The following is a 144,179-nucleotide window of genomic DNA, read 5'->3' on the forward strand; positions in this document are numbered from 1 at the left end:
TCAGAAGACAACATCCAGAATATAATATCGGATAGATATTAACTCAGCGATAATATCCAAGGGATAATAATAAATTGACAATGTCTAGCAGACAATATACAGAAGAAAATATCAAAACGATGATTTATAGCATACATTATCTAGAAGATAATATCCAGTAGATGATATACAGAATATAACAACCGACATAAAACAACCAGATAATAATATCCAACAGGATGTAGCAAGTAGATAGAATCCAATATAGAATATCTGGATGATAATATCTAACAGAAATGAGAAAGTAAGATGGTGATATCTAGAAGATAATGTCCAACATGTGATACCCAACAGATAATAGTCATAATAGTATCCAGCAGATAATATCTAGCACATAATATCCACAAGACAGTATTCAACAGATAATATCCAGCACATAATATCCACAAGATAGTATCCAAAATATAATATCTAGCACATAATATCCATGAGATAGTATTCAACAGATTATATCCAAATACAGTATGAAGATATAATATCCAGAAGATAACATCAAACATATATTTTCTAGCCAATAATATCCAGATGATAATTTCTAATAAATAATATACAGAAGATAATATACAACAAATAACACACCAAGGATATTCAACTGATGATATCCAGAAGATAGTATCCAACAGGTAGAATCCAGAAGATGTAATGCAGATATTTAGGCCAACGATCGTATATTTTAAACGCTTTCGCATCCGACATGCACATTTAACTCTTTCGAATCGTTTTTTAGGGAATACACTTAGTCTGGTTGTAACTTTAAACACTTTGTAAGCATAGATCTCTGTATGATTCAATTCTTTTCTTTTTTTCTTCTCAATTTCTTATTTGTAGACCGCGTACAAGGAAAGAATTGGAGAAATAATGTTCTGTATTTAGTCAAGTTTTTTTCTCGTTTTGTTTTTGTAGAAAAGATTCTCCGGGGTTATCCTCTTCTTTCTTTTGTATGTCTTGCGTGCAATGCAGTTGGTTAAATCTTTATATCTCTTTGGCTAAGTCTCCTAATTTAAATCCAATTATAAACAAGGGTAAAAGAAACAAACCGCATGTGGCGGCTTCAGTGCGACTCATCATCATGTCATCATATATTATGACTCGTGCTACGTTGTAATATCTTCAGCATTGAGCACCATCGCTTCAAGCAAAGAAATATTGGCATTTACCTCCAAAGTATTTTTCAAAATTATTCCATTCTGAACTTGTTCCAGTGTGGAGCAAAATTCGCAGCAAATGAAATCTAAATCGAGCGGGATCGAGCTATCAAAGCATACAATTTCTATATGTAGCAATTTAACTCCAAATCTGCATCATTGTGGTATTGTCAAATACTGGTTGATTCGGTCCAAGTTAAGGACTGATTCTAACAAAAAGCAGGTTGATTCGCACCATGTAAATATTATATAATAAAGAAAATAAAATGGAACACTTATACCTGTTTTATTTTAGCAGTTATTCCTGCTTTTGGTGCGTAATCATTTTCTTTATTATAATTAATATGAGGTAAAAAAAAGAGAATAAAGACGTAAGATGTTGCATCGAATTAAAACATGAATTTGTTGGTATATGTTTTATTTAGCACTATTAGTTAATGGCATAATATACAAAATAAATATAAATTCTACATAAATCTAACAAAAAGAATAATATATTAAAACGAAAAAGTTATACTGCCTCGGCCTATTACCGCGGCATGCAAATTACAGTGGCACTGAGCATTTCGTCACACATGCATAAGGCCAAGAAGTTAACACAGCCGTGAAGAATAACTCTGTTCAAAGTAAAATATAGATTTTCATTTTCCTTAAATATACCTATTTTAGTAAGTGATCAAATCCCATTCATACCATAACCAGCTCTATAATTTTTTTATTTAAAAAATAACATTCCAGTCTTAAAATCACTCCGAGCACAATGTTAACAAGTCGTCTGCGTCTGAATCACAATTTAGACAATGCAAAAATAATAAAGAAAAATAACAAGAGGGAACGCAAGAGTAAATGCATGTCATAAACTTGCAACTGACGTTAAAATGCATGAAATGTGTGAAGAGGAAAGAATTTTAGTTTGTTTGCTGCGGATGATTTTTTTATTGTACGGATTGTTTTTTAATAATATTTTGATACATATTGTGTATATGAAGTGATGGCACTGTTTGGTATAGGACAGAAAGTTTTATATTTTGTAACACACGAAAAAGATATATAATCCCATAAAGAGGAGTATGATGGAAGCAGAAGTAAATAAAAAAGTAAATAATTGCTGTAGGGATAGGTTACTGTTATCTGCGTTGCCTTGTAAGTGTATACATATCCCATAAGGAACACAATGATAAATCGTACGTAGAAATAACAAAAGGAGTCGAAGATAAAATATAAGTATGCCTATTAAGTAAGAAGAACATATCTGGAGAATATGGCATTTTGATTCTGATACCACGTTTCAAACTTTTAGTATATTTCAATACTACACGAGCTAAGGGTTGGTAAGTGTTTAAAAGTCATGGTACATCAACTAAATATAATAAACCCAAATGTTCGCACTGTTATTTCAATAATGAAGTAATTATTTAAGTAGCAGCAATACCTAAAGAAAAAAGATTGCAGATGCGTTATGGCACAAACAATGAAACATTTAATGTTATTTATTTCATAACTTTTACAAATAAATATATTGGCCAAACCATTAAACAAGTATCTAAACGCATGAACAATTATAGATTTGACAGAAATGACTGAATCCGTCCTTCTTTTTAATCTCGTAACTCTACACACATTTTAATGACGGCTTCAGTAATTTACAAGATTTGTCATTTAAGACAATTGATATTGTTAATTCAGAAATGGAACATATGTTACAAGAATCATATTGGATTTACCACCTGGACAGTAACTTTTGTTTTAGTAAACAAACAGTACATAGCTAATAATTTCTCTATGAGCGTTGGTTAAATATTAGGATCATTATCAATAAAAGTAAACATATTTGGGTCTCGGTCTAGGACATTGTTATTCCCCATGGAATAACCTGGTGTACCTCTTGTTTACCACATTCTTTATTATAATTTAATAACACATTTATCTTGTTGTCAGCTTAGAATTTGATAGAAATTAACTTGACCTTCATCCAAGTTTTACTTCTGTGTCTTGTATTTTTTTATTTATTTATATAATCTTGTTTACTTGAGAAATTACCCATTCTTGCTGTAACATCTTCTAGCAGAATCAAGTTTCTTGTTGAGCTCATTATTTGATTTGAGTGAAATAATTTACAGAAATTATTATTCACTGGAAATACAAGGTGCTTTTAAATACTATTCTTGGACACACACACACACACACACAAACACGTTAAATTGGAATTATAGTGAATTCCGACTATATTATTATGATTCATCAAAAGACTTAGCACATCATCACATTTCATTAGTACATTCAAGACTACGGGTACATCGACGCATTATCGCTGGATCTTGATCCGAACACAAAACCACTGGATTTTAATTATAACTTTACTCATTATTACTGTTGATAAAACTTTTTGGACTATTTGGGATTTAATACGCAATAATATAAGTTGCTTTTAAATGTTCACTTTGTATTCTAGAGAAATAAATTATATATATTATTATTACATACATACATACATACATACATACATACATACATACATACATACATACATACATACATGCATACATACATACATATATTGTTATGTGTTCAGGTTCGAGTAAACAGCAACATAAGAAAGAGTGAAAACAACAAGCTTTGAAAAAATATTTTAAAAAAATAATTTATTTCTCTGGAAAACTACTGGAAAAATATGAAAAAATAAGAATTTACTGTTTTAAGAATCAAATCCAAAAATAATCCAAGAATAATCCACGAATACAGTTTTTGAAGTCCTAATAATGAAATGTTCTAATGATTTCAAGTTCGAGTCCCGACGAAGAATCCAAAACGGACGGCGATAACGTATAATGTATTCTTTGTGGTGTTGGAATTTATACAGATCTGTGTTATTCACAAACAATAATTTAGTGATGGAAATCCGAATACAATTTTTAAGAAATGTCTTTGTTCAAGCATTCTGTATGAGCACTCAAAAATATTTCCAGAGAAACGAATTAATTCTTTTGAATCCAAATAATCTGAATAAACATTAAACATATTTCCAGAGAAACGAATTAATTCTTTTGAATCCAAATAATTTGAATAAACATTAAAATAACTCCAAACCTACACAACAAAAGAAACACCTTCATGTCCCGGTGTTTATAAGCCCGACTGAGAGATCTCTCTCTAAGCATGACTATTAAAACTAAGTGATGCGTAATTTCGGAAAATCCTGAGTTGCGAAATATAGGATCACGTGATCATGTTTACATATTTAAAAAAAATCACGTAGCCCCTGTATGACCTTGATAAGAACCAATCATTTTACTCCGAAAATAAAATATTTTACAAAATTGTTTACTTCACTAAAATCTATTTACAAGTCGAGGGTCACGTATCCAATTAAAAAAAAAATTAAAAGATTTTAAAACTTACAAATAATTAAATCAGATATAAATTAAATCAAATATATATAACGACATACACACACACACACAGACACATACATACATACATACATACATACATACATACATACATACATACATATCACCTTCCCTCATAAATAAAAAAGAAAGATTTATACAATAAAACTTTCTTTTACATATTAGTAAAAAAATAATTAAATTCCACAGGAATTTGTCGTATGAATGATACAACAAAGATATAACAGAAAGCAATATAGTACTTTTATAGAGGTGAAAGTGCACTAACAGACACCTTAAACACCTGACTATAAAAGGGAGCTGAAAGAAGCTGATAGGCACTGGGAATTCATTTAACTTAACTCTGTAGGTTTAACTTGACCGTGTCCCACGACATGTCCTAAAAATGTAACGCAAGAACGGCAAGGCTCAGTCATGGTGTCCAAGCGCTAGGAAACTTCTTTTCAAATGAAAAACACTTGTTGTCTTCTGCTTTGCCTCGTGGAGTTGTTATGATATCAAACAACAACATATATATAACAAAAGAAACTTCAATCATAAAGCAACTCATTGTATCTCCAACTTTGATAACACACCATACAAAACGTTTTGAGCGAGAGACACACACACACACATGAAGTCGATCTATTTGGTAGAGCTCCAGGCATACAGGCAATACACATCACTTGCTACAAAAGTCCAAACAATATCAAGAGGACGGCAAAGCCGGCAATAACCATAAACCTGTTATGTCACGCTGGTTTCTTCAAACTTTGTCAAATACCCCCAATCCGCCCCAGTCGAATCAAACATAATAATGCGATAGCAAAAGAAAACTTCTGCACTTACCAACCAGTGTTTCATTCATCAGTCCACACACCTCTCCACATGAAGATTTCCGCGTAACGTATCACTGCACTAGTAATAGCAACACTTGTCATATTTCTAGGACAGAAAATACTTACTTCCAAGTCATGAATTAGTCACTCGCAGTCACTACACACTTCGTTAGAACTGTGTAACCAGTATTGTACTGCTGTTATGTATATTTAATTTGTAGCTGTTAGTTTTTTTCCCTTGAGGATATGTTATGTATAATTGTATTTGGACATGATCTTGTCCAAAATCTAGTTCATTGTGTACCAGACTAGTAACTTTTATTTTGTAAACAAATGATACATAGTTAACATTCCTCTGAGTGTGGGGTTAAATATTAGGATCATTATCAATGGAAGTAAATATATTTATCTTAATATGAGTTTAGGACATTGGAATTCCTCCATGATAAACCTGATCTACCTGACGTTTCTCATGTTAAATGTTAACCATATAAAATATATTGATTATTTATGATTATTTTCCTATGCCATCCATCGATTAAATGTGATAATACAGTAATAATATCAAATGCTTTTATGTTTGTCGGTGTTTGCACCAAAACAAGTAAATCCCAGTCGCGGCCTTACATTTACTGTCTTCCCACTCGGCAGAGCATTGTATGGAGATAAATAAAATAGCCCCTTGACTGGGATTTCCTTCGTGCAAATCCCAAAATAGATTCTATTGAGCACTTTGCTCCAAACGCTCGTTGTGCAATACTTCCAACACGTATGACTTTTCTCCTCGACTTTTTTTCTTCTTTTCTTAGAGAGGAATATATAGCTAGATTCTATTTAGTAATTATTCAGATTTTCATAAAAGAGTACAAGACCAGATTACCTTTGTATAAAGTGAGGGACAATAACAGTACATGATTATGACTGTGTATGTGAAATCGGCAAACTATATTGCAAATATGCAGGGTTATTTTACTTTAATTGGAAATGACTCAATGAGCGTCAGAGCGTCGTCGAAAAACAAATAATGCTAACCCCTTGACATGGATTTTCTTTTCTCTGTGTAAACCGGAACATAGATTATATTACTGTTTTGGTGACGCTGTTCACTTTTTTGTACTGATTACACATATGGAAAATATTATCTCGTTTCGGTACAATAATAAATGATGAACTCCAGTTACGTTTATTTGGTTTTATGAAATCGTTCTCCACTAAATACTGAACTTCTTTTTTCATCATTCCTGTTTCAGAGGATTTATCCTGTAAGGATGTTGTTTCACAGATGTAGAGACTACAATTTCAACAACATGGTAGATTTTTAAATTTAAATATTTGGAAACAAGTGATCATATTCAATTAATAGCTGTTTTAGTTCACACTTTTCTTTTGACTGCAGATGTGAAAGTTTCTGGTCCAGACAGATCAATATTTCTGAATTCTGAAGATTGGTTACGCCAAAGTAACTAGGCCGATTTCACGCCATAGTTTAAATCCTCACTGTGTCGAACAGGTACAACTCATTTCATTGCATGATTTACAGAGCGATCTCTATCAACATACTCCTTTAACATATTTATATAGCAACGTTGTTTCTGTTTCTCCTCCCATATGCGTTAATAATGTGATTTAAGTCAGTTACTTTCTTTCTAACTTTACCAGGACCATAATACTTAGATTGAAGGGATCTTGAGGCATGGGAGTAGTGAAGGGGGGCACTTTACGTACAATGGGAATTAGCATTACAGACCCCCCCTGGGTTAGATTACGTACAATGGAAATTTAACATGGCGAAAAATCGTGGGTCAGATTACGTACAATGGGAATTAACATGGGAATAAATCGTGGGTCACTTTACGTACAAGGGGAATTTAACATGGGAATAAATTGTGGGTCACTTTACGTACAAGGGAAATTTAACATGGGGAATAGATCGTGGGACTGTCTAGCGACAATGGGAAATTTAACATTACGGAAACCCCTGGGGGATATAGCCTCAAGGGAATTTAACATATGGAAATTGAACATGGTGGATCTGTATAGCGTCAAGGGGAATTGAACATGGTGGGACTATCTAGGGACAATGATGGTAGAGGGTCAAACACAACAGAGACAGAAACATACATACACTAGTACAAGCGTGGGATTTATATATAAAGCATTACCAAGACCTGAAATCTTGCTGGGGTGTTCAAAAATTTGCATAATTGTAATGATGCTATAAATAGCTATAATCAAGGAAATGCTCAACGACAAAATGGATGTGACTAAAAGTAATGTTAAAATGACGAAATTGTCCCAGAATATAAAGGAAAATAAACATATCCCGAAAATTAAGTTACAATGGTTTAGACTAAAATGGATAAAATTAGTAACTACTTACAATATCAACTTCTGTGACGATCGTGGATAAATACCTATGTATCTATAATCAGCTGAAATTCCTATGAAATCCCACTATCTATTTATAGCTCCAACTTGTGGGTTTTTCCTTTGGAAAATCCCACTATCTTTTTATAGCCTCAGCTTGAGTGACGTTCCTGTTTATGAATTCTAGTATATATGTAAAGCTACAAAATGTGGAAATCCCCAAGTCGATATTTATAGTCTCAAAATTTCCAGCGTCAGTGACGTCACTGTACTGAACACTAGGGGATAAATGGCAACAGTGTTGCAAGTGGCTGACCTGAATACGCGCAACTGTAGTTAGTTCGTTGAGTGTATCTGATAGGGATAAAGTGAGTTTTATAGGGACAGAGACCAATACACACACACACATACACACACACACAACATACGCGCGCAGACACACTCACACACACACACACACACACACAGAGGGGAAGAGGAAAAAACAAACTCCAAATATACTATCCACACTCGGGAGGAAGAAACAAAACAACCAAATATACGATCTACACAACGTACACCAACACACACACACACACACTATAAAATGGATAAAATTAGTAACTACTTACAATATCAACTTCTGTGACGATCGTGGATAAATACCTATGTATCTATAATCAGCTGAAATTTCTATGAAATCCCACTATCTATTTATAGCTCCAACTTGTGGGTTTTTCCTTTGGAAAATCCCACTATCTTTTTATAGCCTCAGCTTGAGTGACGTTCCTGTTTATGAATTCTAGTATATATGTATAGCTACAAAATGTGGAAATCCCCAAGTCGATATTTATAGTCTCAAAATTTCCAGCGTCAGTGACGTCACTGTACTGAACACTAGGGGATAAATGGCAACAGCGTTGCAAGTGGCTGACCTGAATACGCGCTACTGTAGGTAGGTAGGTAGAGTGTATCTGATAGGGATGAAGTGAGTTTTATAGGGACAAACAGAGACCAATACACACACACACATACACCCACACACAACATACGCGCGTAGACACACACACACACACACACACACACACACACACACACAGAGGGAAGAGGAAAAACAAACCCCAAATATACTATCCACACTCGGGAGGAAGAAACAAAACAACCAAATATACGATCTACACAACGTACGCGAACACACACACACACACTCATACACACACACACCACACGCGCACACACACGTACACACACACACGCGCGCACACAGAGGGAAGAAGAATAAAACCATTATACACTATCCACACGGAGTGAAGAAATAACCCTTTACATATACTATCAACAGAGAGTGAAGAAAATAACCCATTATATTCCATCAATAAAGAGTGAAGAAGTAAAAGTTTTTTGAAAGAACCTAAGCCCTCACCTGCAATGACCAACTCTGCCAAACACCTACACCCCACCCCCACCCCACTCCCAACACTACAAAACTCATTTAACCCGTTATTTTATGGCATCAGTGTGTGCTTTAGGAAACATCAAGACACAAAATGATGGATGAATAGACTGACTATTGTTTACGAACTTGCATGCCTAAAGAGCGTGCGTGAAGGAAAACATCCTTCCATTTCAGTTCTAACTAAAACATGATCCAGAGGGATAGAGAGAGGTGATAGAGCACAATTTCATAAAGTGTGAGTAAAAACAAAACACGCCATCCTTATTATACAATGTCAAGACCAAGAGACACTTACGTTTTCTTTCTGGTCTATTCTCTTTTAGAAGGTAGTATGAAATTTCACATCAGGGCCAACCCATCGGCTCACATTGTCAATTTTTCCATTTCTATGTCTTTACTGGCACAAGTTCTTCATCATCTTCAATTTCTTCTTCTTCTTCTACTTCTTCATCTTCTTCTGAATCCCTCTTCTCTGTTTCGTCTTGTTTCTGTTTCTTTTCTTTTCTCGTAGGGCACTCTGAATTCCAGTGTCCTTTCTCCTGACAACGATATTAGGTATCTTGACTTTTGTCTCTCTTTCTTAGACGAAGCAGGTATTCTGGAGACAAATACCCATTTACCTTTGCAGATATAGCAAACTTCATTAGCACTTACACACTTTCGTATGACTCTCATCAAATCAACGACCAAAAGAGTAAGTTTTGTTGCCACTTTCGCCTGTGAATTATGCTTTCGTATGACTTTTAGCAAATATTTGACCAGCAGGTCGATCTGTGCTGACTCTTCCATCTTCTTGATCGTTTGAGAGCGGAATGAATACTCTGACGCTAAGACACTCTCCTTATATACAGGGACCTGCTGCGTATGAAACCTAGTCAAATGTAATTTTGCAATAAGATGAAACGATTTCATTGAGGAAGTAAAAGGCAATGATGTACCGTATCGCCTCACACAAAACCTGAAGTGTTAGTTCAAATCCGTGTCTGCAATTTCAAAGACGACATAACTGAGCTTTAATCAATGCTCTCCAATTATGCCACAAAACCACAGTCCTGATTCACGCCAAAAGAAATTTCGTTCGGTCCATAAAAAATAGTATCACATCTGAGAAACGCAAAAACGAACTTCCAGAAAACTGAGAACGACGGCTTACACCTACAACGTAAATGTATGAGTTCAAGTAGTGCGTAAAACTTAGTCAAATTAAATTTTTATAGTCAAGACGAAACGATCTCTTTTCGAACAAGAAAGCAGACACCAAGCGACAATAGCAATCCGTGTCACACAACACTTTTCAAAATGTATATGATCAGAGGTTTGTTCTAGCGATCTGCACGGTTAAATTAAATGTTGATGTATTTTGTAATAAGACGGACACAATTTCCATGGGATCGCCCATGGAACCATTGTTCGTGCATTAGTTTAATTTTTTAAAATATTTTTTTTATATAAATCGCCTATAGGATAGACCCAGTAAAGCGTGGCCATTCTCGTCACTGTGTGAATAGCTACTCAAGTCAATTCGAAGTGAACGCGGTAAGAAAATAAGTATAGCCAATGAAATGGCTTACAACGGGTGATGCATTGTTTTGTTCTAGGACTGTGTGGCATAATCATCCCTATGTTCTTGCGTTGTTACCATTACAGTGCAGACAGACTGAAATGTGAACTTACAAGCCCTCTTTGTGTGTGTTGTACCATTTCTTCTTACCACATCAAAATACTGAGCGTCACAGTATTGGTTCGCATTTTCAAGCTGACCATTTGTTTTATATCTCACTTAAACATTTCAACATAAACACTCACACTCACATCGGTAGAGTCAGAACAGATGTGTTACAGTATTGAGGGGCATGTTATCTTTCTTTTTTTCAAACTAATAAATTTGGAGTTTGTATGAAGTAAAGAACCGAAAGTGCAGTGAAACTCAAGGATGATGACCCAATCTGTCTGTCTATTGATGCGTGTATTTACTTAAGAAGAAATATGACCTCTAAAACACAAAGAGATACGGCAAGCATGATTAGAATGAACATAACGATGTTTTCCTTCCCGCCCGTGTAATTTAGAGCTTCAATCCTCTTTGAAGACAAACTTGGTCTCCTTTTGTAGGGCTTGAAATAATAAAAAGCCTGAAAAAATCTTAAGCACTTTGCTATAGATAATTTCATCAACAGACTAAACAATATAAATACCGTTACAACACTAGAAAGCCTTAAATCTTCTATCAAAAAGAAATGCATCAAAAAATTAAAGATTAACGATAACTAACCAATGAAACCGAATTTAACAAAGGCAGTGACATGTGAAGAAATGGCTCTCACTTTGGAAAGGTAGGCGAATGTACTCTGTCATGCACCATCAACTTGAAAAAAAATTATAAACAGAGAGAAACCTGAATTCAAAATTCAGTTGTTTTTTTCTTCAAAATTGTTTCGTTTCTTTTTTCTTTTTTTGGAACAAATCTAAGCACTAATACAGAGTGGAAAAGGGAAAATGCACATACAAGCTTTGATATTTCTGAAAAAATGAGGGGATATTCCTAACGTTCATAACCACCTATGGACTTGGACTTGTCTGTGACTTATCCACAAAACAAGATGTACATATTTCTGGTCAAGCTGCAAGTGTGTGCGTGTTTTTGAAAATGGTAAAAATTGGATATACAATTTTCTCGTGACACTTATAAAGTGAAGAGTCTGTGCAAGTGTCAAAAGCCAAAGTCATATAAGTTTTGTATTTTGTACGGCTTGTAAAGATTTCCACTTTAGAAAATGTGAAGTATCACAAGTTATTATCACAAACAGAAGTGGAACATAGGGGCTTGCAAGAAAGAAAATAACCCAGACAGTTGGTGTCATCAAGAGTGCTAGAGACGGTACCCGAACTTGCTTGCTTGCTTACTTGAATTAAAGTGATTTTCGCTCTAACGGAGCATATATCACTGGTTTAATAACGCACCGCGTGATTTTTAATTACTCCTGGGGAAGGAAAGAGAGCCTCATCCCCAGGCTTTTATGTACTCACAGACTACTTTTAAATTTAGCCACTCAAGTGTAGGACTAACTAGTCCTTAACAACTTGACTGAAAGGCTTTAAACATGAGTGGAATAGTCTCACCACACACTCATTTTTCTGTCCGAGCGTGGTAAAGGAGGAAAAAGGTGCTCAAAATGACAGCCATGGGTGTTAAGTACTCAACAAAACGCTAGCCCGTACTTATTTCAAATCAAGTCGTGTCACCAAAAAAGACGACGTGTACGACATCAAAGGCATTGGCAAACGCAGAAACCGTGAAGTGGGCAAACGACGTGTCAAAGAAGTCAAAGTACGTTGGAAAGGATATCCACCCAGTTTTGATTCTTGCATCGACGCTTCGCACTATAAAAAGAAGTGACCATCATGCCGTTTCACACAGATTCAGCTACTGCGATCACTCCTTCACCCAATTCTTCTCTGCAAGATTTACAAACACAACCCTTGTGGGTGTGGTATGGAAAACGTGTGCGTAAAACGCAAATCGTCTTTTTCTGCCAAACCTTCGTGGTGTATTGTGTCATCGGTGCAGCCATTGCCAATTTGAGTTTGCAACAAGGAGACAAACACTTCTGGACCATTGTATTGAGCAGTTAGATCGGTTACCTGCTTCCTAATCCCTCCCTGAAATTCTCCTCGAACGGGAACCACGGGAACCTAGTGTCCAGTGCCAGTGCCAGTCACCAGTCGAACAACAACAACCACAACAACAACCCATTTTGGGCGGAGACACTCCTCTGACTTCCAGTATCGCCTCGGAGAGCCACAAAACTTTGGAATTATGAGCAATAACAACCAATTTTACTTAACCTTACCCAGTGACAGTTCCATGGAGGTGTTTCCCAAGAACACGTTGTGCTGTTACACGGTCAAATTACCTCTGACCATCCAGTTAGATCACGAAGCCCATTGGGAAGTGGCTTTAATGGAAATCATTCACCCAACACAAATCAAAAACATCACCGAAAAGCAAAACACTTTCGAGGTGGAAATCCTGAATGCCCAATTGGAGGAAGAAATCAACAAAATCGGGTTTTTAGGGGACACAAGACCAGCCAGCAATCCATCCTTCATTATCTACACCTTGAAAATTCCTTCAGGTTATTATTTTAGTGGTGAACATTTGGTGGACACTATTGCGGACAGGTTCAACTTTGCCTTTGCAAAGCACTGAACAGAACCAAAAAAGTGTGAAGATTGAGTACCATAAAGTGGCTCTTCGTCTCGTGATCAAATTTCAAGATACGGACACATTGTCCCTCAGGTTCAATGGTAGTTTGTTTGAAATTTTGGGTGGACATGCAGAAATGGTCGCAAACAATATGAGCCCCAAGATCAAAAGTAATATGGATTTTTACAGAGCTTTTGGAAACCCGGTAGAACTGAACCAAGGACTTAATTTGATCTTTGTGTATTCCGATGTGGTGGAGTACAACGTGGTGGGACACACCTCTGTGCCGTTACTGCGTGTCATTCCTTTCAAAGTGGATAGTACCACAAACAATGACCAGGAAGGTGCAAACACCTATCACGTACACCGTGAATTTGTACATCCTCACTATTTGCCCGTCAGTAAGTCGTATTTAGACACTGTCAACATTGCTATAAAAGGAGATCTGGGACAAAATATTCCATTCTCCAAAGGGAAAGTTACAGTAAAACTCCATTTTCGAAAACGGTTCTCTAACGAATTGTAAGTCAAGACAGCGAGGAGGGACATTTTCACCCTATAAAATCCGGCCAGATGCGTGTGGAATTTCAGTTTGCAGAAAATCTACGCGCAGATAATACGGTGAACGTCATCCTGTATGCTGAATTGGACAATACGATATAAACCAACAGTTTGAGAGAAGTCATTCTAGACTATTAGAAGTCATGGAAGACTTTTATCAATGTTTGTATAGTTGGGATTCTTTGGACATGGAATGTGAAGATCCTGTGGAAGGAGAACCCCAAGACAAAGACGAAGAAGTCATCATGATGAAGTCTAGATGGCCAGAACAAGAATCACATTTAGTTTCCTGTTATGCTATAGTCTTGACAGAAAAAAATTAAGGAATTGGTCAAGAAAGATTGCTATGGATGTCATAACGATCATCCCAGTCAAATTCAACACGATAAATGCCTGATGCTGAGTCAAGAAGAAAAAATTGGACGAATATCTGGACGAAGCTTGGAGTCTCATCTCGGAAGAAGACGTGTTACAACAGTGGTATAAAGGCTTGCGTGAACATTATTGTCCTCCATTAACCACTCAAGAGATCCATCGCATCGAAGCTCTGTTGGATCAGAGTTGGGAGACAAGGCGAAGAAACGGTTACTTGTCAGACATTTTCAAGCAAAAAGTCAGGATCGAATTGATCACTTATCATTACCTGTGAAGAAGAAAAACAAAAACAAAAAATGGATACCTGAGAACTTTATTACCTTTTGAACCACAGTTTGTACACTGCTTCTTGGAATCCTGTCGTCTGTGCTAAAGATGAACTCCCTCATTGCACACCTCAAAACCATTAAGCTTACGTGATCAGCACGGACGACAGTCATCTCCCAGGAACCCACTGGGTAGCCGTCTACTTTCCTCAAGAAGGATGTGTGGAATATTTTGATTCCTATGGACTGCCCCCTTTGGAAGACGATATCATTGACTTTATGAGAAGAAATGCTCAGACCACACGATTCAATAATGTGAAATAACAAGGCACATATTCCTTGGTGTGTGGACAGTACTGTGTGTATTTTCTGCATCATTGCAGCCTGGGCTATTCTTTAGAACATTCAGTGACTCATTTTGATCCTCGTCATTCTTCTAGAAACGATGTGAAAGTACATCGATGGTTTTGTGACCAGTATGCTTATCTTTTGTCTCTAACTAGGAAACGTAGTGTCCATCAATGGCCTAATGACTTCCAACAGTGGAAATCACAATTTCATTCACAACGTTGTCAGCCCTGTTTAAAGTAGACTGTAAATTGAAAAAAAATGTTTGGTATTTGAAAAAAATGTTTGATGTTATAGTGTTGGATTATTGTTAAAAAAATGTTAGAGTTGTTTGTTAGTATGAATAAAAAAATGTTGTGTTTTGAAGAAAAAAATGCCTTTGTGGTTTGTTTGGCTATAGGAATGTTGATTCATGCTCTTTGACTTCTCTCTATCCCTCCCATAACACTATTTGAACGTTCCGGCTAGAAAACCGTGTAGTAATGTTTTCCTTCACGTCCGCGCTTTGACTTTAAGAACCGGGGAAGTTTCCAGTCTGCCCATCCATTGTTAATTCATCCTCCTACGAAGATGTGCTCCAAAGTAGCTAAGCTAAACGAAGCCTACGTGAATTTGCATAGGGTCAGACACAGTCTGATACCGAAGTCAGAAGAGATAGAAAATGTGAGAATGCTAAAAGTCACTGAAGACCTGAAAGAAGAGCTCTTCAAGGAGGAATTCAAGAAGGAGAAAGACGAATGCATGGAGAAGTACAGACTTCATAAACAGCAGAGAGAGCAGCAACAGCAGCAACATGAACCTGACAGAGGCTTTGTCAACAGTTGTATCGACACCAAAGAGTTCTTCTTCTCTTTTCCGAAGAAGCAGACCTTATCCTGTGAGAAAGCCTGTCGTCAGAGGAGGTCGCCATCTTATAACCTAAGCGACCGCCATAGCTTCAAGTTCAAAAAAAAAATTCAGGGTTACCCCATACTCTCGTAAAGAAATAACATTCCATTGCCTATGATATGTTAGTCAGTTAGAAGAAAAAATACAGAAGTGAGTCTATCAGCACATGATTTCTTTATCTTGCTTAGAAAGTGCGACTCTAAGTCCTTCGTTTCCGTCGCTTATCAAAATTTTAAAAAATAGTAATGTTCTGTAAAAAAGTGAGTGAGTGTTTCTTTTAGGTTTGTGCGTTTTGTTTTTTTTTTGTTGGTGATAATATGGATAATGTAAGTTCGGGTACAACGAAATTAAAAGAATTAGGCCCAGAACGTGTGGAGGGAAGAAATATACGCAACAGTAGCGGGAGCAAGAAATGCAGACCTAGCCAGTTAGCACTCCACCCACCTCGAGACCACAAATAACATCTAGTCAACATCCGACTATACCTAACAAACAACCTGCCCCGGAAAGAGTGGTGGCAAAACAAAGGGCCAATTATGTTAGACAAACGGTATGGCAAACTCATATGTAATTATCGGAGGCACTACGTTCTTTTCTGGGGCCCCGAGTGGCCGAGTGGTCTAAAGCGCTCTCCGTTACGGATCACTGTCATCTCACCTTTGTCTGCGTGGGTTCGAGTCTCGGATTCGGCTAATGTGGGTATGTGAGAAAGCTTGCCAGTAGCTTCTCGTGGGTCGGTGGTTCTTTCCGGGTTTTTCCCGGGTTCTTCCTCCACCATTAATACTGGCCGCCATGTATAACCTATCGCGTGCTGAAAAATGGCGTTAAACCCTACAATAGCAACGTTCTTTTCTCACTCCGATACTGCAGGCAATCTCAGCTGAAAGAACAACCACAACAACAATAACAGCGACAGACACCATAGCAGCGGATTTGAAACTATCTATCTCAACTAAAGAATTGGTATCAGAACCAGAAGAGGAAATTGAGGCGGTTGAGGAGGAGGAGGGGGACGCTGACACTCGTTGAGAAGTACACCGAAATGGGACTAGATCAAGCATTGTATGACGTCAACAAAGCAGGGTAGTTTATTAGAGTCATACAATACGTTGCCTACAAATCTCTAGACACCTTTAAACCAAGACCTTCTCAATGGGGATTAGGGTCAGAGTTCTTCCCCAATTCTACAAACAAACCTACACTGGATACCCCCTCAGTAAACTGGTAGAAGCCGCTGCTTACATTGCCGCCCATCATGGCTACGTATTTCCTGATATCAAGAATCATGAGACTAGGAGTGCGAGAAAGAACGTGAAAGCAAAACAGAGACGTGTTACCTTCTAACAGAAAAAAACAGCCTTTTTTAGGGCTCCAAAAGATTGCTTTTTATTAACTAGGGAACCATATTTTGCTTGGTATCCCTCCTTGACTAAACTATTCTCGAAACAAACTTGACCCATTGGAACACCGCAACAAACTTAACTTTTTAAACCTAACAGTGACCAAACTGGTATATGTCTCTTAGACATAATAATTTAAATAAGATCAGTACGGCTATTTTTATGTACACTACACTAAGTACTAATATTAGATAGATATGTTAGGAAGTAGGAAATTTAACAGACTCGTTAGATTTGAACTAATTGCACAAGTGGTTAGCACATTATTGATACTTTTTACTGTCCATTAGCAAAAACGGGACTTGATTTGAAATAAGTACGGGCTAGCGTTTTGTTGAGTACTTAACACCCATGGCTGTCATTTTGAGCACCTTTTTCCTCCTTTACCACGCTCGGACAGAAAAATGAGTGTGTGGTGAGACTATTCCACTCATGTTTAAAGCCTTTCAGTCAAGTTGTTAAGGACTAGTTAGTCCTACACTTGAGTGGCTAAATTTAAAAGTAGTCTGTGAGTACATAAAAGCCTGGGGATGAGGCTCTCTTTCCTTCCCCAGGAGTAATTAAAAATCACGCGGTGCGTTATTAAACCAGTGATATATGCTCCATTAGAGCGAAAATCACTTTAATTCAAGTAAGCAAGCAAGCAAGTTCGGGTACCGTCTCTAGCACTCTTGATGACACCAACTATCTGGGTTATTTTCTTTCTTGCAAGCCCCTATGTTCCACTTCTGTTTGTGATAATAACTTGTGATACTTCACATTTTCTAAAGTGGAAATCTTTACAAGCCGTACAAAATACAAAACTTATATGACTTTGGCTTTTGACACTTGCACAGACTCTTCACTTTATAAGTGTCACGAGAAAATTGTATATCCAATTTTTACCATTTTCAAAAACACGCACACACTTGCAGCTTGACCAGAAATATGTACATCTTGTTTTGTGGATAAGTCACAGACAAGTCCAAGTCCATAGGTGGTTATGAACGTTAGGAATATCCCTTCATTTTTTCAGAAATATCAAAGCTTGTATGTGCATTTTCCCTTTTCCACTCTATATTAGTGCTTAGATTTGTTCCAAAAAAAGAAAAAAGAAACGAAACAATTTTGAAGAAAAAAACAACTGAATTTTGAATTCAGGTTTCTCTCTGTTTATAATTTTTTTTCAAGTTGATGGTGCATGACAGAGTACATTCGCCTACCTTTCCAAAGTGAGAGCCATTTCTTCACATGTCACTGCCTTTGTTAAATTCGGTTTCATTGGTTAGTTATCGTTAATCTTTAATTTTTTGATGCATTTCTTTTTGATAGAAGATTTAAGGCTTTCTAGTGTTGTAACGGTATTTATATTGTTTAGTCTGTTGATGAAATTATCTATAGCAAAGTGCTTAAGATTTTTTCAGGCTTTTTATTATTTCAAGCCCTACAAAAGGAGACCAAGTTTGTCTTCAAAGAGGATTGAAGCTCTAAATTACACGGGCGGGAAGGAAAACATCGTTATGTTCATTCTAATCATGCTTGCCGTATCTCTTTGTGTTTTAGAGGTCATATTTCTTCTTAAGTAAATACACGCATCAATAGACAGACAGATTGGGTCATCATCCTTGAGTTTCACTGCACTTTCGGTTCTTTACTTCATACAAACTCCAAATTTATTAGTTTGAAAAAAAGAAAGATAACATGCCCCTCAATACTGTAACACATCTGTTCTGACTCTACCGATGTGAGTGTGAGTGTTTATGTTGAAATGTTTAAGTGAGATATAAAACAAATGGTCAGCTTGAAAATGCGAACCAATACTGTGACGCTCAGTATTTTGATGTGGTAAGAAGAAATGGTACAACACACACAAAGAGGGCTTGTAAGTTCACATTTCAGTCTGTCTGCACTGTAATGGTAACAACGCAAGAACATAGGGATGATTATGCCACACAGTCCTAGAACAAAACAATGCATCACCCGTTGTAAGCCATTTCATTGGCTATACTTATTTTCTTACCGCGTTCACTTCGAATTGACTTGAGTAGCTATTCACACAGTGACGAGAATGGCCACGCTTTACTGGGTCTATCCTATAGGCGATTTATATAAAAAAAATATTTTAAAAAATTAAACTAATGCACGAACAATGGTTCCATGGGCGATCCCATGGAAATTGTGTCCGTCTTATTACAAAATACATCAACATTTAATTTAACCGTGCAGATCGCTAGAACAAACCTCTGATCATATACATTTTGAAAAGTGTTGTGTGACACGGATTGCTATTGTCGCTTGGTGTCTGCTTTCTTGTTCGAAAAGAGATCGTTTCGTCTTGACTATAAAAATTTAATTTGACTAAGTTTTACGCACTACTTGAACTCATACATTTACGTTGTAGGTGTAAGCCGTCGTTCTCAGTTTTCTGGAAGTTCGTTTTTGCGTTTCTCAGATGTGATACTATTTTTTATGGACCGAACGAAATTTCTTTTGGCGTGAATCAGGACTGTGGTTTTGTGGCATAATTGGAGAGCATTGATTAAAGCTCAGTTATGTCGTCTTCGAAATTGCAGACACGGATTTGAACTAACACTTCAGGTTTTGTGTGAGGCGATACGGTACATCATTGCCTTTTACTTCCTCAATGAAATCGTTTCATCTTATTGCAAAATTACATTTGACTAGGTTTCATACGCAGCAGGTCCCTGTATATAAGGAGAGTGTCTTAGCGTCAGAGTATTCATTCCGCTCTCAAACGATCAAGAAGATGGAAGAGTCAGCACAGATCGACCTGCTGGTCAAATATTTGCTAAAAGTCATACGAAAGCATAATTCACAGGCGAAAGTGGCAACAAAACTTACTCTTTTGGTCGTTGATTTGATGAGAGTCATACGAAAGTGTGTAAGTGCTAATGAAGTTTGCTATATCTGCAAAGGTAAATGGGTATTTGTCTCCAGAATACCTGCTTCGTCTAAGAAAGAGAGACAAAAGTCAAGATACCTAATATCGTTGTCAGGAGAAAGGACACTGGAATTCAGAGTGCCCTACGAGAAAAGAAAAGAAACAGAAACAAGACGAAACAGAGAAGAGGGATTCAGAAGAAGATGAAGAAGTAGAAGAAGAAGAAGAAATTGAAGATGATGAAGAACTTGTGCCAGTAAAGACATAGAAATGGAAAAATTGACAATGTGAGCCGATGGGTTGGCCCTGATGTGAAATTTCATACTACCTTCTAAAAGAGAATAGACCAGAAAGAAAACGTAAGTGTCTCTTGGTCTTGACATTGTATAATAAGGATGGCGTGTTTTGTTTTTACTCACACTTTATGAAATTGTGCTCTATCACCTCTCTCTATCCCTCTGGATCATGTTTTAGTTAGAACTGAAATGGAAGGATGTTTTCCTTCACGCACGCTCTTTAGGCATGCAAGTTCGTAAACAATAGTCAGTCTATTCATCCATCATTTTGTGTCTTGATGTTTCCTAAAGCACACACTGATGCCATAAAATAACGGGTTAAATGAGTTTTGTAGTGTTGGGAGTGGGGTGGGGGTGGGGTGTAGGTGTTTGGCAGAGTTGGTCATTGCAGGTGAGGGCTTAGGTTCTTTCAAAAATCTTTTACTTCTTCACTCTTTGTTGATGGAATATAATGGGTTATTTTCTTCACTCTCTGTTGATAGTATATGTAAAGGGTTATTTCTTCACTCCGTGTGGATAGTGTATAATGGTTTTATTCTTCTTCCCTCTGTGGTGCGCGCGCGCGCGCGTGTGTGTGTGTGTATGTGTGTGTGCGCGTGTGGTGTGTGTGTGTATGAGTGTGTGTGTGTGTTCGCGTACGTTGTGTAGATCGTATATTTGGTTGTTTTGTTTCTTCCTCCCGAGTGTGGATAGCATATTTGGGGTTTGTTTTTCCTCTTCCCTCTGTGTGTGTGTGTGTGTGTGTGTGTGTGTGTGTCTACGCGCGTATGTTGTGTGTGGGTGTATGTGTGTGTGTGTATTGGTCTCTGTTTGTCCCTATAAAACTCACTTCATCCCTATCAGATACACTCTACCTACCTACCTACAGTAGCGCGTATTCAGGTCAGCCACTTGCAACACTGTTGCCATTTATCCCCTAGTGTTCAGTACAGTGACGTCACTGACGCTGGAAATTTTGAGACTATAAATATCGACTTGGGGATTTCCACATTTTGTAGCTATACATATATACTAGAATTCATAAACAGGAACGTCACTCAAGCTGAGGCTATAAAAAGATAGTGGGATTTTCCAAAGGAAAAACCCACAAGTTGGAGCTATAAATAGATAGTGGGATTTCATAGAAATTTCAGCTGATTATAGATACATAGGTATTTATCCACGATCGTCACAGAAGTTGATATTGTAAGTAGTTACTAATTTTATCCATTTTATAGTGTGTGTGTGTGTGTGTGTGTACGTTGTGTAGATCGTATATTTGGTTGTTTTGTTTCTTCCTCCCGAGTGTGGATAGTATATTTGGAGTTTGTTTTTTCCTCTTCCCCTCTGTGTGTGTGTGTGTGTGTGAGTGTGTCTGCGCGCGTATGTCGTGTGTGTGTGTGTATGTGTGTGTGTGTATTGGTCTCTGTCCCTATAAAACTCACTTTATCCCTATCAGATACACTCTACCTACCTACCTACAGTAGCGCGTATTCAGGTCAGCCACGTGCAACACTGTTGCCATTTATCTCCTAGTGTTCAGTACAGTGACGTCACTGACGCTGGAAATTTTGAGACTATAAATATCGACTTGGGGATTTCCACATTTTGTAGCTTTACATATATACTAGAATTCATAAACAGGAACGTCACTCAAGCTGAGGCTATAAAAAGATAGTGGGATTTTCCAAAGGAAAAACCCACAAGTTGGAGCTATAAATAGATAGTGGGATTTCATAGGAATTTCAGCTGATTATAGATACATAGGTATTTATCCACGATCGTCACAGAAGTTGATATTGTAAGTAGTTACTAATTTTATCCATTTTAGTCTAAACCATTGTAACTTAATTTTCGGGATATGTTTATTTTCCTTTATATTCTGGGACAATTTCGTCATTTTAACATTACTTTTAGTCACATCCATTTTGTCGTTGAGCATTTCCTTGATTATAGCTATTTATAGCATCATTACAATTATGCAAATTTTTGAACACCCCAGCAAGATTTCAGGTCTTGGTAATGCTTTATATATAAATCCCACGCTTGTACTAGTGTATGTATGTTTCTGTCTCTGTTGTGTTTGACCCTCTACCATCATTGTCCCTAGATAGTCCCACCATGTTCAATTCCCCTTGACGCTATACAGATCCACCATGTTCAATTTCCATATGTTAAATTCCCTTGAGGCTATATCCCCCAGGGGTTTCCGTAATGTTAAATTTCCCATTGTCGCTAGACAGTCCCACGATCTATTCCCCATGTTAAATTTCCCTTGTACGTAAAGTGACCCACAATTTATTCCCATGTTAAATTCCCCTTGTACGTAAAGTGACCCACGATTTATTCCCATGTTAATTCCCATTGTACGTAATCTGACCCACGATTTTTCGCCATGTTAAATTTCCATTGTACGTAATCTAACCCGGGGGGGGGGGTCTGTAATGCTAATTCCCATTGTACGTAAAGTGCCCCCCTTCACTACTCATGGGAAAGAGAGCCAAAACTCTATCACCAGGCTGGAAACTCATTTCCTTCGTATTTCAATCATACCTTAATTTCCTTCTTGACTTTGTTTTAAAGGTAAGGGACCGACACAGTCTACCATTATTTGACTAAATGGTTCATTAAATGAAGGAATATGTTACAGAGGAGATGAGCTCTAGGTATCTGCTGACTAATTTGTCCTACCATTTGACAAGTGTGACTAAATCTACAGTAGTTAGAAACATCACTTTTATTTTTCGGCCAGTAAAAATTATTAAAAATCTTGTGTTAAGTCCCAATGACTCTTAAATGACCAACCAAAGGAGTTTCATGGGTTAGACTAAGAATTTCCCGTTGATATGACTAGGAACAACAATTTGATAGTTCACTGACCACTCTTGACCAGTTGGTACCTCAGCGGGTCTCCATTTTCTCATAATGATCCCATTTTTCACAAAAACTCTAGTCGATTCTTATGTGGTTCAGTTTCTCTAATGGAACTCTGAAACAAACAAAAGATCCCAGGGTCTTGTTCCTGTGAGAAATAAGTGATTGTCTTTTGTCATCCTGATTAGAACTGAGAGAATGAGTCGTCAAAAGAGGACCACTTTTATCAATACCTCGTGACTGATCACCTTAAGGAGCAAAAGTGACCTGATCAAAAGACGGACCAATAAGTCTGCCAGCTAAAGGAATAATTTCCTGATCAACATTATACTCACGAACTGTTTTTGCCATAGCCTTAGTAAATGCACATTTTGAAGTGCTCGAATTAGGCTGAGATAGATTTTTTTTACCAATATACTACTGAGATGAAGACTTAATGACAAATTAAACTTGTTAATCAAGGAATAATCTTCACCTGTTCGAGCAGCGTTTTCTAAAGTCTCGACCTTTTGCTCATCAAGGAAGGTCTTCACGTCACTATGGACGCAATTCTTCGAAATAATATTAGTTGTCTGAAGTTATCCTAATCATGAACTACCTCTTGTTTCAAGTTATAAAAGTTGCTGTTTAGACAGGGTGCGTGTAATTTAAGTTCACGGGAATTTGTGGTTAGCCACGAATATTCCATGTAACATACACATATCATCCTAAATATTGTATGGTTCTACTACAACTCGTGAACTTAATTTGAACTTTTTTTTATCAGCTGTGTTGCCTTTACATAATAGCCTGTCCCGGATTTCTTTCTTTTTTTTCTTTGAGACCATGCTGCTTACACTCACTATGTATCATAATTCCTGTGATAATAGTATGCATTATGTCAGAGGTTAACTCGCACATCAAAATATCATTCACCGTCACCAGTGCTTCCCGCGTTCATTAATGAAGAAGTATGATAAAAATTACAAATTAAGTATACTGAATCTTTGTGGGGTATGTTTTGTAAGTACTATAACCTCCTGAAAAATAAACAACCACTACCGACAGGGATTGCTTGAATTATGACAAATATGGCAAAAATACCACTGACTATAGTCTTGATATCTGTCTGCGATGCATTCCGAACAGAAGTGTTCAAGTCACACCATCAAAACCTCCTCGCATCTGAACAGCAATCAAAAAGGTCAATACGCAAACGTAAGAGAACCTATTGAAAAACCAAGCAATCTTACGGTCACTTAATTTCGTTCCCTGTAGAACAAAACAATCTCTAGCATTCGAGATGTCAAACAGCTACCTAATAACAAATTAGCACAAAAGGTGAAATCAAGCACATATCATCCAAAGACTGATCGTCAGTCATTAAGGTATTCTTTAAAATATTTAACATTTTTAATGGAGTCTGTTTGACGTGTCCCAATAGATAATATATTCCATCAATGAATGGTCGCAGGAAGAAATAAGTTATATTAAAGACTAGTTTGAGTCTGTTCACATTGTTCACATTGGGCGTTTGTTTTTTTTACATTACGTAAGTCATAGTGAATAATACAGTATCATCAACAGCTGGTAACATCAGAGATGTGAGACAGGGAAGGAGTGAACCGGTTGTCATTTTATAGACGAGTGTAAGTAACACATATGTTTCAAGACTCTTGTATTAGGGCAGAAGGAAATGTAAAATTCTTCATATCTGACCGTTCACTGAATCAACATTTATTTACAGAGAATATAATTCGATCACCATTTTGTAGATGCAGATCTGTAGAAAGTACACAACACTGCTTCTTATCTTGTGCTTATTGCCAATAACAATACATCTGTTTCAGTCTCTCACTCCATATGGAAATTTAGCCTTAAATACCTTCTTGAATGGTGATACAACGCTTCCATATGAAGTAAATATTCGTATTTTCGTTGCCGTTCATAAATTGATTGAAAAGTCAAAATGATTCTTTAACGTGCACATGTTACTATCACGCATGCGCTTCCACGGGTCATGAACAGTTGCAAACAGTAAATGTATTCTATATTTAAATGATTCCTCTTCTACTCCTCCTCCAAAAGATTGCATTCTTCACATTTAATCTTGCCTTTTTGTTCCTTTTCACTAATTTTAGTTCTTCTCTTATCTTTTATCCATATTTTCTCAACTTTCGCTACCATGTTTCCAAAAATGTAATTGAAAATTTCTCATTTTAACTTCTTTGATATTATTTTCTTTCACCTACTCCCTCATTGTTCATCCTCCCGCTTGATATACATTGGTTAATGCGAATGCGTAACAAAGATACTCTTTGCTTTGACTATTGAAAATGTATTTTTTGGGGGTAATATCATTCGCCATATATTCATATATATTTACAATCTTCGTATCGTAAAAGTAGAAGAACATTTCGTTCTAATCCTTTACCTTCTATTTTGTACCTAGTGTAATCTCTAATTCAAAATTTATAAAATACAGTATGTTTTAATTAACCTAAATAGCAAAGCGGTAATAAGACGTAATGGCATATTGCATGTGTCCATTTTTCGCGATTTGTTTCATTGTTAGTAGTTATATTTTATCCTCAATAAAATACAATAAACTATTTGAATTTTTAATGAAGATGTGCTGCCTTGAACTTTTTTAACTGTTAAATTGGCAATGCAAGATTAACAGTGTTACATTATTTAATTTGATTTGCAATCAGAACGATGTCATTATTTCACGTAAATGTTTGAACTGCTCAAAGTTCATATATACGGTCTGAAGAAATTATGGTCTGTATCGGATTATTCCCGTACTAGCCTATACAAGGGAGGCAAACCACCGTGCCTGTGCGGAGTATAGTCAAACTATACACATTTCCAACATGGCAGGGCAAGCTAGTGACAAGGTAACAGTATTTTTCAAACATTGAGTCAGCTTGAAAGTTAGCTCTTATTTTAATATTTAAGCTCACACAGTATTTTCCTAACTTATTTCATTTGTTTTTCTAGATGAAAGAAAAGGTGTTTGGTTAAGAGCACGTTATAATCTGTAATCATTTCGTTATACACCCGCATAACTATGTAATCGTGTGTTTGATCAAGCATAGCGACTTTTATAGTTTCGCCAAGCGATTTTCAATAACATTCATATATACTGTATCGAATTGTTTTGTTTGCTTAGTTAAGTTGTGTAATGTGTTACAACAATTCTTATTGATGTTTGTTTATATTCTTAAGAAAGGGTGATTCGGTCGGTGATGTAGCTAAAGTGGATGTCGATGTTGTTGTCATGTAGACTCATTTACTCAAATGTAATATTAATTGTTCCAAAATGTAGTTTTAAAATAGTGTAATCAAAGTCGAATAAGTAATGACTGTCGAATACTCTTTCTCTTAAATCTCATGAAAAGCTTTTCGAGACGAAAAAAAATGATTTCTTTAGACTTTTACAGTTGTGGTCAGGTACTACACTGGGTCCAGAAAAGAGGCTGTTGGATCTGTCATAACAATTAACAGGGTAGTACTAATTAATGACGATACAGATAAAAATTGCTGTTGTCAGGATCTAAATCATGTGAATCATTTCCATCAAATGATATTGTGATCAAATGTAAAAAAGTGATACCCGTTACTGAAATACTTGTTCATAAATGCGTTCATGACCTATAGTGTACTGTAGGTAGAAAATAGAGGGGATCTATCCTCAGGCTCAGAGCTCTCCAAGCCTCTCTCTTCTGTCATTCATTAGTCTGTCCCACACCCTCTCTCCAGATAACCATATTAACAACTTATGCCAGTTATTTTCTATTTACTCCATTTCTTTGTTTATTTAGTTTATGATAAATATATGCCTGTTTCTGAAAAGATGAAATTTGGAATATTATCATCTGTCATCTGTATCAGGTCTCTTTGCTAAGAAACAATATCCCTTCCTTTGGCAGACGTGCCCATTTGTCTAAACATGTCCCTTTTCCTATTGATATGTAAGAAACTCCTGTATGGATCACAATATTGGACTGCCAGCTTGTTCATATATGATTCTATCCTAGAGTGAAAACAAGATTTGAAAAAATATAATAATTTATTTTCCTGGAAAAATTCTGTAAAAATGAAAAAATATGAACTTATGGTTTTAAGAATCTAATCCATGAATAACATTTTTGAAGTCCTAATAACAAAATGTTCTTCTGATTTTAAGTTCAAATCCCAACGAGGATTCCAAGATGGAAGACGATGACGTATGTTGTAACCTGTAGTGTTGAAGTCTACAGTTCTTTGTAGAAACAAGAATTATCATTCCGGTTTAGGAAATCTGAATAAATTTTTATAAAAACTGTCCTTGTTCAACAGTTTCACATGAGCACACATATTTTCCAGGGAAAAAGAATTAATTCTTTTGAATCCAAGTAATTTGAAATAACTCCAAAGAGCACAACATAAACATTCCAGTGTAAAGAAAAAGCCCAGCTACTACTGAGAATATCTCTCCAAAACAAAGGTTATATCGTATTTCAAAATGCAAAAAGGGGGTCACGTGATCTTGTTCCAGAACCTCATCAAAATTATGTACTTGTTAAAGATTTTGTACACCCAGTGTGGCCCTGATGAAAACCAATCATTTTTCTCTAAGAAATAAATAGTAAAAAATTGTTCACATCTTAAACACATAGTCCCATCATGACCTCGACAACAACCAATCATTTTAAAATAAAAATAGAACTTATTTACGTGGTTGCTACTAATTTTGAATCAAGGTCAGGATCTAGATCAACACCAGGGTATTTACTAAAACAGTCAAGGTCAAACTATTTTTGGGAAAAAGTATCATCTCCATGAATAAATTTACATTACAATAGTATGTAATGAAAAATGAGAAAAAATTAATACTGACAGGTAATTAAATTGAAATAAATATATATTAAATCAGATATAATTAAATCAAATATACATAACAATGGTTGTACATGAAAATATTATCCAGCTGTCTTCCATTATGACCACTACAATTGCCATCTTAAAATCTTTGATTTGGATAGTTGGCTGGTAATATTAACCTGTTCAAGCTGTTTCTTCATCAGAAGACTTCTTATTGTGTTCAGTTGAATGACATTTTTCTCTGTAAAGAAATTTATTGTGTTTTTACAGATAGTCTATGTGGCATGTTTATTTGTGCCACTTAGGCATGTGCAACCTACAATCATTGGGCCAGATATGGCCAGAGGCCTGGTTTTAGCTGCTTATTTCAAACATGATTTTTCTAGTTTTAAAGTAGAATTCGCTTTTCTCCTGACTTGAATCAGATTTTTCTTGATATAGTCCATTTTTTAAATCATCTCCGATCAAGATTTTTAAAAACGGTCAGTCCGCTCCCATTCCGCAATGACCCTTGTAAATTATTCGTTCTGTATATATGAGTTAGCATACAACTCTCGTAAAAAGTATTATGATTGGTCAAAGGTCTAAATTCATCCAGTGAATCTTTGTGTAATAGAAAGAAGAAGCATGCTTGCAAAATATGGCATCCTGAGTTGTTGAGAGAGACCATGACATGAAAACTTTAGATAAAGGTTTAAAATACATATGGAAATGGGAATGGCTGGAGCGAAAAGTTGATGGCAATTTAGCTGGTCAGTTTATAAGAAAACTGAACACTAGAGGACTGGCATTTTGTGACCTCTGCAATAAAGATCTGAATTAAGGTAATCGCAGTTGGAAGAGTTTGGAACAGCACCTACAAAAAAAGTTACATACAGACGAATGGAAGCTCAGAAGGCATCTGGAAAAAGTGCAGTTAATTACTGTAAGAAGAACGATTTCTTGCACGAGAGAACAGATGTAGCCTTCTGTCAGAATATGCACACTGCATGTCGCCAAACACCAGCTTGAAAGGAAAAAAACTCTCATTGCGAAGGGAAACAAATGACTGCACATTGAGCCAAAAAAAGTCAGTGGTGACAAAAAGGAAGGGTAAAAAACATCTATGCCAAAGCCACAAAAAGAGCTTGATATCAATAGGTTGTGTCCACTGGAGACAAAGACAAGTGAATGTATGTGATTAGTTGTATATAGTTGATGGACTTGGGTGTTTATTTTACAGATTTGTTATGAAAAGAGAAAAGTATAATATATTTACTGCAAAAATTGAGAAATTGTTGTGACTTATTTATGATGTGAACACTGACATGTACATGAAATAACTTCATCATCAATAGTATTGGAGAACAAATTCATGTGATGATAAATATTGTGAGATTATTGAAATCAAGTTGAACATTTTTGGTAAGTTTATTAGTTTTTCAAATGATTATTTTTGTTTATTTTATGATCATAAGTTGCAGCAGGAGCAGTTTTTTGGCTTCCCCTCCAGACCCCGTTTGGGGAGGACGCTCAAACCTCGCTTGTGGCTTTAAATATCAGTTATCAGGCCCATGCCCTGGAGAAGGTTGCACATGTCTGACCTTGAACAAGAGTGCTCGCAATAAAATGGATGCCTTATTAAGAAAGATAGTTTGTGTGATGCATATTGTTGTTGTTATAGGGTTTAACGCCATTTTTCAGCACATTTTCGCCATTTTCTGTACATGGCAGCCAGTATGCAAAGTGGGAGGAAGAACACGGGGGAAAAAACCACCGACCCACGAGAATATACTGACACGCTTTCTCACATGTCCACATTGGCTGAGCCTGAGACTTGAACCCATGCAGACAGAGGTGAACTGTAACAGTGAGCACTTTAGACCACTTGGCCACTCAGGACCCTTGTGATGCATATATTTTAGTCAATATGATAATACAGGTTTTACAAATTTAAAGCAGCATGCTTGAATTATCAATAAGTCAGCTTTTATTCAGAGTCTTCAGCATTTGTATAATTTAACTCTGGATAGTGTCATTTTGTTATTGGGTGTTTTCGTCAGGTTATGTGATTGTGTTGATCCCCACTAAATTTAATGCACACATCCTAAAAAACAATCCTGAGGTGTGCACACAAAAATGCATTCAGTTTTTTTGTTGTTATGAGCATAATGAAACACTACAACATATATTAGTGTTAGCAAAGTCTAATGCAATCATAGAAGTGCTTGACTTGTAGATCAATCAATCAATCACTTCAGTCAAGCAATTACTAAGTGACCATTTTCCAATCTTTTGCCCCAAATCCCAATTTGTAAAAATGCCAAAAAATACCTTCTGAGATACGATGGCTGCAGAAAGAGGGCAAAAGTTATGCAGAAATTCTGCAAGGAATACACTACAGTCAAACAAGGAAAATCTGTCATTTTTCCATTTTTTAAATATTTTTTAAATATTTTTGTTAATTAAATTGACACTAAATATCAGCATAAAAGATGAAAATAGAAAATTATAGATTTTCTCAGTCTAATTCTAGTATATAGTTTTCACATTAAGTAAATAGCATAAGACAACAGAGTTGCCACTTCTTTGGAAAAGTTTTTTTAAGTATATGGTCACAAACATTGATAATAATTTGTTTTCTCCAGATCCTATTTGTTTCCTTTGGGATTGAGATTTCCATACCATTTAAGGTACATGTAGCAGGTCTGTTTATACTATACATATTCTCACATTACCTTTTGTAATCAATTCATCTTTAACAGTAGCAACAAGCATCATGGTTTTCAGTATAAAAATTAGTTGACTAATCCATTAATATTCATCGGCCCACTGAAAATTACATCTACTCCACCACAATGTCCATAGACTCGGTTTGCATTTAATCTCCATCAAGTCACTTACCTCATCAAAAATGGACACTAGGTTGTGATTGCCTACCTAATCTGGCATATTTACATTTGTTTTTTAAAAATTCAAGAAATGGTATTCGGATGAGATGTGTTCTCGTTCTTTGAGATGCCAAGAATGTAACCATGACAGTTAAAAATGGTTGTCTCAAATGCAGCCTTAGTTTTGGCTGTTAAATGTAGTTTAGTACATATGATGTAGTACCATTGTCACATTACATGATTGCTGCTGCTGTACCACTGATGAAGATAAACAGCTGAACATTAATTTTTTCTTTATTAATATGTATTTGTCACTTGTGTTTGTTGAGCCGTACTATAAGTCATCTGTATTCATATTTTTCATATGTAAAAACGGCTCCTTTAATTAAATTATTTCAGTGATGACTCATTGCCCTACAACATTTATTATAAAAATTCTTTTCAAATTGATAATTTGTTCATTAATTAATAAATTGTGTAGTTGCGTAAATTTAGTCGATTTTGTCATTACAGGTAATTGATTTCAGTGAAAATTATATCATTATTGCTTTAGGTGTGTTGTCAGACTAGAAAATATGTTACACTAACTGCCAGCAGCGACATCCAAGTTCATCTTGGGAGACTACCACAAACCTGGAATGTTCTGAATGGCTAATACATTACTTCAAAATGGATATTAATTGCCATCTAGAAGTTTTTATAGGCAATAACTTTGGTCTTTGCTAGTGCTAATGTAGACATAGCTGGACATGCAATAAAGAAAGAATAATAATGCCTATTTTTATTTTTTCCTGAAGAAAAAGCATGCCCAAAGACTGCATGGATTCCAAGATTTAGGGCAATTTAGGAGACCACATATAGTGAGAAGCCTACAATCGTGCACACAGGGTGCAACACAGCAGTAGGGATATCTTCTTGCATCTCGGCCATATATATCTGTATGTATGGGCGTAATTACCCATCCCTCCAATCCAGTTTCAGTGTGACACTTTCTTTTTGCTAAAGCATTTATTTTCTTTCAGAAGGGCGAGTTTATCGCACAGCCATCATTTGATTACTCCTTGAACGAAGAGTCACGACTGTTTGATGAGGGGTCAGACCATGGGAGACTGGAAAGTAAGTACTGATATGTATGGTTCCCTTCCAAAAGATGGAGCTTCTGTACTCTTGGGATCAGACCAATTTAAATACAGGATACAGATCTAATATGAATTTATACAGTACAGTCTTGTCTCATCAAGACACAAAGATTAACTAAAGGATATCCATGGGAATGGCCAGAATTTGCAAACAAAGTATAGCATAGACAGTGAAAAATGAATTAATTTTTGAACAGGTCCACTCTTTCACAAATTGAAATCTAGCATTTCTTTTACTCTTCAAGTAATATTGAGATACTCAGGCAATCTATTTTTCATGGTAGACCCTTAAATTTTCAAATTGCCCATTTTTAGTGTGTAAATTTTACACTGCTTTGTGTAAGAAACCTTGACATTGGTCTGTCACATGCTCTTTTTCTGAACCAGGGTGATCCCATGAATTTGGAATCAGACATATTTCAGCAGGATCTTAGTAAAATGCTGATTATTTGCTGATGTCTTTCCATTGCTGAGCGCTGTATCTGATAGACCTGATGCTAACATGCTGAACTTTGTATTTAGCCATTCATTTAATCCATATATGAAATTTAATGACACAATGTAAAACATCTATTTTAGCATTGCCAGTCAAAGCAAGCTGTAAATTATTGATATTATTTTAGAATTTCAAGCCCAGTACGAAACACTGTACCAAAAATACTGGTCACTTTATGAATGTACTTTTTGTGAGAATCTCATTGTGTGAAATTATGCGTTGTCATTTGTGGATATATGTGAACTGTTAAAATTTGTGTGTGTATGCCAGAGAGAGAGAGGGAGAGAGAGATGTAAGAAGGTGTGTCACTCTAGATATATATGAACTGTAAGAGAAAGAAAATGTGTGTAATTGTGTTTATATGCCATTGTTGATGTACATGAACTTTGTGGAAATGACAGCTGTGTAAGAATATGTGTGTAATTATATGTACAATATATTTCATTATGAATTTATGTCAGCTGTTTGAGAATGTGTATGTATGTCACTGTGAATGTATATGAACTCTGTGTATATCATTGTGTATGAATGTCATTGTGAATGTATATGAACTCTGTGTGTATATCATTATCATTGTGTATGAATGTGTATGTATGTCATTGTGAATGTATATGAACTCTAAGAATATGTGTATATCATTGTGTATGTATATCATTGTGAATATATATGAACTCTATGTATACACATTCATACACAATGATATACACATATTCTTAGAGTTCATACACATTCACACTGTGTATGAATGTTAATTGTAAAATTGTGTACAGTCCTAAGTAAGCATAGTTTTATTGGACACACATTCTGTTAACCTTTATCTCCATACAACAATTATAAGCATTTGAATGGAAATGGAACTGCTCATGTATTATAATATATCAACTATTCTTCCCTAATTTTTATACTAATAATAAGCAAAAGTGTCAATACTGAAGCGAGGAAGGGCATCTGACATGTGTACATGTCATCATGAGAATAGTGTCTAAGCTGTAATCAGTATGGACATAAAAAGAAACTATTTATGGTTACTAGGTAGATTAAGTAAGAGACTGCCACTGATTTAAACTATAATAAAGTTCCAACTCTTGTAGACATTTAAGCAATGCAAACACTGATAGCCTTTAATCTGTGACCACCAGTACCTAAAGCAATGTGTCAAATGACTTGACTGGTCATAGTATTTATACTGACCCTGGAGTGACTCAGTGTCAATGCATGATTATGTACATAACTGTAATGATAAATATCAGAATGTGCAATACACTTGTTCTTATCAAGCTATGTTTATTGATGTTGCCAGTATGACAGAAACTAATTTGTCCGAGACTAATGGTCAATCTTGTATGAAACCAGTCACAGCTGTAAGTATTATAAGTGATAACAGCAAATCCTCAAACATTATATTTACTTCTACTCCACAAGATCTGGTTAAGAAAGGGCATCATATGACTATGATCTGGGCATCATACAGTTATCATCTGGTTAGGAAAGGGCATCATACAAATGTCATCTGGTTAAGAAAGGGCATCATACAAGTGTTATCTGGTTAAGTAAGGGCATCATATGACTGATCTGGTTAAGAAAGGGCATCATACAAGTGTCATTGGGTTAAGAAAGGGCATCATACAAGTGTCATCTGGTTAAGAAAGGGCATCATACAGTTGTCATCAAGTTAAGAAAGGGCATCATTGAAGTGTGATCTGGTTAAGAAAGGACATCATACACTACAGTTGTCATCTGGTTAAGATAGGGCATCATACAAGTGTCATCAGGTTAAGAAATGGCATTATGCAGGTGTCATCTGGTTAAGAAAGGGCATCATGTGCAGGGTTCCCATGCTACTGGGAAGTCGAGGAAAAAGTTGGGAGAAATGATAATTTTTTTTCCTGACCATGGAAAGTCCTTGAATTATGCAAATATTGATGAAAGTCTGGGAAGACCAGGAATTTTCCGCCACCACTTGATTCTCGAAACAGTCACTTAATTGAGTCACAGCTGAACTGATCGTGAGTTACATTTATTAAGTTCTAACCAGAATATTCAGAGGGTGCAGTATGGATCATTTGGGTGCTTGCAATAAACATACATGCCGAGTCAAACCAAATGCTCACTGGATTAGATTTGTCTAGTAGACTTTTATGTTCAAACTCAGCTCGATATCCATATCTTTCGTTACATAGAAGGTAAAAAAACCAGTCTAGCATCACAAGAGGACAACATGGTCGTGGCAAAGCTTAGCCGCTTACCGGATGGAAGTGCAAGCTTAAACGTTATTAGATCAAGTGATACATGCATAAAATCGATATGAAAATTACTTTTTTTCTCAGAAATTGTGAGGATTAAAATTGATATGTCGTTATCTGCTGAAAGACAAGATAAAACTACGGTGTTGATGAAATATTACCTGGTACTTGTGATTTGCAATTGCTAGTCACATGAGTACACAAATCTAAGTTGTATGCTGGTTGTAATAAAAATACAAAAACGAAAGAATACAAAATTCTCCTTATTTATTTCTGAGAACAAGAAGTTTTGTATTATTACGTGACTACCACGTTGACATGTGCTCTCTGGTTGATAAATCATACTGGCCAGATTGCTGGCTTTTACAAAAAGAGTCTGACTTCAATTTAGTATAGTTGAATTTCTGTACAACAACTATAAAAATGACTTTGTTGTTGATATCATGTTACTATTGGACTTCCGATGTTGTGCGAGTACAAGTTCAGGTTTCATCTATGCTGTAGTTTCATCTAGTCTGTCAGCGGATTAAAAACATAACGTTTATAATACTTGCCATTTCTGAGAAAATAAATCATTTTCCTATCGATTTCATGCAGGTATGAGTCAATAAAATACAAGTTAAAATTTGCCAGGCCAACTGTTAAGCGACTACCATATGTTGCTATCCACAGTGGCAGCAAATCCCAAATTTTCGATATGCAATTGCAATGACCCCACACCACAACCTAAATGTCCAAATATGAAAAATAGAGTGGGAATATTCGGAGGAAACCCAGATTAGAGAATGGACTGCTGTTTGTTTGAAGCCAAATTTTTACTCCAAATTGTTGGTTGAGTCTCAGAGCTGAAATGAGAAATTGTTGTCCATTGTATTACATATTAAAAAACATTATGAGCCCCTGTATCAATATTTAGTCTATACAACAGTATATAATTTTGAAGGTTTTTTTGTCAAAATTTAAATCGACCTGTTTCAAATGTTTTTTAAATGATGGAAGTTTAACCAGATCATCTTAATGAGATGGGTTGTTTGAAAAATCTTGTTTGGGACTTTATTGGCACAGATAAATTTAGGGTTAAACTCTTTTCGTTTCAAGACAAGATTTTAATTATTTGCATTTATTGTTTTTTTATCCTGTAATAGGAAATGTTTACTTTCTATAAGATGCATTTTATATATATATATATATATATATATATATATATATATATATATATATATATATATATATATATATATATATATATATATAATTCATTAGAATTAAAGGTTTGAAAGGAAACAATTTACAGTCAAACCCACTTATCTCGACCTCGGTTATCTCGACAACCCGCTTATGTCGAGCGTTTTGGTCCGGTCCCGAAAAAATTCTTCTTTGTTATGCTATTTTTTACCCGCTTATCTCGACCTCTGTTAAGTCGATAACCCGGTTATGTCGGGCATAAGTTTCGGTCCGAAGTAACACGTGGACCCGCTTAATTCGACGAAATGCAACTTTTTAACGTCAATCTCACAGAAATTGTACAAGAAATAGCAAAAGCGATCGATTTTCAGGCACAATTTTGGTCCGTTACGGCAGTAGTCACATGTTTATTTCATATTCTTTCTATTTTTGGTTCGTAAGAGTAGCTTAATCGATTAGTTTATTAAGAATATATTATGTTCACTACATAAAATATTCAAGGATTCACAAAGACAAGAGTGTGTACAAATTACAATGTAACTTTATTTTACGAAAACGCAGAATCTTAGATGTCAGCTACATGTGTATTTTATCATTTCCCTTTTATTTCTTAAGGTACATTTCAGATATGAATTATGTTCCGAAGTACATGTATACAAGAAACAACAATCAAGGAGATACAAGTAATGAAATATTATGTACATGTACACATTAATAATCAATGTGCAGACGGAAAAGTGCTGATCGGCTGAATATTCAGGTCATGAAATTGCTCCATGTGCACGTAATATCATGACGATTTATTGTATAGCATTTTATGACAAAATAGCCAAACATGTCAGCAATATTTTCAAAATATCTAGGAATTATAAACTGAACATAATGTAGTGGAAATACAAAAATATACGGTAAAATTACCTACACGTACATGTACAATAAACGCATACTATATATGAATAAAAAAATGAATACATGTACTTTTTTCATTTTGAATCTATACATCTATAAAACACACAAGTACATAAACATATCATAATGTGCACTACATTATTTTTGTAGAAAATATGAAGTAATATCAGTCTGCTTTTGTTTACTCCGGTGCTGATTTGTAACGAACGATTCAAAAGCACTTACGTTTTCATACATATGCTCGGCACCATCGACACTTGCCACAAACAATTTCATTTTTTTAATGCATTCAGCCATTTCACTGTAGCTTGGGATAGTGATAGGCTGATCATCATCATCATCATCATCATCATCTTGCTTGCATGATTGTATCTGCTTCGTTGTCACCGATTGGATTATTTCCTCATCAGTAAGTTCACCATAGGCATTGGCATCATCATCCACGTGAACATAATTAGAAAATTCATCCCGAGCAATGCCTATGGAGTCCGCAATCTCATCAGCCATCGCTTCAAGACCTATTTCTGATTGAGGCTCTTTAATTTCTTGTGCAATTAAACACTGCTGGTGAAATTCTTCATCAGAAATTTCCGGAAAAATACAATGGAACCAGCAGTTTTGAATGGTTTTCGGCGATACACTGTTCCAAGCTGCACGGGCATACATGATGGCGTCTAGCAGAGTTGGTTTATAGGATCGCTTTTCCTCAACTGCAAGCAAATAATTGCAAACTAAAGCTTTCCGATAATGGATTTTAAAAGCCTGAATTATTCCTTGGTCGAGTGGCTGAAGCTTACTGGTAGCATTGGGAGGAAGAAAATACACTGTGATTGCTTGTAACCCTTCTACACGTGGGTGAGCACGGCAGTTGTCTATTATCAATGCGATCTTTCGTTTTTCAAACTGTAAGTGGCGATCTAACTTGCGTAACCAGCTGGTAAAGATATCACCTGTCATCCAGCTATTTGACTGGCTTTTATAGTCAACGGGGAGAGAAGACCTATTCAGGTTTTTGAAGCATCTTGGATTTTCTGATTTTCCTATTATTAATGGCTTGATCTTGTCACTTCCATCCATATTTCCATGTACATGTATTTTCAAAAACATTTATTGATCTTTATCTGCGAGATACTGTCATATATTAACCTGGATATAATACAATCTTGGTTATTTTGCACCTAACACCGCGTTATGCGTGAATGGCGGGTGCCTGAAAGCAATCGGTGGATGTTTCTCTCTCACTCTCTCGTTTGTGATTTTCTTTGATCCATTTTTCAATCTGATAACATATTCAAACCTCTGAGTACAACCAAACATGATTTGTTTTTCAATATTCACATCAATTATAAAAATGCGTCGTGTGTTATCTGACATAAGTGATGCACACTACAGTAATGGATGCATACGCTACATGTGATATAAAGAGTTCATAGATATATTTTTTCTTTAATAAATTACTTATGATGATAAAAAAGGAATAAATGATAACAACACCAGGTTAGTTCATTTCATTTTATTATCAATTAAGCGTTTTGTTTATTTTATTGTAACATGCAGTGGGAGGGGATTCCAGTAAACACCAGCAAGAGACAGGAGTAATGCTCAAGGACATTTTTAAAATTACCGGTTTTTATGAACCCGGATATCTCGGGACCCGGTTATGTCAACGATTTTTTTACACCCCCGACGTAATCGAGATAACCGGGTTTGACTGTATGTTCATTATGTTGTTCCCACTTGGCAACATATTGCTTGTCAGCAAAATAATGTTAGAATTTTTATTCTGTACATTGAAACGACTTTTACATGCCAAATTATATGAATATATTCAAACTTGTTTTATGTGATACATTTTGTGGTTTTGTACATGATCATCTTTTCCTACTTAAATGTTTTGGAGAGTCTTAAAAGAGGAACATCTTTAGGTTTAGAAAATGTATGTTTTATAATCGAAAATGTTCTTTAATTCCTTTCAGTAATACTCACATTTGAACCTTGAAAAAATTATTTTTCATCCTGGAAAAACCCTGGAAATTTATCTTTTGAAAAGCATGGTAACCATGCATGTGACTATCATCTGGTTAAGAAAGGGCATCATATGACTATCATCTGGTTAAGAAAGGGCATCATATGACTATCATATGATCAGTCAGCTTGAGACAGTATGGATCCAAATCAGTCTTACCGTATCAAAGTTAGTCCTGGTATGTTATGACTACAGTTGGCCTACATGTCTCTTGGATAAAATGTTTGAAACTAACTTGAGGTAGCTCTAGATCGTGAACAAGGGGTTATTTTGATAGGTGGTCTCAACATAGATTAAGACATCAAATAACACTAATTGATCAAGTAAGTGATCATTATCTTGTCTGTATTGCACATTAGTGTAATAGTTGTGATACAACATATTGCAATACAGGAGTGATGATGCAGTGTGCATCATGATGAAGACTCCTGCTTGTCCATTTGGCTTGGCAAGTCAAGTTGGTGTCAGTGTTTTTGGAATGTAAGCATGCAACAAAATTTGTGTTCTTTTAGTGTATAGGCCCACAGCCTGCTTTATATAGGTAGTATTCACTTTGCTCCATGACAGTTTGTACCATTTGGTGATCTTAAAGAGAAAAATATCATGGATATCAAAATTACACAAAACTTGGTTGATTCATTGATCAGTTTATTATTCCTAACCTCATTATTGCTAGGGGTCTATGATGCTGTCAGCTTGTTCATGTTTGAAACCAAACAGGAATTCCTTTACTAACATGGCTGCCATATTTGCATGGGTTAGTATATTGTTTCAATCTGTGGCGGTTATTTTGTTCATTGCCTTTGATATATGATGAATAAATTTTTGAAGAAATATTAAGCACTTCATGTTTCTGTTTTTATTTTTCTTCTACTGCTAAATTTATATGAAACATAAGTCCAGATGAAAATATAAAAATTTACACTAATATATTAAAGCGCTTTAAGATGAGAAAAAAGACAAATAAGAGAAGAGGATAAAATAAAATGCTATGTGTTTTCGACTGACAGGGTTGTGCAAATTTGCATTATTGCCTCCATGCATGAAATCATCACATTAGACATCATCTACAATCTTGTAATAGGAACAGAACATTTTTTTGTTCATTGTTCAAACAAAAGATATTCAGTAAAATCAGACCATATGGTCAAAGAGGAAAGAAGAAAACAGTGCAATAAAGATGATGAAAATTCTGAATGTGAGATTTGTCAGCGTTTTCCTTTATGGTGCTCACTAGTCAGGAATAAACTTGAACTTCCATTGTCGATGATTTAGAATTAACTTAGACATTTTTCAATCGTGAAAATCCATAGTTGTTTAAAATTATGTTATTTACAGTGGTCCACTGGTCACCATTTTAACAGAGTCAAGATGGAGTTAATATTGTTATGATTTTATGTATTACAAGACCACATATCATGTGATTAAAGCAACCATAAGGTGTTTAAATCTGATGCAGATTTACGTACACATGACTGCGTATGCAGTGCCATGTAATCAAATGTTTTCCAAACAATTTTATCCGAAGCTGATGTCCATGACTATAATAATTTTGTAAATTTTAAATTTCATCTTGCAACATAAACATAATATCCAGTCATGGAAAGTTTTAGAATACATTAAAGATTTTCTGCAGATGGCTATGAATTATATTATTAAAGCAGCATGGCAGCTTATATGTAGAAAATGTTAGTTTTGCCTTAGCAGAACTGTGTGCCAAAGTGACTGCAAGTCTTTCCTCTGCACTTTTCACAACGTTTGCAGATTTTCTCACTTTATTTAAGGATTTGTTGGACAATGTCAGATAGAATAAACAATTCTCATGAGAGTTAAAATACTTTATGGAGGATTTGTTGGACAATGTCAAATAGAATAAACAATTCTCATGACAGTTAAAATACTTTATGGAGGATTTGTTGGACAATGTCAGATAGAATAAACAATTCTCATGACAGTTAAAATATTTTATGGAGAATTTGTTGGACAATGTCAGATAAAATAAACAATTCTCAAGACAGTTAAAATACTTTATGGAGGATTTTAAAAAACCATGTAATATGGTCAGCAGTAATCCTTTTCCATCCTTGAGCCTACATTTGCACTTTCTGACAAACATTGATACTCTATTTATTGGATAATGAGCTCTGAATTTATCCAGTCATTCATTTGATGCTGTGAAGTCTGGAATGTTCAACTGAGATGTCGATTCTGGTGCTTTCTGTTATTTGATTGGATCAGCACAGTGTGCTGAATGTAAATTTGGTGTCACATTCATTGTTCTTGTCTTCAGACATAGTGAGCTCTTTGCTTTAGAATGTCAGAAACTGTTGATTTTCTGACACAGAGAGCTAGTCAGTTATTTTTGTGACTACTTCCTGCTGTGTATCATAGCTACCTTTTCTGTGAGAGTTCAACTCATTGTAGATTAGCTTGATAAGACATGATTTTCAGTAAATGCATGATTACACTACAGTAGAACCTGTCTTGAAAGACCACCACTTCTGCCAAAAAACTATGGTCTCTCAAGACAGGTGGTCTCTTATATCAGGTCAATACTATATAATCAATAAATATATGCATTGAGAATAAGGTCTCACAAGACAGGTGGTCTCACATAACAGTGGACTTTCAAGACAGGTTTTACTGTATAGAAAACTTATTAAATGACCTGATTTCCCTACTTTTGTGCTATACATGTATATGGGACTACATTTAAGAAAAGGAATTTTGAAATAATTTTGTGCACTTCTAACAACCAGATAACAGCTTGTTTTGATCTCCGTAACATGAAAGAAACTGAATTTTAGATTGAATGTAATCTTTAATACAGCTATTGTAACTTTTTAGTTCATAAACAATTGGTTTTGAGGTCATTTATTTTGTACCTGTATTAAATGTCTGTTTTGACAGATCTCTCTAATGCTTAACTGTTACACTCAAATTAACATGACACATTGTGTATCAGGTGTCATTTATTGGATTACCTGGTTGACACTTCTCATGGTTTGTGATTTTTTACTATTGGCAAGGTAAAGGTCGGGGGTTTTTTGCAGTAGGTTTATATTAAATTTGCAAGAATGGTTCCAATAGTGTTTCTGGTTTTTTTAAAGGTTTTTACTACAAAGACTTTTATAAGAAAAATCTGTTCAGAACCAAAATGGATGCCTTATAAAAGAATAATTGATTGGAGAAGGTCCAGTTTCCCTGTAGCAGCAGAAGTTGGAAAAGTTAGCAGAGGAAGTAGGGGTGGCAAATTCTGTTTAGTCGTCCAGTGGGCAACACCCTGTTGGAGGTAAAATGGGGTGGGGCTTTGTGTGCGTGATTTGGATTTTTCAGTCATATCGCTACGATGTCTGCAGTGTGGCAGTTTATATTGATGTCTAGCACTGGGACATCATGCCACAGACATGTAGCATGATGTCCCACCCAGTCACATTATCCTGACACCAGGCCAACCAATCCTAACTCTTGCCTCTTAATGCTGAGCGCCAAGCGAGGCAGGTGTTAGTACCATTTTTGTAAGTCTTTGGTATGATTCGGCCGGGGATCTAACCCATGACCTCCTGCATCCGAAGCAGATGTTCTAACCAGTAGACCACCAGAGCAGTTCTAATATAAGCAGAGATGGTGTTGTTGTATCTACTCAAGTAGACATTCTTACCTTGAAGTAGTTTCATAAAATTTGTTTGAAAATATTTCTTTCTTATACTTTAGAATTATTTTAAAATTCATAATGCTTTAGAATTATTTTCATAATTCATATTGATAATTCACATCACAGGTTTTTTCATGATCATGAAATTATGATGTGCAGTGTTGTTGATACTGAGCCATTACAACATTTCATTGTTCTTTGAATGAAGTGACTGTTTCTTTATTACTTAGTTAATTAAAAATATCAGTTAAAACTGTTAAAAAAGAAGCATTGGAAAATGCAAGCTGCCAGGTGTTAGAATAGCAAGGAAAGTCCCATATGTACTTTCGTATAAGTCAATTCCAAGTGCAAACTGCTCAGATCCAGATATGCCCCTGCATAAAGCACCATCAGATCTGGGTCTGTGCAGTTTGTTGGGACGAATCAGTAGAAGAAACAAGTAAGACCCAGATTTGCAGTTGCCTTATGGAAGGGCAGATCAAGATCTTTGTTTTTTTGCAGTTTGATTTGACTTGAAAGTGATTATGTACAGTAAGAAAAAGGTTTTATAATAATACACAGAACTAAAAGTCAGCAATACAAATAATTAACTTAAGAAGAGGTTGGAATGTCATATAAAGGCAAAGAAGATACTGTGGGCCAACATGTACTGAAACTTACATATCATAAGAAAGTTACAGATTTGTTTCTGAAAGAATTGAAGGAAGTAGACTTACTTTCAGTAAATGTCTCATATATGTCACAGCATTAATGTTATTTTCATCCTGTATTTTATGTTAAGTATGTACTTCTGTCTGTTGCAATCTATATGCAAAGCTTTGTACAGGTCAATAGTCACTGGTATCATTTATACATTGTATCAGTAAGGATCTTCTAGCCCAACTGATTGTGCCTGTTACATGTTTTCTGCTCCTTACTGCATAATTTATATCCAGTTATTATGTTTTATACACCTGTTTGTGTGTTACAGGTTTGGTTTCTGCACAGCAACTACATGTAGTTGTCTACCGTCTACAGTTACCAAACATTGTGGATGGCTTTCAGTTAAGAAGGAACCCTATAAATTTTAGGGTCAACGGACAAGGTCATGTTGACTGAAGGAAAGAAAATAATTTTTTATATGTACAATAAATGAAGTTGTTCACCATTTATGGTTACTGCATCATTTGGATAGCTTGCACATAGCGAAAGGAAGAACCATTTTGATCTCATGTTCAAAAAGTCAAAAGGTCAGATCATTATGACTGAAAGAGGAAAAATAGTTTATGCACAATGACTCATCCTTCAACATCTACAGTTACCAAACTTTGTGGATGGCTTGTATTTGGTGTACAGAGGAACACCATTGATTTTGACCTCAAAAGGTCAATGTCACTGAACAAAGCAAAGTGATTTATGCAAAGTTATTTATCATCTACAGTTTCCAAACTTTGTTGATTGATTGCACTTGATATAAGGAAAAGCCCTGCTCATTTTTTATTCAAAGATTAAATGACAGGGTCCTTGTGACTAATAGAAGAAAAAGTCTTTATAACATACCTCAAACAAATTTTGTTTAAAACTTTCACTTGTGGTAGGAAGAAGGCTGTTGATTATGGGGGTCAAAAGGTCGTGGTGTCTGATTAAAACAAGAAACATGGGTTATAAACAATAGCGTTATTTCTGAATCATAGTCCAGGCACAAACGTTTTGGTTGGCTTGCACTTATGGTGAAGAAGAAACTTATCAATTTCAGTAAAAAGGTCAAAGGTCAATGTTACCCAGACACATAAGAAAAATAGTTTATGCACAAACTGTTTAGTTATGAACATAGAGGACTCTTAAAGTGTGGACATGTAATGTGCCATTCAAGCTACACTTGTTGATTTTCTATTTAACCAAATGTCAGATGTGTGCCATTTTCACTTCATTGTTAGCATGTGATCACCACTCCTGATCGTAATCAATTGGGCATGAAACTTTTGAAAGGAAGGAAATGGAACATTTATGGTTTCCTTTGATTTAGATTAAATCATGTGTTAAGCAAGTTTCTTCTTAGTTTAGACCAGTCTGTATTGAATGGAAGAACATGCTAACCTTAATTGGCTAAATATCTGCGATGGAATACGTTGATAAATTATTAAGCTAAAAAATTAACTTTTGTTGGAATTTATGGAATTTTAGGCAGTGATTTCTGTACGAATATACGAGCAGTGAGTAGACCCTGATTTAATACTGAATTAAGCAATGGAAGATCTGGGTCCATGCCAAGCATGTGCATCTTCTTCCAGGTGTACTCTTTATGATGTAAATATGACAAGATAAATAGAGGTCACATGCCAGATGCATGAGCATGCCATAGGTTGCACATACCTGATGTATGCAGTTTGCAGGTAGATGCATGTTGTACACAAACTGAAACAGTTGTGGTTGAGCAGACATTGTGTAATCATTACTTCTACCCAACCACAACATTCTGTACTAAAAACAACCACCACTACTAATAACATCAGCTATATACCATTACTACTAATTTCATCATTTTCATTCTGGGGTTAGATTCCTCCATCAGTTGCCTTATTGTATTTTCTGTGTTTGATGATCTAAGTTGACATTTGAGTAAATATACAGGTAAATAGCAACAATATTGTCAACATAAGATGTCTTATTCCTCAGATTTATTTAAAATGAAGCATTGCAGATTTGGTGATTTAACTGTCTGACTGTCCTTCCATCATTACGTTTCGTAAACCACAGTGAGAAATTTCATGAACAGTCATGTTGCCGTGTGGTGACCATCAGCAAATGAGGTATGTTACTTAGATCCCTCGCTAAAGGTTCCTGAAAGGGGAACAAAGGTTGAATGTACAAAACATTCAATTACATTGATATTTTCAAATATTTTGTGATGAAGCTTCTCATATCCAGTCAAAGCTGGATAAGATTGCATTGTCACTCATTGGTGACCCAGAGTCACTGTCTGAGGGTGGATGTACTGGGGTTTGGAATTTGTTATAAATATCACGGTTGTGATTGCGAGTCATTGCAGTTTTTGATTATTCTACTTTAATCCATTTAATCCATCTATCTATATTTATCAGTCTATCAGTTTATCATATTATCGGATCAACATTATTTCACGCATGATAAGTCCAGATGGCCAGCCTATTAAAATTGGTGGAAAGTGAGGGATGGGCTTATAGTTAGACATAATTTTCCAGCAAAGCATTTATTACAATTTGTAAGGGTGGTTCATATTATTATCAAGCTTGGGATTATCATTGGAAAAAGGTATCTGTGCTAAGGGAGGTAATATTTAACATCTATTTTATACCAGCACATAAATTGTTGCCTCCCTTTCTCATTTGTGTTTACAAAACAGTTTCTATGTTGTTGTTTTATTCTGTTCTACTTTTGGAAAACAAAAAGGAAGCGACAAAGGTAAAAATACACGTATTCCTGCCAATTTTATGCTTTTATTTTTAGATAAATGGATTATTTCTTTGAATATTTTTTATTTTTATATTTATGCTGTTCTGCTGGTGAACTTCTAATGTGTTTAGTGCCTGAATGTTTTATAAAGCTTGAAAGAATTATCTCCCTTTTTATAGAGAGCCTAATTGATACGAGGGATCAAAGAGGCAGTTGCATGTAACTATAGTAAGTGGCATGCAAATTTTGTGTTGTTTTATGGTTCTTTATCGCATGCTTTGATGTCAGTTTTTCAGATTTCTAATGTACTTAATTAAACCTCATTGTCACAAGCCATATGGGGTGAAACGATAGAGCAGTGCCACACATCGATATGATTCACAATATACAGCAATTGATACGATACATTATCAATACACATATCAATTTGGTGGTCTTATCATTTACAGAAGTTCTGTCATTGGTAGAGCGTTGCCGTTTTATATGTGCTGACATTTTCATTAAATTTATGCAGATTACAGACTGACATAGGCTTATCATCGATTCACAGGCCATTCTTATCCTTGACAAGTTTACAGAAAATGCACTCCCAAACAGATAACTTGTATGTTGTCATTGATTTTAATCAACCTTTTAGGCTGTTTCAGACAGCTCCATTTGGTCAGGTGCAGGACTCGTTTATAGCTAATACCCTTTGTTTTGCACAGTATATATGCTTTAAAAACATCTTATTTCATATCATTACTTAAATTTGGAAGGCAATATGGTATCACCTTCAAAACAGAAGAAATAGGATAATTTCACCCTGTAAGGAAAATGATTAGATCAAATCTGAGTGTGGGAGTGGAGATGATTAACAACCAAATCCATCCAGTTGTTCTTAATGCAGATACAAACTACTGCAGCTGCAACAGGCACTCACTTCTGTCAGGGAGAAAAGAAATTAGTCACAGTGAAATTAGTCACAATGCCTACTCTGCCTTTACAAATTAAGACAAGGTGACTGTAACTTGTGGAGATTGGAATTTGCTCCCATGCCAATTATGTGATGATGTTTATTTTATCCGATTGTCATGTTCAGTCACTGATTACATATATCAACATACATACATTCCAAACTTGTTCCCCATGTACATTTTAAGTACTAAGATCTTGTAATAGTAAACGACAACCATACTAGTTACAACAAAAACGAGCAAGGCTAGCTAGCAACAAACTCCAGGTTCTGTTTGACTGTGAGCCTTAATATGAAAAATAGTATTCTTGGTGTATTCGTCGATAACAATCTTACTTGGTCTGTTCACATTAATCTTGTTTCAAAAAAGGTTAATTCTTATCTTTGGCTACTAAGGAAAATCAAAACATACATTCCTCTTCAGTATAGGGTCATCTTTTATAAAAGTTATATTCAGCCATATCTGGACTACTGTAACACAATTTGGGGTAATACCTCTAATTCAAACATAACAATACTTTTAAGACTCCAAAAGAGGACTAGCCATTTAATTCTAGATCAATGTATAGACAATTTTCAGGATGCAATGAATAATATAAGGGTTTTAACAATACATGAAAGAATATTTCTTAGAAAGGCCAAATTGATGTATAAAGTATCCAGAAAAGCCATTCCTGTCAATCTAAGCAATATCTTTCACCAAAGATGGTACTCTAAATTTAAGGTCCATAAGAAGTAAAAAATTACATTATACCAAGGCCAAAAAAGGATTTGGTTAAAAAAAAGTTTTCAGTATACTGGTCCACTGGTATGGAACAATATTCCCAGTAACATAAAGCATGCTCCTAGCATTTCTTCTTTTTAAAATCAGTGTCTTGGATGAAATCTTTAGAAAACTGAACAGTTCTAGTACAAAAAATACTGCCTGCTTTTTTGTAATTTTGCATCATTTTCACAGTTGAATTTTTCAATGCAGGATGATATTTTATGTTTTATATATGTTTATGTTTTCACAAATGCCTGTGCATGTGTTTCAGGCTTGATAATTTGAATTTAAAATTACTTAATTATTTAGTGTTGCGTCAGATTCTTCACATGTTGTATATACTGTATATATTGTACATAACAGATAGAAGGCCTCATGGTAGATTAGTTCTGTAACTAATTGAGTTACCTTCTCTGAATAAAGTCTTTATTATTATTATTACCTTTGCATGAAGCATATCAGTTGCTTTGTATCTAAACCACTCCCTCGATAACTCGCACCGTGATTATAAAACTCGCAAACCCACTTATAACTTGATTTCACAGATACCATTGTGGGCAAGCGAGTTCCGGAGAATTCTTGAACTGGCATGTAAAGATATCCTCAAGGATGATAACAAGTTTCATTATTACTTCCAATGAAATTACGACATCAATATTGTACTAATTGAACAATACAAAAATTGAGTTTCGACGTAAACAATTGTCTCATGAAATAAATGTCGCATGTTTGTTTGAAAGAAAGGAATCTTGTTTAGTGGTGTATCAACAGGTAGTCTAGTTCCCTGCTCTGTGGACTCCCGATATGGCAGGATAATATTAAACACCACTACAGGAACCAGGCTCATCAAGAAAACAAAAAGCAGTGATGTAATACACAGATTTTTTTGTGTACACGCGATGGTTGTTGAAACGATCTTTCATATGTTGGACATTTTGAAAATAAATGTTATTTAAACAGAATAACGAACGACTTGGTTAGAAAAAGCGCGTTATTAAAAATTATTATTGATGTGATTGTAAAATGAGGATTCAGACAATAAACAGCATGTTTCCTAATGCCACTTCCCCCCTCACGGTCTTCTCGATGTCAAATCGATTTTTTTCTCCAATTTTTGGAGGTCCCTCAGTAACTCATGCTTTGCTTATAGTGCGGTCTGTGTTTGTGGACCCTGTTGTGCACAAGTTATTGAGGGAGAAGTGTATTTGGAATGAGTTTTGATGCAGTGCTTCTGGTGTGTCATGTGGTGAATAAGATACAGTTTTTATTGGTGATTATTGTTTTCCACTGGACTTAAAGAAACAATAACCACCAACCACAATTGAATGTACAGTAATATATTTCCCTACATGACACATGGGAAGGAAGTGTAGCCTTCAAATCCAGTCGAAGTACAAAATATACAAAGCAACAGAGTAGCTTCTTGTAAAACTAGTTATTGAATGGTCAGTACAGTTTTTATGTCATACATCAGGAACAAGTCTAGAATATAATTCTTATATTGATATGTTATTGGTGGCTGAACATGCTGATGGGATGAAGTATTTGGCACGAGTTGAGTGGGGGCAGATTTCAAACCACATGAGTTAGTCACCTTGTCTTAATTTGTGTGTGACAGCCATTTCAGATGAATTCTCAATTAAAAGAATAAAAAGGCAAAAAACTAATATTCATTCACAACTGGTGAAGAATAAAGTAACTTGTATTGTGTAAATATTGTTTTGTATCAATTCTTCACCTCTTGTATTGATATGGGTATCAATATGGAAAATATTTCGATACATGAACATTGTTTCACCCCTATAAGCCATAGGTAAAAATCCATTATGATGTCTTTTCACTTGGTCTGCCTTGGATAAAATTTTCTTCTCATAAATATGCATAAACAAAAATGGGTCATCAGCAAGGTCAGTGGGTCATCAGCAAGGTCAGTGAAAAATAAGCTCTTATATATCAGTGGGAATGAATTTTTTATTGATTGATAAGTGATGTGTTTGGAAAAGAGAATCTGATTGGTTCATTCATTCAGCATGCAAGGTCATATTGGGTCAACCTTTCAAAAGCATTTTACTCAGGCTCACAATAATTGGTTCAGCAACTTTATGCATATTCATGAGAAACAAGGAAATTTTATCATTGCAAGTCACAGGTAAAAAGAGATCAGTGTGGATTTTGTTCTTATGGCTTCTGAAGATGTTTATGCCTGTGACATTGATATAAATAAATAAATGTAAGAAATATATTTGTTTAGTCAAAGAAAGAAATTGTTCATTACTCTTTACATATTGTTATATGGAGCAGAAATACCTGTTCAACTTAATTATTGAGTTTGTATACTGCAATACAATTTGTGTACAAAAAAATATCTACCATTTCTATTCTAACAAATATTAGAGAATTTCTTTCAATCAAAGGTCATGATGCAGTGATTTTAGTCCAAATGTCAGTGTAAATTACAAAAGAATATACAGTATTATCAATTTGGACAGAGTTTAACATGATAATAAAAACCATGTATGCCTCAGAAAAAATAAGTCTTATGTCCTGTTTTGTTTGACACCAAGTATCATCTTGACCCCCGTTTTGATGCTGAGTCTTATAGTTCCAGTTCTTGAGTGACCACATCTCTCTTTGATGACATCTTAAAAATCTTTTTGTCACTACTCCCAGTGAATGGATCATCATTATGACATGGGGTTTTCACCAAAAGACTTCTAATGATGTCTTCTTTGTCCTAAATGGTGCCAGGTTGACATCTAATATTCTAGCTGATTTGAAAATCTTGTTATTACGGAAGAATATCAGCGATAACACTCGATGGTTAAAAGTAAATGTTCTTATATTGAATTCAAGAAAATTCTTTTAACCCAGTTGAGTGTCAGTCCTTTCAGAGACTCCTGTTCTTGAAGCTGTTGGCCCATGCCAATATATGTTACCATATACCACAGTCGGAACAATGATAATTTTACTAGACAATTAAATATATCATTTTTAGACATTTTAAAGTTTATGTATGCTTGTCTTCACATCGTGTATTTTAGCCGCACAACTTCATATGAGCACTGGTGAAAGTATACGTTGTCATTAACTAATAGGAGTTGCTGTGGGTTTGATACCATTTTTTTTCAGCTTACAATAGGCTTTACATATTTATAACTGTTTGTAATAATGTGGTATATGAACTCCTGTCAGAATGAATTACAATGTATAGTTTTGCATTGCTTATGTGAAGTCAATGGCCAAAGGACATAGTGCATGTAATGACCATATATAAACCTTAATGTATAAAATTTTAAATATTTGGCATCACAGTACTTGTATAGTTTTGAACACTTAACATATGCTGCATTCTGAATACATATAAATTTTAAGAAAATTCTCCCTATTCTTTCTTATTATTTGATTAATGTCCTGTTTATCTCCTTGCTGTCTCACACGCATGTGTGTTTACACACATACGCACAGAGAGGCAAACATATCTCAAGATGTTTGAGAAATTGAGCTTCCATGTAGATTTAGTAGTTTTGAGCCTAGGGCCAATAGTCGGAGATCATGTCATTTATAAAGATGTCTGTCATGTAGCCTTTGATAAATCAACTGGTAAAATGTCCTACAGGGCTGTTAACAAGCATATATGGAGGTAAATACATGCATCTGTGTATCTGACATGACTTTTAAAAGGGTAATCACATAGATTACACTGACAGCAGATTAAAAGGTTAGTAACGTATTTAGAGGTGTCTTTGAAGAGCACTATATTAATATATATAGTGTGTGTGTAATTCACCAGTATAGTGTTTTATGGTTTTTTTGTAAGAACTAATAATATGAAAGAACTTTTGTATTTTACATGGTTTTGAAAGTTATTTTGATGTATGGCAGTCAGTCTTGCATTATCTGAAGCAAATACTACAATGTACCCAGTTACTTGCTTTTCAACATTACATGTCAGAATGCTTAGTTTTCCTCATTATTTCAGGATTTTAGAGAAATTCCGTAGACTTTGATGTTCTCATGTACATATATTAACATTTCTCACCATGCAACAGAGAAGTCTAGCTGTTTTGCTACCCGCACTTTTCTTGTCACAGTCCGGTTATCTCAGGTCATCTCAGTCATGGTGTCCATGCACTATAAACTACTTAAAGATGAAAGCCTTGTTTTCTTCTGTACCTGGCGAGTTGTTATAAAATCAAACAAGAACAAAAACTATAGATATAACAAAAAGAAATTCACTCATAAAGCAACTTAAGGTCTCTCCAACTTTGATAACAGACCATATAAAACTTTCAAGAGAGACAGACAGACTTGCACACGAGTCAAGCTTTTTGGTATTATGCTATAAACTATAGTTCAGCATGTGGGTTTTGTCATATATGTAACTTAGTAACTATTCAGGTCAACACGTAACAATTATAACTTATTTTTTATTGTTATTTGGGTTTTTTTCTTCTAAGAGCAGCATATTTAGCTAGATTCAATTTAGATAATTGTTCAGATTTTCATAAAAGAGTACAAAACTGGATGATCTTTATATAGAGTGAGAATCCATAATAGTACCTGATGAATACTGTGTTATGAATCTGCTAACTTATTGCAAAAGTACAGGGTTATTTCACTTTAATTGGCAAGGAAAAAATGGGTGAGAAAAATAATCAAATTTAGTGTTTGTACCAAGACAAAGAAATCCCAGTCACAGGGTTACATAAATTATCTCCCCCATGATTCTCTGACTCTTTGGGGGACAAATAATGTAACCCCTTTGAATGGGATTTCCTTGTCTCAGTTCAGACCCCAACAGATTCTCTTAAAGTCATCTAGAGATAGCATATTTTGCGCCCCCCCCCCACTTGCCATATTGAGACTGCTACTGAAAGTATCATATGGTATATCACTCTCAGTTTATATAGTTTATGTTACACTTTGTTTCCATGGTTACATAAACAAGAGTACTGCAAACTGTATGTACATGGCATGTCTATCTTATGACCTTTTCCTTTCTGATTACCTTGACCTTTTTGGTAGGATTTAAGTGGTGCATATGGCGGTCATGGAGTGTCAAAATGTTTTACTTTTCGAGACACTCAAGTATAGGTGATGCCAGAGATGGGTCTTTGCGCAGAGGCATCTTTTGCCTTGTGATGTCTGCTGTTATTATGGAGTAATGTACGTCTTTGAGCATCGGTGTGTGATACAGTGTACTCATCATTAAATATCTCTGCTACACTGTTTTCTTTTCATTCGAGAGATGGCATATCGTGGATCCCTTTTTGGATATTCATTGATGCTGCAAACATGAGCATCCTCGGCCGTATCACAGTAGACAATTGTGTTCTCAATGCCCACTAACAGACTGTCATTGTCATTGAATAAATTGGGCAGCTGAGATTCAGGCTGACCATTGTTGAATGAACAGCTACAAGGTTGCCAACAAATATCTTCAACATCTGAAATGCTATTTTAAGTAAAGAATTGTGAATAGCAAAAGGCATATCTAGGCCACTATTCATATAGGTATACTAAACTTCAGACAGATACATATATATCTTCAGCACTTTGCGAGTTTTGCTTTGGAAACTAAACTTTTTACATAAGGAATAGTGCTCCATTTTTAGAGCCCACTTAGGATGGCATGACAGGTCTTGCCTTGCACTGGAATCAGACCTAGATGTTGCAGTGAGGGCATTGTGGCATTTCATGTTTTCTGAGGCATATTTCATTGTTCCCACAGTAAATGCTACCTACACAACTGGTACGAATATTGGCTATTCATCCCCAGCAAAAGTTTTGTGGTCAATCAGATTTTCTTCATGTCCAAGATAATGCCAAACCATGACCTTTACCAGGGCCGTTCTGGATGCGAAAGTTTGGTTGAAATTTTTTCTCCCTCCAGTCTCAATAGGGTAGGTGTTGGAGAAACAGGGAGAAGTCAGTTAGAGGTGGTAGCATCTTAATTCAGTACATATTGAGGGCACCTAAAGTTATTATATGATGAGCACAATCGATTTTAAACCAAGTTTCTACAGTTTTATGCCTATAACATAATTTTTTCAAAAGCTTTTACACATTTAAGAAACAATATTTTGGAAAGAATATCAGTGTGTTTATTTGGGGGGTAAAGAGGAGGTTGTGTGTGTATATTTGTGATATGGTGATGCCAGCTTGATTCTTATGGTGTGTTAAGCAAAACTTTGGTGATGAGGGTGACTGTTTCACCTGAAATGTGTCCTTGCATTATACCTGCTTTGCACATATCAACACCTGCAAAAAATTGCTATAACTTTGTCAGAACTTTATATTAGGTGAAAAATCTTTAAATTAATACAAATTTTAGTGCAACTTCTCTTAACCAGCTGGCCAACATTTAATTATTGATTGTTAAAGATACTGGCCAGCAAGTAATTACTAATAGTTAAAGACACTGGCCAACATGTAATTACTAACAGTTAAAGACACAGGCCAACCTGTAATTACTAACAGTTAAAGACACAGGCCAACATGTAATTACTAACAGTTAAAGACACAGGCCAACATGTAATTACTAATAGTTAAAGACACTGGCCAACTTGTAATTACTAACAGTTAAAGACACAGGCCAACATGTAATTACTAACAGTTAAAGACACAGGTCAACATGTAATTACTAACAGTTAAAGACACTGGCCAGCATGTAATTACTAACAGTTAAAGACACAGGCCAACATGTAATTACTAAGAGTTAAAGACACAGGCCAACATGTAATTACTAAGAGTTAAAGACACTGGCCAACATGTAATTACTAAGAGTTAAAGACACAGGCCAACATGTAATTACTAACAGTTAAAGACACAGGCCAACATGTAATTACTAAGAGTTAAAGACACTGGCCAACATTTAATTATTAATAGTTACAGACATTGGCCAGGATGGAGTCTCAATTTTAGTTGTGGAAAGTATTCAAAGATAATAGTTGGAATGAAGACCAAAACTATTTTGGATATGCAAGTTAACAGTTGAGCACAGGTGACTGATTAGGAAGGATGGAGTTTATATACAGTGAAACCTGCTCAAACTTCTACATTTGTAAAACAGTCACCTCCTATAACAGACACAGCTATATTATGGCCAGTTTCATTTTGCCCCTAAGTGGTCTTTCATGCATGTACAGGTTTTACTGTAAAGAGTTGAAGTTAACTAATGTTTCAGTTTCACGTTGTGGCTTGAGATTGAGCCGGATAACAAACCAACAATGCAAAGCTTGTCTGCAACAAATTGATACCGATCATTATATATGATTGTGTTTTCTTTATTTCCCCAAGGGCAGTACATCAGTGTCCTGTGATGTTATATACTTGACTTGTCATGCAGTTTTGTCATCAAAGCCTTAGGCATTCATGGGTAAAAAACAAAACAATCATAAGCCTTGACCTTGCACCATTGTCAGTTGATACAGCATTATTGTTAAACAATACTATTTTGTAAAGATACACAATCTACATTAGGATTGGTATGTATCAAGACTTATAGGTACCTAGCTTGCTTTCTTATAAAATGTTACACTTTTGCATGCAAACAAATGGGCTATAAATAGCTTTAAAAGAGGATTAATAATAATTAGTGATGCATGTCAATCATTTTGTTTACATGGAATATCTCATTCTGTAGGAGTATTGTGTTATTTCATTGACTACTTTAAATTGAGTTTCATGTCATAATTTTTCATGGTTCCACATAGAATTTGTCAATAGGTCAGTCTCTGTCAAAAACATCTGTTTAACAATATGACAACATTTTATATTGGATCCCTATGATAATAAAATTTTATGTTGGGTCCTCGATGATAATGACATTTTATGTTGGGTCCTCTGTGATCATGATATTTTATATTGTGTCCTCTATCATGATATTTTATGTTTTTGGGTCCTGTATGATGACAACTTATATTGAGTTCTGTATGATATTGACATTTTATATTGGGTCCTATCATGACATTTTACATTGGGTCCACTATGATATTTTATATTGAGTCCTGTATGATAATGGCATTTAATATTGGGTCTTCTATCATGATATTTTATATTGGGTCCCCTATGATAATGACATTTTATATTGGGTCCTGTACGATAATGACATTTTATATTGGGTCTCAACTGTTCCGTTGGCCTAGTGGTTAGAGTGAATGCGGAAGGTTGTGGGTTCGATCCCTGACCGAGTCATACCAAAGACTTACAAAAATGGTACTAACAGCCTGCAGCATGATGCCCCAGTGCTAGACATCACTATAAACTGCCACACTGCAGATATTGTAGCGATATGACTGAAACATTGTTAAAGCTACATTAAAAATCCAAATCACACACACATATATTGGGTCTTCTATCATGATATTTTATATTGGGTCCCCAATGATAATGACATTTTATTTTGGGTCATGAACCTCAGGCTATTTAATAGTAACCTCAAAATCTAAAAAAAATGTTGCCCACAAATACCAGTAAATCTGCTGTAGTGATAATAAATTCCTTATGTGACTATACAGTACAGTGTACATACATGACTGTACAGTACAGTGTACATACATGACTGTACAGTACATTGTACATACATGACTACAATATAGTGTACATACATGATATTTATCACCAGTCAACTGTTGTTGATCATCCTGATTGACAAAATGAGAATCATCACCATTTTAGTTCAAAGATGAAGGCATATCAGTGCAGGATAATTGCATGCAACATCTTGTAATTGAATGCTCATGTCCTGCAAGTGCTTATATTCATTCATGGATGGATAGATGGTAGCAGTTAAGACACTGAAGAAAGAGCAGTCTTGTTGAGTAAAAAGAAACTATAAAACATTGATTTGCACATGGTACAAAAAATTATCTATATCGATAAAGACCTCTAACAAGTTGGGAAATTCCAGCAGTATTTATCATTTCTTCTGATTTTAAATGTGTATGGTCATGTTACATGTAAATTTTGCTTTATGCTGACAGTACCATATTCACTGTCTGAATTTATTAAGTTTCATTACAGTGTATTTCTTTCAGTATAAATTTTTTCAGTTGTTACACTTATCATGTTCACTATCAGAATTTATCTAGTTCCATTATTGTACAATTTTTTCACTATAATTGTTCTCTGCTGTTTTCCATTCCATATTACCTGTCTGAATTTATCTAGTTCCATTATTGTACAATTCTTTCAGTATATATGTTCTCTGCTGTTTTCAATCCATATTACCTGTCAGAATTTATCAAGTTTCATTAAGGTATAAAAATTCTTTCAGCGTAATTAAATGTTCTCAGTTCAGTGCAAAACAATTTGACATACATTTTTACATGTATTTTGAAATAGTTAAAAATGTATAATTTGACAGGAACTGGATGTTCATAAGCAATAATGTGCATTTCTGTTATCCGCATGATTTCCGTAAACTGTTTTATGTTTAGGGTATTATGTAATGTCCTTGTCTGTCTGTGCATGCATCCATTGGATGGAAGCACAGATGGACTCATCATTTTTAGCATGTGCATGAAGTTCACAGAAAAAAATCTTGTGCACAAATCAGTATATTTTTTGTACCTTTTTATTATCATTTTCTCTTTGACAAGTTTAATTTTTTGACCTAATTTCAGTGGAGTTTGATGGTAAGTAAATCAGTTGATGATTACAGTGTTCCTGATTGTGTGTGCTTCTTTCTGGCTGTCTCAAATGCTACATTAACTTCTGCATCATGACCGAGTAACTCATTTCTGCTTCCACATATGCTGTGTTTCAGTGTTGAAAATCTATACTTTTTCTGTGCCTTGCAGCACTTTGTATACTTTGTATCAATGTTCTTGGTTTTGCATTTTATGATAAATATACTGTCCAGCTATCTTGTGCATCCATTTTTAATAAGTTTTCTGAATACAGTGTTTTCTAATTAAAAATTAACAATAACGATAAGCATTCACTATAACCTAACCCTCTCAACCCTGCCATTTTTGTCGAAAAAGTCCTTGATGAATCTGAATCCATCATTCAACTCCATGTAAAAGCAGAACCTTTTACTTCTTTTTTCCTCCTTTTAGCTCACTTTTAATTCAAGTGAGCATAGGTTATGGCCTTGCATCCGTTCTGCATTGGTCATTGCCCATCCATCAGCAGTTGCTGTTTTCAGTTTTATTAATCAACACCTAAGTTTTGCCAGACTTCTAACTTTGTGTGAGTGCATTTTTAGTTTGTACAGATGTTGCCAGTTCATCATCAAACATGACTCACAACAGAATTTCTTGATTAGGAGTTCAGTACTGTCAACTCAGAGAACAACAGAGAGCACTGCCATTTTTGACACTATCTAGAATCTCCAGCTTTGCTAATACATTTCGTTAAACTTCTTGTCATTAATATTATTAATGTAATTTTCTAGGCATATCAATACATATGATAGACGAGTCAATTTGCACACAAACACACTGTTGATATTTGAATAAACTTTATAACGATAAATTTTATAATGATTACATGTACTTATTAAAAGCAGTAGTTGTTTTCAAACACAGTGAATGTAAGAACTCACTGTTACCATTATTAATAGATTTCTTGGCAAATTATTAATGCAATTTGTTTCCCCCTTCATAACAAGAATTTTATTTATAGACATACTTTACTTACTAAGACTAACATAACAGTACAGTACAACTTTGTTAGAGAAATCTCAAAAGAGGATTTTTTCATCAAGAATATTAATAAAATAAACTTATATGCACATTTTTTCATGTGTAACTATAAAAATAATGCATAAATGACACTAAACATTGAAGTAATCTAATCTCTTAAAAAATAAGAATGCGTGGCTTATAAGTCACTGATGACCATCCCATTAGTAAGGGCCTAGAAGCTAACTGTACATGACTATTCACTTTACTTATGGGTCATAATTATAAGTCACCTATACAGATTTTATATACAGTTAGGTCTAGGCATTTTGCTTATAAAGGAAGTATCTAACTGAAATGCAACTTGCTCACTTACTACACTTAAAAATGTTTAAAGTGAAATGTAACTCATTCACTTACTACACTTACAAATGATAAAAGTGAAATGTAACTCATTTACTTACTACACATACAAATGATAAAAGTGAAATGTAACTCATTTACTTACTACACTTACAAATGTTTACAGTGAAATGTAACTCATTCACTTACAAATGTTTAAAGTGAAATGTAACTCATTCACTTACTACACATACAAATGATAAAGTGAAATGTAACTCATTCACTTACTACACATACAAATGATAAAAGTGAAATGTAACTCATTTACTTACTACACTTACAAATGTTTACAGTGAAATGTAACTCATTCACTTACAAATGTTTAAAGTGAAATGTAACTCATTCACTTACTACACATACAAATGATAAAGTGAAATGTAACTCATTCACTTACTACACATCCAAATGATAAGTGAAATGTAACTCATTTACTTACTACACTTACAAATGTTTAAAGTGAAATGTAACTCATTTACTTACTACACTTACAAATGTTTAAAGTGAAATGTAACTCATTCACTTACAAATGTTTAAAGTGAAATGTAACTCATTCACTTACTACACATACAAATGATAAAGTGAAATGTAACTCATTCACTTACTACACATACAAATGATAAAAGTGAAATGTAACTCATTTACTTACTACACTTACAAATGTTTACAGTGAAATGTAACTCATTCACTTACAAATGTTTAAAGTGAAATGTAACTCATTTACTTACTACACTTACAAATGTTTAAAGTGAAATGTAACTCATTTACTTACTACACTTTCAAATGATAAAAGTGAAATGTAACTCATTTACTTACTATACTTACAAATGATAAAGTGAAATGTAACTCATTCACTTACTACACTTACAAATGATAAAAGGGAAATGTAACTCATTCACTTACTACACTTACAAGTGATAAAAGTGAAATGTAACTCATTCACTTACTACACTTACAGATGATTAAAGTGAAATGTAACTCATTCACTTACTATACTTAAAAATGATAAAGTGAAATGTAACTCATTCACTTACTACACTTAAAAATGACATGTACATATAAATGACTATCAGTAAGTTCCAACTGAAGAATGATCAAAAAGACTTCAGTTTAAATGACAATCATTGAAATAATTCAAATATTGAATCACCACATAGCTTACTAAATATAACATTTTAAGCTACAATTTCTTAAAGCATAATTTATTCTCTTATTAATAAATATGATTTTTTTTCTTTCAAACATACATCAGCTTTTGCAAAATCCTTTATCATCAGCTACATTGTGTAGACTATTTTAAAATAAAGATAGAACTTGTTTACATGGTTGCTACAAATTTTGAAACAAGGTCAGGATTTAGATCAACACCTGGTGTTTATAAACTAACAGTCAAGATCAAATTATTTTCTGAAAAAAGTATCATCTCTAGTGAATAAATTTATATTACAATATCATGTAATGAAAATAAAAAAAATTAAAACTGACAAACAGTTAAATTGAAATATCAGATATAATTAAATCAAATGTACATAGCAAAGAAAGTGGTTTAACAAGACTAAGTAAAAATTATCTTGTTCTGTTAACATGTGTACTTCGTATCCACTAAGCAATTAACTCCATATGTGGTTAGAGGGTCTCTCACATTGCAAGCACCATACTGTTCTTAGGAGGTCAATTGACAGTTTATTATGGTTCTGATGCAACATTGGCCAGTTGATAATGAGTAAGGTAATGAGTAAGTGCAAGTATTTGCATGTTTGTTTATAATACCCAGTACAGACAACATCAGCAAACACAAATGAGCATAGTCCTTTGAGAGACCAGCATCAAATATGGCCATCATTACCCAAATCAGATACATGTATTCCTTTAAATGACTTATGGGAAGAAAAAAACAACAACACACTTTGACCAGATTTTGACAGAAAGCATCCTAACATGAAAAGCATTTAAGGTTGTACAAATTGTGCTGATACTTTTAATAGTTCCTTATTTCATATATTTTTTCATACACAGTCCAGTTATCAAAATAATAATTATTTAAATGTATGATAATTTTTCATTCATATCACTTTGTATTTTTCAAAAAAATCCATTAAATTATCAAACATAAAATTTTAGTTAGAAGAATTACATATGCAGAAAAGATCGAAAATAGTGTATTGCCATTTTGTTTTTACAAAAATTAATAATTAATTGTTAGTGAGAAAATACTATGATTAATGCATAAGCATGGGCACCCGCAGCATAGGTCAAGGGGGTTACATGACCCCCCCCCCAATCATGCTGCAAATATATATATATATATATATAAATTCCGACATGTTTAATCATGCAAATGAAACTGAAAATATGTCACAAGATTCAGTTCAAAATGCTTAGTAAATATCAGCTTTAGTTTCAGACTGCTTACTATACTAACTCTCCTGTCCATGACTGACTGATTCCCCCCCACCCTTGCAAAAAATACTGCGGACACCCATGTGCATAAGCTCTCTTATTGTCATTACAATATTTACTTTTGTTTATTAACAAATGGACAAGAGACTTCACAGACCATGCCTTTAAATATTATCATTAATTAGTTCTTATTAAGTCTGTCACCATAACAAAACACCATGTGCATTTTAAAATGAGTTCTGAAGACCTTTGATGTTTTCTTATCTAACAAAAAAATACATCTCAGTAAATATGAAGTCACGGACTCCTTTAAATCAATATATATATATATATATATATATATATATATATATATATATATATATATATATATATATATATATACTATTTTTTAAGTGCTTGTTCTGTTTTGACTTGGATATAATTAACATTTTATTGCAAATCTATTCTACGATATACCCCACTAGTATCTATATTGGTGTGATGTTATTTGGATTTTTAACTTAGCTTTAACAATTTTTCAGTCATGTAAATAACACTGCATAGACATGTGTTTGTTGTGACAATGTACATCATAATTAAAACAAGAATGAATTGTTGATTTAGCGGTGTTTGTTGATAATGGAATATAGTAGGGTCTTAATACATGAGGATTATCCCAATCATCAGGTAACAGTCTTTTTTCTCTTCGCAAAAGCTACAAATAAAACACACCCTGAATAAATACGGTCTTGTACACTGACAAAATTTGTTTCATCTCTCATTCTCTCTCATACACATACACACGTGCATTAACTAAAATGTGATTTCAAGTTATTATGTTTTTTTGCAATTTGATAAATGAGATATATTGTTGCTGTAAATGTACAAGTTGCACTTAATTTCTTGACAATATGGTCTCATATTGTTGCGTACAGTTTACCAATAAATAATACCAAAAACTAATACATATTCAAACCATCTTAATCATTTTGCCAACATTACACAACACAACAGCTACATATGCTCTAAATGTGAATGAGCTCGTACACTGAGACATAATCCTCTCTCTTGCTCTCTCTTTCACTAATAACAACAAAAATTGTTGAGTACTTGTATTTTTATTGTAATTAGATTCTTGAGTTGAGAGAAGAATGAGACAGAAAATATGTTTACTTTGTATGTTTTTACCATTAGGTTGTCGATTATTGTGTAATAATTATTTTTTCGTGTACGAAAAATAACATGAAATATGGTAAAACCTTTAATTACTTCTCAAAAACCACTCAACATAATTTGATGACAGAACAAGGTTTGTTAGGGGCTCGTGTTGAAATTCATATAAATAAAAGAGGTCCCTCTTTTTATGGTATATATAATTGTAAGAAAGCCTCCTAGCTTAAAGGTTTTTTAAATTTGTACAAATATTACCAATCTACCATCAGATGTGGCAATATTACTGTAATTCTTGCTGGATATGCATTTTTTTCTAGAGAAACATAGGGTTATGGCATATGCACCATATGTGGGAAGTATATATTTCTTCTCTCATTCCAGGTTGTCGTTTGTACATTTAAGGAAACTACCAGTATTTTCTATAGTTGAGAATATTCTTTCTATAATACCAGCAATTTGTTAGATAAATCTCTTGGAATCATGTTTTGATCACAACAGCAATCAACAACATTTGAAGAAATTTCTGCTGAAAGCATCCTACTGACCCAGATTTCTTGTCAGCTTCTGTTGCATTTTTGCTGATAGGTATATGTCAGCAGGCGAGCAATCTCAGGCCCACTTTGTCCTCTTGACAAATGATAGAAAGCAGGCAGTTGACATAAAATTAATCCATTGCTTTACATTATGTAGTTTTTCATATCAAAACAATTTTATTGTTTCCTAAAAAAAAGAATTTCATTTTATTATAAGTAGTAATTATTTCTATTTAATTTAATAACCAAAATCAAGAACTGTTGGGTGCATTAATTTATTAGTGGCCAGTGGGAGCACTAGACTTAACAACAAATCCACAATTGTCACAAAAAAAATTAAATTCCACACTCCCATAAACTTGTGAACATTACAAGATGTTTCACTAACAGTAGTGTAAAGGAATTCTGAAATTAACATCAATGCTGAAACTGTTGTCTGTTTGAGAATCAATTTACATGTAATTTAAATTAAACCACCAAGATCATAAGTACATGTATTTCATTTTATTGACAAACATGAAGAAAATTTGTTTGAAGTATATTAAAAAGGTTCAGAATGACAAGAAAAATATGCAGATTATCAACTCTGCTGCAAATTTGCAAATTATGTTAAAAATATGCACTTTGTGGAAAACTCTGCATTTGTGGTCAGCCTGAGTTGCAGTTTGGTTTTTATCTTGTTACAGATGGTTTATAGAAGCTAACTACCGGTGTGTAAATTAGTATTTAAATGTTGCCCTTTAAAACTGAGAAAGTCATTTGAACTGATCTAGTCATTTTACAAAAGGTTTTTTCTTTATTGATTTTCTCAAAAATAGTGGAAAATCTTCATAAAAATGTTTTTACAAAATGTTTCAAAGATTAAAAGGCTCCATTTAGCTTACTTCCTGCTGCTTGTTAATTAATCTTTAACTATAATGAAAACTAACAATAACTTTATTAAGATACATTTAACATGATTTTATTTCTGAAATTTGGTTATTACATAAAATTTGTGTACCATATATATATGTTCAGGTACAAGACAAATACTGTTATTGCTCTGAAGAATGAGGGTCATCAAATTTTTTATTTTTTCAGCCATTATCTGTAAGTGATCAGATTTTAAAAAATTGATTTCCATGATCATTTCAACATTTTGTCTTCATATCATCCATTATTGTAGCTTGCTGTGCTGAAAATTCTTTGGGATATGGCCAGTCTGTTTGACCGTTTTTCTCTTTTTCTATATTCAAAAGTTTGAATTTCCTCTACTTGGATGAAATATTGAAATGAAGAAACAATTCAGTATACCAAAGCAATTCAGTAATTAGCAATTTGTACATTTGCCAGATTTTTCTAAGCTGAAGTTACCTTAGGTTATCAGTCATGTCATTTATATGTCAGCCCATTACTAAATTAAAACAAATAAACAAACAACATCATTGTCTCCTGTGGGAACCAATGATCCATGAAAATGAAAAGGTGAAAGTCTGATGTTGTAATGTTTTTGGCTGTTGATATTTGATATGCATTGAAACTATTAAATGAAAACAGTTAAGTTTCTTTAGCATTCAATAAGTGTTTTGGCAAAGGCATTCAAAATTATTATAGACCATTAAATAATAAAACAGCTGGTTACCATTATAGTCATTTTCTAAAATGGTGTATTCATAGCATTCAGAGTTTGATAACTTCATATTCGACTAATTTTTGGGGGTTCTGTTTGAAAAAGGAAAACTTATAGCAAATATTGAACATTCTTAGGTGTGACTTTTTAAAATGCATTGTCTGGAAAGTTTTGGAAGTGATAACTTATGTGTCATATACAGAAGACAACCTTTTTTCTCGAGTGGTCTAAAGCGCTGTCCGTTAAGGATCACAGCCATCTCACCTCTGTCTGCATGGGTTCGAGTCTCGGATTCAGCCAATGTGGGTATGTGAGAAAGCTTGCCAGTAGCTTCTCGAGGGTCGGTGGTTCTCTCCGGGGTTTTCCCGGGTTCTTCCTCCACCATTAATACTGGCCGCCATGCATAGTCTATCTTGTGCTGAAAAATGGCGTTAAACCCTACAACAACAACAACAACAACAACAACCTTTTTTCTATCATTACCCACCTTATTTGACTGCAGATTTACTTGGTAATGATAAAAAGTTAAGATTTATGTTAGAGATAACTTATCTTTCCTTCTGTGCAGCAAATTATTTATGCCATATTCCAGTTCTAGCTGAAGTTCTAAATATAGTAAATCTTTAATGCTGGTCCCTTTATGACATATCTTTCCATAATTCCAGACCAGATTTTCCTTAATGGTGCTTATTCTAGATTTTATCTTTCCTGATGCAAGGCCTTGAGAGATTATGGTAAGGTCCTGCTTTCAGCACGGCTCACTGCATTGTCCATAATCTGTCTCCATATTCAGTTTTTAACTTCATTAAAGCTGCTTGGCTGATTTCAACCTATATTCATGGAAGCATCTTGAATTAGGCCTTTTCAGTCCTGTATAAAATCATGGCAATTGGTCATTAGATATTAGATATGGCCACAGGTATGAAGAATAGGAAAACCTTTCAGTGGCATCTTTTAAGAAACTATTCAACATCATTTGACCAAATTTAATTGGCACAAAGCATTTGTGCATTTAGGCCTTTTGAGTTTGTTTAAATGATGCCAATATGCCATAAATTTTTTTTACAATACTTTTCTTAAAAGACTGCTAGAGTTTAGAATTTGACACAGATTAATGGCAGAAAAGGTCTTTTTTATCTTGTATCAGTCATGATAATACTGATCCACCTTTAAAACTATGGCTACAATTAGTAAAGATAGAAAAATATTTAAATGACATTTCCAAAAACACTAAACAGAATTGGCTAAATTTGACGAAGAACATCCTGCCAAAAAGGGTCTTTCAGTTTTGGTACCAGTCATGTTGATACCCACTATTAAATATATGGCTCGTATATTGAAAACAACCTATTATCAGCTTCTTTTCAAAAACCACTTAGTAAATCTTGACCATACAAACAGTATCCTGGTATATAGCTTTAAAGTCTGTACCAGTACTGTATACCATCAAAGATAGTGACCATTACTGATAAAAGTAAATACTGTAAACAACTTGTCAAAAATAATTCACCGAAATTTGACTAGATTGTACGGAGAGCATCTTGGGATGAAGGCCTTTAAAATTCATAAAAATGATGCTGATCAGCTATCAAAAATATATCCGCAATTTCTGAAAATAGAAAGTCATTAAAATGACTTCTTGAAACTGATCAACAGAATTGGACCAAACATGAGAGAAAGAATTTTGGTACAGAGGTATTTTAGACATGTACAGATTATGCCAATCTTCCATCAAATATGACTGTCATTACTAAACACAGAACAACCTTTAAATGACTGGTCAAAAACCACTCCTCAGAGTGTTACTAATTTTACAGGAGGCATCCAGGTGTAAAGTTCTTCCATCTTTATGTGCTATCCAATATGGACACTACTGCTCAAAATAAAAATGGAGATTTTTTTCTTAAAAAATTGCTATTTTTTCTTCAAAAACGTTTTAGAATTTAGCCAGATTATGTGACAGAGACCATGTTAGCATTGAATGCCTTTCCTTTTTTTGTGCAAACAATGCTGAGATGTTGTCAAATAAAGATGGCAATACAGTGACCATCTTGAATATTTTTTTCATAATGAAAGATACTACTCATCAACCACAAGAGGGCAGTAGTATCACTTGATGTGCATGCTTGTCCCATGGTCTAGTTGTCAAGAAGTAAACATGGTTCTCTCCATCATTTAAAATAACTGCCACCATGGAGACCATTGTGAAAATCGTAATATCACCACTCCTCATAGACTGCAAGAAGACTTTCATGTAAATTGACTTTTCTGAGGTCTAGTTGTGCCAAAATGAAAATTGTGTACCTCCAATATTTGGTATTTCCGCAATAATGGGAATGTTTGAAAAAAAGTGATCAGTTCAGATGTATGAAAGATTTTAAATTGGCATTCAAAATGTAAATCAGTAAAGTAAGCATATACTAGTATTGCAAGTCTGGTATAATATATCGTTATTATTTCATATCGAAATAGTTGTTATGCATAATAAACTAGGAAACAAAAGGTTAAGTTCATGTAAAGGACAGGTTGTACAACTTTACAGCAATGTGCAAGTAATTAAGACTTGTATTGCATTTCTCTAATTTGAATCTCTTCTTTTTGTGATGAAAGTTAAAGCTTTGAAAGCTTATTTTAGTGATTCATAGTTATGATTAAAATGTTACTGAAAATATGGGCTTTTGGGGGTCAATTTGTCATGTATATCACTCTGCATAGTATATAGGTTGTGTATCAACATTTACTTTCCACATTTCTATGAAATGTTTCCATTACATGCCATGAAAACTTTTACTAACATATCTAATGTAAGATATCTGTAACAGTGATCTCTTATTTTTGTTTCATTGCAGCCTCCATGGATATTGTGGTGTTCATGCGAGACCGGAGTGGGATCCATATAACAATTGAAGAGGGTCAGATTGCAGAGGCTGAAGAGCTTTTTGGCATTGTTATGGAAGAGCAGGGACTTCCTGAGGAATACAAAGATATATTCTCACTCTGGCTTGTATCACCTCTACTAGGTACATTTATACTTGCTGAATTTATCATGTTCACCAAACTTCTAACATCATAGATTCATTCCTATGCAGGCTTGGTGTTGCAGACTAGGCCTGTTGCTGTATGTTGAAAGAATTAATTGATTGGATGCCGTACATTTACTGCATTTTGTTGGAGATGATTCTGGTAGTTAAGTAGAGATGGGGCTGATGGTTTTTGTTGTTGTAGGGTTTAACGCCATTTTTGAGCACACGATAGGCTATACATGGCGGCCAGTATTAATGGTGGAGGAAGAACCCGGGAAAACCCCGAAAAGAATCACTGACCCACGAGAAGCTTCTGGCAAACTTTCTCACATACCAACATTGGCTGAATCCAAGACTCGAACCCACGCAAACAGAGGTGAGATGGCAGTGATCCATAACGGAGAGTGCTTTAGACCACTTGGCCACTTGGGGCCCCCTGGGGCTGATGGATGCAGCGCACTATTTTGGCCTCAGCTTGAGCTAGATGAGGGGTCAGAAGGGCCAGATCTGATCATTTGGCAAGTCATTCCAAGCTTCAGGGGCTTTCATGAAGACATTTAGTTTCTCTGACTTACATACTTTTCAAAAGTTGTCTTTGTGATTCAAGCAATATAGTATTTTTCTTCAAACTTTGCAAAGAAGTAAAGTTTCATCTTTGCTTGAGTATATTATGTTTGCAGCCTGATATGAGAAATGCAATAAATGAGCATAAGTCTGTATCCCCTTGTTTGGCACTGTGGCACACAGGGAGCACAGGTGACAAAATAATAATCTTAAATGATGGGGAAAACCAACCAAGATTAATAAAGTAGCATGAGACCTGGTCTCAAAAGGACCAGGAATAATTCATCCATTGAGGAAAACTTTAGAAATTGGCTAAAATTTCTCATCATTGAATCAAATGATGAGACCTAAACTACACTAGCTATCAACTTTTGTGATATAGTATTTGGGGCTTGGCTTCTTAGCCAAGAAGTGTAACAAAATTTAGTTCAGGCCAACTACTTTATAGAGTACATCTGCAAAGCTCACTCGAACAATATACTTCTTGCAGAGTGGTTGAGGCATTTCCACACAAATCTTTCAACTTGTAAAGAGTTGATATTCGATCTAGATGGTTGTGGTGAGGCTGAGATGCTTGAAAATCTCAGCTCTAAGAATGTCTCACAAATGAAACAAATTAACATTCCTGGTTGTTGTTGTTATAGGGTTTAACGCCATTTTTCAGCACAGGATAGGCTATACATGGCGTCCAGTATTAATGGTGGAGGAAGAACCCGGGAAAACCCCGGAAAGAACCACAGACTCACGAGAAGCTACCAGCAAGCTTTCTCACATATCCACATTGGCCGAGCCCAAGACACAAACCCACACAGACAGAGGTGAGATGGCAGTGATCCATGACGGAGAGCGCTTTCGGCCACTCGGGGCCCTAACATTCCTGGTAACAGCAGGTTGATTGTCATGAACACTTACATCCTGACATCCAACTGTGTCACTTTGGCTACAGTGATCAAAGCTGGTTTTTTGCATATCCCAGTGAACTATTTCATTCGTAATCTTTTGCACTGTTTCAAATGGCAGTAATATAACACAAAAAAAGATAGCAGCAAGAGGAAACCAATCTGTCTCAGATGTAGGAACTTGAGAAGGAGATCCAGTGCATGAAACAGGAGAAAGGCATGGGCTTTCTTGCGGCCAGAAGTTTTTGGAGGCCACATCTCTGCTTAACACAGCTGGCCAGTCCTATGCCAGTGCTAATAAATTGGAGAAGAAACCTACCATAAAAAAGTCTGTACATGGCAGACATTACCTGGCCAGAATATCAAAGCACATTCACAATATTGATTCCACAAAAACCCATTCTAGCAGTCACTCCAATCCATGAGTGGTATAGATAACTTAAGTATTCAGTGTGTACACTGTAGCAATTAAAAAATACAATCTAGCAGACAAAAAAACCCACATACATCTAGACAAGAAAAGTGCAGCAAACCACTGACCCCCAGTGCTCCATTTATCATATATGATCCAGATATCTACTACTGAGAAGCTAGTTAGGTCTAGCTCAGCAAAAGAGCAACAGACTGCTGGAACCCATGGAAATATGCTCTAAACCAATAAAGAGAAGATTCAAGAATCTGCTATACTTCCCAAAGGATATAATGATGATATGAAGTACTTTGATAAGTTTGGGAGCATAGAGACAGGAACACTGGAGAAACCCATTGTACTGCACCAGGGACAGCTACCAAAAGTTCCCTACTTCCACAACTTTCATAAATATGTCTGACACCATAATACAGTGGAATTGCTGAGTATTACATACAAACATTGATGCGGAAGGTTATGGGTTCGATCCCCGGCCGAGTCATACCAAAGACTTAACAAATATGGTACTAACAGCTGCCTCTCTTGCTGCTCAGCATTAAGAGGTTAGTGTTAGGACTGGTCAGCCTGATGTCAGGATAATGTGACTGGGTGGGACATCATGTTACATGTCTGTGGCACGATGTCCCAGTGCTAGACATAACTATAAACTGTCACACTGCAGACATCATAACGATATGACTGAAAAATTGTTAAAGCTACATTAAAAATCTAAATCACACACACACACTCAGAAGATCTTTTCAAAAGAACATACAATTCATCTTAAAAATTTAACAATGTATGTCAGCTTTTCAAGAGATCGCAGCCTACTCTACTGGCTATAGCTATTTGAGTGTCTGCCTCGAATGCAGGAAGTCATGGGTTCAAACCCAGGCCAAATGATACCAGAGACTTAAAAAAATTATAGGTGTTCATCATTAAGAGGTTAGTGTTAGAACTGGTCAGCCTGGTGTCAGGATAATGCCCCAATGCTAGACACAGTATAAACTTGGAAGGTCATGTGCCACTTATCCAGGTAATTAATTAGATCTAAACTTACTATAGTCTGTAAATCTTACCTTCAGGTGTTTATTCCAATGCACTATCAGGGACTGAACTGTTTAAATTGAAATGTTAGAAAAACTTGACTGTTCGTTGAGCAGGTTTGATGCAGTTCAATCTTAATGGAATAACTGATTAACACGGGTCAGATAAACAGGACTGGAGTGTACGTTTGTTATACGAGAAACACGAAAGACAACTATTTGACCCAAAATATACGCTCAACATTATATTTGGTATGCATGAATTAATTAATGTAATAATTTGTTGTTGTAGGGTTTAAAGCCATTTTTCAACACATGGTAGGCTATACATGGTGGCCAGTATTAATGGTGGAGGAAGAACCCGGGAAAACCCCTGAAAGAACCACCGACCCACGAGAAGCTACTGGCAAGCTTTCTCACATACCCACATTAGCCGAATCCGAGACTCAAACCCACATAGACAGAGGTGAGATGACCGTGATCCGTAATGAAGAGCACTTTAGACCACTCAGCCACTCACGGCCCCTGTAATAATTTGTAAAGACCACACAAACAATATGTGCATGCTGATAGCTATTTTATGAGTGAACCTGGTCCTCATAAGTATTACACAGGCTTTGACTGCCATTTGTAATCTTTTGTTTGCAGTGTCTAGGGAGATAATCTTGGCATCCTGAATGAAATGGAAAACTGAATTGCTATTTACATTCAAAATCTCAGACATATGGCATTAGACCCAGTTTTATTAAATATTTTAAAGTTGGTACATGTCCTAATTTGGAAATTACAGTCTGTACTAGACTGGAACATTTAGTGGTGAATTTTACCTCTTCATCTAAACAAAAGAGGGAATTTTCTAAATATGCAAGTGATTCAGTGTGGGGACAATGATTAGACATGCCAATATGATGCACATTTTGTTTTGTCAGGTTTTTTTTGCACAATGTTTGAAAAATTAGCACGATCTTTCAGACACATCCATCCTATAATTAGACTCCAGAAACATCAATAGAAACATTGGTACCTAAGTTTCAGTAATTTTAATTCTAGACTTCAAGCTATCCAAAATTGTATAATGGGAATTCCTTTAAGTGACATAAGTATTCAAATTGAGATTATTGTTTCTGTTAAATGAAAGTTGTCCTTTTCGATGTTCTTTGGTACTATAGCCAAATAAGACAAAGATTACAAAAGATGCTAAAATACATGCTTCAGTTCTATATAATTTTATTAAAAATTTCTTGGTGAAAATTTTATGTAATTGTTGCTTCTTCTCAAATCTGTTATGATAAATTGGATGCAAGAATGTTAGTCTTAAAATTTTGTAAACATCTTTCTGTTAGAACCCCTACAAATCTTATGACAGATTAGATATATACAAGTCGAATTAACGTCAATAATTGCACATCAATTCAGTGAATTATAATGAAAGTCCAGAGCAGTAATTGGGTCAGTCTCAAAGTTGAGGTCAGAGAGGATATACTGCTATGGAAACTTCACATTTGAAATTTTGTTTTTTTTAGAGTTAAGATTGAAGAGGAACCACAGACCATTCTACATTGTTCAGCAGTGGGATGAATTTTGTTCCAAATACACCGATGCCAAGGCTCAAGATATCACAAAAGGTAAATTCAACAATTTTATTGTATTTAATTTTGGTCATTGTGGTCTTATCCCACTCAAGCCTATGGTATGTTTTAAGCTCGGTTACTAAGGATAAGTTTTATTATATTCTTAAGTGTAAAATATAGAAAATGACTGGCAAAATATTTTTCATATTTTTCATTCCTGTATTTTCACACATGCAAAATTTATGCATTATCACATGAAGATACAAGAAGATACAAGACTGTCCATCCTGCCATGCAACATTTGATTGTGTTTGCCTACAGAAGTTATACTTGCAGCTAGAAAATGTAGCATTTTGTGAATTAGAACAACTAAATACTAAACAGAATCTGCATTACCTTTCAGACATGGAAATAATTTTTGCTGATGAAATTTGACTCAGTACTGTTCAAGTTGCTGTGTAGTTATTTCCCCTAGGCTGTATTGATAATGGTGTTTTTATAAAAAAACAGTATGATTCATTTGCAGGATTGATCTTGTTGTTTTTGGACTGATAGGATGTCTTCCACACATTAAAATGGCACCTTTTTTTTAACTACATGATGAAATATATCAAATATTAAAATAGAAAAAGATAATATCCTGTATTTCCAACAGTAGTCACTTTTCTATAATTAGCTTGATTGACCTAGCTGTTGAAAGGGATATAACTCTATATCCAGAACCACCAACCCATGAGAAGCTACTGGCAAGCTTTCTCACATACCCACATTAGCCAAATCCAAGACTCCACACAGACCGAGGTGAGATGGCAGTGATCTGTAGCAGAGAGCGCTTTAGACCACTCGGACACTCGGGGCCCCCATAATATGGTAAAATGGATTGTAGCATCTGTATACCCCATAACGTGCTGACATGGTTAGGAATGTCAATGCACCACATAAAGTGGTAAAATGAGTAGTAGTGTTTGTGCAGCCGATAATGTGGTAAACATGGGTAGTAATGTCAATGCACCACATAATATGGTAAAACGGGTAGTAGTGTTTGTGTAGCCCATACTGTGGTAAACGCTTCATTGTTATAGTGAAAATTATGGTGAAAACTGGGTCAAGAAAAGAGGAAATTTGGTCTAGTCATAACAAAAAACAGGGTAGTGTGAATTTCTCAATATGCGCAGCTTTTGCTTTAACATCACAGCTTGCAGCATTCAGTCCGGTTTGTACTGGATCATACCTGTATATTGATCTTGTCCGAAGATATGCACATACTTTGACATTGACTTTACTATGTGTGTTTCTCCGGGCATGTAAATAATTTCCTTCCAAGGGATATGGATATATGAGGATCCAAATAAAGTGAATACATGCCATTTAATGGTATTGTGATCAGATTCTAAAAATGTACATCCATTACTGATATCCTACTTGACCTGTATGTCTTGTACTTTTGTTGGTGTCCATAAAAAATTGACACACTGTTTTTTTTTTAAAGCATGGAAATTGGTACAATAGTCTGAGAATATATAACAATGAAAAGGTCATGTGCTGTGAACATTTTCAATTAAAACTTTTTTCCCATATATGTTGTTGTTTTAAACATTTGAGTCCATTGAGTTTACTTTTCTTTACTAGTAAGTAACAATATATTAATTTAGATTTTAGTTGACTCATCTATTTCAGACATTATTATTCATTTCTTTAAACATAAGATATATCATGCACAAATTACTTAAAATTTCAGTTTCTAATTGAGTTATAATGTACATGCAATGGAGGTTACAGGGAGTAGTTATTTAGGGTGTGATTTTTCTTTTCTTTGTTTCAGATGAACCAGTTCTTATGTTCCAGAGAAATGTATTTTTTCCTAAGGAAAATGAAATAGAGGTTAGTTACTTTGATTTGTAAATTCATTGATTTTCATGGATTTCAGTTTTCATGATTTTGTGTTATTTCCACAAGAAGATAATGGTTCATTGGGTCTTAAAATGTTTGCGGTTTATGGTACCTACAAAATCCACAGAAACTGGTACACCAGAAATAAAAATAGTGATTTCGATTTCTTAGTATTCTACGCATTAATCAATAGGTTTATTCTCTTTTTGGGGTGGGTGACAGTGGACTAAGGTGCTTGCCTTTATAGATCACTGACATCTCACCTCTGCCCGTTTCAGTTTGAGTCTTGGCTCAGTCATCATCGATTTGTGAAAAAGCTTGCCAGTAGCATCCTGTCATTGTGATTAACTACTCTATATACTCGCTTATAAGTCAAGTCCATCTGCAAACAACATAGACCCTGATCTGCCATTGCATAATGTACTGACAGATTAGGGACCATGTTCTTGTACCGATTACTCTTAACAGTGACCCAGATCTGCCAGCATTATATGATGGCAGATCTGGGTATGTGAAGTTCGCAGTTGGATTAGACTTAATAAGAGAGTATAGATGATTCTTTTATAATTGTAACTGACCTAAAGGCAAAGAAATGACGTTCTGTGAAGCTGTTCATTTTAAAAGACACTTTTTCAATTAAATCTTGTTCAAACATGGTTTAAACATGATTTCATATTAAAACAGTATAGACAGAGTTGTTATATGAAAGTTCATGAGAATACCTGTGTGGTTATATAGAAATCAGCGGGATTATGCAATCTAGATATGCTTTCGCATTTTGCATTGGCAAATACGCAAACACAAATGTTCATGTGGTATCGAATTATTGAAGCAAGTTTTAAAAATGCCTTTTACTTCAAGTACCAACCAGTGCTTGGAATGTTAATTTTTAAAAGCTGTATAAATTGAATTTCAAATTAACGTAAATTTGGGGATAACAATATTGTGTAGGAGGACATGAGAACTTTAATGGTGCCTCATTGTTGCTATTTAAGCTTTGCAGGTAATATCGGAATGGAGCCGTTAAACAAATATTTACAGTGGTACAATTGTGATTCTCAAATGCTCAAATACAAAATTAATATCCAAATTTTAACATATTTAGAAGAAAAATTATTTAATTATAGTCATTCTCTGTAGCTTTATATCACAATGAATGATGTTACATTGGCACCATTGTTTCTGACAGAATAATGAGGGTTTTACAGCCACAAATTTTGACCTTTGACCAATTAAATTGTGAACAGCATTCACATATGTGATGGAGTTAACTATTCTATTCATCATGACCACTCTGGTGGCCTAGTGGATAGAGCATCAGCCTCAGATGTGGGAGGTTGTGGGTTTGAACCCCAGTTGAGCCATACCAAAGATTTATGAAAATGGTATTAACAGCTTCCTTGCTTGGCACTCAGCATTAAGAGGTTAGTGTTAGGACTGATCGACCTTGTGTCAGGATAATGTGACTGGGTGGGACAAGATGCTACATGTCTGCAGCGTGATGCCCCAGTGCTAGACATCACAATAAACTGCCACACTGCAAACATAGTCGCAATATAATTGAAAAATTGTTAATGCTACATTAAAAATCCAAATCACACACATGCTGTTCATGGATATCACTCTGTAGATAGGGTATTTGATTTAAATCATACACAGAGATCACTCTGTAGATAGGGTATCTGATTTAAATCACACACACACATGGAGATCACTCTGTAGATAGGGTAACTGATTTAAATCACACACACACATGGAGATCACTCTGTAGATAGGGTATCTGATTTAAATCACACATGCAGATCACTCTGTAGGTAGGGTATCTGATTTAAATCACACAAACACACGGAGATCACTCTGTAGATAGGGTATCTGATTTAAATCACACACACACATGGAGATCACTCTGTAGATAGGGTATCTGATTTAAATCACACATGCAGATCACTTTGTAGATAGGGTATCTGATTTAAATCACACATGCAGATCACTCTGTAGATAGGGTATCTGATTTAAATCATACACACACACACATCACTATAGATAGGGTATCTGATTTAAATCACACACACACACACAGAGCTCAGTCTGTAGATAGGGTATCTGATTTAAATCACAAATACACACACAGATCAATCTGTAGATAGGGTATCTGATTTAAATCACACACACACACAGATCATTCTGTAGATAGGGTATCTGATTTAAATCACACACACACAGAGATCATTCTGTAGATAGGGTATCTGGTTTAAATTACACATACACACACACACACACACACACAATTTAAATCACACACACACACAGAGATCACTGTAGATAGGGTATCTGATTTAAATCACACACACAGATCACTCTGTAGATAGGGTATCTGATTTAAATCATACACACACAGAGAGATCACTTTGTAGATAGTTATCTGATTTAAATCATACACACAGATCACTCTGTAGATATGGTATCTGATTTAAATCATACACAGAGATCACTCTGTAGATAGGGTATCTGATTTAAATCATACACACAGATCACTCTGTAGATAGAGTATCTGATTTAAATCACACACAGATCACTCTGTAGATAGGGTATCTGATTTAAATCATACACAGAGATCACTCTGTAGATAGGGTATCTGATTTAAATCATACACACAGAACACTCTGAAGATAGGGTATCTGATTTAAATCACACACACAGAACACTCTGTAGATAGGGTATCTGATTTAAATCATACACACAGATCAATCTGTAGATAGGGTATCTGATTTAAATCATACACACAGAACACGCTGAAGATAGGGTATCTGATTTAAATCATACACACAGAACACTCTGAAGATAGGGTATCTGATTTAAATCGTACACACAGATCACTCTGTAGATAGGGTATCTGATTTAAATCATACACACAGATCACTCTGTAGATAGGGTATCTGATTTAAATCATACACACAGATCACTCTGTAGATAGAGTATCTGATTTAAATCACACACAGATCACTCTGTAGATAGGGTATCTGATTTAAATCATACACAGAGATCACTCTGTAGACAGGGTATCTGATTTAAATCATACACACAGAACACTCTGAAGATAGGGTATCTGATTTAAATCACACACACAGAACACTCTGTAGATAGGGTATCTGATTTAAATCATACACACAGATCAATCTGTAGATAGGGTATCTGATTTAAATCATACACACAGAACACGCTGAAGATAGGGTATCTGATTTAAATCATACACACAGAACACTCTGAAGATAGGGTATCTGATTTAAATCGTACACACAGATCACTCTGTAGATAGGGTATCTGATTTAAATCATACACACAGATCACTCTGTAGATAGGGTATCTGATTTAAATCATACACACAGATCACTCTTTAGATAGGGTATCTGATTTAAATCATACACACAGAACACTCTGAAGATAGGGTATCTGATTTAAATCATACACAGAGATCACTCTGTAGATAGGGTATCTGATTTAAATCATACACACAGAACACTCTGAAGATAGGGTATCTGATTTAAATCATACACACAGAACACTCTGTAAATAGGGTATCTGATTTAAATCATACACACAGATCAATCTGTAGATAGGGTATCTGATTTAAATCATACACACAGAACACTCTGAAGATAGGGTATCTGATTTAAATCATACACACAGATCACTCTTTAGATAGGGTATCTGATTTAAATCATACACACAGATCACTCTGTAGATAGGGTATCTGATTTAAATCATACACACAGATCACTCTTTAGATAGGGTATCTGATTTAAATCATACACACAGAACACTCGGAAGATAGGGTATCTGATTTAAACCATACACACAGAACACTCTGTAGATAGGGTATCTGATTAAAATCATACACACAGATCACTCTGTAGATAGGGTATCTGATTAAGATCACACACACAGATCACTCTGTAGATAGGGTATCTGATTTAAATCACACACACACACACACACAGATCACTCTGTAGATAGGGTATCTGATTTAAATCATACACACACACAGAGATAACTCTGTAGATAGGGTATCTGATTTAAATCACACACACAGATCACTCTGTAGATAGGGTATCTGATTTAAATCATACGCACACACACACAGATCACTCTGTAGATAGGGTATCTCAGTTAAATGACACATACACGGATCACTCTGAAGATAGGGTATCTGATTTTTGAACCTCCATATGCTGCTTTGGAACACATAAGTTTCAAAAGTTGAGTTTTCTGGTCTTCATTTATCAGATTATCAGGATTTAGTTTACCTGGCCGCAAGGCTGGCTTTAATTCTGGTAGAATTAAAATATAATCTGCACAGTTTGAATAGGTAATATTGTATCTGATTGGCAAAGTGTTTTACCACTGTGGAGACCGAATTTCAGTTGGAATTTGCTTAGACTTTGTAACTTTTAACTTTTAAGCCAACATGTTTTTTAATAAATGAAATCTGAATTTATTAATGAGGTGTTTTGCATTGGCTGATAATGCTAAGTCTCTGTTGTGTTGTCATCCAGTTTCAATAAAATATGGTAAATTTTGATATCATCATGGTCTGGATCTACATAATGTTAATTGTACCTTTTCATTAGATTGTTAGTATGATGTTCATAAAGAGAAATTGGTTGTGTTCTTTCAGTACATATACTAGATAAACCCATTGACTTAATGGTCAGCTTTTAATTATATAAGCAAGATGAATAATATCAAGGCCACTTGGGGCTCTTGTTCAAACTTTTATACAGTTTTAAAAGCCAGGTACTAGGTAAATTATATCAGGCCTACTTGTTTTGGACTTGTGACACTGGGCTTCAATTTTAAATCTGTCAGACAACTGCATAGAATTTTATTTTACAGAGGTGTTGCTAGGTGTTATGCAGACTGACTTTGCAGTGTAAAGTTGATGGTATCTGTGCCTAGTGTTATGCAGACTGTCTTTGCAGTATAAGGTTGTACTTTAAAGAAAGAAATATTTTTTTCATGTACGAGAAAAATACATGCATATGAAATTACGGGAGCCACACCACAACCGTGTAATATCCGAATTCATGTTATAACGGAGCGTGCTTTAGCAGGGTCAAACTGTATATGTGCCTAGTGTTATGCAGACTAACTTTGCAGTGATGCTGCATGTTTTTTTGGCCTGGTGTTATGCAGACTGAGGCATATAATATTTAGGTCATTAGAGTAATGGAGTTGAGGGTTGTATGAAAAATAACATGGTTCATGAACTTTACATATTTTATTCATCCCATGAAAATGTATTCTCAGTATATCGCACTCAAAATATATTGTCTGTGCTACAATTATTATGATATTGAGTATTGCTGAGTGCAGTTCAGTGATACATGCTGGTGTAATTTTCAGTATTTTACTACAGATAAAGGTATATGGCTGAGTTTCACAATGGATAACAAGTACAATCTTGGTGTATACCTTGCCATTTTATGTGTATTTGACTCTGTTCCTAAAGGACCTTCATCACTTCCTGAGTGGCCGAGTGGTCTAAAGCTCTCACTGTGTTACAGATTGCTGCCATCTCACCTTTGCTTGGGTTTGAGTCTCGGGCTTGGCCAATGTGGGTATTTGAGAAAGCTTGCAGGTAGCTTCTCGTCAGTTGGTGGTTCTTTCAGGGGTTTTCCCAGGTTCTTCTTCCACCATTAATACTGGCTGCCTTGTATTGCCTATCGTGTGCTGAAAAATGGCATTAAACCCTATAACAACAACAACCTTCATCACTTGACAGCTCAATATGTCATTCCTTAATTGCTGTTTTAGCACCACATAGCAGTATAATATTTGTATTCACCCCATAGCAAAGTGTAGTATTGTATAATAGAGTGGATAATATTCAGAGTACTTCATGTGCTGTCATTTCACTTCAGATTGACAATGAGCACGTTCTGTGTCTGTTGTACCATGAAGCAAAGTACAATGTGTTGGAAGGGCGATACATCTTGCATTCTTCAGATTACCATGTTTTGGCAGGGATTCAGGCCCTTATTCAGCTGGGAAAATACAACTCCACTGACCATGTTCCAGCAACTTACAGGTAGATAATTCGTAGTGGAATTTTGCCATCATTGAGAGAAGTTACATTTTTGTAAAGACAGATACTTCCATGAGTTAAAAGTTGTGCTGATATAAAAAATATAATCATATAAACTCTTATAATAGTATCTATGGATCTTTTTAGCCTGCAGGGATAAATGATAATGTTGGTTTTGAGAGCAGTATGTTTAATATTCTCTGAAGTTAACATCATTTCCAGTCAATATTTCAAGTTTGTGCTTGTGTTTGAATAAAGATTTCTCTTCAAGATCTGTTAGTCAGCTTTGGAGGGGGCTAGTGAAGAATTCTAAAACCATTCTGAAATGTATATACTGCTGTGTAATAATATTTCCTGTAATATATGTTTTCAGATTATTTTGGGGGTGATGTGCAGATAGTCATGCTGGAATAAAGCTAAAAATGTTGTACTTGCAACCCCGTCTTATACTCTGGATTTACTTTTTTTCACAATGTTAGAATGAATTGTTACATGCTGCAATGCATTACATCAAAATAAAAATTGAGCAACATTAGCAGTCCCTTTCAAGCAATGACAAGGCTTTTAAAAGCTTTTAATCTGTTTGAGTTTGTATCTGTAATGCTTTGAAAGCAAATCCAATGCAATATTAGATACAAGTATAAAGTAAAAATCATATCAAATAATAGTCATCATTAATACTGGGTATATGTGACAATTAAGATATTTCCACATTTTAATAGGCTTTATTGTCATATTTCTCCTCCTGTTCCTACTTCTTGTGCCCTTTAAATTCCTTATGTCAACTATGATTCAGCTAGGATCTAAGTGTTTAATAGTTGTGCCTTTCAAAAAAGAATGCTACAACCAGTCAGTAGCATTTGGAATATGTTTGGATTTTAACCTTATGAGAATGAAGTCATTCTACTAAAATGGCAGTGAGATTTTCCATTTGATTTTTAGCTTTAGGGAAATAATGACACTAAAGGTATTAGAGGGGCATCATAACACTGGGAATAAGCCTCTGAAGGGGAATAAGCCTCTGCAAGGAATAAGCCTCTGAAAGAACAAGTTACTTGAAAAGACTAGCATGGCATGCTAAGAAAAAGGGCATGTAGCCACACCAATCTAAAAGTGACCATTGGAAACACTACAAATTATACAATTTCTGGCATGCATTTATAGTACAGTCTTAAAAATTTTCTCTTTGAAAACATATCACTTTATCGTCAGTACATAGGGCAGATAAACCATTTTCGCTATGTTTGTAACAAATGTATTTCTATGTACTTGCTAATCTCCAACTGGCTAAATGGAAATAAAGTTCATTCATTTATTGTCTAAACACCTAAAGAATAGATGTCACTCGCCAGCCTGTACTGAAATATTATGACTGAGCCAGGCATTGTTTGTTCACACAAGTTTGACATTGACTACATTTGGCATTACAATCTCAATCATAGTCATGTTTGCACATTTCTTATTACAACCCTGGTTTACAAACTTGGAGCCATACAGTAATCAAGTTTTTCATTTTTTTCTGTCAGCAGTTTGGTTTCCACAATGTTGCTTTATTGGGAAAAAGTTGGATTTCATCCAGTTTGGTATGCAGCTTTGTATAGCTTAAAACTTGGCAGTGTTCTGTCCATGTCAGTAGGCAATAGGAGACCCCTACAACAGCCATGACAGTAAGCAGTAAGGAACCCTTTAACATCCATGTCAGTAAGCATTTGGGAGCTCTTATAACATCCATATCAATAGACAATAGGAAACACCTACAACAGCCATGACAGTAAGCAGTAAGGAACCCTTTAACATCCATGTCAGTAAGCATTAGGAAGCCCTTATAACATCCATGTCAATAAGCAATAGTGAACCCCTATGACATCCATGTCTGTAAGCTATAGGGAACCATTACAACAGTTTGTTAGCTACACTCTTGTTCCTACCCCTTGTGAGCCCCATTTCACCTTAACTGATATGGCCCCTAAATCTTCGTCGCTGAGTCACATCTTTGGCGTGTTTTTTTTTGTTTGCATCACAAGAATGATTTTTTTAAAGGCTATTTTAAGTGATATTTAAGACCAGTATTTAAGATATTGACCTTTTTCCATGTCTTCCTAAAATATGTTAACTGATCATAATACATTGCTAGTTCATTCATTACATCAAAAATCCAGCCTTCCTGTGCTGGTGATAGCAACTGAAGTACTACAATGTTATCTGCTTGCCAGGGCGAAAGTCAGAGGAGAGTGGTTTCCTTTGGACAGAAGGATTCATGAAAAGTCTTTTCAGTTACTTTTTCTGTTTATGCTAGAAAGGTACTTTTTCTCAAAATCTAACAGCTACTACTGAATCCATTTGTGCATCATCAGCTAATTATGTGCTGTTTTCTCATACCAGAGAAGAATACTATATTGTATCTATATTTCTGTCTTTTCCTTGCTTTGTCTTCACCATAGATGACTATTATGCACTACAGTTGTATCAAATGTAAAAATCATAAACAAGTTCACACCATTTTAACTGCTAGTCCTTAGTTCAACTGACTTCAGCATTCCTCAGCTGTCATAGCTCTTTAACCCACTGAAATGGCTGCCAACAAATTTTATAAAATGCAACTACTTGACCAAGCAAACTGTGGATGGCTTACACTCGGTAATTAAGACGCCTTTAGATTTCATTGTCTGAGGTTTAAAGTTCAAGGTCATAAGTCTGTTAGGCAGTATTGGTTTTTGTATATTTAGTTTAGTGCAAGACATCATACCTTGAACTTGGGTCAAAGTCATTCAGATCAATGATGCCCAACTAGTGCCTGGATAGAGGACTATTAAATATGTGGCAGTATTGGTTTTGTATACTAAGGTTAGTGCAAGACATACCTTGACAATGTGTCAAGGTCATTCAGTTCAGTGATGCCCAACTAGTGCCTGGATAGAGGACTGTTAATTATGTGGTGGGCTTATATTGTACCTTTTATGGTACTCCAGTTCTACTCTTGATTTCAAGGGACAAAACACTTTGTTCTGCTTTCATTTTCGAGGAGAATAAATTCTTTGTTCCACTCATGATTTTAATAAAAATAGTTGACTCTTTGTTCTGAACTTTATTTCATGCAAATAGCTCCGACCCTGATCTTTTGGTGTATTGTGCAACAACAGGTACAGATTTTATGCTGCTTGCAGGTGAGTGTGTTCTAAATTCCAGTAAATATGGCAGTAGAAGGTACAGTCATGTGTTATTAATCCGTCTTTCCTTCATCTTACCATCATCATGATGAAAGACATTGATGGAAATGGGTTACTGCAATCAAAGCATTCAGAATCTGTTGGGCTGACAGTTGAGTTCATCCTGCTATGAGAAACTGTTTTTGACATTTTACATTTGCTACACTATTTATGTGAAAAGAGTTTACTTCTGATCCATTTCAGATCGGTCCTGCATCAGTATTATCCAGAACACATGTACAGGAGGACTTCAAAACCCTGTCTTCCATTTTGGTCTCGTGCCCCTCCAGAGAACTGTGAAGAGCAATTGTTGGAGTCCCATCGCCAGATCACCCAGGAGTTTGAGCGGGTGGACATCCAGAGGAACATTGCAGAGTTGTACAGGAGATACCTTGAAGTCTGCAGACCGTACCCTTTCTATGGGTATGTCATCATTGTTGAATGTATAGAAGTCTGCAGGACACACCCCTTCTATGAGTATGTCATTGTTATTGAATGTATAGAAGTCTGCAGGACACACCCCTTCTATGGTTAGGTCATTGTTATTGAATGTATAGAAGTCTGCAGGCCACACCCCTTCTGTGGGTATGTCATCATTGTTGAATGTATATAAGTCTGCAGGCCACACCTCTTCTGTGGTTAGGTCATTGTTATTGAATGTATAGAAGTCTGCATGCTGCACCCCTTCTATGGGTATGTCATCATTGTTGACTGTATAGAAGTCTGCAGGCCACACCTCTTCTGTGGGTATGTCATTGGTATTGAATGTACAGAAGTCTGCATGCTGCACCCCTTCTATGGGTATGTCATCATTGTTGACTGTATAGAAGTCTGCAGGCCACACCTCTTCTATGGGTATGTCATTGGTATTGAATGTACAGAAGTCTGCCACACCTATTCTATGAGTATGTCATCATTGTTGACTATATAGAAGTCTGCAGGCCACACCCCTTCTATGGGTATGTCATCATTGTTGACTGTATAGAAGACTGAGGCTTTATTGTAAGACTCTTTAAACTTTAAAATTCGTCTTAAAAGGCCAATAAATGATTAAAAACTGTACAGTTGAACCTGTTCTGATGATCACCTTTTAGGAGACAGCTGGTTTGAAGAGACTATAAAGTTTGGTTCTTTATGTTGATACTTTGGATGCTGAAGAAAAACATTTTGTGTGACCACCTGTTATCAAAGACCACTTTTTGGGGTTAATATTGGTGATCTTTTAAGACAGGTTTCATTGTAGGTTAAAACATTCATTACAGTGCAGCCTAATGCACATTAACATGTAAAGCTAAAGCTTTTCTAATTATATTTTTATTTTGTTTCATTATTGCATAGAAGTATAGACCTGATAGTGTAGTACAAATTGAAAATGAATTAGGTTAACCATGTGATTTTATAGGCTTATAATTAGTCAGTTTCTGTATAGTTTGATGATTGTTTCTGCCATTAGAAACTGCTGAAGGAATTTGCTAATTTATGTTTTTATCATTTCTGTATAATTTACGCTATGATTCAGTAGTTCTTGGTTTTTGGAATACATTTTCCAGGGGTACAAATTTTGGGGTATTCCAGTTTTGGGGTGTATCAGTTTTCAGGTGTCAATTTTTTAGTACATCAGTCTTTGTGGATTTTATGATTCCTACAAGCCATGAATTAAAATCAACAAAATGTCAAAAACATAGGATCAAAATATCATTCTGTGCAAAACTTAGGACCCATTTCCCATTATGTGGAGAAAAAAATTTGGAGACATTTCACATCCATTAATTTAAGTACCATGGAAAAATGTAATTTTTCCCCAAACCATGACATTTTTTACCCATAATTAAAGTAAGTGAATTCACGGTATTTGTAAGCTGAATTCCAATTTTCAGAGCTGCATTTTTTGACTGCCACATCTATAAACCTCAGGGAAAATTGTCGTTTCTGAAGAGGAAGGAGAACATGGAGTGCTGGACTGCCATAAGTACTGATGGTGTATGTGTAATAGAAAGGGAGAAAGATGTAAGTTGAGCACATGGTACATTTAAAAAGTTCAAAGTTTTAAATAGAGGAAGCAAATTCATCATTGGATATAAGAAATTATTGGGTACTTTCAGAAAATACTTTGTTGTTCTCCAATTTTGTTACACCCATTAGCCAGGAAATCTTAAACTCTTTCAGTAGTAGTCTTTATTATGGCCCTGCAATAAAATGGTGAATGATTTTTTGAGATTTAATTAAGATTTACATAGTTGATTGTTTTATGATGTGCACAGTTTTTGGTCATTTTTTCTTGGGCTGGACTTAATAATTATCTGCCACCTCTATTATTTTTTTTACAGCTTTGCTTTTCAAAACAGCATGGAAATTACAGAAATGTGAAATTCAGCTCATATGTATTTCTCCATTAAATACATTTCCTGATCACATTAAGTTTAGGATATAAGCCTGCTACCTCATGAACCCAGCCCTATTAAAAAGATGAAAATTCGTCTTTTCAGTTTATCTCATATTAACTAATGGAAATAACTCTTGCACATTACCTCCCCTTCACTTCTGTACTGTCATCTTTGTACATTTAGGTCTCACTGGACAGTTTTTCTGGTGAATTTTCATCCAACAATGACCTGTTGCAGAAAAATGAGAATTTACATTGATGATAAAAATAAAAACAAACTAATGCTTTTTGTAGAAAGCATACATGTGAGATTTTGACTGCAGCAATCAGGTTAATTCCTGATGCAACTGGTGGTTTTTATACTGAACCAGCACTGCCACCAACCCCTAAATTTTACATTCATTTTTGACAGAAAATAGCTATTTTGAATATTTTCCTGTGATAAGGCAGCTAAAAGAATCAGTATGTGCCTTATGCATGAATAAAGTTCACTAGTACTATAACAAATTTAGCATGCTTTTCATTACCCCTCTACCATCTAGATTTTTAGATATTTACCTCTGTAGCAGACACACGTAAATACGTAAGCAAAGTCGGCTGCTCACTTGCAGCCCAAGTTACGCATTTGATCTCCAATGCTCATCTAACTGACAGGCAGTCACCAACAAGCCAACCAGTTTCCAAGCCTAACTCAAAGTAAATCTAAACCACATTACAGATTTAGCTTATGTGTGAATTTATAAATGCTAGGCTTGTGATAATTAGGTTCATGCCTTCTACCGTAAAAATTAGGGGGGTGTCAAAATATGAAACTATCCAGTGAAACCTTATTGCATATAAACAAAAGGCAGTAGCTCTTTCCTATTACCTCTTCTTGCCACTACCAGGTGTCACTAGTTTATAGCTTAATTTCTGTACTCTCAACTTTGTATGAATATCTCTGCATCAATCCATGCAACATTAGTGACAAATTTTAGCCATCCACCATACATTATTCCACCTTTTTTCAATGTTTTGGGTGTATTTGTCACATTCTATGTCTATTTTGGTCATGTGTACAGCATGCTCATGTTGAATGCACATTGTCATTCATGACACGACACTATGTTTGGTTACTCCTTTAGTAACTGGTGTTGTATTAGCAACTTCTTTACATGCCTAATTGTTTATTTATAATTTGTTTTATCTTCTTGTGTCGTTTCAGTATAAAATGTCGATCAAGTACTTAAAATGCAAGAAATATAAGGCAAGGGAAGATATGAGTCTTGTCTATTTTGTATTACCTCTTCCATGCAGCATGTACACTAAAGAAGTTTGGTCTGTAGTTCTACAAAAGGCAGCCAAAGGGAGAGACAAGAGAAATCAGTCTTGCAATAATAATGTTGACATTCAAAGCATTCATCCAAGTCGTTGTCTCTTGGAAGCCTTTGGGGGGATGCTACTGGGTCCCCCCACAACCAAAAGTGTGATGGTTACAACCATAAGTAACAATTACTTCAGCACAAATGGGGGAACAAAACTTTGATGTTTCACAAACTACTGTTTTTGAACAGGTGCATGGTCTGGTTCCAGAGACAACAAGACAGTTATTACAATCAGGCCACCGGGGGCCCCGAGTGGCTGAGTGGTCTAAAGCGCTCTCCGTTACAGATCACTGCCATCTCACCTCTGTCTGCACAGGTTCAAGTCTCAGATTCAGCCAATGTGGGTATGTGAGAAAGCTTGCCAGTAGCTTCTCGTGGGTCGGTGGTTCTTTCCAGGGTTTTCCCGGGTTCTTCCTCCACCATTAATACTGGCCGGCATGTACAGCCTATTGTGAGCTGAAAAATGGCATTAAACCCCACAACAAAAACAATGATCAGGCCATCACTCCGGTGGCCTAGTGGTTAGAGCATCCGTCATACCAAAGACTTACAAAAATGGTACTAACAGTTGCCTTGCTTGGCGCTCAGCATTAAGAGGTTACTGTTAGGACTGGTTGGCCTGGTGTCAGGATAATGTGACTGGGTGGGACATCATACTACATGTCTGCGGCATGATGCCCCAGTGCTAGACATCACTATAAACTGCCACACTGCAGACATTGTAGCGATATGAGGGAAAAATTGTTAAAGCTATGTTATAAATTTTAATCACACACACATACACACACAATCAGGCCAGATTTTAATACTGTTTTTCCTGATTCTTTCGGGTAGTGCTCCCCCCAGTTTTAGGCAACTCGATAGGTGCAAGTCCCACCTCATGTCCGAGCATGGCCTTCGGACCTGTACATCCAGCCCAGTTGTCCCAGTTTGGGAACTTTATTGATACATCCAACCAGCCAGCCAGCCATGAATAACTTAGGGGATCTTAGTGACAGATCCATCCATCTCGCCATGCCTCAGCAACAGCATGACTGGGATTTTAAGGAAACATCCATCCATCCAGATATGCACATGGCAGGGCCAGTATTGTTGATGACTGGACTGACTCATGTACATCCAACAACCATAGCCACCATGTTCCCGGCAAACTAGCCAGCTGTTTCAGCAAGACATATTTGTCCAACAGACCTGGCTTGCCATATGTTCACAGCTTATCCAAAAGGGGATGGACTGTCACTTGTATGGAGCTGACTGCATTGTTTAACTGTGATTGTGACAGTACTCCTAACACAGCCTTACTCAGAATCCAACCATGGAATGACTGAATTTAGTTTCAAGACTGCAGTATTACAAATATACAGGGTGTTGTCAGCTTCATAATCCCCTCCACCCCATACTGTCATGCACAATTATAAAGTTAAAGTGACAGTAAATCTTGATGAGGAGGCAGAGATTTTAGGTTGCTTCCCCAGTCAGCTAAAATTAGAGAAATTAATTTGTGACCTGGGTAATGCTAAGGCTTGAGTGAGGTGAAGCACAAGGATCTATAGGTGCGCTTAAATATTATCTGAAGTGTATGTTGAATATCTTTTTGTGTCTGTCAAGTCCAGAATGCAAGACATAATACCATAAGCACTATCCACTTGGCTAATGGGAGTTATACAACTGGTATACACAGACCTCTTGCAGGATTATGTATGCCTCATGAAGATCTTGGCTTACAAAATACATGCAATTTCCAAGAGCCTAGCATGCCCAGACCACTTTCTTGAGCTTTTATATTTCGGGACATGGTCTTTCCAGGTAGAGAACTGAACCTCATTGTGCCAGTAGTAGCTGCACAGACAGTAACCACAAAGAAAGTTACTCCAGTATGTCTCTAATGGAAACATGTTCTGATGTTGGGTTAATGGAATTGGAAGTGGTCTGGGTGTGCCATCGATCTGCCTCCAGTATGTCTCGGATTTCCTCATCAGGCCAGTGGCAATAGCACAGACAGTAACCACAAAGAAAGTTACTCCAGTATGTCTCTAATGGAAACATGTTTTGATGTCGGGTTAATGGAATTGGATGTGGTCTGGGTGTGCCATCCATCTGCCACCAGTATGTCTCAGATTTCCTCATCAGGCCAGTGGCAGCAGCACAGACTAAAACCACAAAGAAAGTTACTCTAGTATGTCTCTAATGGAAACATGTTCTGATGTCGGGTTAATGGAATTGGAAGTGGTCTGAGTGTGCCATCCAACTGCCTCCAGTATGTCTCGGATTTCCTCATCAGGCCAGTGGCAGCAGCACAAACAGTAACCACAAAGAAAGTTACTCTAGTATGTCTCTAATGGAAACATGTTTTGATGTCAGATTAATGGAATTGGATGTGGTCTAGGTGTGCCATCCATCTGCCACCAGTATGTCTCAGATTTCCTCATCAGGCCAGTGGCAGCAGAACAGACAGTAACCACCCACTTACGACAGCACAACCTTGTAACCAATTTGTATTTTTCTAAACTAAAACATTAGGAGAATTTCATCCATTAGTAGAGCAAGCATGCTCCTCCTGGGGGATAAGATGCTCAGAATTTCCTCGTCCTCTTACCTGTCCTCCTAATGTAATGTGATCAGGTAAGATATTTGCTCGAGAAATCCAGTTTAAAAAAAAAATTATGTTTCTCCAATAATACTTACCTGATCACATTACAGATAATCCCTCCCACCTGTTGCCACAATGGGATCATCCTTTATGGTGTCACTCAAGTAAAAAACTAGTTTAAACTGGATATACCAGTAGCCAAGTAATGGGTATTTATCATGTAAGAATTGCTTCCATTCATGTGTGTGTCTATATGTGTGTATATACATACACACACACACAGGAGGGGTGTTTCATTCTATCCCAGAGAGCTAGATTCAGGGGTTACAAAGAATGCTATCCTAATGTAATGTGATCAGGTACAGTAGAAATATAATTTACTAATAATTGGGTTTTTTAATATTTAACTCCACTTTCAGTGGATTTGTACATTTGATATATCTAATCATTTATTGACTGCTTCAGTTATCTAGTTGTTAGGGCGTCTGCCTTGGATGCGGAAGGTCGTGGGTTCGGCCCCTGGCCAAGTCATACCAAAGACTTACAAAAATGGTACTAACAGCTGCCTCACTTGGCACTCAGCATTAATGGTTAGTGTTAGGACTAGTCGGCCTGGTGTCAGGATAATGTGACTGGGTGGGACATCATGCTACATGTCTGCGGCATGATGCCTCAGTGCTGGACATTACTATAAACTGTCACACTGCAGACATTGTAGTGATATGACTGAAAATTTGTTAAAGCTACATTAAAAATCCAAATCACACACATCTGATCATTTATTAATAATATTTCTTGCTGTCAACTACATGGCAGTTTGCTATAGCAAAAGCATAACTATTCAAAATAAGAAATTTAAAGTAAATTTGATATAAAACAAAACTTACACTGAATGGTATCTGTGGATGGAGGAAAATGAGTCAAAAAATGATTAGCATTAAGCAGTACTGCTCAGGAATGAATTTTTGTAACTCACTATTACTTTGTGATAGCATAAATAGGACATGTATGTAAGTAAGTCAAACCAGGCTGTTGTGCTTAGGTATGTTCTACTAAAACATACATGGTTTCCAGGGAAGGCAGTTTTAAAAAAAAAATGTCAGGGTACACTGAATACCAAGTTGGTATGAAAATAATTTTAAAAAATTCTAAATTGCATCGATGGGTGGCTATATGTTTATTGTCTTTCCTGGATCCCAAGTATGTTTTACTGAAACAACCCATATTTGTGAAGTAATTTTTCCTTGGGGACAAACTATTGTTTGTTATTTCCAGTATTAAATTTCTAAGTTTAATTATGAAGCTCATTGTAGAAAGAACAAAAAGAGTCATGTTTTATATCAGAAAATTTTGCAGTTGCTTTGTTTGTTAAAATGCAGGTTAACTTTATTGTTTATAAGTTGGTTAAATATAATAAGAAAAGCAAGCCATAACTGCCTGCGGTGTTTGCAAAATAGCTGGGAGGGGGCCCTGAGTCTCCGAGTGGACTAAAGTGCTCACCTTTACTGATCACTGCCATCTCACCTCTGTCTTTAATGGGTTCGAGTCTCAGGTTCAGCCAATGTGGGTATGTGAGAAAGCTTGCCATTAGCTTCTTGAGGGTCGGTGGTTCTTTCCAGGGTTTTCCCAGGTTCTTCCTCCACCATTTATACTGGCCGCCATGTATAGCCTATCTAGTGCTGAAAAATGGCATTAAACCTTATAACAACAACAGATTAGCTGGGAAAAGAGACTTCATGAGAATCATAGAAAGCAAATGTTGTGGATCAAGCATGATCAACTTCTTCCAAGGCACAGGCTGGATAGCCATTTTTAAACCCACACAATACATTGTAAATGTAACCAGATAAAACCAGGTTGCAAACCGGATGTGATCTGTGGACCATAGGTTCACATGCCTGTTGCAGAGAAAGTTAAAGGAATAAAGATAAATGCGAGTTGGGGTGGGGGGAATGTGTTTTACATGTAAGGGTAATGTGCTTGCTGAAATTGAAGAACAGATTGCATGTATTTGTATAGTCAAGCATAATTGTAAATATTCTGATTTTAATGTCATCAAAAATTGCATGCCATACTGAGAGGAACAAACTTTCAGACATTCAGTTAGAACTTGTAATGTTTGCCTTGGACAAGAAAAATGTTTTTAGAGTGATTTAAACGATAGTCTTTGATACATACACCAAGGAAAAGATAGTCTGTGGAAGAGATATACATTTAATAAAAGGCTTTGTACTATCACAGTGACTTGTCCAGGACTTTATAACTATTCCAGTCATTCTCTTATGAATCTGTTCATTATTATTTTTAAATCAAGCTTGATCATTGTGTGGATAGATACCAATGAACCAAAACTTTTATCAGCAAATATTTTATGTACTTATATTCCAACTGAAGTCCAAAATATGAAAATGCTACTTGTATCCTTAAGTCTTTTATTTGTGATAATGCCAAGATATTTGAAGTGCAGAAGGTAAGATAGAAACATAGTCATTTTCTTCTATCATTTTTGCAACAGGAGGTGCTTTTGGCTGTTCCATATGTGGACCTGATGTGGAACTATATTGAGCCACAGTTTGATGTCGATGATGATGCCTTCCCTTGTCTTATGCTGCAGTTCCTTGTTGTAATGGAGGAGGAAGATGGGTCTGAGGTCACTGTCACCAAACTTCTGCAAGTGTTCTCCAGACAGGTAATGTTAAGTTTGATGTTAAAGTGTGTGATACTTTATAATACTGGAGGTTATGCTACATTCCTTTGAATAAAGTAACACAGTGCACATTTCTCTCCACAAATTTGATGAACTTCCAAGGTAAGGTAACCTATCTACCCATCAGGTTGATGTTGGTGCCTATTTATGACTTGTCCACCTGGAGCAAATGAGTTGACTTGCCAACATGGAGCAAATGAGTTGACTTGTCCACATGGAACAAATGAGTTTAAGTACTCTAACTGCTGAACGGAAAGTGAACTGCTGGTGATAGACTTATTTTATTAAATAGAAAATAGTTAAGTGTTAACACTTTGTAGAAAATTAAGTATCTTCCCAAGTTTTGCTTTTTAATACCATTGTAAAAGACATTTTCTCACTTTTCCACAATTGATGACTTTATGCATAGGATGTTGCCATATTTGTAAGTTCATCATATGCAAAAACAGTAATAGTCCATACCTGTGATGTTGTGTAGTCCATTCTGTAATAGTCATTACCTATAAAGTTGTTTAGTCCATTCTGGTTATGCAGGTGTTTGAGTAACAAATAATTTTTTTTTTAAAAATAGCAAAAGTTGAAAAAGTAGCCAGTACTGGGGAGTTGGGTGACATTAACAATTTTCGTGGTGGGTGATGGTGGGGTATATGGGGTAAAGCCCCTAGAAGCAGAAATTCCATATGTCTCTTTGATGGAGAAATTTAACATTTGTTTGAACATTTTTTTAAAGATTATCTAATTTTTAAAAGGTTCTTATTGATACAGAAAAAAAACCTGTTATAAGGGACCACCCCTTCTGCAAACAAAAAATATGTCTCTCAAGACAGATGGTCTCTCATAGCAGGTTTATACAAAAAGACCAGTTTTCAATGTCCAGTTTCAGAACAATTTTAGGAAAAATAGCCACAATCACTGTGCATAATATTCTATTCTGTATTGATAGTTCTTGTTATTATATGCATTCATCTGAAAACAAAATTACATTGTAATATACAAATACTTATGTCATTAAGCATGAAATCACATTTACATTTGAAGATCACATATACATGTATTAGTATATGAAATAGTTTCTGAGTTACTACTTTTCCTTGATAACACCCTAAATTTGTTTTACCGAAGTTTAAACCGTTATTTTGCGAGTTGTCTGCTTTTTTCCACTTCTTTCAGTTATAGTAATTGTTTCTCCAGTTTTAAAGCTTGTCTGCTTTACTTGGAGCTTCGTCCATTGTTACTAAAGTACTAGGTTATTATTTATCAGTTGTAATATTGACTGTACATGCAGTTTTTACTGGGCTTTGGGAAAATATGAAAACTCTATACATGTGCATTGCTTATCTAGCAATTAATGAAATTAAAAGAAACAGTTATCTCATCCACACTGCTCTGGTGGGCTAGTGGTTAGAGTGTCTGCCTCAGATGTGGGAAGTCGTGAGTTCAATCCCTGGCCAGGTCAGCTGCCTCACTTGGCACTCAGCATTAAGAGGTTAGTGCTAGGACTGGTCAGCGTGGTGTCAGGATAATGTGACTGGGTGGGATATCATGTGACATGTCTGCAGCATGATACCTCAGTGCTAGACATCACTATAAACTGTCACACTGCAGACATTGTAGTGATATGACTGAAAAATTGTTAAAGCTGTGTTAAAAATCCAAATCACACACACACACACACAGAGTTATCTCATCCAGAAACAGAATCATTTTGCTCTATAAACAAAGTGTGTAACCCGTTTGTACCAACTTAAGTAGACGACAGCTTGGTGATTGAGATGTAATCATTGTACTATCAAGAGAAAAAAAACAAACGTCACAAGCCTTTAACGCTATTAATCAAATACAGAAAATAATTCACTCTTGCTGCTTTAATAGACAAAGACCCTTGTTCACTCCCAAGCAATATGGATTAACTCTAAAGACAAACAATATACCTGACCACTACCATAATTTCAGCACTACAATGGCAATTCACAAAATATACATTAGCCGGGTTTACGGACTAGTATCTGTTGCCAGTAGCCAGAAGCCTTTTCATTTTGTTGTTGTTGTTGTTCTTTTTATGTTTGTTTTTTATCAGAACAATCTTTACTAATCAAGCGGTCATTGTTACAAATAATTACATAAAGGTCAGTGGTGTCTGTCTCTGTTCTCGCTATAAGATCGTTCATAGAGTTGGATACTGGGTCCTACTCATTACATATTGGCAGTACCTCTGATAAGGCCAGCAACCAGACTATTTTAGTCTGGTTTACAATAGATAGTATAAAACAGTATAATTATACCTACAAAATTTCAGATATTGGTAGCCAGGCTATTTTTTTTGTAGAACGGTATAAGTGGTCATTGTTACAGGGATTGAGTAAAGGTCTGTGGAGTTTATCTCCGTTTTTGCAATGCAGTCAGTCATGGCAGTGTCGAAATGCATATTTTGCCAAGACATCATGGTCACTCGTCAAGTTCAGCAGGTGGTGACTCACAACAGTGTTCATATAATACAATCGATCCATGCATTACGATTATGGTTGAAAATGACAGGTGGTTGCTCAAAGCAGAGGTTGCTCATAACAGGTTTTACTGTAATTCATAGCTCACAGGGTTATCTCCTATTGATCTTTGGGTTCCATTCCATTTAAAGGGAAAAACATGTTTAGCACATGTCTTGAAAAACTCTTAAATTCATGGGTGCAGATGATTGTTCTAATTCTTCATTTTATCACACATTACAGTCAAACCTGATTTGAGTGACCACCTGTCATGTACAACCACAGTCATCATGCATGCAGAGTTGCATGTAGGATTTGACCCCTCCCATTTAAGTTTTCCTGTAAAATTTTCAATTTCATGCAGGCAATGTCATGCAAACAATAATATACGGAACATGGGATATGCATAAAGTCTTATAGTACAGGACACATGCATTTAGTGTTATACTGTAATATACGTAGTACATGATCTGCATTAAGTGTTATTCTGTAATATGCAGAATGCATGATATGCATTAAGTGTTAAGCTGTAATATACAGAATGCATGTATATAGTGTTATACTCTAATATTCAGAAGACATTAAATGCATTGTGTTATACTGTAATATACAGAATGCATGATATGCATTAAGTGTTATACTGTAATATACACAACACATGTATATAGTGTTATACTCTAATATTCAGAATACATTAAATGCATTGTGTTATACTGTAATATACAGAATACATGATATGCATTAAGTGTTATGCTGTAATATACAGAATACATGATATGCATTAAGTGTTATGCTGTAATATACAGAATACATGATATGCATTAATTGTTATGCTGTAATATACAGAATACATGATATGCATTAAGTGTTATACTGTAATATGCAGAACACATTGTATAGTGTTATACTCTAATATTCAGAAGACATTAAATGCATTGTGTTATACTGTAATATGCAGAATGCATGATATGCATTAAGTGTTATACTGTAATATACAGAACACATGTATATAGTGTTATACTCTAATGTTCAGAAGACATTAAATGCATTGTGTTACACTGTAATATACAGAGTACATAATATGCATTAAGTGTTATGCTGTAATGTACAGAATACATGATATGCACTAAGTGTTATACTGTAATATACAGAACACATGTATATAGTGTTATACTCTAATATTCAGAAGACATTAAATGCATTGTGTTACACTGTAATATACAGAGTACATAATATGCATTAAGTGTTATGCTGTAATGTACAGAATACATGATATGCACTAAGTGTTATACTGGAATATACAGAACACATGTATATAGTGTTATACTGTTATATTCAGAATACATTATTTGCATCAAGTGTTATACTGTATTGTATAGAACACATGATCTGCATTAAGTGTTATGCTGTAATATACAGAACACATGTATATAGTGTTATAGTTATATTCAGAAGAAATTGTATGCATTAAGTGTTACACTAATATGCATAATACATGATCTGATTTAATTGTCTTACTGTAATATACAGAACACATGTATATAGTTTTATACTGTAATATTCAGAAGACATTATATGCATTAAATGTTATACTGTAATATGCAGAACATATGATCTGAATTAAGTGTTATATTGTAATATACAGAACACATGTATATACAGTGGTCCCCCTCTTATACGGCCACCCCATCTGCACCAGGCAATTGGTCTTATAAGACAGGTGGCCTTTCCAGAGGGGGACTAAATTTTTTGTGAGAACTTTATATGTAATAAGAAAGCTACATACTTCAAAATATTTAATATCTTCATTTGATATTTTCATTTAAAAGTAATATTAATTACTAAAAGGTTCTTCTTGTTATAATAATAGACTTATTTCAACTGAATATACATTAATTGTTCTTATTCTTGGCATAAGCGTAATATGCGAGCAGGTATTATTGTCATGCACATTGCAAAACCATTCAAAAATGTCATTTAAATCTTGATACACATAATTCACTTTCCATTTGCTCCATTTTCCCACTGCTGCTGAATAACCTCCTTATCGGTTATACCATTGTTTAGTCGAGTCTTTTCAACATAAAATTGTTTTATTTGAGTCTTTTCTATTTAAAATTGTTCGGCAAGTCCTTCCTCCCACCTCACCTGATGTCATCAAGTAGAATAACTGATTTCTAAAATAATACATCTCCATTTACATGATGACATGTTTTGTAATGATTTATTTGGATGTTGCTAACTGTATGCGATTTAATTATGCAGACGAAATGAAACTTTTATAGTGGACGAAATGCCATCTTCAAAAAGGAAGCGCAAAATGTGTTGTCACTTGATTTTATGGTCTTTGTCTGGTACCCTGTTTTGTTCAAAGTAATTTCTCTGTGTGTTTGTTAATTCACACAATCTGTTTTTAGCTAGTGCTGACCCTGTTATGATCTTGACAATTACATCCAGTTGTAATCATCAAAGAGAAGAACTCGACATGTGTGGAGCCCAAAACTCTATCATAACATTGTCGAGCCAATTTCCTGTAAACGTCGGCTTTTATAGACAATAATATATTATTAATCTTAGTGTTACATGTACTTTAGTAGGGGCCCCAAGTGGCCGAGTGGTCTAAAGCGCTCACCGTTCTGGATCACTGCCATCTGACCTCTGTCTGCATAGGTTTGAGTCCATAGCTCGGCTAGCGTGGGTACGTGAGAAAGCCTGCCAGTAGCTTCTCATGGGTCGGTGGTTCTTCCCTGGGTTTTCCAGGGTTCTTCCTCCACCAGCTATACTGGCCACCATGTATAGCCTATCTTGTGCTGAAAAATGGCGTTAAACCCTAGAACAACAAACAACAACAACATGTACTTTAGTCAACACTTCTTTCAGTAACAGAAACTTAACATTGGGAGACATGTATCGATGATAGAGATAATCTGATTACAGACCTGCCAACCCTACTGAACAAAATCAAGAGAATACTGATTTTTGGACCTATCTCCTGATTCCCTGATTTTTTAGAAAAAAATCCCAATTTTTAAACTCAGAGTAGAAAAAAAATCCATATTTTTTAATACAAAAAATAATTTTCCGTTTGCCCGTTTCTGTATCTGGTTTTTATGTTTCTGGTATGTTTCTTAGTACTTTACCATATCTGGCTTGATTTTGAGTTTTCATCCACCAATACAAAGATTTTCTCACAGTGTGGTTCTCTTTATCTGACCCCATCAGCAAATTATAGCAACATAATGGATAAGTTTCTCAGCAAGAAGCGAAAAAAAAGAGACGCAAAAGAAGTACCAGGTAACTGATGAATTTTCATCAGCCAAGAAAATGAAATGGGATAAAAATATAGGAGTGATTGGGAGAAGCAGTTTGCTTTCATTCGTCCCTTGACTCACGGGACCTATCATGGCATTCTGCCATTGTTGCTCACAGCATCTCTCAGTATGATGTGGTGGCATTAATAAACACAGTGCAAGCATTGCAGATGTGTCTAAACAATGACCTGGCCTTTTTCTCCAACTGAATGGAAGGAATCAACACTGATGATCTGCATCGAGTTTCAGCTTTACCAAATCTACAATTTAGATGCTGAATTGAATGTGAAAAGAGCAGATCATCAAATGGGTTGCTCTCAGGAAACAAATGGATGGATCTGGCCAACTGTTGTTTCCAACCCTTGGGCAAGTAATGCTATCAATACTTTCAATACTGCACAGTAATAGCAATGCTGAGAGAGCATTCTCTGTGGTCAGAAAAAAACAGAACCAGCCAAAGAGCCAGCCTGTCAGCATCAACCCTGGAAGCTATTCTTGTTAGCTGGCACCCAAGGACAAATAAGTGATGAACTTTTGCAGAAATGCAAATCTGCAACATACAAATGGACTGAAATAACAAAAGTAGACATCTTTATCATGATATATATATGCCGTACTCTTGTACCATCTGATTTTTTGCCCTCCTCCTGATTTTTAATGGTGATTTTCCTGATTTTGAATTTTTCAATGTTGGCAGGTCTGTGATTACTTACCTTACATCATGATATAAATTAATTATTGGTTCTGGATATCTTTTGATATAAAAAGTGGCTGCTTGTGAGGGGAACATTTTACATTTTTGTACTAATATGCTGGCTGCTGGTTGCATTAGAGGGGTGGCCGTTCTTGAGGGGTACTTTTGAATACAAACTTGTTGGTGCCAAGGGATTCTGGCCATAAGAAGTGAGTGGCTGCTGGTCAGGGGGGCCATTTAAGAATGGGACTACTGTAGCGTTATACTGTAATATTCAGAAGGCTTTATATGCATTAAGTGTTATACAGTCATGTACATAACGCATATATGTATTTAATACACTTATACTTGTTATTGCTTTGTTTGAATCTGTTGAATTTTTTTAATATATACTATGCTGGTACCTTTCCTTATTACTATGTTAACCCCCCTTTTTCAGATTCATTGGGTGGGGGGCAGCAAGTGCCCACATTGACCAGATCTGAGATGCAACCCTTGCATGGATCGATTTTATTTTTTAAATGCACTGTAGTAAGTGACCACCTGCTCAATGCAGTCAGCAGCCAAACTGTTTAGGCCAAATACTCATTTAGACACTGCTGTGAATGACCACATCACAAAAGCAGATGTAAACACAACTAATCTTTTAATCCTCTGTTACCACCCTAACCTTTTAATCCTGTTACCACCCTAACCTTTTAATCTTTTTTTTTAACACCCTAACCTTTTAATCATCTGTTAACCTTTTAATCCTCTGTTACCACCATTGCTGAGTAAAGTCAGAGAGTGAAGTGCAGATTGTTTTGAACCAACATGCATAAAATAATTTGGGGAAAAAAATGAGTCAGGCTACAATTTTCATTAAGTTTTTAGTGTAACTTTGTATGCTAAAGACTGTGAACCAGACTTTATATGTATTTGTCACAAATGACCCTAATAAAGACTTGATTTCCTGTACAATCTTTGTTCAATAAAATTAAAAAATTCTGTGACTTTTGGGCAAGGTGGGAACCTATTGATAGCAGGGTTATCAGGTCAAAGTTCAGGAATTGAGACACATGGGTTGATAATGCACCAATTAAATGACATCCTACTGTTTAAAGGACTATCAGATGCAGGAATGATATGAAATGTACTGTTCACAGTTCTCTTGTTAAAACAGTGAAATATGTCAAACATTTTACCAGCTTTCTATCATTTTTTTTTTTAATAACAAAATTCATATTGTGATGGTCATAGTGACTTTTAGCAGCTCTTTCCATGTAACTGTTGCTGTCTTGCCTGCAGTAGCAGATTGTGAGATAGACGTACAACATCAACATCAGCGATCTATTCATGGTAGCTGTTGTATCGATTGAAGGCCATATGTAGTGAAGGTATATTACAGCACTGTTCACAGATCTGTATTGGCTGCTAGTATTTGTTCTGGATCCCTGCGATCGATTTGCTCAAAATTGGCAAAAAGTTGCTGTGAGAAATCACAGTAAGTGGGCTGTACTGCTGGACAATCTAGCACATGAATGCCAAAAGTTTATAGTAAATTAGGCAGTTGAATGAAAAAATACTGGAAAAGAAGAAAAAAGATAATATTTTCATTTAATTTGCTTCATTTCACATTTAAAAGATGAAACATTATTTCACTATGCCATGTCTGCATTGTTTGTTCCATTGCAAACCGTACTGGAAAGTGAAAGTAGTCTCAGAATGTACAGATGTGTACAGAATATCACACCAGTATCACATTGCTGTTAATATCCATTTATATTGCAGAAAATCCAGTTAATTCGTAATAATTGGATTTATGTAAGGTATATTATAGCACTTTCACAAGGATGACTTTTGTATTAATTGAAGGTCATATGCAGTAAAGATAATATAGCACTGTTCACAGAGCTGATTGTTTTGTGTCAGTTGAAGGTCATATTTAAAGATGGTATAATTATGTCACTGTTTTTGCAAAGAGGACTGTTTTGTGTTAATTGTGGGTTGTATGTAGCGAAGGTATATCATAACATTGTTTAGAGATGAAAGTGTTGTATTAATTGAAGGTCATATATATGGAAGGCATATTGCAACACATTTCACAAAGAGGACTGTTTGGTGCTAATTGTGGGTCAGATATATGGAAGGCATATTGCAACACTTTTCACAAAGAGGACTGTTTGGTGCTAATTGTGGGTCATATATATGGAAGGTATATTGCAACACTTTTCACAAAGAGGACTGTTTGGTGCTAATTGAAAGTCATATATATGGAAGGTATATTGCAACACTTTTCACAAAGGACTGTTTGGTGCTAATTGAAAGTCATATATATGGAAGGTATATTGCAACACTTTTCACAAAGAGGACTGTTTGGTGCTAATTGAAAGTCATATATATGAAGGTATAATGCAACACTTTTTACAAAGAGGACTGTTTGGTGTTAATTGGAGGTCATTAGTAGGGAATATATATTTATAGTGCTGTCCACAGAGCTAATTCTTTTATTTCATTTGAAGGTCAGATGTAGAAAAAGGTAAATTATATCAATGTTCACATAGTGAAGGTCATGTAGTGAAGGTATACTATGGCACTGTTCCCAGAGCTGACTACTTTGTATTAAATGAAGGTCATATTTTAAGGAATGTACATTATAGCACTGTTCAGAGATGACTGTTTTGAAGAACCTGTATTTAAATTTTGACTTACACTAAGAATTTTCATTTCAGGCCAAGCACATGGATGCACTTATTCAGTCCAATGTCAACAGGAAGAAATTGGCAAGTGGCAACAAAAGTGAAGACCAGGTGGATGGTCCAGGTGAGAATTGTAACATCTGTGTGTTTCAGCACAACATTCTAGCAAAACCCTTTCACAGATGTTTTTTTATATAAAAACTTTCATTGTATGACATTTAGTTTAAATCATACATGTACAATCATTCAGTTTTAAATAATTTGGTTTGTACTTATAATGATGACAGAATCCTGGCTGAGTAAGACAGTTCCTTGAAAGTTAAATTTCTTTCCTGATCTTTGGGGAGGGAGGGGGGCTCTTTCGCTGTTGTTTTTTAATTCCATATTAGTGTAAATTTAGTGTTTGATAATATAATTAGGGAGTTATGATTTATGATTTTGAAACTTGTATCAGATTGGATTTGTATCACTGCGAATCATAATTATTTGGAGTGAAGTGTTTCACTATTGTATGGTAGTTTTACTTCACGAAAATGAGAGCAAACAATAAAAAATCTGCCATCGCAGGTTTTATCAGGATCCAGTTTCATATTACATTCTTTGCAGTTGGTCAAGAAATCGGATAAGCTTTACAGGAACATCTCACATGCTTTAATCTACCCATTTTTTTCCATGCAAACTGTCCCCATGATCAGATAAAAAACATGTTAATGGGAAATGGTACAATCAGCTTATTAAAAGTTAAACTATTCTATACTGAAGTGTGAAAAAAAGAATATTCACATTCTTGGAAAAAATGCAAAGGAAATTTGGAATCCATCTAACCATTAGTGTTTCTTCCATCCACCATTCTCTTGTACTGAGAAAAGCTACATTTTGTACTGAGGTGTCTCAAAGTCAGAATCTCTTGTACTGAGAAAAGCTACCCTCATGATGTCTCAAAGTCAGGATCTCTCACTCCCATGAAAATAATTATAGTTGGTAATACATCCCAAGAACTAGAAATTGCTAAAATTACACTAGTGTGTTTCTTCTCTAAATCAGTTGTACAAAATGAGTATACTTATTCCTACTTTGTCCACTGTTTTCCCTGGCACAAGATCAAAGTTTATGTACATGGGTGTCTTGTGCATGGTAATAATAATACCATCATCAAACTACTCATCTTTATACATCAAAGACCGTTTGAATGGATCCGTCTTGCCCTCCAAGTCCTTGATTAAATGCTGGATAAGAGAGGTCTTGCACCTTAACATTACCCCATGACTTCTCATGAAACTTTCCTCCATTTCTGAGAGCTGTTGAATTGGCTGTCCAGAAACTCTTTGGTGAGAAGTATTTTGGCATATATACAGGTTGAATTGGCTGTCCAGAAACTCTTTGGTGAGAAGTATTTTGGCATATATATAGGTTGAATTGGCTGTCCAGAAACTCTTTGGTGAGAAGTATTTTGGCATATATACAGATTTCTCTCTACACTGATTTGAATTTTCTGTGTTATACTGAGCAAGCACCATTGAGCAGTCTTTTCATCAGTATCTCTTCCATATGAATTGAGGCATCCACATCAATGCCGATGTCCATTCAAGTTCTGCAGAGAAGTCGATTTCACCCATAATAAATTCACCATAAATTCTTCATTTGTAGATCTGATTTTCCCGAACTTGGCATGGTTAGCAGTGCCCTGCTCATGTTTTAGGTGTCCTGTTTATTTTGATTATGCATAGAACTGGGCCAGTGTAGACATCATTAAACAAGAGGTTTTAATCAGATATGATGGTCATGGCTTTGAATAAAGACAGTGCAAACAGTATTATCATTATTGAATGTAGCAACCATTTTATCTCATTAAGCAACAATACATGAAAGAGCCTGTATGGATTAGTAAATTCAAAAGGAATTGTGCACCATAACAGACCATTATTCTTTTCTGCAGCAGTATGTACATGGATTAAGCTTTGTTAATGTTGTGCAACAAATTAACCACTTCTTTGGTTTATAAAGAATTTTAAAAAATCATTAAAGAAAAATAACGAGAATGGCAACTAATAGGTCATGTTTATTTTTAATCTTAACATATTAATCATACAGATTCATAATAATAGTGAATGAATATATATATATATATATATATATAGTTACATGCTTTTCACTGTTTCTTCATGATTGACCATCATACATATAATTCTGCTCTTGATGCTAAATACGTGTGCATTTTTCTTTTTTTTAAAAACAGTCATATTTCATTCTACAAGTCATTTGCTTAGATTGTTTTCTTTTCTTATTTAGAGAGAAATAAAACTGACTGCATTTGTAGGGTAAATTTTAGTACTCACTAATTCTATAGCAGAGTGTAAAAAGTGAGAGATGAATAGCATGGCAGTTCTCTTTGAAAATAAATGTCAAGTCATGGCTTATGCACATGTATGGCTGCATTTTCTCATGAATGGCATGTATCAGAAAAAATAAGTAATGATTGATTTAATTCATAGCCCTACATATACAGGTAGAAAAATTATATTTTACTTCATGGTAGCACATTATTTCAGGTGCTAATTTAAATGTGGGCAATAAGTGTTGGATAGTGTGATTTTATTTCCCTCTGAATGTTTTCGGACACCAATTGAAATAATTGCACATTTCTTCAGACAGCTAAAAAATAAATACTTTTTGCAGTCTGAAAGCATGAAGAAAGTGCAGTAACCAGAGTATTGGCCATTATATAATGCAGTGTCAGACCAGGGACTAAGCTTTTCACACGAAATATTAATTTGAATGAAATGCATAAACCCTGATCTGGTGTAATAATGGTATGTACATACTCCAACTCTGTGTTCATTGCAGCGAGCTGATCAGACTTTGCAAGGAAAGTTCCAAATGTATCTTCATTTCATTATGCATGTTAGACTTTGCAAGGAAAGTTCCAAATGTATCTTCATTTCATTATGCATGTTAGACTTTGCAAGGAAAGTTCCAAATGAATGATCCTTTCAGTGAGCTGATCAGGCTTTGCAAGGTAAAGTTCCAAATATATGATCCTTTCACTGAGCTGATCAGACTTTGCAAGGAAAGTTTCAAATGTATGTTACTTTCATTGAGCTTATCTCACTTTGCAATGAAAGTTCCAATTTTATTTTCCTTTCAGTGAACTTATCAGACTTTGCAAGCCGAGTTCCAAATAAATTGGATAAATTATGCCTTCAAACCTTTTCAACAGCTGGTATGTATGAAAGAATTCCATTGCTACATTTCACTTTTCTTAAGTACTGATCTTTTGCTGAAAATTTTAAGTTTATTATTGAAATGATTTTTATTCAATTCAGGATTTTGTTTATAAAAAAATATGGTCATGGAGTACCAACTACTGTATATCTTAAGCAGTGTTTTTTACTTACTGTGCAATGTACAACCCTAAAATGGGCAGTTTTACCAAATCCACATGTTCTTTGTTACATTCCATTCACTTTTATATTTCAGCTGTCATCTCAGTTTTTAATTAAGGTCTTAGAAGTGCAATCTGATCTTGAGTTTATCTCTTCCATTCATCATTTACTTTTTATTTCTTTGTTTTCTTCATCAGTTTAAATGTATTTGCAAAAGTCAGGATTTCCTTTACCAATAGTATCAAATAGAAAGAACTTGTTTTTGTTTCTTGTCTTATTAAAAATGCACTTTAATGAAATAAAATATGCATAACATTTTTTTTAAATTATTGAATTTCTAATCTAAAAAAAACCCAAAATTTAGTAAATGTCAATATTTAGTTTTGGAGTATATGTCAGCAGTTTTATTTTTTTAATTTCATTTTAATAAAATAAACTTGTACAGGTACAGGTCCTGACAAAGTAAGTAAACATCTCATTAATAAGGTACAATAAGGCGGATTGTGCATGAAATATCTAGCATCTTTTATTAAATCTTTAAAAATATCTTGGGTAAAGTGTTGACTGATTAATCATTCTGAATGTCAAAATAGATTACTTTCTCACTAAATATGAGTTGTTGTACAACACCTTTTTTTCCCAATCAAATGGTTTTTAAATTTCATTAGTAAAAAATTAATTACGGAAGGATGTACTTTTAGCATGGGATGAATTTATGACAATAAACGAAAAGAAACTTCCCTGAACTTTCACATGCGGGTGTCTGGATAAATAAAAATATAATGATTACCAACAGACCAATTTGTATAGATCGTGGCTGTTGAAAGGCATACAATTTATTTACCATTTCTCAGATGAGCAACTTTTATATTAATCAAATGAATGGTTTTGTGAGTTATATAATTTTTCACCCCAGATTACACAATACTAGGGTATTATAAGTGCAATCAGACTATATTAAAAGATTAAATTTCAACATGGGGAAAAAAATTCACCCTTTTTCCCAAAGAATATTGAAGTTCTACTCAGGAATTGACAAGGATGCAGAGAGATATATAATAGTTTAATAAAGTCATTCTTTCAGTGTCTTAAGGCTCAGAGAAACTTCAGAATTCTAAACAACAGAGATTGGTAAAATGAGGTATATTCATTTCAGTATAAAATTACTTTGGATACAAAATTATGGTGGCTTCAGTTTAGAATTAACCACAACATAATGATTACAAACAGTTCTTATTCAAAATTTAGTTGATTCTTTCTGTAATATTGAGGAAGAAATGATGAAGCATATATTTTGTAACTGTGTTGTAAAAAGTTTTGGGGTTGGGTTTTCCATTTTTGTAGAACTGAGATTGGAATTGATTTTGAGATTTCTGAAAATCTTATTTTATTTGGAGATTTAAATGAATCTTTGCCAGTCACAGTTTATAAATCTAGTATTATTACTAGCAAAATCTGTTATATTTAGATCAGAATTTTGAAACAAAAAAATCCAAGTCTGCAAGAGCTATACTTTGAATTAATATTTTATTTTAAATTTGAAGCTAGTAAGTCTGACCTGGGAGATCCGAAAGTTACACAAGTTATTTACTAATTGGAAATAATGTGAAAGCATGTTGTATAGGAAAATAGAGTTGTCACTTTGAAAGTGCAGTAGCTGCTAACCATGAATAATGATGTATTTTTTAAAATGTGATCACTGAATGAAGTGTTGACTCTGTGAAAATAACCGTTTCTCTTTCTCTCCTATATGTATGTAGTTATGCACATGTGTGTCTGTATGTTTGTATGTATGTATGCATGTGTATATATATATACACAGGGGTTACACTGCCAGGCACAGTGGCTGACTAAGTCACCTAAAAAATGACAATTTTGCCATTTTCTGTGATTTTTTAGATGTACATTGAGTGACCATCGCTTTTGAGATGTTCCCTCCCCTCAGCCAGTTATTTCTGGTTTTGTGTTGTAGCTCAAGGCAAATTATAATTGGTTTCCTGAAGATTTTAACTACCACGTTGCATTATTTTCTTCATGAAACCGTAAATGAACCTGTCAGTTGGAAATAAAGACTGACATCACTGTGTCTGGGATGTACCACTATTAGATTGTCTGTTTTCGTAAATATTTGGGTAAATATATGAATGAAAATATACTGTTCATAGAAAGCAAAGTCTAAATATTATGTTATTGAAGAATTAGCATAAATATACAAATGCAGTTATGTAGGTCCCAAATGTATGGGAGAATGCTTTGTTTGCGGAATTTGAGAAGCTCGTTAAGGTCAAGGTTGTTTTCTCTCATTGTTATGACAATAAGGAGAGAAAAAACAGTGAAACAAGTACTATTTAACAATGCCTAATGTTACATCACATATGTAGACAAATAATAAAACCATAAATTTGCAATTCTAGCAGTGGACTGCCATGACAAAGCTATTATGTGGGTGGTTACATTAAGAAAGCATCTCTTTCTAAAAATAGATGCACTCACATGTTGGCTGTTTCAATACGTTTTGAAAGAAGGTTTTAGTTCATTCATTTACAGCTTATTGCTTCAGTGTGTTATTTGTGCATAGTTACGGTAATGTTTTATATGCAACAAAAGAAATTGAGGTGAACAATATGGTATGAAGACGTGTGCATTTGATCTCATGTACATGTAACGGGTTGTTTCAAACAAATTTTTTCAACTGCAATTTATAGTGAACTTTGAAAAAGAAAAAAAATCTTGTTTGAGGGTAGTTGATTAAGCATTTTTACTAACTTGCAGTTACAATACTGTTACTCCTGTCAGTTAAAATTCATTAAACTGTATATGAAAATGATAATTTTTGTACACGTACAAAATGTGTTTGTTTATAATATATATATATACATACAACTCAGAAAGTTTCTACTTTGAAAATAAAATATTGCTTTAAACCAATGTTAAATACCGATATGCATACTGAAAAGGCATAATTCAGATATGGGAATGAAAAAACCCACTAATATATATATAGATAGAGACAGAGATGTAGATATATTGCATATCTTGCTTTACACCCACTTCTCCCTAAAGTTCAAGTCTAGCTTGACCTCTCATACATGAATATGTGCATGTTTTTTGTACATGAGTATGCCTGTATATACATGCTGTCGTACTTAGTTTTTGAAATGTTAATATTTTCCATATATATTGGTATGTTATCATGAAATAGTAAATGTAAACATTTCTTTTTCTATTCTCCATTATCTCTCTTCTTTTTTGCCTTCCTTCTTTTCATCTTATACTTGCATTGTACAGTGAGGAAAAATAATTGTGTAGAACTATATACATACTTGTTTTACAGTTGAAATATTTTAGCAAGATATATGTACAGTCAAACTGGTCTGATGTAGCCACCGATGGGAAAATGCAAAATTGGCTGTTTTCTACAGATGACCAATGAAGGCATGTTTAGCTCTCAGACTTGGTTCATGACAAATTTATGTACGATGAACTGAATTGCATTTTATTATTGTTATTATCATTATTATTATTATTTAATCAAATAAGTTCCACACTAGGATACTGTATCATCAGATGAGAAGAAGTGTTATCTTACCGTAGAGAAATAACAGTGTGTGCATTTATCAGTATGTGACTCTTCTTGTCATTTAATATCATAGAAAACCAGTCTGATAATTTGAATACACCCCCATCAAATCAAGAAAACTACAGCTGTGTGCATGTTCTCTTCTATACTTATCTCTCTCATACAAACACAGACACTTTTATCTCATTATCAGTAGAATCAGCTCCTTAATAAAAGTACTAAATAACAGGTTACCTGTAATTACGAAACACACAACTGACTTTCTCTCAGAGCCTTTGGTATAATCAGGCATGAAAACAGGTGTTCACACTTTAAATGATTGCTCATACCCACCAAATACAAAAGACAGCTTTTGTTTGCAACCTTGATGATTAGGCAGTGAAAAGAAGCTTTCTGGAGATAATGTTAGTAGAACCTACACTGTTATACTGAGTATCATCTGACTCTTCCCACCTCATTTTGATGTTTCAACATTTGTATGTGTGTCATCAGAATCAGTAGTAATCGGATTGAAATCAGATCACTGTCCTACATGAGGATCTGACAGTGTCTGTATAGGGGTCACATTCTGGTGACCTATGCTGTTACCAGTCACTAATTTTATAAGCCAATCAGATGAACTCTTATGTCTTTGCCTTGTGGAGACTGGACAGTGTGACTGAAGTGCATCAGTGTGTGCCAAATGAGTTGATTCACTTTCAGAGTTTTAAAAGCTGCATTTCCATTGGCTAATTCAAAGGTCACCAGAACATGACCCCTAAGCAGTTACTGTCAGATCTTCATGTAGGACAGTAGAAATTTTAATCAGATTGGAGTCAGTTGCTTATCGAAAAGTTGGAATTTGCCCCTACTGTGTGGCATAGGGTAGATGCTTACCAGCAGGCCTAGCAAACTTAAACGATGTTACATTGAGTCATACCTGCATGAAATCAATAGGAAAAATATTTATTTTATGAGAAATTTGTGAGAATTATAATCATTATCTGCTGACAGATGAGATAAATCTACAGCATTTATGAAATTTTGTCATTGTACTTACCTTTTATAGTGTGAGTCACATGACTACACAAATCTTGCAACCTACTTTCGAATGCCATCAGAGGTCCAGTTGTCATGTGATATCAACAATAAACCCCTTTCTAATGTTGTTGTACAAAAATACGAAAATATTAAAGTCACATACTGTTTGTCAAAGAATGAAATGACAAGTTCTTTAATATAGTATTCTGAGAATAATGACCAGAAACCTGTCACTGTTGCAGCAACTTGGAGACCAGTGACCACTGATTACATGATGGTGCTGCTCAGACATATATGGCCACCACCGTAGGAATCTTGGAAATCTTGTTTTCACAAGAATGGATGGTTTTATCAAGATGAGGTTTTCGCCAGAAGGCTTTGTATGATGTCATAGAGTAAAAATCATTATATTCAGACATCCAGTATGGCCACCACAGCAGCCATCTTGAAAATCTAATCGTTACTGCCCCTGACTGAATGGTCATATAAACATGGAATTTTCACTAATTTTAAAAGACTTCTGTTGATGTCTAGCTGGTCCTAAATAATACTGATGCAGATATGAATTTTCAATATTTGGCCATCATGATGACCATCTTGAAAATCTTGTTACTTTTTCTTCTGAATGGAAAATCATATTGGCATAGGGGTTTTCATAAAAAAAGACTTCTTAGTATGGCCACAACAGCAGCCATCTTGAAAATCTTGTAATTGCTACTCCGTCTGAATGGGTTGTTATATCAAACTGAGGTTTTCACTGAAAGACATTTTATGGTGTCTCAGTGAAAATGGTGCTGATCTAACATCCAATATGACTACCACTGCTGCAGTTATGAAAATCATGCTGTAGCTACTTGTCCAGGACAGAAAGTTACATTTGCATTTGAGTTTTCAATGGAAGACTTCTTATGGTATCTAGATGGTCCTAAAAGAAAATGGTGCCATGCAGACATGCATTATGGCTGCTGCAATGGAAATATTTATAATCTTGCTGCTAATACTCTTGAATGGATGGTTATATTGGTATTGGGTTTTCACCAAAAGACTTCTAATGGTGTCTTGTTTTTTCCTTAAATGAAATGAAGCCAATACATTAATTTATGACAACAACACCAGCTAATTTGAAACTCTTATTGTTCTAGTATATCAGAGATGGTTCATCATTAGCAGCTAAACAGAAGAAACATTGTTTCTTTAAATTCCTGGAGAGTAGAGCCTCAGTCCATTCGACAAACTTATGTCTTGTATCATTCTTTCTTTTGCATTTTTTATTTGCAATCTTTCTGCATTATGTTTCATTTCATTTTGGAGTGTGTAGCTCTGTGTCACTCATAGGTGTGAGATTTAACATGGTAACTGTGCTTGCCCAATTATATGAATAAGTAATTTACTATTATTTTCTGGATTTCTTTTACACAGGAGAAGCATTAGACTAGTGATGATCAGACAAGGAGCTGGATCTCAAGAATTGTTACAATCGGAAAAAGTACCTTAATTCTCGTTGAGTCGAGAAATCATGAAAATAAACATCTGATACAAAATCTGCCTGTTGAGTGTAATAAACATATAGCTTCCATTATATTTGTTAACTCAAGTTCAGTTTAATGTGGTGTTATGCATTGGTGATGCTAAATGCATGTCCATATGGCATAAATGAAACATTTCATTGGATCTTTTTTGATCTTTGTATTAGTTTTTATATTCATAAGTTGCTAAGTTTTCAAATTCTCAGATATATTACACAGCTATACATTGTTCATGTGCATGTTTATGACATAATCAGGAGAATATAAATCAAACTTTTTTAACTGTTTAGTGAAACTTAATAGCGAGTTTGTATTTTTAATATTTGATATAGAATTTCTGAAGTATATCCTTGTATACATTTCTTCTACATAATTCATTAAATGTTTTGTATGAGCAGAAAGTTGGTTGGTGATGTAGAATCACTTCACAGTATGAAGGTAATGAAATGTTTTAGTAAATATTTTTTTACAGAGCAATACTGCTTGAGTTATGTATTTTAAATCTATTATTTGAATAATTGAATCATACTTTAGATGAATCTTACTTTGTTTTATCACAGAAATATAAGGAAAATATATGATATAAACCTTGTATTTTCCATCTGTACTCGATTATAAGTCGTCAAACTGCAGACAACAAAGATGCTGATCTGTCGTAGCATGATGCATATGCAGATCAGGGTCTATGTTGATTGTTCTACTGGTTACTCAAAAAAAACTGCACAAACCAAGATCTGCCATCGCATTATGCAACAGCAGGTCTGGGTCTGCAGTTGGGCTCATCTTGTAAGCAAGTGTATATGGTGGCTGTTCTTTGTTATAAATTATAATTATATTGAAATATTCCTTTGTTTTTTCAAACAGTCATATGAATAGTCTCTTCTTTATGGCTGTTGTCATCGTGAATGGCATTTATACTTTATGTTGTATGCATATGATGGATTAAAAATCGAGATAACTCTTTGAATCTAAATATTAGGGATGTAATTTCAATTCTTATTTATAAAATGTATATTTCTAAGATCTATCTAGTGGCCTTAAGTGGCCTGTTGTCTTTGGTACTCACCTTTACAAATACATCACATCTCACCTCCATCTATGTTGGATCAATTCAAGTCACAGCTTGCCCAGTGTGCTGATGTGAGAAAGCTTGCCAGTAGCTTCCTCATGAAGGAAAGAAAGTTGTTCAGAAATTGAACGAATGAAACATGAAGCCTAATATACATTACAGTCTTTTGTTCAAAAGATATCTAACTTAAGTAGTTTGATTATGTGCAGTTTTACTAATTTCATTGGCACTAGAGGCTTCATTTGAAGAGGCACAGGAAACACCTGTTTAGAAAGGTTGAATTGTCTTCAGTTTTGGCTGTCAGAATAAATTAAAAAATGTACAGAACAATATGTACCAACATGTGGCATTAATCTTGTCATTTAATATTTACCAACTTGTATCATTAATCTTGTCATTTAATGTGTACCAACTTGTGTAGTTAATCTTTGTTATTTAATATTTACCAACTTGTGTCGTTAATCTTGTCATTTCATATGTACCAACTTGTGTCGTTAATCTTTGTCGTTTCATATGTACCAACTTGTGTCATTAATCTTGTCATTTCATATGTACCAACTTGTGTCATTAATCTTGTCATTTCATATGTAACTTGTGTCGTTAATCTTGTCATTTCAATGTAACTTGTGTCGTTAATCTTTGTCATTTCATATGTAACTTGTGTCATTAATCTTTGTCATTTAATATTTACCAACTTGTGTCGTTAATCTTGTCATTTCATATGTACCAACTTCTGTCATTAATCTTGCTACAACTATGAATATTGAAAATGTCAGATATGCAACAAGAAGATTTGTGTTTCATTGACATCTTTGAAATTGGAATAATATCAAGGATGACAATGAAAATTAAATTAATTTGAGTTCTGTATGTATGTTATGTGTGCTGTTTGAGTTCTGAGTGTTCATTAGTGGGAATCACATAATGTTATAAAATGTTAGTAAAAGCAGGATTTAAATCAGGGATGTTTGAAAAATGAAACTTGACTGTCCAGAGTACGCTTCATTTATTCAGATAATTGGAAATATGGGGAAAATTATCATTGGTTATTGTTACAGTTCTTTGTTCATACATTTACAAATTTATTTTAAAATCCTTAAAAATATTATTTTGTCCTATTTAGCTCCTGTGTTCTTTTAATGTAGGGAAATTTTGATTTTATTTATTCATGTGTCAATACCACCATGACCTTCACCAAGTAGATTTGAACTTAATTTTCTTTTTAAGACTGAAGATTTTTATATGAATAAAATCAGACTGTATAGTAACACAGTTAATGAAAATATAATTGGATTATGAATTTTTATGGACAGACAATCTGTGTAATACCTAGAAATATTTGAAGATTTGTTTTTGAACTGTGTAGTTTGAGTTCTGTATGTTTGTAAACATAGAATTCATGACAGATTTTTATAAATTTATTTTCTAGGGTACCTTGCTATATTGAAAGATTTCTATTACAACTGCTTAATATTAACTGTGACCACTGTAACTGAGATTTTTCTTCCTACTTTAGCAAGGCAGGCAGGGTATACTCATTTCAAGTTGTGGCTTATATACAGTCATTGTTACATGCATACATATGATTGTATGTTCATATATTAATGTGCAAAAAATGCATGTAAAAGTATGTACTTTTTATATTCAACATATACATTGCATATCTAATTTCATCAAGTTCAGTCACTGGTTATGACATCTAGATTTCAGAAACCCACATGACAGTGTTTCTTTCACAGTGAAAACTCCTTCAGATAGACTGAGGTTGACATGACAGTGTTTCTCTCACAGTGAAAACTCCTTCAGATAGACTGAGGTTGACATGACTGTTTCTCTCACAGTGAAAACTCCTTCAGATAGACTGAGGTTGACATGACAGTGTTTCTCTCACAGTGAAAACTCCTTCAGATAGACTGAGGTTGACATGACAGTGTTTCTCTCACAGTGAAAACTCCTTCAGATAGACTGAGGTTGACATGACAGTGTTTCTCTCACAGTGAAAACTCCTTCAGATAGACTGAGGTTGACATGACAGTGTTTCTCTCACAGTGAAAACTCCTTCAGATAGACTGAGGTTGATTCAGTGCTCATTGTCGCACATAAAAAATGCAAACCAAGGGATCAATAAACTAAATTGGAAAGGTAGAAGTTTCCAAACCTGAACCTATGAAACTTTCAAATTTTCCTTCATGTTGATTGTCTATAAAAAGTTTCAAAAATATGATTGGCTGACTGCAAACCTAAGGAACATTAAATATAATTGGAAATATAGGAAGTTCAAAACCTGAGCTTATGAAACTTTCTGATTTTCTCTCATGCATAATATTCCATATATACATAACATCCTGTCATCATTTCACGTATAAAAAATGCATTTACATAACTTTTTTATGTCAGATTTATTTGTGAGAATTATAATTTCGTTAGATGATTTATCCAAGAAGCAGTTAGTATATCTTATAATCTATGAAGATAATGCAATGTAACTGTAATATATTTTGATGATGGCATCCAACAATAAAGGTGCAATATTCAGCTGAAATATATATAATTCACAGTATAGAATAAAAAATCTGTACTGAAACTTAACTGAAAATAAATTCAGAATAGAATCATTATAATATACAGATGGAATTTGACATAATGAAGTCATGCACACATTTGTTAAATAGTAATTGTTTATGCTTTGTACCTTAAATTTTATGATTCAAGTTATCTGTAACTACCAGAATTCATTTCTGCTTAGTTTCACAGAGGTTTTTTTCCTTCTCTTTCCTTCACATGTTTTTGTTATAAAATAGTTTGAACATTTTATGAGCTGTGATATTAGTTTGTATTTGCATATTGACATGAGTAAAATATTGCAAAAAAATTTCTTGGCTAATTTTTTAATTTATCAAAAGGTAGAATGTACATGTTATAATGTCCATTCTTGTGTCTGTCTGTTTCCTGTTTTCCACACAATAACCAGAGTTCTCTACTATCTGCCAGTGCCAAACTTAGTAAGTTCCGGTAGCTTTCATTTGGAACAAGGAAGTAGCCTCTTGATTTTGAGCCCAACAACCAAAATTGAATTTCAACTGAATAAATTGTCTCTGCTTGAAATTTTAAAAACTATTCTCTTCTCACAAATTGCAACAAGTTAGTGTGCTGGACTCACAATGGAGGCTACGGGTTTGAATCTGCCCAGCCTGGGTCATCTGCCATGGCATGTCCTTGGGCAAGGCACTTTATTCTAATTGCCTCAGCACTAAATAACCTACTTGTGTTGCTGTGTTCTGTAAAGTGCCAAACCGAACAGCAAACAAATTACAACAAAAAGACTTAGAAATTTCTCAACATTAATGAACATTTAATGTGTATTTTCATATCTGAAGTAGAAAAAATATGCTGTCTGAATTATATCAGTGCAAGGTAAAAGAAAAATATATGTATGTCTTATGGTTTAAAAGCACTTCAGCATAATAATGACATGGTGCTGATTAAAGGTAGAACACAGTTAATATAAAACTAAAGAATTGTGTTATAATCCTGTACTCACCACTGAGGGGCCATCCATTTAGTATGTACACAAAAATCTGACAAAGCTTGACCCCTCCCTGAACACATGCATACTCTTTTGCAAACACACACACACACATACCTGCGTATGTATGCTTGACACACCCCACCCCCAAATTCTATAGAATGGCCTATATTTAATCCACGCAGAAATGAAACGATCAAGGATTAATAATATTAACATGTTGAATAAAACAGTCCACAGACGTTGAATGTCTGGCTGCATCCAAGAAATAAGCTGCATAACTTTTAAAAGTTTGTATAGTGTCCACTAAAATTCAAACGCCAACTGAACCCAGTTAAACGGGTTACGTATTAGACAAATTATTGAGGTTTCACACACACCACCACCCCGTTTCCTATGTGTACGTATTATCAGTAGACCCCCCCATATGCAAGTGTATGCATTTGGGTTAACCCGCCTCCCCCCTCCATGTGTATGCACTAAATGGATGGCCCCTGATGGAAACCTATTTTTGGTTGCCACAAAACCTAGTTCTGGCTTGAGGACCACCAAACCATCTAATCTGAACTGAAGATTGGTCAGCTTAAAGGGCATGTGACTTGCTCACCCAGCATGACAAAGCTAAGGCTATCAGAAAATGTGTTTTCTATGACACAAGTAGTAGCTTCAGTGAGGTTCAGCCTAAAGACTTAAAGCCCTGGACAGATTCCATTTTGAAAACAGGGAGAGGGATTTTGGTCTATCCAAATAAAAATTAGATGGTATATATGATAGGCCTTTATGATTACAGATATCTATGATGCCTGAATGTGTAAGGTATCATGGAGTACTAGCCTTTTTGATGCTAATTAGGGCCAACTGTTTCTTTTTGCAGAGCCCAAGAAAAAAAGCTGGCCAGTTCAGGGATTGAGGCACTGAAAGCATATCGGTTTCTTTTATTAGCCTTTAGACTGGGAGGCCTTCTTGCTCTCTCAAGATTCTCACTGCAAGTGGAAGTTTAAATTCTTTCTTTCACAAGGCTATCTGGACATGGAACAGGAGGGTCTAGGGCAGGGGTGGAATACCTATGACCACTGTTTGAGAAGATATGGCTTGGCCAGAAACTTCTTGGGCAGATCAATTGCTAAATCAATTAGGTCATTCACACAGGACATGTCCCATCAGAGAGAGGCTATCAGAATTGTTTTGCATATCTGAGCCCTCAATTTCTGTATTATTTTCAGTACCAAGACTGTGGTTCGGTAGGCAAAGACTCAGTTTGGGCTTCTAAAAGAGAATTCATGTTTTGAACCAATCATGGTTGCGCCACTGACCCAGGGTTTATCTTGCCTTATGTGAGATCCTGCTCTTTCAATGAAGTGGACTGGAAAGTGTGTGTCATTGCAAGGTCATCTGTAAGGGGCACATAAAAAGATGGGCCCAGCAGGATCAAGTCTGCATTTGATAATCCATGGAGTTACAAGAACTTTCTCTCTAAAATCCAAGTTCTATGAAATGTACTAAAAGAACAAGACAGAAACATACCAGACTGAGATTAGTGATGACTCCACACTCATATCACCAAAACAATGGAATGAATGAAGATCCCAGTGCACAAAAAAACTGACATGATTCAAAAGGGATAGGAGATCATAGAAAATGTAATCAAGATTTGCTGCCATCATTGTCAATGAAATGGACCAGAACATGGAGACAAAGCAATTGATAATTTTGGTCTAAGATCATGGGGCTGATGACCAAAAGACCAAAGGAAGAACGAGAAACTGGTAAATCTTGTCGCAGTTAGCAAAATAGATGTCAGATGGATAAGGACATGAAGATGTCCATCTTCTGATGAGTAGCGATGATCTTGCCGTCATGAACTTTGAGGTGATTCAGATCAGTGTTCATCCTCAACTTGCCATTGGCTTTTTGTCTAAAGAAAAGCCGCGAATAGAACCCCGTAGATTGTAGTTTTTGCACTATTTCTATCACCAGCTTGTCGATGAGTGACTTTCGTTAAATATCGTACTTCTCCCAATTTGATGGTATGTCCAATCAGAAGAGGGGAGGAAGTAAAAGGAGGGGTTTGGGTAAATGAATCTGAAGCCCCTATGAAATAACTTGGATCACCAATTTGTTTTCAGGAAATAGGTTGATCCAATGAGACTGCCCAAGATGATGTCTGGAATTGCAAGAATCTATCACCCACTAATAGGCTATCTGTGGGTGTTGGTAAGTCAGCACCAAGAATGAACAGGCTTGGAGAAGAAACTTGCTGGTATGGTTGCCTTGTAAAGTGGTTAGGATAGTGGCTACTGTCATTAGGTTGGGATCTTAACCGATCTTGTGATGTGAAAGATTCCTTTTTCCTTTGCCCACCTATCATCTCTCCATTGTGGAAGTTTGGTCTTTAATGACCTACAAGTTTGAGAGAGTTCTTGAGCTGCCTGCCAAAGGGTATTGGTGAGCCAAACTGCATCATCCATAATGACAGGACAAACATGAACTGTGTCAGGTCAAGATTCACTGAAGCAGTCAGTGCATATTCACCATAGAATAGTTTCAGGTCAAGATTCACTGAGGCAGTCAGTGCATATTCACCATAGAATAGTGTCAGGTCAAGATTCACGGAGGCAGTCAGTGCATATTCACCATAGAATAGTGTCAGGTCAAGATTCACTGAGGCAGTCAGTGCATATTCACCATAGAATAGTGGTACATACAGACATAATTTGCAGGTCTTCCCTTGTCTAGAACTTTTTGCAATTATTGCATTTCATCAACACAATATAGAATCTGTATAAATTAATAGCACAGCATGGTAAAAAGTCTCGAAAACAATACCGCACAACTAACTGATTGAGCAAACAATAGGCAGTGGATGCTAAAACGTGAATTGCAACATGCCTAAATGGCAGCAAGTTATACCAAGTGGTCTAAATAGACCAAGTCGGAGAATATGACAAATTCACAAACATATTGACAAGAATTAAATACAACCAATATAAATCCAATTTCTCAATGGTTCGTTAAAATTCACATTGATATTGGCATGGATTTATGGGAGGTTTTATGTACAATGGTAACTGTACAACATGAAAGCCTTAATACTAGCAAAACCTGGTGGCAGATAGGAGAAGTAATGGGCAAGAGTTATTGTCCTTTGTCTACTTAAAATAGAAAAGACATGTTTTCATGTTTTAAGTGGAAGTAGCAGGTTTATTTTAATTTGATTGGAGAATATATTTGAAGGTGAAATGAAAAACCATGTCAGCTGTAATGTATGTTGTCAGTTTCTTGATTAGTCTCTTATTTCACACTATCAGTTTTTTTTAAAACTCATATTCGTAACTGCAGCTCTCAGACGGCAGGATTGTAGACACATCCAAAATACATGACAAAGCTATTGCATTGTAGGTAACTGTCACCCTGCTTCTCTAGCCATTCCTATTAATAAAGAGTTGTGATTTCAGCATCTATTTTTGCTGGATTATTTATCAACTACATGCTGGATTACTTATCTACTACATCCTACTTCACTCTGCAGAGGCCTGTATGATACTTCACATATCTACAGCTTAATGGATGTATAAAACATACACTATATTGCGCTTGAAATATATAAAGGCTCTCTATGTTCCCAATTTTTGAAAATGTGCTTAAGAAAGGTGTACCTTGTGCCAAACTACTTCCAGCAAAACTAACGACAGTGAATATATAATTGATGCCAAATTAGGGTGTCAGGACAATTCCGAGACAGATATTTCAGAGATTTTCGAGAATGGACAGTTCAGATAGGGGACAATTCAGAGATGGACATTTGGCAGAATGGAGAATTCAGAGAGGGGCAAATTGACATGTAAAAGGAAGATTAAATGACTAATGTTTTAGAAATGTCTACGGGTTCAGTTACATGACAGTATATGACTGCGTATGTTTAACTGTTTAGCAGTGATAATACAGTTGTTAAAAATATTTTCCAAATCCAGATTATGAAGTGAATAATAGTAAATGCCATGTAATACCAACATAACCCATATAATTAGGTGATGTCTTAATATCTATTCAACAAGACAATTCCTTTTGATATTCAGTTGCATTCTTTCAGCAAGAACATGAAAAGACGATGTGAAATGCAGCAACAAAGTTAAGAAATAAACGACTGTTTTATATGGAAATTATTACACACCTTCTTAACAATTACTCAGTAATAACTTTTTTTTATGTATGCTTGATAGCCATTTTCATAAGTTACAGTCATTTCCAAATCCGTGAGCCATCACTGGGTATCATTAACACTTAACACGTGCTCAGTGAAATAATTTACTTTTATATATCTTCAACAGCCATCCATCTTCAGGTTGTGAGTAGTTGAAATACATATAAGCCCATAAATGGTTATTATTCATTATTTTGATTTCTCAAAGAGAACATATATAAGCTTTGCAATATTAAATCTGTATACCAAGGACAATATTCAACATATAGTCTCTTGAATTTTAATAATGTATGCATTTAGTTAAATGTTTTCATGTAACTTCGTTCCAGATTTGTAGGATCTTTGTACAATATTCTTATTTCATGTTTTACCCATTTTTAAAAAAATAATTTCATTAAAGCTTTGTATTTACGTTCGAGTCTTGTTAATTCACTTTTCATTTTTATTAAACTTTTCCATCTCTGACAATCTCCGAATAACCTGTTTTTGAAATGTCCCTATCCAAATTGTCCATTCTCTGAAATGTCTGTCCCAAACTGACTCCAAAATTTCCATCTCTGAATTGTCCTAAATTAGCAAACCTGACAACAAATTACAACAAACACATAGGACTTTCAGTCTGATACAGAATTATTTTGCAGACATCGAGTTAAGTGCATTGCAAATACATGCTCGTGCTATCCACATGAGAAGTACCCTAAATGCTGCTCTTAACACTGGTTGCAAAATGCAATCAAGCACGTCCCACACTTTTATCTTTTGTTTTTCAGGTTGCATAACTTCAGTTGTAGAACAGTTTTAATACTGCTTCTTCAATGGCCTCTATGATCACAGTGTGGGTTAGCTGTACATGAATATAAGTCCTACAGTCACTTTAACCTCTTTTAATGCTGCTGATGGAACTGATTCTAGTTTAGCAATCTCTACTTACAGTAGTTTTGACCGTTTAAAATCTGCTCATACCTGAGACTTAACTTTTCTGTGACCATGATCTTTTAAGCTATGCAACACAACAATCTGGCAACAATGTTCACAAGGGCATGCTTCAAAAAAATTTTTAATTCACTTAAAATATTACATTCTCCTGTGACTGATATTTTAGTATGGAATCAGCATGTGATATGCAATACAACACTAGTACTGTTGTATATCTAGGTGGTTCATTGTTACAAAAAAATGTACTTAATCAATCATTAGCCCAGTCTGACATTACAAGGACTAAATATGTCACTGGTCTTTTAACTTTCTGCTAAGCACCAGTAACGTAATGATTTGTAAAGTTTGACATAAACATCTTTTTACTTATGAAATGCTTCAGAACTGATTTAAAAATATAAAAAAGGCCTGTCCTAGATGTCACATTATTAGCAGCACCCACCAAACTGAAATGTGATTGGGTCTTTAAAAAAAAATGTTTGATGCAAAACTTGGTTATTTTCACTCATTATTTTTTCAAACTTGGCAAAAGCTCAACCTGAACATTACTTTGGCATCTGCATGTCCGTCCACACCCTAAATTAAACATTATTTTAATTTTATTAAATTTAATGTTAAATTTTCCTTTTACTTTCTATCTAAAGATGAGCTCAAGAAAATATGTCTTTGTGGTTTTGGAGTGTTTCATCCAGCCAATGGGAATTTTTGTTGGGCAAGGGTAATTCCAGCATACAAGCTAATAATTCTCTTGCTCAAAGACATGTAAAATGGAAAGCTAGTGCATCATGCTTTCTTGTGGAAAGAGAACAGTTTTGTGACAGTTAATACTTCATACAGAATGTTACCCATAGGTGGTACAAAAAAGGGAAAAAATCACCCCAAAACCACTATTAGATTCTTTTTGTCAAAACTGACCATGCTTACAATCATGAACTCTTTTTAATCACTCATTATGTCTTCTACAAGTACAGATAATGAAAAATATGTAACACCAGCAACTTATGAATGGTGAAATGGCTTGAACAACATGAACAAAAATAAAAGTAAATAATAATTTATTTTAATTTTGTGCGCAGAGGAAAAATGTATGCCAGGGTTCGAGTGGAGGCCACATTTGTCTATGTGTAAGTCCAGGGCTACTAATCTTGAAAACATACCTCAACATTTTGCTATCATATCGCACATTGGAACAATATGTGAGCTGCTGCCCCAATGTCAGTGGTACTGGTACCAGTAACTTCTACATTGGGTTTGGGTGCATCACTGTTTAAACAACTTGTCAATACTGTAGTGTGTTTCTGTTTTAAAAGTGACACATGTTTAGCTGATCTGATGTTATCTTCAAGAACAATTAAGCTACAATTGTTGTAATTTATGTTATGTACATGAATTGCATAATGACTGTCATGGTAAGTCACACTTGTTGCCAAGCTTAACTGATACCGGTTTGTCTAAACCCCATCTTCACTTCTACACAACACTGAAACAACTTGAAGGAAACTACTCTTCATGTCTTTGTCAATTTCCTCTACTCTAGATTATTCATTTTTGTTAAAATATTAATTTTTGATGTGGTTTAAATCAAGGAAATTCCTTTATATATTTTATTGTTTTGGCTTCGTTTTATTTCTTTTCACAAAAATAAATACAAAAAACGTTTTATTGGCTGAATGTTTGTAAAAACACTTGGTGATTGGTTAAAAACTGCAATAGCATAATTTGTTCTTTTTTGGCCAGGCAATAAGCTGTCTAATTACTGATGAATGATTATATTGTCATCTTTGTAGATTGACGACCAACAACCCCCTCCCCCTAAAAATTTCCCTCGAATTTTTGCCAGTTGCAAAAATTATCCCGGGGATGAGTAAAATGTAGATCTGCTGAGAATTCACAGAACTGTGTGGGATACACATACGTTCACATATACTATTAATTTTTGTCAGGTATGTGTACATACATGTAATCATGTACTGTTACTTTACATTCGATACACCCATACTATTAATTGTTATCAGTAACATACATTTTTCCTCAGGGGCCCCGAGTGACCGAGTGGTCTAAAGCGCTTCTCTGTTATGGATCACTGCCATCTCACCCATATCTGCGTGATTCTTTCTGGGGGGTTTCACGGGTTTTTCCTCCATCATTAATACTGGTTGTCATGTACAGCCTATCGTGTGCTGAAAAATGACGTTAAACCCCACAACAACCTCATGCTCTTAATCTTTGTCAAGTACATGCACATTCTCATGGTATTTCAACTTGAAATATGAAGCAGGGTTCATATTGCTTCCATAAAAGGATTGCTTGTTGTATCTTTAATTTTTTGGCCTGTATCAACAGGAAAATCAACGAAAAGTGAAATCTACAATAATGCTGGATTCACCAGTCTTTTACATAATCCTCTAGCATTTTTTTAAAAGTGTTTTTTTGTGTGATTAGAATATAATGGTTACTTACTCCTATGTGCAGTAGATTTTCAGGTAGTAGAGAAAACATTAACACATAATGCAGAGTACTAAAGACAGTATACTTTATTACAATTAACAACTGTGCGGTGACTTTTTCTCCGCAGCAATTGATGCAAACCTTCAACATGCCCATGTTGAGCAGATTACAAAATCCCCTACTCAGTGAAATACAGTGCATCATGTTTATATTTCACCAGGATTTATCAACAATGAGAGCATAATAAAGAACCAATTAAGGTCACAATCATAAAATAATTTACTTATTCAATACTGGCTCCCAAAAATTCATTTTCACCAACTGTACATATCAAAAACATTGACAAAAGCTTCATTCATACAATCATAAAAACTCGTAAATGAATTCACAAAGACAGTCTTGTATCTCAGATGTCGAATATAGGCGAGTTTTAGTAATGAAGTACAAAGGCTCAGTTCATAACAATTGCATCATTGCAAAGAGAGTGTAAATAGCAATCAGAACTTTCTCTTGGTATTGTAGCACAAAACAAGTATGAATGATGCAACAACCAATCTCTTCAAATTATACACAATTTTTATCTCAAAATACTTGAAGGAACAGAATTTTTACAAAGAATATTTCATGTCACTATATAAATGAATTCATTACCTCAACAAAAGTTAATTTGTTTTGATCATCTACCAAAACTAATGTTGCTGATTTAATCAAGTCTTCCTGGATCCACTTTATCAAATAAACTTTTATACAACCATATCATGTTTACTTTACTTTTATACTTCCATATCATGTTTACTTCACTTCCTCACTATCATATAATGTGTACTTCACTTTTTTACTACCATACCATGTGCATAATCATTCAGAAAATTACTGCCTCCTTCAAAAACAGCCTAATAAAACTAGAATCTAGTCCTCAATACACAACATTTATACAGATTAGTAAACAAAATATCACATGTGCAGTAAAACAAAAATGTTATTAACACATAATAATTTTGGGTGTTAAAGTACATTGCTTACAGTAAATATGCTCTTTCATTACACACTATTACATGAATACTAAGCAAGAGTAACAAGTAACTGAATAAATTAAACTATAGGTGTTATACACTAACCAAGCAGAGTTAGATTAAATTATCAACAAAGAATACCTTCTCATAAATCTTGCACACCTCACAACATTTCCGATAAATAAAATGTCTTACATTCATTGAGCAATATACCTTCCATCAAAAACTGGAAAACTTGATAAGGGATCGATCTGTTGTTTGGCACAGTTTTAAAAATCCAGACATCTGTATCAAAAAGCTGGTTTAAAGTCTTGTGCCAAAGCTGGCTGCAAATGTATGTGTCATCGTTACTTCTCTATACGTCAAATAAAACCCACAATCACAACAGTGTTCAGGCACTGAATTAGAATGCTCTTGGAAAAATTGGTCAAGCTTCTTTAATATTAGTCGTTTTACTGCTGGCCCTAGCTGACTTATAAAAATGGTGCTTGCAGCTGCCTTACATGGTGCGCAGCATTGCTAGACATCACTATACACTGCAGACATCATAGCAATATTACAGCAATTTTTTTAAGCTACTTCTAAAATCAAAATCTCATTCCAAATGGGCAAAACCAATAAAGTTTGTTAATTTTTCCATTATACTAAAAATTTAATGGAAAGAAAACTTTTGAACATTAAGACAGAGATCAAAGATTATGTTTTGAGAGATTTACGTAAATTAAAAGGCTTTAAAGCTGCCTATACATATATTATTTCTGTTAAGAATAAATGACATGCTTTACAAAAATTATGCAAATATAAATATGAGTGAATAAATATGCATCTGCAAATTCAATTATATGGACAGGATTAGATTCAAGAATGTCTTTTTCACAGGAAGATATCATCCTCCAAATGTCTTGAACTCTTGTCCTTGTAACCCTTTATAACAAGAGGAGACTGGAACCAAATGAAGTCGTCACTGCTTGCTGAGGGAATGCCATCATCTCTCACCATATCATGCATTGCAACATCATTGCTTTCCTCCTGGCAATGATTTGACAGTGACTGGGAGGCATACATCATCTGTACAAATGATGAACGACTAATGGTACTACTTTCACTGGATGGCTTCTGGATCACAAGATCAAAACTTTCAAAAAGTTCTTCTGTGGATGTCGCCATGTATGATTTGTCCAATGGCTCAATTCCTGAAATTTCCACTTCTTCCAAATCTTTTGACAAATTATGATTATAATTAACTGGGTCATCATACAAACATGTCAAATTCAAATGGTACTGCATTCCGCGCTGAGGAACTTTAAACGTGGATTTTGGTAAAAACCACTTAATTCCACTATCCCTTGAGGCATGAAGCAGGACTGTGACATTAGTTGGTGATATTTCTTTAGAACATGCAAAGACATCATCTGCAATCAACTGTCTGAATAATGTCTTAACACATGATTGGTATGGCACATTATTAGCCTCTGGATTCAGGGGAGGTAATGAAATCATGTATATTTCCTTGGGGCTAACTGTTGTGGCACCAATGAGTATCAACACTGACTTGATCTCTGGGCATGTATCAAAGGCATTACCTAACTGTGTACATATTTCATCTAAATTATTTATGACCTCCTCTGCTTTCTTCATTTCCAGCTTGTTGTACAGTCTCTTCTTTTTACTACCTGGATCCTGAAGAGAGTAAATTTGGAAAATTCAGTATATATATGCATAAAATGGGAATATATGTGTGTTTCAAATGTTACTGGATGTCAATAAATTACTAGCCAAAAGCATACATCTGTGTAAGGAGAATGAGTGAGTGAAATAAGTATGTAAGTTCTGCACTGTTTTACTAAGCATTTTGACATTTACCTTGGAGAAGCACTGGTGATAATTTTGTGTAAAATTCAAGCAATGTTTTATAGTTGATATTAATACTTCACCACTTTCATTTTCAAGCATTAAAAATCACTCTGGCTAAGTCTTGTTACATAGCATTAATACCTAAACACTCCTTGTTTTTAATGAATGTATTGAACTTCATCTTTCAAAATTGTTTTTAATTAATGTATTGAACTTCATCTTTCAAAATTCAAATGACTGATATTGTTTGGGGGGTGGGTTGGGGGTGGGGGGGGGGTGATTAGGATTTTTAATGTTGCCTTAACAATTTTTCAGTCATATCGCTACAATGTCTGCAGTGTGGCAGTTTATAGTGATGTCTGGTACTGGGGCATCATGCCGCAGACATGTAGCATGATATCTCACGCAGTCCTAACACTAACCTCTTAATGCTGAGCGCCAAGCGAGGCAGTTGTTAGTACCATTTATGTAAGTCTTTGGTATGACTCAGCAGGGGTAAGTCTTTGGTATGACTCTGCCAGGGTTTGAACCCACAACCTCCCACTTCCAAAATGGACGCTCTAACCACTAGGCCACTGTCTGGGGTGTCAGTGTGGTGATGCACATGTGTATGTCTGGGGTTGTTGTTACAAAAGTGTATGCTGTGCAATGGGAGGAGGGAGAATCGAATTTCTGCATACATATTTTGCTGTTTTGAAGTGCTAAATTGCCAGAGGCTGTCTGTGCTACTTTGTATCACCTTTATATGTGCATTTAGGGCTATAAAAGATCCTCACTGCTTAGTCTGCCAGTCTGCTTATGATGGCAATGTCAGACATGGACTGTTGATGACCAAAGTGTTATGTTTAAAGTATGCAGTCATTCTTGATTATAAATGACTGTCCCTCTTTTTGCAAGCCTTTACTTCCCCTTTCTAAATTTTCACTTATAATTATTGGGAATGGGGTAGTGAGCAAAGGCTTCTTTACATCTACAGTTTCTCTTTAATGTTTTTTTAAAATCCTTTTCATTTATGTTTCCAATCATATCAGAATTAAAATAAAGTACCAGTCAACATTTTATAGGACCAATGATAAGCAGTCTTATTGTACACACTTCAAATAACATCATTTTATAGGACCAATGACATGCAGTCTTATTTGTACACACTTCAAATAACAACATTTTATAGGACCAATGATATGCAGTCTTATTTGTACACACTTCAAATAACAACATTTTACAGGACCAATGATATGCAGTCTTATTTGTACACACTTCAAATAACATCATTTTCAGTCTTAATATTAGAAATCATGTTACAGAGCATCCCATAACATGATATGCCTGACTTCTCCATGATGTCATTTCCTGCCTGCTGGTAAGGGTAAGTATTAGTCACTTATTTAGGCATATCTCAGAAAACTGTCTGTACAATTAAGTTGATTGTTTTGCTGTATTCACATAGTTCCACATTGTTTTGCTGTATTCACATAGTTCCACATACTTAATTTTTTCTTTTTTTTTATGTATATATTCTATATATTGAATCATACACCACCACATAATGTACATAATCACTAATGAGTTAAACTGCAAACAATAAAATGGTGGACCCAGCTCTGCAATTGCACAATACACCAGATCAGGGTCTATGTTGTTTGCGTACTGACGAAATCTGCACAGACCCAGATCTGCTGGTGCAGTATGCAATGGCATTTTACAGCTTAAGTCAACTTAAAAGCAAGAATAGTATAGATGGTACAAGGATCAAACTGGGGTTTTAAAAGGATGCCACAATGGAGAAAGTTCAGAAACTTGTAAAGGCTTAATGTTTTATATAAAAAAAGCACAACATTCCAGTACTGATACAATTTTACTTCTTTTTTTGAAGTTTTGACTTTTTTAAAATCAGAACACCAACTCTTTGTAATCATTTATGATCATGTCTGCCTAATTAGATCAATACTGTATTAGGGTGCAGAACCTCTTGCCTTGTGTTTTTATACCGTGTGCTGAGATTTTATCCCATATGATAAGTACATGTACTTATATTCATGACCTTATGTTCTTTCTTAGTATGCTCAAGATACAGCACTTTCTCTTGATTTGATTGGTTAGATAAATGACCTTACTGTACATACATGTATTGAAAAAAAACGTAATATAAAACATCTAATAACACTATCCATAATGTACATTGACCCAAAATAACTATAAATGCCTATATTTTTAGACCAATTAAAAAACTGTTCTAATTATTTTCCAAATATAATAAAAACCAGAATATCAGAACAAACTTTGTGCATTATGTAGTACCTATTCACACTTTGCCGATCCTAATTAATGAAAGCTTATCATTCATTGGATTGAAAGGGGTGGGTGGTATTTTTTTAATAAAAAAATTCTTGCTCTGTCTGAAATCAATGTCCTTGCTCAATTTATAAAATAAAAGAACATATTATATCAATTATATTAGTAGAAAACATAAATTATTGTGAGGCAAAAGAAAAATAATAACCCATCTCAAAAGAAAATCCTAGCCTACCATTAAGCTGACAATGATGATCAGTCTCTTAATTCTGGAAAGTATTCTGCTTTTCTCTAGGTTACAGATAAAAAATATGTTTCAATGGAAGTCAATCAAAATTTTAAAATAACTACACAACTAGTTATGAAAACATTTTTTTTAAGTCACATGCTCATCTCTTGAAATTATATTTTATAGTTCCAGACTTTTTATAATACAAAGACTGATTTCATTAGCAAACTTGGTTGTATTAACTTTTTTATAAATGATTTTAATAACTGTGTTTCCATGTTCCTATATTCTATCTAAAACACAAAAGTAATGTATGACAACTGCTTAAATGTTCTACACACACTAAAATGGCTTTATTTTGCTAGGATGGGAAAAAGTTAAGGTCAACTTTGGGATGGATATCTATACCAAGCAAATGACCATGAAATGTTTTTTGTAAGAAAATATATATCAGCCATTTCATAAATTTAAAAATGAAAAAGTACCGAACCTTAATCAGAATAAAATTCCTTTGTGATTTGTTGTCATGGATATTTGATTTAGAATGCTTTCCTGGTGTATTTGAATTCCATATGAATTGGAGGCAGAATGGAACATAATCAGAATTTGTGTATATTAATTGTATTTACTGAATCCTTCAACGGTAATAGAATGAATTATTTAGGATTCAGTATGTATCAGTTTCCATCAATGTTTTTTCTCAGGTAAAAAAGAATGGTTTCCTTTGCACTGTATTATACTGTATATCATGTAACTGTTATTAAAGGTTTAAATAATGTGCCTTATTTAGCCATCAGTGACAGATAACTAGTCTACCATATATACTCACTTATAAGTCAAATTCAACTACAACCTGCACAGACCCAGATCTGTCATCGCACAGTGCACCAGCAGATCTAGGTTGGTGCAGTTTCATGGGAGTAATCAGAAGAACAAACAATACAGAACATGCTCTACAGGCACATTATGCTACAGCAGATCAGGATCTTTTGTTGTTTGCAGCTTGAGTCAACCCATAAAAGAGTATATACGGTAATTTTGTGATCTTCATGAATGATAATGATGATGATTAATACACTGTAAGACATAATTTTATAGCTATGAAGAAAATTTTGAATTTTAAGTTAATAAGAACCTTTACTGGTAGAACAGGCCTGATGTTCCCTTCAGAATGCCGTAAGAGGCAAACTACCGAAGGAATTGTTTCGCCAAGGTATATATACTGTAATAATGTTCCTCCTTAAATGAGGAGCCTGAGATACTTGTTTTGATTCTTAAATATGTTGCATATGTTTATGTATATTAGCAGCTTTTTTGTCGGATCTTTCCTGTGTTCTAAATTCTCGTAACCAATTGCTGGACCATGGGGTAAATGGTATTCCATAGATGTGAGTTACCTAGCTGAATATTGAGTAATGATGCCAGATGCTGTCTCTCATCCCTAGTCAGTGAGATCTAGCCACATTGAGAGATTTCTAAATCAGGTGATTTGGCCAGACAAAAAGGGTAGGCATTAAGAATTGCTTAAATTTAACGTCACCCTACATACAAACTATGAATGAAAATACTGCAAGGAAAATTCTAGTTTACAATGCAAGAGAGTTAATAGAATTTTGAAAATGATTCAAAGAATACAGTGGAATGAAACTTGATTATACTTAATGTGTTATCCTGTACATGAACAATGAAAGAAAACTTTGAAATATCAAATACAAGAGTACCTTAACACAGCCAAGGAAAAACAAAAACAGTCCAGACCTTTTAAACTATTGCTCTATGAATTAAATCTAGAAATATGCCCAAAATACAATAGTACAATTGGTTTTTTATTCAGTCTGATGTATTCTGAAACTATTTCACCAGGTTGTCAACCGAGCTTCAGAATGAGGAATCATGGACTCATCACTCATCCTGATTACACTATTTCTGAGAATCCCTGGTATAAAGTAAGTCCCTCACTTTCAAGAGGTTAGAAAGAAAAAGGAAAAAGTACATAATAATTGTGTATCACAACAATTGTCAATGATAATTAAATGATCCAGGTTAAATCCATCTTCACTTGTTCTACCACTTGTCTATTTTGGACCTTTGATTTGCATTAGTGCTGTTTTCGTCTATAATCAGTTTCCAAAAAATAAAAACAGAAACAGTACTTTTCAGCATTCCCTTAAAAAATCACTACCATTACTGCAGTATCCTATGTCTAAATCTTATATATTCAAGTTCATATTGAAGTAGCAGTTATTGTTATTATTATTATTATTAATCATTATCATTTTAAGTTTTGTAAGTCACTGCATGGTTCTTATTCATCACAGAACCTAAACCAAGTACTGTATGTGCATCTGAAGGCATTATATCTTGCTGCATCATTGGTTTTCATCCTGACATATTTATCACAATAAATGAAGGATGGATTTTCCCTCCTAAATTGTCAGATATATACAACTGAAGCATGTTTGACAAAATGAATCCTGCCATAATGAAAAGGAAAAGATGTACAGCAAATCAAAGACACACAAGTCGAGAATGGTATACTATGCCCATTGCTAATGCCATAATTATAAGTAAATGTCAGCTGTATGCCTAGTTAAAGTTTGCAAGTCAAGTGAAATGTTGCATTCTGAATCAGTTCAATTAAAAGGGATCACTGATCAGGGATGGTCCTGGCTTTTAAAAAGCTGTCGCCAAAAAAATCGCCAACCTCAATATTTTGTCGCCAATTTTCAAAAAGTGTCGCCAAAAAAAGTAGTGTACATTTTTCCAAGTGTTAATTTAGTCTATTAATGTAACAGGCAATGAAAATTACAAAAGATGGATTAGTTAATACTTTAATTACAACAAGCATTAACAAAATGTTACAAAGTGTTACATGAAGATCCGTCGCGATTTTAGGGCTGCCCACTTGTTGAATGCAGTTTCAAAGTCTAATTTTTCACATCTGTACATGCTGATTCTCATTAAATTCTCAAGAGATGAGATGCAGAGCTTATTTCTGATGTCAGTTTTTATGAGGTTCATCTTACTGAATCCACGTTCACAGTCCTCAGTGCTGACAGGTGACACCAGTAGTCTCTAAGCAGCCCCCCCCCATGGCTAGCTTCATAAAGCTTGTAGCGAATTGCTTCCTAAATCCCAAGAATGATCACTGAATGCTGTATAAATTTTCTTGACAAGAAAAATAGGATCTCCATTCCCACGAATGAAACTTACACGAGTCTACACCTGGCAATATTGGATCGTATATATAAGCAAAAATTCACACCCAATTTAGGGATTCTTTCACTCCTGTATTTTGAGAAATAAATAATTATTAATAATTATGCAAAACTGTTCTTTTTTGCTATTTCTTGTTCTGGAGTCTCTGCAGTCGAAAATCAGGACTGATGGCAAAAGGAAAAGATCAATGAGCAAAATGCCGCACTGGCGACAGATGTAATTGTGATTTAGATTTTTTCCATTTGCTTTGTATTTATACATAGTAGTCGGTACTTCAAAGCTTATCAGTTTTCTATGAAGGTTCAGCAAAACTATTGTATTGGTATATGTATAAAAAAAACCCAGAAGGATTAGCCATACAATTAATTGTATCTGTTCTATTCGCGTCTTCTGAAGTCGGTCAGTTGTAGGTACAGTGCGGTAGCATGATTGACTGTATCGCAGCATACAGTACTCAGCCCAAATGTCAGCATAAGCAGATTATGATGTAACAATGCACTGTAAAGATGGGATTGTCAATAAGAATAAAGGATCGTTTGTGTAACAGATTGATTCCAATGCATTGCTTAGTCAAGTTTGTGGCTTCCTTTTGTTCTGCCTTTTAATTTATCCAGTCCAAATCATTGATTGAATGTACAAATTAAATAACCAAAAAGTATGTCGCCAAAAAATCGCCAGATGGGATATTTTTGTCGCCAATAAGGAAAACAAATCGCAATTTGCGACACTGGCGAAGCCTAGGATGATCCCTGATTGATGTTACTTTATTACTCTGCTACCTAGCAATGATGTTGTAGAGACTATGAAGTTATACTATTTATAGCAATGAAGCAAATAAACCGCTGTCAAAGACAAAAAGTTTTTAAGCCTTTATCTGGGAAATGACATAGGTATATTTATGCTAACCATATTTTGTACCACCATGAATGATAAAATGAGATTATTGCAAAAATTCTTTTTCCAAACAAGGCATAATAAACCATATTTGGATATTCTGCAATACATTTTTCAATGCATGCAATTTTACTGTGATCTGTTTACATTTCTAAATAAGGATTCAATATCCTTATATGGCACACACACAATAAATGAGGCTGAAAATTAAAGTAGTTATTAATTTAACTAACATAGTAAATTATTGCAACAAAATATTGGATAAAGGTAGTCCTACAATATAAGATATCGACCATGACATATATGTTTTGAGGGTCAAGATCTCACTACCTCAATAAATGCACTGTGTATCATGTACCAATATTGAACACTGGAACAAGAAGTCACATTTTCAGGAATATCTCAAACACTTGGAAGCCCATAATGTTCTAGTTAGACTTTACTTACTCAGATGTCTTTTTTTGTAATAAATTCAAATTCTCAAACAAGCAAATGGATACATTTTCAAGTTCAGTTGGCCTACATTTCAGCTGGCTTGAATGCAATAGAATCCGGAATGACAAATTCAGATTAAGCTGAAGTATGTTTCTTTAAATGAACAAAAGTATATTAATAGTGAAGCATTTGGACAGCTTCATTTCATTTAAGATAATTATCATTCGTTAGTCTACATCACAGCATACTATACAGCACCATTATTTAGGCAGTAAGACCTCTTGGCCGATAAATCAGCCCTTTACCCATGATTATGTTGATTTTTGGGGGAGGAGTTGATATCACCCAATCATTAAAAGCTGAATTATCTGTATCCAAATCTGGCTGCACACATCGATGTACATTTTAAACACTTAACAGTATGTCTCGTGGCTGTGCAGCAACCGTCGGCTAAAGGGTTCTTTTGATGACATGTACACAATATTTCTGGAGTAAATCATGTTTCATAAATTGTAAATCCACCTGGAATAGTACATCAATCTATCCTGTGGTCATTTTGAATTTCACGCTTGATATGGCTGTTACCAATTACATGCTTGTGTCTAAGGTGTACACAGCTTTGTTCTGAAATGATTTGCATGCAGCAAAATCGCAAATTTTAATGAACAGGTCACATCAGACCCACACATCATCCATCAGCATCAACACAGATTGAGGGGGTTTATTTATCGGACTATAGACTTCAACTCCCAAATATAAAGGTCAATGTCTTACAATGTAGACTACAGATGAAGGTAAATGCTTATTTAAATGTATTTCTACAAATGAAATTCATCAATTCTGGTATTAAATAAGTGGACTATTTAATTTTTTCAGTATATGTATGGAACACTTTCAAACTTGTTGATAAAATGCTTAAAAGCACATACCCAGCTGTATATAGGCACATATTAGTAACCTGTCCACGCAGTACTGTAGGGAGGGGTACAGTCCAACAATTTAAGACATAGCACATGTTGGTTTTGTTTTAGTGCTATCACCCACCGGAACAAAAATATAGGGTGATGTGTCTTACTTTGTAGGACTAGGGAGTGGTACTAATATTAGTACTACGTGTTCCCGTACACACATTTAGAACCTATCATGAACTTTGCAACCTTACTCTAATGACAAAATTCTCGTGCTCAAAATGTATACATAGCTGTTGGATGTTAAATGCTGTAAATTTAAAGTTACGCGAAAGTAATTAACTGTAAAAAACATTCATTAAAATAAAAGGGACATCTTCCTCGAAAACGGATTACATTCACTTACCTGGTTCTCTACGTTATTTTCCATCTGTTGAAGTTCTTGTTTGACGCTTTCATATGGCATGGGTATTTGCTGCCTTTCGTAAAGTATATACTTTATGAGCTCTTTAATGAGAGCCGCTCTGATATTAGTCATTAAACCACCATCAAAACAGAAGTTGAATATGCATTTATCCTCCTTTCGCACCGTTGTGTTCGCCATGTTCCAACAAGATTATAGTTTGGTTCTCGATTGATTTCAAATTAACCGTAAAAAGTATCGGAACGACTAAATACTATCTCAAAATCACCGAATCGGAACCGAATCTCTATCTACCAACAAATCAGATTCGCACTCAAATAGGATTACTTGTTGGCACGGGATTAATACATATACAAAACATTGAGATCTAATTACCTTCTTCCTGAATCTTTTGATAAGAGTGTCATTTACCAGCAATAGGTTGGAAAAAATCCACCGCACAATGCATGTCATTAATTATCGTTCAACTCACTCAATAGACAGGAAGTGTTAACTGCAATTAGAGCCAACACAATTCAGCAAATCTTGAGTTGTTAACTCACTGTCACTCATTTTCAGTCAGAGCAGTTTTTTTAAATTAATGGCAGAATGGAGTAACAAAAGAATGAACTATGTAAGTAATATTCAAAGACATTGGATGACAAATTCTTGTCAGCAATCGTTCAATATATCAGATATAATTTTTTTTATTAAAAAAGCACTGTTTGCTACTTGATCATTATTGCTTAATGTGTCTATCTTATAATTACCGTTATTCCATGTATTTATTTCAGTCAACACGCACACACACGTATCTTATAATTACTGTTATTCCATGTATTTATTTCAGTCAACACACATACACACACGTATTTTATAATTACTGTTATTCCATGAATTTATTTCAGTCAACACACATACACACACGTGTATTTTAAGATCAGTTTAAACAATTCTCAAAGTATGGACTATCATCTAACCTTACATACATGCATACATACATACATACATACATACATACATACATACATACATACATACATACATACATACATACATACATATATATAAAGAATACAAATCATATGGCTAATAACAATTAGTTATGGCTCATCAATTTCTAGGTCAATACAACTATTTTCTAGCATCGGCAAAAAGCTGAAATAAACTAGCTGACAAATAATAAAGTTAAAAGGTTTCATTCATATAGAAACAGTCATGTAAAGTTTCGCAAACATAACCATTTTTCTCTTTTATTTATTTGTCTTGTCTATGTTTTGTACTTGCCTTTGAAAAAGAGTCATTAAAGAGTCGAAAGCGCTCAGGCTAGTTAGATAGGGCCTACTAGTTTTGCACTCTACGATGTTAGATTATATATATATATATATATATATATATATATATATATATATATATATATATATATATATATATATATATATATATATATATATGTGTGTGTGTGTGTGTGTGTGTGTGTATATCTATGTATATATATGTGTGTGTGTATATATGTATGTGTATCTATGTATATATATGTGTGTATGTGTATCTAAGTATATATGTGTGTGTATGTGTATCTATGTATATATGTGTGTGTATGTGTATGTATATATGTGTGTGCATGTGTATCTATGTATATATGTGTATGTATGTGTATCTATATATATATATATATATATATATATATATATATATATATGTGTGTGTGTGTGTGTGTGTGTGTGTGTGTGTGTGTGTGTGTATCTATGTATATATGTGTGTATGTGTATCTATGTATATATGTGTGTGCATGTGTATCAATATATATATGTGTGTATGTGTATCTATGTATATATATATATGTGTGTGTATCTATGTATATATGTGTGTATGTGTATATATGTATATATGTGTGTATGTGTATCTATGTATATATGTGTGTGTATGTGTATCTATGTATATATGTGTGTGTATGTGTATCTACGTATATATGTGTGTGTATGTGTATCTACGTATATATGTGTTTGTATGTGTATCTACGTATATATGTGTGTATGTGTATCTATGTATATATGTGTGTGTATGTATATATGTGTATGTGTATCTATGTATATATGTGTGTGTATGTGTATATGTATGTGTGTGTGTGTGTGTGTGTGTGTGTGTGTGTGTCCCTATCTAACTAGCCTGTATCTATATAAAAAGAATGCAAATCATATGATGAATAACAATCCTTTCATCTGCACTGTATCCAACAAGGGATCAGGTGTGTCAGGGATTGATTAAGACAAATGCCTTAGCGCTTTCGACTCTTTAATGAGTCTTTTTCAAAGGCAAATACCAAACACAGACAACACACACAAATAAAACAGAAAGACGGTTATGTTTGCGAAACATTACATTGTTCAAGGACATTATAATCCTAAACAGGCCCTTACTAATATGTATTATAAATGCTTTGTTATAACATTAATTTGAACATTAATTTGTTAAAACGTTTAATTAATTATAGCGTTTGATTTGTATTGTCCGCCTGGGACAATTAGCTCAATTATAAGGTTTTTGTCACGAGACAAGCTGAATCTAGATAAACAATGGCGGTCAGTGCTTTAGCCTATAAAACTTTGATTGCTTGGATGAAATGCGGAATTATTAGTTTAATGTCGCGCATGCAAAAATGTCCTCTGTACGCTATACAATTTTTAATATGCACTAAACCATTCAATTCTAGTTGAGCATAAGTTTCTCCGCCAGTAGAGGTCCCGTAGCGCTTGTCGCGTAATATTTCTCATTTCTTTTTTAGATATGCAACTGTTCACACATCCGTGTACTTTGGCTTGACAATATTGGTGGTTAAATTAAATCTACATGGTACACTGGTCTCTGGAACAAGCATTCTGTCGTAGTTTGAACCTTGTATTGATCGAGGACATTTTATTTTATTTAATGAATGTTTGTTTAAAAAGAGGGCAACATAGTAAACAAAAAATATCTTACACCCATCATTGTTCATATTAGATAACGATTTCATTCGGCAAATAGTGGCTGATAATAGCGATGATGACATTGATATTTAAAGTTTTGAAGTATATTAGATTAATGGAGATGGGAAAAAGTTACTGGAAACGTCGGTGTTTTCGAACCCAATAATGATAGCACTCAAAGAAAGAGTGACGGATATGTAAGTGGTAGGTTAAAATTTAACTATGGCAATTTCCTGCCCCCACTTTTCCTCCCTACTACCCCACCCTCTTATTTATATGGCGGGTTGGGGTTAACTCCCACCTTTAGATAAAATCATTGCAGTATCCCTGAGTACTGAAACTGTTCCAGCGATAGTTGCAATCAATACAGTGTTGCGTGGCTGAGTAATGGGATTAAGGCTAACACGTTTACACAACATGTTTTTAATTGATTACCTTTTTGTTGCGCTCTTCAGAGGTTAGACCAAATGCGGGATGTGTCAAAAATGTTTCAAAAGTATGAACTTTACCATTAAAATCTCAAATATTAAAAAGTGCCTATTCTTTAAAGAAGTTTACGAACACAGACGATTCTTACCTGTATTGAAAGACAGAATTGTTCTGACTCTCGATGAAGGCATTAATTCTGCTTAAGTCTTCTCTATATTTATACGCAGTGCTTGTGTGCGCTCATTTCCAATCAGAACAAGTCTCTCGTCCTTTTCCACGGGAATGCGTAAATCATCTAGCTTAATTATTCATTAGGGATTTAGTAATATCCATGTTTAGCAGCTTCCCACCAAATCTAAATTGCGGACCTTTGGATACAAGAAAAATTTATTTATGAGTTTTGGAACTTGCTCGCAGATCTGTATTAAAATAGTATACAGTTATTGTACAGAAATAGATAAAATTAATCTCAATATATTTTAGTGGAAAATTACTTTCAGTATAACTTAATGAAAAATTACTTTTAATACAATTTAGAGAAAATTTCGATCTTAATACTTCTACTCAAAAGTTCTGTCCTAATAGATATAACGTTTCTAAGTTATAACGTTCTAAAATCCCAGTCCCATCTGAAACGTTATATACAAATCTTTAATGTGTGTGTGTGTGTGTGTGTGTGTGTGTGTGTGTGTTATGGTATATTTTAAACACAATAATTGTATCCCATGAGATGCTGAAGGAACTGGAGCAAATAGTCACGGATTTCTTTTGGGGTAGAATTAAAAAATTAATAAAACGCGTATAAAACGAAAACAACATGGAGGATTTAGTCTGCAAAATTTAAAAACCATTGTAAATTACCCGCAATTACAGATTAGGAGTGAGGGACAAACATGTATAAAATCCGCTCTCAATTTTTTTGTTCAAAGTGGGGTACCTCAGAGGCCCGCTATTTTATCATATCTAGAGGCACCAGATAGGTCCCCATATAATAATTACATATTCCATTCTTAAGCTAATGATATTCGACATTAAATTATAATAAAATATGCATTAACAATGTATAAGAATTGCCATCTACAAATTTCAAGAAATTCAATAAAAGGAAAAATTTATATTGACAAGTCAAGTTTTTCAAACACGTGTTATCTAACTAAATTTCTGTCAACTCGGAATGATCACTTTGTGCCGTACAAATAAATTAATAAATACGTCTAAACAATGCTCTAAATTATTATCACATTTTTGTAAGACCTGCCTAAGCTCCAAATTATTATCCCATTTTTGGGAGACCTGCCCAAGCTCCAAATTATTTTCCCTTTTTTTTGGAGACCTGTCCACGCTCTAAATTATTATCCCATTTTTGGGAGACCTGCCCAAGCTCCAAATTATTATCCCATTTTTGGGAGACCTGCCAAGCTCCAAATTATTTTCCCTTTATTTTGGAGAGCTGTCCACGCTCTAAATTATTATCCCATTTTTGGGAGACCTGCACAAGAATAATGTTCAACTATAATCTAATGTAATCAAAAGTCGCACTAAATTATTAATACACACTCTAGTCGGAGTTGTAATCATTTTAGATTTTTTTAAATAAGAATCAGGGTAAATTCAAGTTGGTCAGGAAAACGACGCACGAACATTTACTGCGATATATTATTTCCAAACCTTAACTGATCGCATGCATTTGGCTATAACCAATTCACGTGATTTTAGTGCAAACTGGTGATATTTGCATCCATCTATATTTGTGAAAATCAGTAAATTTCGCTCTTAACGAGAAAAGTTATGTTTATGAACAATTACGGAAGTTATTATTGTTAATTTCTCTAAAAATACAGATTTAAAATAAAACTTAATACCCAGCATATAACATGCAGACTTGCAGATTCTCGAAAAAAATTTATCTTTTTGGAATACAAAGAAATACATATTCACCATTTGCAATTTTACATAAATTTTTCCATTAGACATAAGATGTTCGAGTTTGTCTAGCTTACAATTTATTTCCTCTTCAATTTACATCATACATTATTTATTTAGGGGGGATCTGATCTTTTTATCCCCAGTTCTTTATATGGTGGCTCCTCGCAGACCCTCAGCTATATTAGCTGGTAGTCCTTTGAGGAGTCTCCCCAAGTGGCCGAACATTTTAAAGAATGTCATATCTTTCTGTATCCCCCTCAGGTATGTAATGTTGTACTTTTATTAAAAGAATTTAGCGACAAAAATTTATATAGATAGTTGGTTTAGAACTTCAGAGTATGAGTTCGATCTTTTCTTAGGAATTTTGTTGGTACTTGCCAAAGTTCCCGGTTGGATCCTCGACTTTCCCAATATCTAATAGAAGATATAATAGGGGTTGTTCTCCCTTCCTTAGATACTTGTTTAAGGCTGGTTTCCTTCCCCCCTCGTCCCGTTGTAATCTTATGTCAGAATATTTCTCTCTTGCCCTGTGTTAGCAATATGTTTTATGCTATATTGTTCGTTCGTGCATGTGTTTGTGTTAGGGTGGGCGTCTAAATCATATATATTAAGATGTCAAATATTCCCCTGTTTTTATTTTTAGGATTTAGAAAAAATGAGCGGAAGAGTTTGTTTGTCAATTTGCAAATTCCATATCTTGTAGATATAGTTCCCAGATAATTTCCAAACAATTTCATCTTGCCTAGTGGAGAGACAATTGTGTTTGCCTAAGGCAAAAAATAAAAAATAACTCATAAAAAAACATTTTTTCGGTCTTATATGTCTTGTTGTGCAAACATTCTGTATATGTATATGTCTCTCCTGTTCCCAGCTCTCACCCTCAGGTGTTGGATTTATTTCTTTATTCTCCCCTGGCGGCTTGACCTATATGTTCCTGTCCCGGTCTATAAAACTTTGTGTACCTATGTGTACTATATTAGTATATGGGTCGGCTTTTTTGTGTATGGTGTATGTTAGTTCCTAAATACGTTCTTCCATCACATCGAGTTTGAACTATTATGAGATTTCAAGACTTGTATAACTTCCACCTTAATGTTATTTTCTTTTCGACCAGATACCCCCTCCGAAGCCTCGATACGTGAGAAAGTAGCATCCAGCCCGCGCACCGGCTGGTACCGCCCCCTATGCTGGGTGGTGAACTGGAGCCCATCCCCCACAGAGTTCACATATCCATTGGAATTCCTGGAAGGGTTATTAATTTTGATTATATGTCTGTTTGTATTTTCAATAATTATCACTTGTCCACATTTAAACATAGTTTGGGTAATAAAGACAACCACTTTGTTCATTTGGTCTAAATATAAAATATTGTTGTCATTATATATCCCTTTTAAACGTATTAGGTTCTTAATAACATCTCGTTCAGTTTGGTTGGCAACACAATGCACCATAACATGTTTTGTTTCTTCCTCGTAAAAGTCCGTGCTTTACATAGCAGGCATTTGGGCAACAATCGTATCACATTTCTTATTGCTACCTCTCCGGTTAACTGTACATTATGAATATATTAGAGCATCATACTTTGTATCTTAAGTGGTTCAAGTGCATCCCACCTTTTCCAAACCTCTGTCCACTTAACTTGGCCATTACGCCATTGTAGTTTTATTATTATATAGTGTGTGTGTTCTTCCCTTATCTTATTATAAACGTTACTATTGTCTTTTTCCCTCCATATATCTTGTTTTTCCCTATACTTCATAAGTAGTTGTTTCATGTACTGGTATTTTCTTGGTACTTTTAATAATTTGGTGAGCCTAGTATTGATTGGGTGGGAGGCATATTTCTGGTATATTTTTTAAGGGTAAAACCCATCCAACGTATTTCGGTTTTCTATTCAATTTCCTAGACCTGTTAAATACGTTTATAATTTTTCTGAATTTCTGATTTGGTAAATTAAACCCTCCCCCAATTCATCTCTCTATATAAATACTCCTTAGGTAGGTAATGCAATTTGCTGTTCCAGATACAGTATATAATTAGCATGTCTAGCGTGTGAAAGAGTTTATCCTCTAAGTCTAAATAACTTGAAATATAGTTAACATTGCTACAGATATAGGTTTTTGCAACTTCCGCTCTTTCCATAGCGATGAGGGGCATAAATACCTAGATTGCTATGTTCTATTCGACTTTTTCTTTGATCATTTCATAGCTTTCTCTCTTTGCATTCTTCCTCAAAACCACCCCTAGGGCCTTTCCTTAATTAGGTGGACAGGTGAGTCCTGGATGATTCCCCCTCCAGAGTCCTGTCTGTAGAATGAACTTCTGCGTGATCATGATTTATTCTTGACCCTAATATGCTTTTTCAAATCTTTCTAAAAAAATTTCGAGACGATTAAAAGAATATGAGTCAGTGATTAAGTTTGTACAATAATCAGCGTGTTATAATATCATTTTCAATTCTTTCTCCTAATTTGGTATGTGAATTCCCTTAATGTTACTATTTTCTCTAATCTGGGAGCTAAGTATTTCTACTGCTCTTACGTATAAACGCATTGACAGGGATCCAACCCTGTCGCACCGATCTTTCCACATCAAAATTCCAAATCGTCGCTCCATTGGCCTGTACTTTTGAGAAAATTTTACAGTAAACAATTTTAGCACATTTCTGGAAATTCTCTCAGGAACCAAATTTGTCTAAAGCCACATCAATATAGTTGTGTTCCAATCTGTTAAAAGCCTTTTCTTGATCAAGTAGTATCATCGCTCCCTTATCCCGAGTTATAGGCTTGAGTGCTGCTGTCTGTCCATCGCTTGTACATTTGGTTTTAGGGGACAACATCTTTACGTTTGATGGGTCTTTGACGCCGAAACAGTCCTTTCCAATTAGAACTGCCCGTGACGTAAGCCTGACGAAAATGTTAAGCATAAAAATTACGCGTTTCAAAGATTTCGTATTTAACCTACTAGGTTTTAAACGGCATGAACGGAGTCCAAAATACATTTTGATTTCCATATGATGGATACCGATCGCAAGAATAATGCGTGCGCATTTCATTTTATGTTGTTGTCCTAAATGTCTCAGTTTTGATAGTTCTTTCTGGTTTGTTTGCATTAATAGATCCCTAAGTCAATAGTTATTTTGATGTTGATAGGCCTTAAATCTGTACATCGTCACACTTCATCGAAACATATAGCGTTATCAACATTAATGTGACTGACCTGATTGAAAATTCTGTCCACTATCGTTTTCTTGTCCTGTTTTATCTCCTTTTGCGTTTTTAAATTTGTGTACCCTGTTCAGTCAAAGTGCATAGAAAGTGCGTGACTTCAGGAAATGCGTACATTAATGCATTTTGAATACCTTTCTCGTCACCAGTACTTATAATTAGCGTTGATTTGTCAACACTTCTTAACTGTCGATTTAAATACGAGGAAAAAACAACAGAATGTGTTTGCATTATTATTCTTATTCTTATTATTATTATTAAGCATGTGTGCGCGCGATTTTCAGTCATATCGTTACGATGTCTGCAGTGTGGCAGTTTATAGCACTGGGGCATCATTCCTCGGTCATGTAATAATGTCCTCCCCAGTAACATATTATCCCGACACCAGACCGACTAGTTCTAATACTAACCTCTTAATGGTATAACGGTACTAATTGCGCAAGTCCAGGTGGGCGTGGCTTAAGGTGTAGGGAAGATTGTATTTCTAAATAAACAACAAAACTAGCTGTGATTGGTGCATTATGTAAGAGTTGTACTTTCTGTTAGGCTTGAAAACAGTTGTGCCTCCTGGCAACATGTGAGATTATGTTAATTCCTATCTAGATGATATTTTGTATTTTTTATGATTTTTCTAAAATGTTGTACACATGTCTGAAACTGTGTATGTTTTGACTAGATAACTCTTACCCCTGCCTAGTTAAATGCAATGGAGTACCTGGTTTTGTCCTTGTCAAATTGACAATCTAACACTGCTCTCTAGAAAAGTATGTGGCATGCACGCTAAAGTAGGAGAGAAAATATATTTGTTTCTCCAAACATTAGCATTAAGGTCTATGGAAAAACAATTGGTACTGTGATACCTAATGTTGAACGCCAAACGAGGCAAATTTTACCATTTTAATAGGTCTGTGATACATCTCGGCCGGGGTTTGAACCGCGACCTGCCGCATCCAGGCGGACGCTCTAACTACTTCGGCCACCGGAGCGGTCCTAAGTATTGCATGATGATGTCCAATTAGACGGCATATACACAGCGGACGCTCTAAATACGTAGGCCACCTGAGCGGTCTATCATGAATCAAAAGTGACATGCCACACAAGAAAGGTTCTCCAGTTACCATTTTGGATCATCATAAAGTAAAAGGCGGTATATATATTTCAAATAAGTTAAATATTTCAATCGAAAATCTGAAGTTAATAAAATTTTACATACATACATAAATACATACATACGCGGTATGAAAGAACTACTTGAATATTGAAAAGGACGTTA

The 144,179-nt window shown here is 34.9% G+C and overlaps 2 protein-coding genes across 3 annotated transcripts; one reads left to right on the forward strand and one right to left on the reverse strand.

The window, feature by feature from the left end:
- The first annotated feature begins 26,107 nt into the window (after window positions 1-26,107).
- On the forward strand, window positions 26,108-120,142 carry LOC149804841 (FERM domain-containing protein 8-like). Of its 2 annotated transcripts, XM_089945192.1 has the most exons (13): window positions 26,108-26,168; window positions 32,030-32,123; window positions 67,369-67,539; window positions 71,984-72,085; window positions 73,854-73,912; window positions 79,843-80,009; window positions 83,417-83,635; window positions 85,090-85,219; window positions 92,065-92,238; window positions 101,456-101,546; window positions 104,568-104,642; window positions 105,251-105,267; window positions 110,825-120,142. In XM_089945192.1, the coding sequence occupies exons 1-13, from the start codon at window positions 26,145-26,147 to the stop codon at window positions 110,834-110,836; spliced, it is 1,335 nt and encodes a 444-aa protein (XP_089801318.1). In that variant the 5' UTR covers window positions 26,108-26,144; the 3' UTR covers window positions 110,837-120,142. The 2 variants fall into 2 exon arrangements, with proteins under 2 accessions (XP_089801318.1, XP_089801325.1); XM_089945199.1 differs by lacking the exon at window positions 105,251-105,267.
- A 3,037-nt stretch (window positions 120,143-123,179) lies between these two features.
- LOC149804842 (MAD2L1-binding protein-like) lies at window positions 123,180-134,593 on the reverse strand. Its single transcript, XM_089945205.1, has 2 exons — window positions 134,362-134,593; window positions 123,180-125,804 (listed from the first exon to the last, which is right to left on the reverse strand). The coding sequence occupies exons 1-2, from the start codon at window positions 134,557-134,559 to the stop codon at window positions 124,998-125,000; spliced, it is 1,005 nt and encodes a 334-aa protein (XP_089801331.1). The 5' UTR covers window positions 134,560-134,593; the 3' UTR covers window positions 123,180-124,997.
- Window positions 134,594-144,179: the final 9,586 nt, after the last annotated feature.

The sequence above is a fragment of the Sinohyriopsis cumingii genome, chromosome 2, assembly GCF_028554795.1.
Source record: "Sinohyriopsis cumingii isolate HCF-2022 chromosome 2, ASM2855479v2, whole genome shotgun sequence".
Classification (NCBI taxonomy): domain Eukaryota; kingdom Metazoa; phylum Mollusca; class Bivalvia; order Unionida; family Unionidae; genus Sinohyriopsis; species Sinohyriopsis cumingii.

Coding starts and splice junctions, on each gene's coding strand:
- LOC149804842 (XM_089945205.1), bottom strand. CDS start 134,559: ATGGCGAACACAACGGTGCGAAAGGAGGATAAATGCATATTCAACTTC. Junction 125,805..134,361: donor AAAATAACGTAGAGAACCAG/GTAAGTGAATGT, acceptor TACTCTCTTCAG/GATCCAGGTAGTAAAAAGAA.
- LOC149804841 (XM_089945192.1), top strand. CDS start 26,145: ATGGCAGGGCAAGCTAGTGACAAG. Junction 32,124..67,368: donor AGACCATGGGAGACTGGAAA/GTAAGTACTGAT, acceptor GTTTCATTGCAG/CCTCCATGGATATTGTGGTG. Junction 72,086..73,853: donor GGCTCAAGATATCACAAAAG/GTAAATTCAACA, acceptor TCTTTGTTTCAG/ATGAACCAGTTCTTATGTTC.